The 121,896-nt window shown below is 42.4% G+C and overlaps 2 protein-coding genes and 1 pseudogene across 2 annotated transcripts; all 3 read right to left on the bottom strand.

The window, feature by feature from the left end:
- Positions 1 to 65,027: 65,027 nt before the first annotated feature.
- Positions 65,028 to 71,530, bottom strand: BCL2L10 (BCL2 like 10). The gene is given in 3 exon segments (XM_068536192.1): positions 65,028 to 65,240; positions 71,123 to 71,410; positions 71,413 to 71,530. Coding segments are annotated over 3 exon segments (465 nt in total). The 3' UTR covers positions 65,028 to 65,181.
- On the bottom strand, positions 66,000 to 70,667 carry LOC137766017 (T-complex protein 1 subunit delta pseudogene; annotated as a pseudogene).
- A 4,740-nt stretch (positions 71,531 to 76,270) lies between the features above and the next one.
- Positions 76,271 to 120,002, bottom strand: GNB5 (G protein subunit beta 5). Its single transcript, XM_068551724.1, has 11 exons — positions 119,772 to 120,002; positions 106,479 to 106,615; positions 102,957 to 102,998; positions 100,853 to 100,929; positions 94,722 to 94,854; positions 88,179 to 88,322; positions 86,306 to 86,397; positions 83,065 to 83,113; positions 81,472 to 81,568; positions 79,987 to 80,153; positions 76,271 to 78,784 (listed from the first exon to the last, which is right to left on the bottom strand). Exons 1-11 carry the CDS (start codon positions 119,881 to 119,883, stop codon positions 78,773 to 78,775), a joined length of 1,062 nt encoding a protein of 353 aa, XP_068407825.1. The 5' UTR covers positions 119,884 to 120,002; the 3' UTR covers positions 76,271 to 78,772.
- Between the last annotated feature and the right edge of the window lie 1,894 nt (positions 120,003 to 121,896).

Consider the following 121,896-nt stretch of genomic DNA (forward strand, 5'->3'; position numbering starts at 1 on the left):
CAAGAAACTATACCTTAGGTAATTATGGGGGGGGGCCTGGACATTCTACCTTATGTGTTTGTTGAGGCTCAGGAAATGATCTGAGTTGATTTGGGGGGCCTAGGAGTCTCTAGTTTAGATGACTGTGGGGTCGCAGAACACTCTACCTTAGGGGATTTGGGGACCCATGAAACGCTGGCTTAGGTGATTGTGGGGGCCCAGAAACCTCTAGCTTAGGTGATTGTGGGTCCAGGAAACTCTACCTTCGGCGAATGTTGGGTCCCGGGATGCTCCAGCTTAGGTGATTGTAGGGGGTCAGGAATCTCCCCTCAGGTGATTATGGGGTCCCAGAAAACTCTAGGTGAGTTGTTTGTGACGGTCCATGAAACTACCTTAGGTGATTACGGGGGCCAGGGAACGCTAGCTTCCATGACTGTGGGTGCCCAAGAAACTATACCTTACTGCTTCTAGGGGCCCAGGGAACCAGCTTAGGTGATCGTGAGGCCACGATCCGCTACGTCAGTGATTGTGGTTGCCCCGTACACTCTACCTTAGGTGGTTGCGGGGTCCCAGGAAAATGTACGTTAGTTGATTGTGGGCCAGGGACCTCTGCCTATTAGTTGACTGTGGGGCCCCAGGAAACTAGACCTTAGGTGACTGAGGTGGCCCAGGAAACTGGACTGCAGGTGACTGTGAGACCCGAGAAACTTGACCTTACTTGACTGTGGGGGCCCAGATTATTGAACCTTAGGTATTTTCGGACCTGAGGTGTTCTACCTCAGGTGATCCCAGGGGCCTGAGGAAAGTCCATGTTAGCTGATTGTGAGGGCTCAGGAAACTGTACCTTAGGTGTTTGTGGGGGACCATGCATATGGACCTTAGGTGATTGTGTGAGGCCAGGACGTCCGCCTTAGTTAATTTTGAGGGGGCCAGGAAAATCTACCATAGGTGACTACGGGGGCCCAGGAATCTCTACCTTATGTGAATGTGGGGTACAGGCAGCTCACCCTTAGGTAATCACCTCATCCTGAAGTGACTGTGGGAGCCACGATAATCTACGATAGTCGGTCGTGCGGGGCCTGGATTGTCTACCTTAGTTGACGAGGACCCCCAGGAAACTTGCCTTTGGTGATTGTGGGGGCTTAGGGAACTCCCCCTTAGGAGATTGTAAGGCCCTATGAATATCAACCTTAGGTGATGTGTCCCAACTCACCTGGAAACTCAGCCTTAGGTGATCTTGGGGGGTGGTGGTGGTGAGGCTAAGAATCTCTACCTTTGGTGATCGTGTGGGCCCAGTAAACTCAACCTTAGGTGATGGTGGAGGGCCAGAATGGTTTACCTTAGTTGACTGGATCATGGAGGGGCTAGGAAATTCTACCCTGTTGTTTGTGAGGACACTAGCTTAAGTGATTGTGGGGGTCCATGAAATCACCCTTAGAAGATAGTGGGGGCCTGGGAAAATCTACCTTATTTGGTGATGGCGGCCTAGGAAACTATACCTTAGGTGATTGTGGACACCTGGGAGATTCAACCTTAAGTGATTGTGGGACCCATAAACTCAACCTGAGGTGGCAGTGGGGTCCCAGGAAACTCTTCCTTGGTGATTGTGGGGACGCTGAAAATTGGACCTTAGGTGATGGTGGGAATCCAGGAATCTCTACTGAGGAGATTGTTGGCCAGAGAAACTCCATCTTATGTGTTTGTGGGGTCTCCCAAAACTTGACCTCAGGTGATTATGAGCCTGGGAAACTCTACCTTACGAGACGATGGTGGCCCAAGAACTTTGACACTAGGAGATTGTGGAGGCCCAGAAAACTCCTTCTTGGTGACCGTGGGGACCCTGGAAGCTCGAGCTCTGGAGCTCATGGAGCTCGCGGAGGTGCTGGAAACTTGACTTCGGTGATAGTGGGGCCCCCAGAGACTCGACCTTAGGTGATTGTAGGGGAACATATATCTATCTTAGGTTATTGTGGCAGGACAGGAAACTTGACCTTAGTTGATTGTGGGGCCAAAGGACAGGAAAATTCTGCCAAAGGTGATACTGGGATCCGTGAATCTTGACCTTAGACATTGTTGGGGCCCAGGACACTCGACCTTAGATGATTGGGGGTGCCGGGAGAGTGTAACGTAGTTGATTTCGGGAGGGCATCAAATTCTACCATAGTCGCCTTTGGGGACCCAGGAGACTCTAGGTGATTGGGAGCCCAGAAAACTCGTAAGTTATTGTGGGGGCCCAAGAAACACTAGCTCAGGTGCTTGTGCTTCTTAGCTTGCCCTGTCTTCATTCACTGAGGGGTGCCTCGAAATTCTTCCCTCTGTGATTGTGCGGGCGAAAACCAATTATTTAGGTGATTGTAAACCCAAGAATACCCATCTTAGGTGATTGTGGCCTCTTGAAACTCTGCCTTATGTGACTGTGTGGGCCCAGGAAGGCTACCTTAGATGATTGTTACAAGAAATTCTACCCAGGAAAGGCTATACTAGTGGCCCCAAACTGTACGTTATGTGATTGTAGTGGGCCATAAACCTCTTCCTTAGGTGATTTGGGGGTCTTAAACACTTGAGCTTAGCAGAGTGTGGACAGCCAGTAAAGTATCTTAGGTTATTGTGGGCCCAGGAAACTCGAGCTTAGGTGATGATAGGAGCAGGACATTCTACCTTAGTTCCCCGTGGGGGCCATGGAAGTATAAGAGTGATTTTGTGCCCTAGGAAATCTTACTTTACGTTATTTAGGAGGCCCAGAAACCTAGCTTATGTGATTCTTGGGGGCTCGTGATACCCTACGTTAGGTGATTTTGGGGGTCTCTGGAATTCTACCTTAGGCGATGGTGGGGGCTCAGAAAATCCTTGTGGGTGTGACTGTGGCACCCTGGAAACTCTAGCTTAGGTGATTCGGGGGGCCCAGGAGTCTCTATGTTCGGTGCTTTCGGTCTCAGGCAAGTCTAGCTTTGGTGATTGTGGAGGCAAAGGTAGTAGCTTATGTGATTGTGGGGGCCCAGGAAAGTCTACCTTAAGTGATTTTGATGGCCCGGGAACATCTACCATAAGTGATTGTGGGCCGAGAAGTCTCTCCCTTAGGTAATTGTGGGGCCCAAAACTATTAGTTAGGTGACGGTGGGCCCAGGAGAGACGGCTTCAGGTGAGTGTGGGGCTCCAGGGGGTGGTACCTTAGGTGAGCGTAGTCCAAGGAAACTATACCATAACTGATGGTGGGGACCCAGGAAACTCCACCTTAGGTGATTTTGAGGGTCCAGGTGAAATCTAACTTAAGTGATGTTGTGTCCCAGGAACTCTCCCTTGGCGGGGGGTGGGGGGGGTCGTGGGGGAGCCGGGAACTCTGCCTTAGGTGATTGTGGTTTTAGGAAACTTGCTTAGGGGAACGTGTGTCCCATCGCAGTCTGTCAGAATTAATTTGATTTTTCCTTATTTGATTTTTGTGGTCAAAATCTGTTACATTAAAAAGAAAAAACAAACGTATAGTTTAGGTGATGTAATCCCAGGAAATTTATTTCACATGATTGTGGTCTCATGCACACTACCTTAGGTGACTGGGCAATCCTCAAAACATCGGCTTCGTTGTTTCTTGGGCCCCAGGGGACTCTCCTTTGGTGAATGTTGGAGGCCCATGAAACTGCACCTCAGATGTTTATGGGGGTGGATCAGAACTCTAAATAGGTGATTGTGGAGGCCTGGGACACTGGCTTTGGGGATTGTGGGTGGCCAGGAAATTCTACCTTAGATGCTGGTGGGGGATAGGGAAACTCTAGCTTAGGTGATACAGGAGGCTAGGAAATTCTTTCTAAGTTGATTGAGGGGCCAGGAAAGTCTACCTTAGATAATCGTGGGAGCCCAGGAAATTCTACCTTAGAAGATTGTGGAGATGCTGTAAACTGTAACTTAGGTGATTGTGGGGACCCAATAAACTGTAACTTATGTGATTGTAGGGACCCAGGAAACTCTAGCTTTGGTGATTGAAGGGGGGGCAGTGAATCGTCCTTATGAGACTGTGGGGGACCTAAAACTATTACTTTAAGCTATTGTGGGCCGAGGAAATCTATCTTTGGTGATTGTGGACCCAGGAAATTCACCTTTAGGTGATTGTGGGCCTCAGGAAACTCTGCTTTAGGTAGTTATTGCTGCCCAGGCAATACTACCTTTAGGTAACTGTTGGGTACCAGGAAACTTGGTTAGGTGACTGTAGGTGCCCAGAACTCTACCTCATTTCATTGTGGGGCCCAGGAAACTCTACCTTAGTAAATTTGGGGCCCTAGGAAACTCTACTTCAGGTGACTGAGGGGCCCATGAAACTGTACCTTATGTGATTTTTGATGCCTACGAAACTCTACCTTAGGATATTTTGGGGATCCAGCAAACTCTGTGTTAGGGGATTGTGGGAATTGAAGAAACTCTACCTTTGGTAGCTGTGGGAGCCTGGAAGTTTTTCCTTATGTGATCCTGGGGGGCCCAAAACTATTACTTTAGGTGACATGAGCCCAGGAAAATCTACCTAAGGTTATTGTTGGGGAAACTCTAGCTTAGGTCATTGTGGGGGTCCTGGAGACTCTAGCTCAGGTGATGGTGGAAGGCTGGAAACTCTTCCTTAGGTGACTGTGGGGGGCCAGGAAACCTACCTTAAAATATTTTGGGAGCCCAAGAAACTTTACGTAAGGGGATTATGAGGGCTTAGGAAACTCTTACTTCGTTGATTTTAAGTCCCAGGAACTCTACCATAGGTGATTGTGGGGGCACTTGAAACTTACAAAAGTTGGGGGCCCAGGAAACTCTAGCTTCTGTGAATGTTGGGGGCCCGTGAAACTCTACCTTAGGTAATTTGGGGGGACCCTGGAAACTCTAGCTTAGTGACTATGGATGCCCAGGAAACTAGCTTAGACGATTGTGTGGGCCCAGGAAAATCTACTTTATGTGATTGTGGGAGCCAGTGAACTCTAGTTTATGTGATTTTGGGGGCCCAGGAAACTACCTTAGGGAAATGTGGTACCTCAGCAAAATCTAATTTAGGTGATTGTGGAAGACCAAGAAACCTATCTTAGGTGTTAGTGGGGTTCCAGGAAACTCTTTCTTAGGTGATTGTGAGTTCTCAGGAATCTCTACCTCAGTTACTTGCAGGTTCCCAGAAAACTGTCATTTCATCATGGGGGCCAAGAAACTATACTGAATTTAGGGCCCAAGGAAGTTCTACTTTAGGTGACTTAGGGGGTCAGGGACTGTACACTTTGTGGGTTTTGAGGCCTGCGAAACTCTACCTATGGTTGTTTTGGGGCCCAGGAAACTGTTAGGTGATTGTGAGGGGGAGAGTGTCAAAGAAACTCTACCTTAGGTGATTGTGGGGGACCAGGAAAATCTTCCTTATGTGATTCTCAGGAGCCCAAATCACCTACTACTTTAGGTCATGTGGGCCCAGGAAGTTCACCTAAGGTGACTCTGGAGGCCCTAGAAATTACCTTAGTGGATTGTGAAGGCCAAGGAAATGCCACCCTACATGATTGTGGGTCCAGGAAACTACCTTAGTTCATTGTGGGAGCCAAGGAACTCTACCTTAGGTTATGGTAGGTGCCCAGGACACACTACAATACATGACTGTGGCCCAAACTCTACTTTAGGTGATTTTGGGGGCCTGGAAACTATATCTTAATGATTTTAGGTCCCCAGAAAATTCCATCTTAAGGTTTTCTGTGGCCAGGAAAGTCCACCTTAGGTGATTTGGGGGGCCTAGTAAACTAATTCTACCTTAGATGATTGTGGGGGCCCAGGAAACTCTATCTTAGGTGAATTTGGGGGGTCCAAGAAAATCAAGCTTAGGTGATTTGGGGTCTAAGAAACTCTAGCTCAGGTGATTGTGGGGTCCCAGGAAGCTTAGATGACTGTTTTGGCCCAGGAAATCATCAAGCTTAGGTAATCACGGCGTGGCAGGAAATTCATCCTTAAATGGTTGTGGGGAAATTCTACCTTAGTAATTGTTGGTGCCTAGGAAAATATATCTTAGGTGATCAATTGTAAGGGGTCTTAAGAACTGTATGTTAGGCGATTTGGGTCTAGGAAACTACCATAGTTCATTGTGGGGGATAGGAATCTAACCCTTAGTGATTTGGGGTCCCAGGAAAATCTACCTTAGGTGATACTGGGGGCCCTGGAAACTCTATAGTAGATGACTTTTGGGGCATAGGAAACTTTACCTTATGACAGTGAGGGTGAAGAAAATCTACATTAGGTTAGTGTCAGGGCAGGGCAGGAAATTTTTCCATATGTGATTCTGAGGGACTAAAAACTTACTTTAGATGAATTTGTTTCCAGGAAAATCTACCTTAGTGATTGTGGGGGCCCAGGAAACTCTACCTAACGTGACTGGAGGGCCAGAACACTCTATATGGTAATTGTGCGGGCCCAGGAAATCTGGCTTATTGTGAGGGGACTAGGAAATTCCACCTTAGTGATTGTAGGGGGCTCATGAAATTCCACTCTAGGTTATTGTGGGGGTCCACAAACTACCTTTTGGTGATGCTGAACTAAAATAGACCGTCAGTTATTTCTTCAGCAAAAGAATAGGTTTATTCGGGATCTGCAGAAAATTAAAATTCAGGGTGTGCAACTATGTGGAGCTACTTGCATGTCCCCACACAGCAAGGCAAGGAGAACTCTTACAGAGGAGAAAAACAAGTTGGGAGGACTAGAGTAAACAGAGTCCATGGCTTTTCATTGGCTGAGACCTTGCCAGGAAAGAAGTCTGTCTTCTTCCTGTTGGGCTCTGTTATCATCACAGGACATGAGAGTTCCCCCTTCTGGTTTCCTGACTCTATCTGAGGTTTCTCTATTTTTTTCAGTGTTGATGGAGTCAGGATACTCTCCACCTTAGGTGATGTGAGAGACCAGTAAACTGTAGTTAAGATGATTGTGTGGGCCCAGGAAAGTCAAAGTTAGGAGAGTGCGGGGCCCCAGGAAATTCCTTCTTGGTGAATGAAGGGGCTCTGGAAACTCCACCTTAGGAGATTGTGGGGGCCAGGAAACTCTACCTTATGTCAGCCTTAGGTTTTTTGGAGGGTGGGGTTGAGAAAAGCAACCACGCAAGGGGTCCAGTTAGCCTGCCTACACATCTAGGCTCCCAGGTGTATTGTGACCTCAGCTCTGCTGCTTCGCTGGCTTCAGTTCTCACCTGGTGGCTCCCTTGCCAGAACTCTAATTTCAAGAAACTGTAATTGTGCTTTTATCCACTGGAGAATAAGCTAGAGTCAGATGTTTGGGGGTTTGAAACTGGCCCTCGTGCTTCACTCCTTATTTAATGCCCAGCCAACTTCCAGGCCCTACTCCCTCTTTTTTTTTTTAAGAATCTTTCTTTCTTTTTGGCTGCATTGGGTCTTCATTGCTGCGTGCGGGCTTTCTCTAGTTGCGGTGAGCAGGGGCCACTCTTCGTTGCGGAGCACAGGCTTCTCATTGCGGTGGCTTCTCTTGTTGTGGCGCACGGGCTTAGTTGCTCTGCGGCATGTGGGATCTTCCCGGGCCAGGGCTGGAACCCGGGTCCCTTGCATTGGCAGGCAGATTCTTAACCACTGGGCCACCAGAGAAGCCCACTACTCCCTCTTTTGATGTCTTTGCTGCTTCTGATCTTGGCATTATTCCATAGTTTTGTTTTTTATTTTTTTCTGCAGTTTTCATTTTATTTTATATTTCGGTATTGGAAAATACATAATGAAATCAGTGGTCTTAATGATGTACATATATTTATTTATTTATTTATTTTTAATGTTTATTTACTTATTTATTTTCTTATTAGTCATCCATTTTATACACATCAGTGTATACATGTCAATCCCAATCTCCCAATTCATCACACCATCCCCCCCCCCACCGCTTTCCCCCCTTGGTGTCCATACATTTGTTCTCTACATCTGTGTCTCAATTTCTGCTCTGCAAACCAGTTCATCTGTACCATTTTCTAGGTTCCACATACATGCGTTAATATACGATATTTGTTTTTCTGACTTACTTCACTCTGTATGACAGTATCTAGATCCATCCACGTCACTACAAATGACCCAATTTTGTTCTTTTTCATGGCCGAGTAATATTCCATTGTGTATATGTACCACATCTTCTTTATCCATTCGTCTGTCAATGGGCATTTAGGTTGCTTCCATGACCTGGCTATTGTAAATAGTGCTGCAATGAACATTGGGGTGCATGTGTCTTTTTGAATTGTGGTTTTCTCTGGGTATATGCCCAGCAGTGGGATTGCTGGATCACATGGTAATTCTATTTTTAGTTTTTTAAGGAACCTCCATACTGTTCTCCATAGTGGCTGTATCAATTTACATTCCCACCAACAGTGCAGGAGGGGTCCCTTTTCTCCACACCCTCTCCAGCATTTGTTGTTTGTAGATTTTCTGATGATGCCCATTCTAACTGGTGTGAGGTGATACCTCATTGTAGTTTTGATTTGCATTTCTCTAATAATTAGTGATGCTGAGCAGCTTTTCATGTGCTTCTTGGCCATCTGCATGTCTTCTTTGGAGAAATGTATATTTAGGTCTTCTGCCCATTTTTGGATTGGGTTGTTTGTTTAATATTGAGCTGCACGCACTGTTTATATATTTTGGAGATTAATCCCTTGTTGATTCGTTTGCAAATATTTTCTCCCATTCTGTGGGTTGTCTTTTCATCTTGTTTGTAGTTTCCTCTGCTGTGCAAAAGCTTTGAAGTTTCATTAGGTCCCATTTATTTTTGGTTTTATTTCCATTACTCTAGGAGGTGGATCAAAAAAGATCTTGCTGTGATTGATGTCATAGAGTGTTCTTCCTATGTTTTCCTCTAAGAGTTTTATAGTGTCTGGTCTTACATTTAGGTCTCGAATCTATTTTGAGTTTATTTTTGTGTATGGTGTTAGGGAGTGTTCTAATTTCATTCTTTTACACGTAGCTGTCCAGTTTTCCCAGCACCACTTATTGAAGAGACTGTCTTTTCTCCATTGTATATCCTTGCCTCCTTTGTCATAGATTAGTTGACCATAGGTGCGTGGGTTAATCTCTGGGCTTTCTATCTTGTTCCATTGATCTATGTTTCTGTTTTTGTGCCAGTACCATATTGTCTTGATTACTGTAGCTTTGTAGTATAGTCTGAAGTCAGGGAGTCTGATTCCTCCAGCTCCATTTTTTTGCCTCAAGACTGCTTTGGCTATTCGGGGTCTTTTGTGTCTCCATACAAATTTTAAGATGATTTGTTCTAGCTCCGTAAAAAATGCCATTGGTAATTTGATAGGGATTGCATTGAAACTGTAGATTGCTTTGGGTAGTATACTCATTTTCACAATGTTGATTCTTCCAATCCAAGAACATGGTATATCTCTCCATCTGTTGGTATCATCTTTAATTTCTTTCATCAGTGTCTTATAGTTTTCTGCATACAGGTCTTTTGTCTCCCTAGGTAGGTTTATTCCTAGGTCTTTTATTCTTTTTGTTGCAATGGTAAATGGGAGTGTTTCCATAATTTCTCTTTCAGATTTATCATCATTAGTGTATAGGAATGCAAGAGATTTCTGTGCATTAATTTTGTATCCTGCAACTTTACCATATTCATTAATTAGCTCTAGCAGTTTTCTGGTGGCAGTTTTAGGATTCTCTATGTATAGTATCATGTCATCCGCAAACAGTGACAGTTTTACTTCTTCTTTTCCAATTTGTATTCCTTTTATTTCTTTGTCTTCTCTGATTGCCGTGGCTAGGACTTCCAGAACTATGTTGAATAATAGTGGTGAGAGTGGACATCCTTGTCTCGTTCCTGATCTTAGAGGAAACACTTTCAGTTTTTCACCATTGAGAATGATGTTTGCTGTGGGTTTGTCATATATGGCCTTTATTATGTTGAGGTAGGTTCCCTCTATGCCCACTTTCTGGAGAGTTTTTATCATAAATGGGTGTCCAATTTTGTCAAAAGCCTTTTCTGCATCTATTGAGATGATCATATGGTTTTTATTCTTCAATTTGTTAATATGGTGTATCACATTGGTTGATTTACGTATATTGAAGAATCCTTGCATCCCTGGGATAAATCCCACTTGATCGTGGTGTATGATCCTTTTAATGTGTTGTTGGATTCTGTTTGCTAGTATGCTGTTGAGGATTTTTGCATCTATATTCATCAGTGGTATTGGTCTGTAATTTTCTTTTTTTGTAGTATCTTTGCTTTTGGTATCAAGGTGATGGTGGTCTCATAGAATGAGTTTGGGAGTGTTCCTTCCTCTGCAATTTTTTGGAAGAGTTTGAGAAGAATGGGCATTAGCTCTTCTCTAAATGTTTGATAAAATTCACCTGTGAAGCCATCTGGTCCTGGACTTTTGTTTGCTGGAAGATTTTTAATCACAGTTTCAATTTCATTACTTGTGATTGGTCTGTTCATATTTTCTATTTCTTCCTGGTTCAGTCTTGGAAGGCTATACCTTTCTAAGAATTTGTCCATTTCTTCCAGGTAGTCCATTTTATTGGCATAGAGGTGCTTGTAGTAGTCTCTTAGCATGCTTTGTATTCCTGTGGTGTCTGTTGTAACTTCTCCTTATTCACTTCTAATTTTATTGATTTGAGTCCTCTCCCTCTTTTTCTTGATGAGTGTGGCTAATGGTTTATCAATTTTGTTTATCTTCTCAAAGAACCAGCTTTTAGTTTTATTCATCTCTGCCACCGTTTTCTTTGTTTCTGTTTCATTTATTTCTGCTCTGATCTTTATGATTTCTTTCCTTCTGCTAACTTTGGGTTTTGTTTGTTCTTCTTTCTCTAGTTCCTTTAGGTGTAAGTTTAGATTGTTTACTTGAGATTTTTCTTGTTTCTTGAGGTAGGCTTGTATAGCTATAAACTTCCCTCTTAGAACTGCTTTTGCCGCATCCCATAGGTTTTGGATCGTCGTGTTTTCATTGTCATTTGTCTCGTTATTTTTTTATTTCTTCTTTGATTTCTTCAGTGATCTGTTGGTTATTTAGTAACGTGTTGTTTAGCCTCCATGTGTTTGTGTTTTTTACGTTTTTTCTCCTGTAATTGATTCCTAATCTCATAGCATTGTGGTCAGAAAAGATGCTTGATTTCAATTTTCTTAAATTTACTGAGTCTTGATTTGTGACCCAAGATGTGATCCATCCTGGAGAATGTTCCGTGCACACTTGAGAAGAACGTGTAATCTGCTGTTTTCGGATGGAATGTCCTATAAATATCAATTAAATCTATCTGGTCTATTGTGTCGTTTAAAGCTTCTTTTTCCTTATTTTCATTTTGGATGATCTGTCCATCGGTGTAAGTGAGGTGTTAAATTCCCCCAGTATTACTGTGTTACTGTCGATTTCCTCTTTTATAGCTGTTAGCAGTTGCCTTATGTATTGAGGTGCTCCTATGTTGGGTGCATAAATATTTACAATTGTTATATCTTCTTCTTGGATTGATCCCTTGATCATTATGTAGTGTCCTTCCTTGTCTCTTGTAACATTCTTTATTTTAAAGTCTATTTTATCTGATATGAGAATTGCTACTCCAGCTTTCTTTTGATTTCCGTTTGCATGGAATATCTTTTTCCATCCCCTCACTTTCAGTCTGTATGTGTCCCTAGGTCTGAAGTGGGTCTCTTGTAGACAGCATATATTTGGGTCTTGTTTTTGTATCCATTCAGCAAGCCTGTGTCTTTTGGTTGGAACATTTAATCCATTCACGTTTAAGGTAATTGTAGATATGTATGTCCCTATGACCATTTTCTTAATTGTTTTTCGTTTGTTTTTGTAGATCCTTTTCTTCTCTTGTGTTTCCCACTTAGAGAAGTTCCTTTAGCATTTGTTGTAGAGCTGGTTTGGTGGTGCTGAATTCTCTTAGCTTTTGTTTGTCTGTAAAGCTTTTGATTTATCCATTAAATCTAAATGAGATCCTTGCTGGGTAGAGTAATCTTGGTTGTAGGTTCTTCCCTTTCATCACTTTAAGTATATCATGCCACTCCCTTCTGGCTTGTAGAGTTTCTGCTGAGAAATCAGCTGTTAACCTTATGGGAGTTCCCTTGTATGTTATTTGTCGTTTTTCCCTTGCTGTTTTCAATAATTTTTCTTTGTCTTTAATTTTTGCCAATTTGATTACTATGTGTCTTGACGTGAGTCTATTTCCATTTTGTAGATAAGTTCATTTGTGTCGTATTTGAGATTCCACATATAAGTGATATCACATGATACTTCTCTTTCTGACTTACTTCACTTAGTATGATAATCTCTAGGTCCACCCTTGTTGCTGCAAATGACATTATTTTTTTTTATGGCTGAGTAATATTCCATTGTTTATATGTACCACATCTTCTTTATCCATTCCTCTGTCAGTGGATATTTAGGTTGCTTCCATGTCTTGGCTAGTATAAATAGTGCTGCAATGAACACAGGGTTGCATGTATCTTTTTGAATTAGAGTTTCCTTTGGATATATGCCGAGGAGTGGGATTGCAGGATCATATGGCAAGTCTATTTTTAGTTTTCTTGGGAACCTGCATACTGTTCTCCATAGTGGCTTCACCAATTTACTTTCACACCAACAGTGTAGGAGGGTTCCCTTTCTCCACATCTTCTCCAGCATTTGCTGTTTGTAGACTTTTTAATGATGGCCATTCTGACTGGTATGAGGTGATATCTCATTGTAGAAGAACAACTGACTTTAGACAAATCCTCTCACCCCTGAACCCAAAGCCCTTCTACTCCCTGCTTCTCTGACTACTGGGCAGAACTGTATGTTAATCAACTGGTCTTTTAGGTTTTCAATCTCTGGAGAACTAAATATTATTTACTTCTCACCCTAAAAATACAATTTTTTTTGCTTTTATCATTTTTGTGTGACCTATTTTTACAGTTTTTCTGTGGGAAATTAGCAGTAACAAAAACGTAAGAGGTCTCTGTACTGTTGTCGCAAATAAATAAAAGGCAGATAGCATGTAACAGCTTCCCAGAACAAATCCAGTCACTACAAGAAAAGGAGAAAGGACTTTTGTGGGATGGTCAGAGAAAGAATGATAAATTATAAGAACACCCAATTTTCCCTAATAGGGCAAAACCAGGAACATCATCCCCCAAGGTATACCTTACATGGTTCAGTGATTCCCAGAGCTCTATCAAAGCAAATCAGGGAAGTGGAACATGATATTTAGAGATGTGAAGTCACTTGGCCAAAGCTGATGATGAGTGGTAAGAACAATATTTTTTAGGTAACATTTAGTTAGTACTTGTTATGTGGCAGGCTCTAAGTACCTTATATGTTTCATATAATTCAATCATCTTCAAAACAACCTTATGTTGTAAATCTATTAATAGGTATTTTTCTGTACTAATGAGGTAACAGATGTTACAAAAGGCTAAATAATTTGTCCAATGTCATTCAATTAAAAAGTGGCAGAGCTGAGATTAGACCAGGCAGGGTCAGGGGGCCAGCCAGTCGTCTTAGTTTGCTTTTCAGCATGTCATTGTGCTAGTGGCTGTGGGGGAAACTTTCTGAGTGATAACCAGGTGGGTGCAGTATTGTGGCTGGGATAGAGGTCTTGGAAGTCATATGACCTTGGTTCAAGAACTGGCCCCTTACCTATAATGTGTCTTTAGGCAAGTCACTCAACCTCTCAAAGTCTGTTTCCTCAAATGAGTACAAAGCATAGAGTGAATAATGAATAAATGTTAATTAACTAGTATAAATAGCTGTGAAAGCAGGCAGGAGTGAATATACAGAGAGGAGAGCTTAGATAAAGATAAAGAAGAGGAAACATCATACTATACTTTGAATAATTTTTAAATTCCCAATTAGCCCTGAAAAAGTTGAGAAAAATTCCCAATTGATAATGCAAAGTTTCAAATCAGAAAGCAGAAGTTCAGGGATAAGACAGAAGGTGGGGACAACAGCAGTTTCTCTTTCTGGCTCAGAATTCTTTCACTTCCACAGTGACTACCACATTGGGCCTTGAAATGGACCACTCATTAACACTGAGTCTTCAGAACTAGAATGTCCAGTGACCTGGCATTCAGATTGCTTTGGGTATAAAGATAAATTCCTGAACCTGGAAACGATGAAGTTTTGATTCTGTACCAGTTACTTCAGATGCTTCCTTTGTATTTTTTAATGGTGGCCAAGCAAAGTGACTTGCCTTCCTTCTCCTGCGAAGGAAGAAGGATTATCTTAAGTATCCCATTCTGGATAAGTAGTGCTCAGATCCCTGCTATCACACACTTTCTCCTCCTGAAACCTCCAACGCCTTCTCTTCCATCCTTACTCCGGATGAGGATCTTGCTTCTTATTTCACTGAGACAATGGAAGCATCTGAATAGAACCACCACATGCTCTCTCCACTACATCTCCCCCATGCTGTGCATCTGTGTGCACACTCGGCCTTCTCTCCTCTAACCAGGGAGACCACTCTGCATCTTTGTAAGGTCACTCCTCCATCTGGGCATAAGGGCCCATCTCCTCTTGTTCCTGCATCTCGTTCCTTCCAACTCTTGGATCAGTCCCATCAGTATACACACATGCTGTTATTTCTCCCTTAAAAAAATTCTCTTTTCTATTGGAAAAAGATAAACACAGATGAGTTATGACATTAAAGCACTATTGTTAATACTGTCAATGTGATTATAATTTTTAAGTTCTCATCTAAAAACAATATATACTAAAGTTATCAGAGGTGAAACAGTGATTCTTTAAAATACTCCAATCAGAAAGTTGTAGATGAAACAAGATTGTCAAAATATTAATAGCTATTGAAACTGGGAAACGAGTACATGTATCAATAGGTCCATTGTACTTTTCCCTCTATTCTTGTGTATGCTTGCTTGAAAATATACATGGAAAAGGTTAAAAAAATCATCTTAATTCCACTTTCTCTCCAGCTATTACATTCTTTGCTTCCCTTTATGGTGATACTCCTTGAACTAGTATATTCACTGACTCTGATCTTTTTTCCTCCTATTCTCTCTTGAACCTCTCCTTTATTCAGGCTTTTTTCCCTTACCATTTCAGCAAACTTGCTTAAGACCACTAATGACCTCCACATTGTTAAATCCAGTGGTCATTTCTCAGTCTTCATCCTACATGACCCATCAAGCATGATCTGACAGCTGATCTCTCCTTCCTCCTTGAAATACTTTCTCCATCTGACTTCCAGGACTGCAGACTGTGGGAGACTTGCAGTTGTCAACAGTACTGATATTATTCTTTTAGCTCATTAACTCCAATGAGTAAAAATTGTTTCTGAATAGATTTGATTTCCATCTGGTGTTAATTACATACAAGGAAAGGATGTGCTCAAGGGCACAATGCAATGTTGGCAGCTGGTCCCAAGAGTGAGGCTGGGAGTGCGGGCAGTATCATGGTGGCATGAGTTGTTCCTTTTTTCTCTCCCCTTCAACCTACAACTATTAGACATCTGTAACAGAAAGTGCCTCTGCACACACACCAAGACAGCCAAGAGATGCATCCACCTGTGCATCTGAAAGTGGGTGGGTTGGATCTTGGAGAAGACCACAGAGCCAAGGGAGTTGCAGTGGTGGTGGCAACAGTCTCTCTGGCAGAGGAGGTGGAAAGTGAAAGGGGTGACAGTCTGCCTGGCAATGTGGGTGGCAGCTGGAGGGCCCTATTGTTCTTTAGCAACACCTGAGTCCTGAAGAGAGACCTCTGTAACCAGGAGGATGGAAAGGAAAGAAGGCAGCCAAAGACAACCGAAGGTATGGGTTTCCTGCCATCTGTCCTGGAATTCCATCAAGAAGTCCCCCTACGCACTGCTAGAACTCCCCCAGTGGAAGATCCCCCTACCAGGCCATGGGCATACCCAAAGCTCCAAGTGCTTATTATATACCCCCCCATCCCCCAGTCTGTCACCAGCCTTTGTTCTTTTTTTAACACCAGCTTTTTTATGCACATGCTCCCAACTTAGCTCCAGTAAGTCAAAAACTTGTGCTATATTGCCACCTTCTGGAAAGCAAAAGAAAGGCTTCTTATTGCCAACCTGTTTATTAGAATCAAAGCAAACAAAGCCTTACCTAAGTAAGAAAGGTATTTGTTATTTCAAATGAAAATGTGCAGAGGCACATTTCATCAAACAAACACTATGAAAAAATCGTCGTAGTATGGCAAAAGTAAAAATAAAATGAGTTTTTCAGCAACTGAACCCAAAGACACAGAATACTGTGATCTACCTTATAAAGAATTCAAAAGAGTTGTCATGAAGAAATTCAACGAACTTTCAGTGAACTGAGGAATGAAATTAATGAACAGAAGGAATACTTTAGCAAGAGAATGAAATTCTAAAGAACCAAACAGAAATTCTGGACCTGAGGAACTCACTCAGCAAATGAGATGAAGGCTGCATTAAAAACATTGGAAATAGAGCAGATCACATGGAAGAGACAATTAGCAAGCCAGAGGATAGGACTTTGGAAATGATTCAGGTGAGGGAAGCAGTCAAGATGGTGGAGCAAAAAAACCCTGAGCTCACCTCCTCTCACAGGCATACCAAAATCATAGCTATCTGCAGAACAACCATCAGTGAAAAAGAAGAACCTACCAAAAAAGGTCTTCTATAACTAAAGATATAAAGAAGGAACCACAACAGTTAGGAGGTAGCAGAGTCGCAATATAGTCAAGTCCCCTACATATGGGTTGGCAACCCACAAATGGGAGAATAATTACAATTTTTTTTTTAATATCTTCGAGTACAGTTGCTTTACAATGGTGTGTTAGTTTCTGCTGTATAACAAAGTGAGTCAGCTATATGTGTACATATATCCTCATATCTCCTCCCTCTTGCATCTCCCTCCCACCCTTCCTATCCCACCCCTCTAGGTGGTCACAAACCACCGAGCTAAGGGCGAATAATAACAATTGCAGAGGTTCTCCCACAGGAGTGAGAGGTCCGAGCTCCATGTTGGACTCTCTAGCCCAGGGGTTCTACACCAAGAAGATGAGTACCTAGAGCATGTGGGTTTGAAGGGCAGCAGTGCTTACTTTCAGGAGTCCCAGAGTCTGTAGGAAATAGAGACTTCACTCTTAAAGGATGTGCACAAAATATCACACACTCCAGGACCCAGGGAGAAGCAGTAATTTGATAGGAGCCTGCTGATCTTGGAAAGTCTCCTTGAGGCAAGAAACAACTGCAGCTCATCCTGGAAACATAGACACTGATGGTAGCCATCTTTGGGAGCTCCTTCTACCATGTGGACACTGGTGCTGGCAAGTGCCATTTTGGAATCCTCCCTCTAGCTTATTGGCCCCAGGACTCAGCAACTAACTGGGTGTGACCACAGTCCCACCCACCAGTGGACAGGCTGCCTTAAGACCCTCGGAGCCCACAGCTGCCTCTGGACGCAGCCCTGTCCATGAGAGGGCCCAGGACCCAGCCCCACATGCCAGTGTGCAGGCAGTAGCCGAGGCACCCCAGGACCCTCCAGCCAAAGACCCCAGGACCCACTCTCACCCACTAGGGTGCAGACACCAGCTGCAAGAAAACTGTAGCCCTGCAGCTTGCAGACCCAAGAGGCCAGACTTTGCCCAGGGACCAGCTGGGCCCTGGCCACCAGCAGGCCAACACAAGCTTCAAAACACCCCAGGTCCCACAGCCAACTGTGTCAGGAACTGGCCCCACTCACCAGCTATCTGACCCCAGTTCTGGGACCCCTGGGACCTGCAACCAGACCCCAGGACCCACCTCTATCAGCCAGGAGGCTGGCACTAGCCCCAGGACCCGGCTTCATATAGCAGTGGGTGGACAACAGCCCTGGGGTCTCCTGGACCCTGACTCTGCCCACCAGTAACCCTGCATTAGCCTAGAGAACCTGTGGGGTTCCACAGTCAGCCGCCTCATGACCCAGTCCTGCCAACCAGCAGCTGGCAGCCTCCACAAAAGGTAGGACCTGGCAACCAACCAGGCTAGGGGCCAACCAAGCCTACCAGACTGACCACACAGTCAGCCTACCAAGACAGAAAGCCCCACACAGCTCTCTAGGAACCCCTAGCACATATAGCTCTGGTGGCAAGAGGGGAGTGCACTGCTCAGATGCATAGGGCGTCTCTTACGAAAGGCCACTTCTCCTAGGCTAGGAAATGTAAAGAACAAATTAGGCAAAATGAGGCAACAGATGAATATGTTGCGAACAAAGAAACAAGATAAAACCCCAGGAGAACTAAGTGAAGTAGAGATAGGCAATCTACCCAAGAAAGAGTTCAGGGTCATGATTGTAAAGATGATCAAAGAACTTGGGAGAAGAATGGATGCACAGAGAGAGAGATTAGATGTTTCTAACAAAGAGCATATACAAAGAAAAACCAAACAGATGAAGAATACAATAACTGAAATGAAAAACACACTAGAAGAAATCAACAGTAGACCAAATGATACAAAGGAATGGATGAGTGAGCTGGAAGACAGGTGGAAATCACTGAAACTGAACAGAATAAAGAATGAAAAGATATGAAGATGGTTTGAGACCTCTGGGACAACTTAAGTGCACTAATATTCGCATTATAGGGGGTCCAGAAGGAGAAGAGAAAGAGACTGAGCACATACTTAAAGACATAATGGCTGGAAACTTCCTTAATTTGGGAAAGGAAATAGATATCCAAGTCCATGAAGCTCAGAGAGTATCTCATACAGGATTAACCCAAAGAGGAACACAGAAAGAAAGATTATCTTTAATATTCTCTCTTTTTAATTACAATGGCAAAAATTAAAGGCAGCAAGGGAGAAGCAGCAAGTTACACACAAGGGCACTCCCATAAGGCTATCAGCTGACTCTTCAGCAGAAACTCTGAAGGCCAGAAGGGAGTGACATGATATATTTAAAGTAGTGAGAGAGAAAAACCTAGAACAAGAATAATCTACCCAGCAAGGCTCTTGTTCAGATTTGTTGGAGAGATCAAAAGCTTTAATGACAAGCAAAAGCTAAAAGAGTTCAGGATGACCGAAGAAGCTTTACACAAAATGTAAAAGGAACCTCTAAGTGAAAAAGAAAAGACCACAACAAGAAAACATGAAAATTACAAATGGAAAAAGCTCACTGGTAAAGGCAAACATATAGTAAACGTAGGAAATCATTCACTCATAAAGCTAGTAGGAAGGTTAAAAGATAAAAGTAGTAAAATAATCTATATCCACATTAAGCAGTTAAGGGAAAGACAAAACAATCAGATGTAAAATATTATATCAAAAACAGTAATTGTGAGGGGAGGAGAGTACAAATGCAGGGTTGTTAAAATGCATGTGAAATTAAGAAATCAGCAACTTAAAACAGTCATTCATATCTATCTATCTATCTATCTATCTGCTAGCTAGCTGTATGTGAACCTCATTGTAACCAAAAATCAAAAATCTATAATAGATATACACAAAGAAGAAAAATGAATCCAAACATAACACTAAAGAGAGTAAAATCACAAGAAACAAAAGACAAAAGGAACAAAAAAGGCCTACAAAAACAAATCCAAAACAATTAACAAAATGTCAATAAGAACATACACATCCAGGTTTTAATTGGGAAGATGGCAGAAGAATAAGACACAAAGATCACCTTCCTTCCCACAGATACATTAGAAATACATCTACATGTGGAACTGCTCCTACAGAACACCCACTGAACGCTGGCAGAAGACGTCAGACCTCCCAAAAGGCAAGAAACTCCCCACGTACTTGGGTAGGGCAAAAGAAAAAAGAAATGAGACAAAAGAATAGGGACGGGACCTGCACCAGTGGGAGGGAGCTGTGAAGGAGGAAAGGTTTCCACACAATAGGAAGCCCCTTCAAGGGCGGAGACTGCAGGTGGCAGAGGGGGGAAGCTTCGGAGCCACGGAGGAGAGCGCAGCCACAGGGGTGCAGAGGGCAAAGAGGAGAGATTCCCGCACAGAGGATCGGTGCCGACCAGCACTCACCAGCCCGAGAGGCTTGTCTGCTCACCCGCCGGGGCAGGAGGGGCTGGGAGCTGAGGCTCGGGCTTCGGTCGGATGGCAGGGAGAGGACTGGGGTTGGCGCCGTGAACACAGCCTGAAGGGGTTAGCGCACCACAGCTAGCCGGGAGGGAGTCCGGGGAAAAGTCTGCAGCTGCCGAAGAGGCAAGAGACTTTTTCTTGCCTCTTTGTTTCGCGGTGTGCAAGGAGAGGGGATTCAGAGCGCCGCCAGAATGAGCTCCAGAGACAGGCGCGAGCCGCGGCTATCAGCGCGGACCCCAGAGACGGGCATGAGACGCTAAGGCTGCTGCTGCCGCCACCAAGCAGCCTGTGTGCGAGCACAGGTCACTCTCCACACCTCCCCTCCCGGGAGCCTGTGCAGCCCGCCATGGCCAGGCTCCCGTGATCTGGGGACAACTTCCCTGGGAGAACACACGGCGCCTCAGGCTGCTGCAACGTCATGCCGGCCTCTGCTGCCGCAGGCTCGCCCCGCATCTGTACCCTTCCCTCCCCCCAGCCTGAGTGAGCCAGAGCCCCCAAAAGAAGCTGCTCCTTTAACCCCGTCCTGTGTGAGCAAAGAACAGACACCCTCAGGTGACCTACACGCAGAGGCGGGTCCAAATCCAAAGCTGAACCCCGGGAGCTGTGCGAACAAAGAAGAGAAAGGGAAATTTCTCCCAGCAGCCTCAGAAGCAGCGGATTAAAGCTCCACAAACAACTTGATGTACCTGCATCTGTTGAATACCCGAATAGACAACAAATCATCCCAAATTCAGGAGGTGGACTTTGGGAGCAGGATATATTAATTCTTCCCCTTTTCCTTTTTTTGTGAGTGTATATGTGTATACTTCTGCGTGAGATTTTGTCTGTATAGCTTTGCTTTCACCATTTGAGCTAGGGTTCGGTCCATCTTTTTTTTTTTTTTTTTTTTACTTAAAAAATTTTTTTTCTTAATAAATGCTTTCTTAATAATTTTTCCTTATTTTCTATTTTTAAAAGTTAAAAAAAAATTTTTTTATTTTAAAAAATTAAAAATTTTTTTCTTAAATTTTTTTCTATTTTTATTTTTTATTATAAAAAATTAATTTATTTTTTAAAATAAAACATTTTTCTTAATAAATTTTTTTTCTTATTTTTTATTATAATAGCTTTATTTTATTTTATTATATCCTCTTTCTTTCTTTCCTTCTATTTTTTCTCCCTTTTATCCTGAGCCATGTGGATGAAAGGCTCTTGGTGCTCCAGCCAGGCATCAGCACAGGACGTTGCTGTCCCTCTGAGGTGGGAGAGCCAACTTCAGGACACTGGTCCACAAGAGACCTCCCAGCTCCACGTAATACCAAACAGCCAAAATCTCTCAGAGATCTCCATCTCAACATCAAGACCCAGCATCACTCAATGACCAGCAAGCTACAGTGCTGGACACCCTATGCCAAACAACTAGCAAGACAGGAACACAGCCCCATCCATTAGCAGAGAGGCTGCCTAAAAACATAATAAGGCCACAGACACCCCAAAACACACCACCAGACGTGGACGTGCCCACCAGAAAGACAAGATCCAGCCTCATCCACCAGAACTCAGGCACTAGTTCCCTCCACCAGGAAGCCTACACAACCCACTGAACCAACCTTAGCCACTGGGGACAGATACCAAAAACAACGGGAACTACGAACCTGCAGCCTGTGAAAAGGAGACCCCAAACACAGTAAGATAAGCAAAATGAGACGACAGAAAAACACACAGCAGATGAAGGAGCAGGGTCAAAACACACCAGACCTAACAAATGAAGAGGACATAGGCAGTCTACCTGAAAAAGAATTCAGAATAATGATAGTAAGGATGATCCAAAATCTTGGAAATAGAATGGAGAAAATACAAGAAACATTTAACAAGGACGTAGAAGAACTAAAGAGGAACCAAGCAAAGATGAAAAACACAATAAATGAAATTAAAAATACTCTAGACGGGATCAATAGCAGAATAACTGAGGCAGAAGAATGGATAAGTGACCTGGAAGATAAAATGGTGGAAATAACTACTGCAGAGCAGAAGAAAGAAAAAAGAATGAAAAGAACTGAGGACAGCCTCAGAGACCTCTGGGACAACATTAAACGCACCAACATTCGAATTATAGGGGTCCCAGAAGAAGAAGAGAAAAAGAAAGGGACTGAGAAAATATTAGAAGAGATTATAGTTGAAAACTTCCCCAATATGGGAAAGGAAATAGTTAATCAAGTCCTGGAAGCACAGAGAGTCCCATACAGGATAAATCCAAGGAGAAACACGCCAAGACACATATTAATCAAACTATCAAAAATTAAATATAAAGAAAACGTATTAAAAGCAGCAAGGGAAAAACAACAAATAACACACAAGGGAATCCCCATAAGGTTAACAGCTGATCTTTCAGCAGAAACTCTGCAAGCCAGAAGGGAGTGGCAGGATATACTTAAAGTGATGAAGGAGAAACACCTACAATCAAGATTACTCTACCCAGCAAGGACCTCATTCAGATTTGATGGAGAAATCAAAAGCTTTACGGACAAGCAAAAGCTGAGAGAGTTCAGCACCACCAAACCAGCTTTACAACAAATGCTAAAGGAACTTCTCTAGACAAGAAACACAAGAGAAGGAAAACACCTACAATAAAAAACCCAAAACATTTAAGAAAATGGGAATAGGAACATACATATCGATAATTACCTTGAATGTAAATGGATTAAATGCTCCCACCAAAAGACATAGACTGGCTGGATACAAAAACAAGACCCATATATATGCTGTCTACAAGAGACCCACTTCAGACCTAGGGACACATACAGACTGAAAGTGAGGGGATGGAAAAAGATATTCCATGCAAATGGAAATCAAAAGAAAGCTGGAGTAGCAATTCTCATATCAGACAAAATAGACTTTAAAATAAAGACTATTACAAGAGACAAAGAAGGACACTATATAATGATCAAGGGATCGATCCAAGAGGAAGGTATAACAATTGTAAATATTTATGCACCCAACATAGGAGCACCTCAATACATAAGGCAAATACTAACAGCCATAAAAGGGGAAATCGACAGCAACACAATCATAGTAGGGGACTTTAACACCCCACTTCCACCAATGGACAGATCATGCAAAAGGAAAATAAATAAGGAAACACAAGCTTTAAATGATACATTAAACAAGATGGACTTAATTGATATTTATAGGGCATTCCACCCAGAAACAACAGAATACACATTTTTCTCAAGTGCTCATGGAACATTCTCCAGGATAGATCATATCTTGGGTCACAAATCAAGCCTTGGTAAATTTAAGAAAATTGAAATCGTATCAAGTATCTTATCCGACCACAACGCTATGAGACTAGATATCAATTACAGGAAAAGATCTGTAAACAATACAAACACATGGAGGCTACACAATACACTACTTAATAACGAAGTGATCACTGAAAAAATCAAAGGGGAAATCAAAAAATACCTAGAAACAAATGACAATGGAGACACGACGACCCAAAACCTATGGGACGCAGCAAAAGCAGTGCTAAGAGGGAAGTTTATAGCAATACAAGCCTATCTCAAGAAACAGGAAACATCTCGAATAAACAACCTAACCTTGCACCTAAAGCAATTAGAGAAAGAAGAGCAAAAAAACCCCAAAGCTAGCAGAAGGAAAGAAATCATAAAGATGAGGTCAGAAATAAATGAAAAAGAAATGAAGGAAACAATAGCAAAAATCAATGAAACTAAAAGCTGGTTTTTTGAGAAGATAAACAAAATTGATAAACAATTAGCCAGACTTATCAAGAAAAAAAGGGAGAAGACTCAAATCAATAGAATTAGAAATGAAAAAGGAGAAGTAACCAGTGACACTGCAGAAATACAATCATGAGAGATTACTACAAGCAACTCTATGCCAATAAAATGGACAACCTGGAAGAAATGGACAGATTCTTAGAAATGCACAACCTACCGAGACTGAACCAGGAAGAAATAGAAAATATGAACAGACCAATCACAAGCACTGAAATTGAAACTGTGATTAAAAACCTTCCAACAAACAAAAGCCCAGGACCAGATGGCTTCACAGGTGAATTCTATCAAACATTTAGAGAAGAGCTAACACCTATCCTTCTCAAACTCTTCCAAAATATTGCAGAGGGAGGAACACTCCCCAACTCATTCTACGAGGCCACCATCACCCTGATACCAAAACCAGACAAAGATGTCACAAAGAAAGAAAACTACAGGCCAATATGACTGATGAACATAGATGCAAAAATCCTCAACAAAATACTAGCAAACAGAATCCAACAGCACATTAAAAGGATCATACACCATGATCAAGTGGGGTTTATCCCAGGAATGCAAAGATTCTTCAATATACGCAAATCAATCAACGTGATACATCATATTGACAAATTGAAGGAGAAAAACCATATGATCATCTCAATAGATGCAGAAAAAGCTTTCGACAAAATTCAACACCCACTTATGATAAAAACCCTGCAGAAAGTAGGCATAGAGGGAACTTTCCTCAACATAATAAAGGCCATATATGACAAACCCACAGCCAACATCATCCTCAATGGTGAAAAACTGAAACCATTTCCACTAAGATCAGGAACAAGACAAGGTTGCCCACTCTCACCATTATTATTCAACATAGTTTTGGAAGTTTTAGCCACAGCAATCAGAGAAGAAAAAGAAATAAAAGGAATCCAAATTGGAAAAGAAGAAATAAAGCTGTCACTGTTTGCAGATGACATGATACTCTCCATAGAGAATCCTAAAGATGCTACCAGAAAACTACTAGAGCTAATCAATGAATTTGCTAGAGTAGCAGGATACAAAATTAATGCACAGAAATCTCTAGCATTCCTATATACTAATGATGAAAAATCTGAAAGTGAAATTAAGAAAACACTCCCGTTTACCATTGCAACAAAAAGAATAAAATATCTAGGAATAAACCTACCTAAGGAGACAAAAGACCTGTATGCAGAAAATTATAAGACACTGATGAAAGAAATTAAAGATGATACAAATAGATGGAGAGAAATACCATGTTCTTGGATTGGAAGAATCAACATTGTGAAAATGACTCTACTACTCAAAGCAATCTACAGATTCAATGCAATCCCTATCAAACTACCACTGGCATTTTTCACAGAACTAGAACAAAAAATTTCACAATTTGTATGGAAACACAAAAGACCCCAAATAGCCAAAGCAATCTTGAGAACGAAAAATGGAGCTGGAGGAATCAGGCTCCCTGACTTCAGGCTATATTACAAAGCTACAGTAATCAAGACAGTTTGGTACTGGCACAAAAACAGAAATATACATCAATGGAACAGAATAGAAAGCCCAGAGATAAACCCACGCACATATGGTCACCTTATCTTTGATAAAGGAGGCAAGTATATACAGTGGAGAAAAGACAGCCTCTTCAATAAGTGGTGCTGGGAAAACTGGACAGCTACAGGTAAAAGAATGAAATTAGAACACTCCCTAACACCATACACAAAAATAAACTCAAAATGGATTAAAGACCTAAGTGTAAGGCCAGACACTATCAAACTCTTAGAGGAACACATAGGCAGAACACTCTATGACATACATCACAGCAAGATCCTTTTTGACCCAGCTCCTAGAGAAATGGAAATAAAAACACAAATAAACAAATGAGACCTAATGAAACTTAAAAGCTTTTGCACAGCAAAGGAAACCATAAACAAGACCAAAAGACAACCCTCAGAATGGGAGAAAATATTTGCAAATGAAGCAACTGACAAAGGATTAATCTCCAAGATTTACAAGCAGCTCATGCAGCTCAATAACAAAAAAACAAACAACCCAATCCAAAAATGGGCAGAAGACCTAAACAGACATTTCTCCAAAGGTATACAGATTGCCAACAGACACATGAAAGAATGCTCAACATCATTAATCATTAGAGAAATGCAAATCAAAACTACAATGAGATATCATCTCACACCAGTCAAAATGGCCATCATCAAAAAATCTAGAAACAATAAATGCTGGAGAGGGTGTGGAGAAAAGGGAACCCTCTTGCACTGTTGGTGGGAATGTAAATTGATACAGCCACTATGGAGAACAGTATGGAGGTTCCTTAAAAAACTAAAAATAGAACTACCATACGACCCAGCAATCCCACTGCTGGGCATATACCCTGAGAAAACCATAATTCAAAAAGAGTCATGTACCAAAATGTTCATTGCAGCTCTATTTACAATAGCCAGGACGTGGAAGCAACCTAAGTGTCCATCATCAGATGAATGGATAAAGAAGATGTGGCACATATATACAATGGAATCTTACTCAGCCATAAAAAGAAATGAAATGGAGGTATTTGTAATGAGGTGGATGGAGTTAGAGTCTGTCATACAGAGTGAAGTAAGTCAGAAAGAGAAAAACAAATACAGTATGCTAACACATATATACGGAATCTAAGGAAAATAAAAAAAGGCCATGAAGAACCTAGTGGCAAGACGGGAATAAAGACACAGACCTACTAGAGAATGGACTTGAGGATATGGGGAGGGGGTGGGGTGAGATGTGACAGGGTGAGAGAGTGTCATGGACATATATACACTACCAAATGTAAAATAGATAACTAGTGGGAAGCAGCCGCATAGCACAGGGAGATCAGCTCGGTACTTTGTGACCACCTAGAGGGGTGGGATAGGGAGGGTGGGAGGGAGATGCAAGAGGGAAGAGATATGGGAACATATGTATATGTATAACTGATTCACTTTGTTATAAAGCAGAAACTAACACACCATTGTAAAGCAATTATACTCCAATAAAGATGTTTAAAAAAAAAGAACATATACATCAATAGTCATTTTAAATGTAAATGGACTAAATGCTCCAATCAAAAGACAGAGTGGCTGAATGGACACAATAATCAAGACCTATAAATATACTGCCTATGTGAAACTCACTTCAGATCTAAAGACACACACAGACTGAAAGTTGTATGGCAAAAGGTATTCCACGCAACTGGAAATCCAAAGACAGCTGGGGTAGCAAAATACACTTTAAAATAAAGACTGTTATAAGAGACAAAGAAGGACACTACATAATACCTAATGATCAAGGGATCAATCGAAAAAGACATAACATCTGTAAATATATATGCACCCAACATAGAAGCATACATAAAGGAAATATTAACAGACACAAAGGGAGACATCAACAGTAACACAATAATATTAGGGGACTTTAACACCCCAATTATACCAAAGGAAAGATCATCTAGACAGAAAATAAATAAGGAAACACTGGCCTCAAAAGACACACTAGATCAGGTGAACTTAATAGATATATGTAGAGCATCCTATCCCAAAACAGCAGAATACACATTCTTTTCAAGTGTGCATGGAACATTTTCCAAAATAGATCCCATGCTAGGACACAAAGCAAACATCAGTAAATTTAAGGAAATTGAAATTCTATGAAGCATCTTTTCTGACCACAATAGCATTAGACTAAAAATCAACCATAAGAAAAAAAAAACTACAAAAAACACTAACATGTGGAGGCTGTACAATATACTACTACACTACCAATAGATCACTGAAGAAATCAAAGAGAAAATTAAAAAATACTTGTACACAAATAAAAACAAAACCAAACCTCAACAATCCAAAATTCTATGGGAACAACAAAAGCAGTTCTAAGAGGGAAGTTGATAGCAATACAAGCCTACCTCAGGAAACAAAAAAACTGAAATAAAAAAACAACCTAACCTTACACCTAAAGGAGCTAGAAAAAATAACAAACCCCAAAGTTAGTAGAAGGAAAGACATGGTAGAGATCAGAGCAGAAATAAATGAAATAGAGACAAAAAATAAATAAAAAAGATCAATGAAATTGAGTTTTTTTTTTAAAGCTAAACAAAATTGACATACCTTATCCAGACTCATCGAGAAAAAAAGAGGGCCCAAATCAATAAAATCAGAAATGAAAAAGGAGACATTACAACTGACACCACAGAAATATAAAGGATAAGAGACTACTACAAATAACTATATGCCAATAAATTGGACAACACAGAAGAAATGGAGAAATTCCTGGAAATGTACAATCTCCCAAGACTAAACCAGGAAGAAATAGAAAATATGAACAGACCAATTTAAAAAAAAACCTCCCACCAAACAAAATTCCAGGAACAGATGTTTTCACAGGTGAATTCTACAAAACATTTAGAGAAGAGTTAACACCTATCCTTCTCAAACCATTCCCCAAAAATTGCAGAGAAATGAATGCTTCCAAACTATTCTACAAGGCCATGATCAAATTAATACCAAAAACTCAGACAGAGATATCACAGAAAAATGAAAATTATAGGCCAGTATCACGGGTGAACATAGATGCAAAAATCCTCACAAAATATGAGCAAACTGAATCCAACAATACATCAAAAGGATTACACACCATGATCAAGTGGGATTTATCCCAGGGATGCAAGGATTTTTCAATATCTGCAAATCAATCAAAGTGATACACCACATTAACAAATTGAAGAATAAAAACCATATGATCATCTCAATAGATGCAGAAAAAGCTTTTGAGAAAATTCAACATGAATTTATGATAAAAACTCTAGAAACGGGTCAGAGAAGGAAGATAATAAAGGCCATATATGACAAGCCCACAGCTAACAACATATTCAAAAGTGAAAATCTGAAAGCATTTCCTGTAAGATCAGGAACAAGACAAGGATGCCCACTCTTGCCACTTTTATTCAACATAGTATTGGAAGTACTAGCCACAGGAATCAGATGACACAACTAAAGGGAATCCAAATTGAAAAGGAAGAAGTAAAACTGTCACTGTTTGCAGATGAGAGATACTATACATAGAAAATCCTAAAGACACCACCAGAAAACTACTAGAGCTCATCATTGAATTCAGTAAAGTTGTATGATACAAAATTAATATATGGAAATCTGTTGCATTTCTATATAGTAACAATGAAATATTAGAAAGAGAAATTAAGGAAACAATCCCATTTAAAACCGCATCATAAAAATAAAATACCTATGAATAAACCTACCTAAAAAAGGTAAAAGACCTAAACTCAGAAAACTATCAATATAAGACACTGATGAAAGAAACTGAAGATGACAACAACAGATGGCAAGATACACTGTGCTTGGGACTTCCCTGGTGGTCCAGTGGTTAAGAATCCACCTTCCAATGCAGGGGATGTGGGTTTGATCCCTGGTCGGGGAACTAAGATCCCACATGCCACGGAGCAACTAAGCCCGCAGGCCACAACTACTGAGCTTGCACGCTGCAACTACTGAGCCAGTGCACTCAGGAGCCCGCGTGCCACAACTAGAGAAAAGCCCGGGAACCACAACTAGAGAGGAGCCAACATGCTTCAATGAAGAGCCCATGTACTGCAACTAAGACACGATGCAGCCAAAAATAAATGAAAGAAAAAAAAAAGATACACTCTGATATTGGAAGAATTAATATTGTTAAAATGACCATACTCCCAAAGGCAATCTACAGATTCAATGCAATCCATATCAAAATACCAAGGGCATTTATCATAGAACGAAAACAAAAAAATTTTTAGTTTTTAAAATTTTTATTTATTTAATTTATTTATTTGGCTGCGCTGGGTCTTAGTTGTGGCACACAGGATCTTTAGTTGCAGCATGCAGGCTCTTTTAGTTGCAGCATGCAGGATCTAGTTCCCTGACCAGGGATTGAGCCCGGGCCCCCTGCATTGGGAGTGCAGAGTCTTAACCACTGGACCACCAGGGAAGTCCAAAAAATTTTTAAATTTGTATGGAAACACAAAAGACCTCAAATAGACAAAACAACCTTAAAAAAAGAAGAGAGCTGAAGGAATCAGGCTCCCTGACTTCAGACTATACTACAAAGCTACAGACATCAAAACAGCATGGTACCAGCATAAAAACAGAAACCTCCATCAATCAAATAGAGAGCCCCAAAATAAACCCACACACTTATGGTCAACTAATCCTGAACAAAGGAGGCAAGAATATACAATGGGAAAAAGACAGTCTCTTCAGCACGTGGTGTTGGGAAAATTGGACAGCTGCATGTAAATTCATGAAGTTAGAACACACCCTCTCACCATATACAAAAATAAACTCAAAATGCCTGAAAGACTTAAAGACATGACACTGTAAAACTCCTAAAAGAGAACATAGGCAAAACATTCTCTAACATAAGTCATACCAATGTTTTCTTAGGTCAGTCTCCCAAAGCAATAAAAACAAAAATACACAAATGGGACCTGATCAAACTTACAAGCTTTTGCACAGCAAATGAAACCATAAAAAATAAACGAAAAGACAACCTACAGAACAGGAGAAAATATTTGCCACCGATGTGACCAACAAGGGCTTAATTTCCAAAATACACAAACAGCTCATACAACTCAACAACAGACAAACAAATAACCCAATCGAAAAATGGGCAGAAGACCTAAAGAGACATTTCCCCAAAGAAGAAATACAGATGGTCAATAGGCACATGAAAAGAGGCTCAACATTGCTAATTACTAGAGAAATGCAAACCAAAGTACAATAAGGTACCACCTCACACTGGTCAGAATGGCCATCATGAAAGAATCTACAAATAACAAATGCTGGAGAGGTTGTGGAGAAAAGGGAACTCTCCTACACTGTTGGTGGGAATGTAAGTTGGTGCAGCCACTGTGAAAAACAGTGTGGAGGTCCCTCAAAACTAAAAATAGGGACTTCCCTGGTGGCGCAGTGGTTAAGAATCCACCTGCCAATGCAGGGGACACGGGTTCTAGCCCTGGTCTGGGAAGATCCCACATGCCGCAAAGCAACTAAGCCTGTGTCCACAACAACTGAGCCTGCACTCTAGAGCCCACGTGCCACAACAACTGAAGCCTGTGCACCACAATGAAGAGTAGCCCCTGCTCGCTGCAACTAGAGAAAGCCTGCACACAGCAATGAAGACCCAATGCAGCCAAAAATAAATTAATTAATTAATTAATTTTTAAAAAAAACTAAAAATAGAATTACCATAGGATCCAGCAATCTCACTCCTGGGCATATATCCAGATGAAACTCTTATCCAAAAAGATACATGCACCCCTATGTTCACAGCAGCACAATTCACAATAGCCAAGACATGGAAACAACCTTAATGTCCATCAATAGATGAATGGATAAAGACGACGTAGTACATATAAACAATGGAGTACTACTCAGCCATAAAAAGAATGAAATAATGCCATTTGTAGCAACACAGATGAACCTAGAGATTATCATACTAAATGAAGTAAGTCAGAAAGAGAAAGACAAATACCATATAATATCACTTACACGTGGAATCAAAAATAGGACATGAACCTATCTATGAAACAGAAACAGAATCATGGACATAAAGAACAGGCTGGTGGTTGCCAAGAAGGAGTGGGGGTGAGAGAGGGATGGATTGGGAGTTTGGGATTAGCAGATGCCAACTGGTATATACAGAAAGGATAAACAACAAGGTGCTACTGTATAGGACAGGGAACTATAGTCAGTATCCTATGATAATCCATAATGGAAAAGAATATGAAAAACAGTGTGTGTCTGTGTATATAACATGTGTGTGTGTGGTGTGTGTGTGTGTGTGTGTGTGTATATATATATATATATATATAAAACTGAGTCAATTTGCTGTACAGCAGTAATTAACACAACACTGGAAATCAACTATACTTTGACTAAAAACAAATAAATAAATACAGAGACAGTTTTAAGAAAATGAAAATAAAAGATATGGAAGCAACCAAAGCATCCATCAATAGATGAATAAAGATGTATATGTATATACACACAATGGAGTAGTATTCCACCATAAAAAAGAATGAAATCTTGCCCTTTGCAACAACATGAATGGACCTAGAGGGTATTATGATAAGTGAAATAAGCCAGAAAGAGAAAGGCAAACATTGTATGATTTCACTTGTATGTGAAATCTATAAAAACAAAACAAATCAACAAATATAATCAAACAAAAGTTATAGATATGGAGAACAAACAGGTGTTCACTGCATGGGAGGGGGAGGAAAGAAATAGGTGAGGGATATCAAGAGGTACAAACTTCCAGTTGCAAAATAAATGAGTCACAGGTATGAAATGTACAGTGTAGGGAATACAGTCAATCTCTATGTAATATCTATGTATGGTGACATATTTTAATTATTGTGGTGATCATTTTGAAATGTATAGAGATACTAAATCACTATGTTGCGGAACATGAACTAACACGGTGCTGTAGGTCAATTATACTTGAAAAACAAACTCATAGAAAAAGAGGTCAGATTTGTGTTTACCAGTTGCAGGAGATGGAGGAGGGGGAATTAGATGAAGGCAGTCAAAAGGTACAGAGTTCCAGTTATAAGATCAATAAGTACTAGGGATGTAATGTACAACATGATAAATATAATTAACGCTGCTGTATGATATATATGAACTTTGTAAGAGTAAATCCTAAGATTCTAATCACAAGAAAAGTTTTTTTCTACTTTTAAGTTTGTATCTATGTGAGATGATGGATGTTAACTAAACTTACTGTGATAGTCATTTTATTATATATATGTAAGTCAAATCATTATGCTATATACCTTAAACTTATACAGTGCCTTATGTAAATTATATCTTAATAAAACAAAAATAGAAAAAATTTGGAAATAATAGCCCAGAACTTCCTAAACCAGGAGAAGAAACTGGGTACACATGTCCACAACACTAAGAGAACACCTTATCTTAATGCAAAGAGACCCTATAAGATATATTATAGTAAAAGTGTCAAAAGTCAATGACAAAGAATTTTAAATGCAATCGGGGGAAAAAAGACAGTAATCTACCAACAAACAAACAAACAAACACACACGCATTAGGCTCTCAACAGATTTCTCAACAGAAACTCTACAGGCCAGGAGAGAGGGCAATGGCATATTCAAATACTGAAAGATGAAAATTGCCAGCCAGGAATACTCTATCTGGCAAAGTTATCCTTCAGACATGATGAAACCAAGGCTTTCCCAGACAAAAGCTAAAGCAGTTTCACCACCGCTAGACCTGCCTTAAAGAAATATTGAAAGGAGCTTTTCAAGATGAAACAAAAAACTGAAAATACAAAAAACTCTGATTAAAGTGATAAATAGAAAGCTGTAACTCTAGTTTAAAATACTAAATAATTATAGCAGATATGTCAGAGGACAAGAACACTGAAAATAACTATAGCTACTATAATTTGGAAATAAATTCACAGCATAAAAAGATAAACTGTAATGCCAAAACTATAATAGGGGAGGCATAAAAGAATGAAACCTTTATAAGCCAATTAAGATAAAATAGTCCTTCAATACTAAAAATCTACAGTAATCAAAACAGTGTGGTATTGGCATAAAAACAGACATATGGATCAATGGAACAGAACAAACAGCCCAGAAATAAACCCACACACATATGGTCAATTAATCTTCGACCAAAGAGGCAAGAATATACAAGGGGAAAAAGTCAGTCTCTTCAGCAAGTGGTGTTGGGAAAATTGGGCAGCTGCATGTAAATTCATGAAGTTAGAACACACCCTCTCACCATATACAAAAATAAACTCAAAATGCCTGAAAGACTTAAAGACATGACACTGTAAAACTCCTAGAAGAGAACATAGGCAAAACATTCTCTAACATAAATCATACCAATGTTTTCTTAGGTCAGTCTCCCAAGGCAATAAAAACAAAAATACACAAATGGGACCTGATCAAACTTACAAGCTTTTGCACAGCAAATGAAACCATAAAAAATAAACGAAAAGACAACCTACAGAATGGGAGAAAATATTTGCCACCAATGCGACCAACAAGGGCTTAATTTCCAAAATATACAAACAGCTCATACAACTCAACAACAGACAAACAAATAACCCAATCGAAAAATGGGCAGAAGACCTAAAGAGACATTTCCCCAAAGAAGAAATACAGATGGCTGATAGGCACATGAAAAGACGTTCAACATCGTTAATTACTAGAGAAATGCAAACCAAAGTACAATAAGGTACCACCTCACACTGGTCAGAATGGTCATCATAAAAAATCTAAAAAGAACAAATGCTGGAGAGGTTGTGGAGAAAAGGGAACCCTCCTACGCTGTTGGTGGGAATGTAAGTTGGTGCAGCCACTGTGGAAAACGGTACGGAGGTCTCTCAGAAAACTAAAAATAGAATTACCATGTGATCCAGCAATCTCTCTCCTGGGCATATATCCAGACAAAACTCTAATCCAAAAAGATACATGCACCCCTATGTTCAGAGCAGCACAATAGCCAAGACATGGAAACAACCTAAATGTCCATTAATAGATGAATGGATAAAGATGATGTAGTACATATCAACTATGGAGTACTACTCAGCCATAAAAAGAATGAAAATAATGCCATTTGCTGCAACATGGGTGGACTGAGAGATTATCATACTAACTGAAGTAAGCCAGAAAGAGAAATACAAATACCATATGATATCACTTATACATGGAATCAAAATTTTACACAAAGGAACCTATCTACAAAACAGTAAGAGACCTACGGACATAGAGAACAGACTTTTGGTTGCCAAAGTGTAGAGGTTTGGGGGAGTGATGGATTGGGAGTTTGGGGTTAACAGAGGCAAGCAATCATATATGGAACAGATAAAAAACAAGGTCCTGTGGTATAGCACACAGAACTGTATTCAGTATCCTGTGATAAAGCATAATGGAAATGAATATAAAACAAGAATGTATATATATGTATAACTGAGTCACTCTGTTGTACAGCAGAAATTAACAGCATTGTAAATCAACTATACTTTCATAAAAATAAATAAAATTTAAAAAAGAAAAGAAGATAAAATTGTCCTTTTTCTGCTGATAGCAATTTATCTATGAGATGATGTCTGTAAACTTCATGGTAACCCCAAAGTAAAAATCTATATCAGAGACACAAAATATTAAAAGTGGATAATGAGCAAATCACCATGAAAACCAACAACTTACAAAGGTAGAAACAGAAGAATAAAACCAATGGAGCAGGGGAGGAACCAAGACAGCGGAGTAGAAGGACATGCTCTCACTCCCTCTTGCAAGAACACCAGAATCACAACTAGCTGCTGGACAATCATTGACAGGAAGACACTGGAACTCACCAAAAAAGATACCCCACATCCAAAGACAAAGGAGAAGCCACAGTGAGACAGTAGGAGGGGCACAATCACAGTAAAATCAAATCTCATAACTGCTGGGTGGGTGACTCACAGACTGGAGAACACTTATACCACAGAAGTCCACCAACTGGAGTGAAGGTTATGAGTCCCACGTCAGGCTTCCCAACCTGGGGGTCTGGCAATGGGAGGAGGAATTCCTAGAGAATCAGACTTTGAAGTCTAGTGGGAATTGATTGCAGGACTTCGACAGGACTGGGGGAAACAGAGACTCCACTCTTGGAGGGCACACACAAAGTAGTGTGTGCATCGGGACCCAGGGGAAGGAGCAGTGACCCCAGGAGAGACTGAACCAGACCTACCTGCTAGTGTTGGAAGGTCTCCTGCAGAGGCGGGGGGGGGGGATGCTCTGGCTCACCGTGGGGACAAGGACACTGGCAGCAGAAGTTCCGGGAAGTACTCCTTGGCATGAGCCCTCCCACAGTCTGTCATTACCCCACCAAAGAGCCCACGTAGGCTCCAGTGTTGGGTTGCCTCAGGCAAAACAACCAACAGGGAGGGAACCCAGCCCCACCCATCAACAGTCAAGTGGATTAAAGTTTTACTGAGCTCCGCCCACCAGAGCAACAGCCAGCTCTAGCCACCACCAGTCACTCCCATCAGGAAACTTACACAAGCCTCTTAGATAGCCTCGTCCACCAGAGGGCAGACAGCAGAAGCAAGAACAACTACAATCCTGCAGCCTGTGGAACAAAAACCACATTCACAGAAAGATAGGAAAGATGAAAAGGCAGAGGGCTATGTACCAGATGAAGGAACAAGATAAAACTCCAGAAAAACAACTAAATGAAGTGGAGACAGGCAACCTTCCAGAAAAAGAATTCAGAATAATGGTAGTGAAGATGATCCAGGACCTCGGAAAAAGAATGGAGGCAAAGATCGAGAAGATGAAGAAATGTTTAACAAATATCTAGAAGAAATAAAGAACAAACAAACAGAGATGAACAATACAATAACTGAAATGAAAAATACACTAGGAGGAATCAATAGCAGAATAACTGAGGGAGAAGAATGGATAAGTGACCTGGAAGACAGAATGGTGGAATTCACTGCTGCGGAACAGACTAAATAAAAAAGAATGAAAAGAAATGAAGACAGCCTAAGAGACCTCTGGGACAACATTAAACGCAACAACATTCACATTATAGGGGTCCCAGAAGGAGAAGAGAGAGAGAAAGGACCAGAGAAAATATTGGAAGAGATTATAGTCGAAAATTTCCCTAACATGGGAAAGGAAATAGCCACCCAAGTCCAGGAGGCGCAGAGAGTCCCATACAGGATAAACCCAAGGAGAAACACGCCGAGACACATAGTAATCAAAGTGGCAAAAATTAAAGACAAAGAAAAATTATTGAAAGCAGCAAGGGAAAAACGACAAATAACATACAAGGGAACTCCCATAAGGTTAACAGCTGATTTCTCAGCAGAAACTCTACAAGCCAGAAGGGAGTGGCAGGATATACTTAAAGTGATGAAAGGGAAGAACCTACAACCAAGATTACTCTACCCAGCAAAGATCTCATTCAGATTCAATGGAGAAATCAAAAGCTTTACAGACAAACAAAAGCTAAGAGAATTCAGCACCACCAAACCAGCTCTACAACAAATGCTAAAGGAACTTCTCTAAGTGGGAAACACAAGAGAAGAAAAGGATCTACAAAAACAAACGAAAAACAATTAAGAAAATGGTCATAGGGACATACATATCTACAATTACCTTAAACGTGAATGGATTAAATGTTCCAACCAAAAGACACAGGCTTGCTGGACGGATACAAAAACAAGACCCAAATATATGCTGTCTACAAGAGACCCACTTCAGACCTAGGGACACATACAGAATGAAAGTGAGGGGATGGAAAAAGATATTCCATGCAAACGGAAATCAAAAGAAAGCTGGAGTAGCAATACTCATATCAGATAAAATAGACTTTAAAATAAAGAATGTTACAAGAGACAAGGAAGGACACTACATAATGATCAAGGGATCAATCCAAGAAGAAGATATAGCAAGTATAAATATATATGCACCCAACATAGGAGCACCTCAATACATAAGGCAACTGCTAACAGCTATAAAAGAGGAAATCGACAGTAACACAGTAATACTGGGGGGCATTAACACCTCACTTAAACCAATGGACAGATCATCCAAAATGAAAACAAATAAGGAAACAGAAGCTTTAAATGACACAATAGACCAGATAGGTTTAATTGATATTTATAAGACATTCCATCCAAAAACAGCAGATTACACTTCTCAAGTGCGCATGGAACATTCTCCAGGATAGATCTCATCTTGGGTTACAAATCAAGTCTCAGTAAATTTAAGAATATTGAAATCATATCAAGCATCTTTTCTGACCACAACGTTATGAAATTAGAAATGAATTACAGGGAAAAAAACGTAAAAAACACAAACACATGGAGGCTAAACAATACGTTACTAAACAACCAAGAGATTACTGAAGAAATCAAAGAGGAAATCGAAAAATACCTAGAGACAAATGACAATGAAAACACGACGATCCAAAACATATGGATGGAGCAAAAGCAGTTCTAAGAGGGAAGTTTATAGCTATACAAGCCTACCTCAAGAAACAAGAAAAATCTCAAGTAAACAATCTAACCTTACACCTAAAGGAACTAGAGAAAGAAGAACAAACAAAACCCAAAGTTAGCAGAAGGAAAGAAATCATAAAGATCAGAGCAGAAATAAATGAAATAGAAACAAAAAAAAAACAATAGCAAAGATCAATAAAACTAAAAGCTGGTTCTTTGAGAAGATAAACAAAATTGATAAACCATTAGCCACACTCATCAAGAAAAAGAGGGAGAGGACTCAAATCAATAAAATTAGAAATGAAAAAGGAGAAGTTACAACAGACACCACAGAAATACAAAGCATCCTAAGAGACTACTGCAAGCAACTCTATGCCAATAAAATGGACAACCTGGAAGAAATGGACAAATTCTTAGAAAGGTATAACGTTCCAAGACTGAACCACGAAGAAACAGAAAATATGAACAGACCAATCACAAGCACTGAAATTGAAATTGATAAAAATCTTCCAAAAAACGGAAGTCCAGGACCAGAAGGATTCACAGGTGAATTCTATCAAACATTCAGAGAAGAGCTAACACCCATTCTTCTCAAACTCTTCCAAAAAATTGCAGAGGAAGGAACACTCCCAAACTCATTCTATGAGACCACCATCACCCTGATACCAAAACCAGACAAAGATACCACAAAAAAAGGAAATTACAGACCAATATCACTGATGAATATAGATGCAAAAATCCTCAAAAAAATACTAGCAAACAGAATCCAACAACACATTAAAAGGATCATACACCATGATCAAGTGGGATTTATCCCAGGGATGCAAGGATTCTTCAATGTACGCAAATCAATCAATGTGATACACCATATTCACAATTTGAAGAATAAAAACCATATGATCATCTCAATAGATGCAGAAAAAGCTTTTGACAAAATTCAACACCCATTTATGATAAAAACTGTCCAGAAAGTGGGCATAGAGGGAACCCACCTCAACATAATAAAGGCCATATAGGACAAACCCACAGCAAACATCATTCTCAATGTTGAAAAACTGAAAGTATTTCCTCTAAGATCAGGAATGAGACAAGGATGTCCACTCACACTATTATTCAACATAGTTTTGGAAGTGCTAGCCACGGCAATCAGAGAAGACAAAGAAATAAAAGGAATACAAATTGGAAAAGAAGAAGTAAAACTGTCACTGTTTGCTGATGACATGATACTATACATAGAGAATCCTAAAAATGCCACCAGAAAACTACTAGAGCTAATTAATGAATTTGGTAAAGTTGCAGGATACAAAATTAATGCACAGAAATCTCTTGCATTCCTATACACTAATGATGAAAAATCTGAAACAGAAATTATGGAAACACTTCCATTTACCATTGCAATAAAAAGAATAAAATACCTAGGAATAAACCTACCTAGGGAGACAAAAGACCTGTATGCAGAAAACTATAAGACACTGATGAAAGAAATTAAAGATGACACCAACAGATGGAGAGATATACCATGTTCCTGGATTGGAAGAATCAATATTGTGAAAATGACTATACTACCCAAAGCAATCTACAGATTCAATGCAATCCCTATCAAATTACCAATGACATTTTTTACTGAACTAGAACAAATCATCTTAAAGTTTGTATGGAGACACAAAAGACCCCGAATAGCCAAAGCAGTCTTGAGGGAAAGAAACGGAGCTGGAGGAATCAGACTCCCTGACTTCAGACTATACTACAAAGCTACAGGAATCAAGACAATACAGTACTGGCACAAAAACAGAAACACAGATCAATGGAACAAGATAGAAAGCCCAGAGATAAACCCACGCACCTATGGTCAACTATCTATGACAAAGGAGGCAAGGATATACAATGGAGAAAAGACAGTCTCTTCAATAAGTGGTGCTGGGAAAACTGGACAGCTACGTGTAAAAGAATGAAATTAGAACACTCCCTAACACCATACACAAAAATAAACTCAAAATGGATTTGAGACCTAAATGTAAGATCTGACATTATAAAATTCTTAGAGGAAAACATAGGAAGAACACTCTTTGACATAAATCACAGCAAGATCTTTTTTGATCCACCTCCTAGAGTAATGGAAATAAAAACAAAAATAAACAAATGGGACCTAATGAAACTTCAAAGCTTTTGCACAGCAAAGGAAACCATAAACAAGACGAAAAGATAACCCTCAGAATGGGAGAAAATATTTGCAAACGAATCAACGGACAAAGGAGTAATATCCAAAATATATAAACAGCACATGCAGCTCAATATTAAAGAAACAAACAACCCAATCCAAACATGGGCAGAAGACCTAAATAGACATTTCTCCAAAGAAGACATATATATGGCCAAGAAGCACATGAAAAGCTGCTCAACATCACTAATTATTAGAGAAATGCAAATCAAAACTACAATGAGGTATCACCTCACACCAGTTAGAATGGGCATCATCAGAAAATGTACAAACAACAAATGCTGGAGAGGGTGTGGAGAAAAGGAAACCCTCTTGCACTGTTGGTGGGAATGTAAATTGATACAGACACTATGGAGAACAGTATGGAGGTTCCTTAAAAAACTAAAAATAGAATTACCATATGATCCAGGAATCCCACTGCTGGGCACATACCCAGAGAAAATCATAATTCAAAAAGACACATGCACCCCAATGTTCATTGCAGCACTATTTACAATAGCCGGGTCATGGAAGCAACCTAAATGCCCATTGACAGACGAATGGATAAAGAAGTAGTGGTACATATATACAATGGAATATTACTCAGCCATAAAAAGGAACGAAATTGAGTCATTTGTTGAGACGTGGTTGGATCTAGAGACTGTCATACAGAGTGAAGTCAGAAAGAGAAAAACAAATATTGTATATTAACGCATGTATGTGGAACCTAGAAAAATGGTACAGATGAACCGGTTTACAGGGCAGAAGTTGAGACACAGATGTAGAGAACAAACGTATGGACACCAAGGGGGGAAAACCGCGGTGGGCTGGGGATGGTGGTGTGCTGAATTGGGCAATTGGGATTGACATGTATACACTGATGTGTATAAAATCGACGACTAATAAGAACCTGCAGTATAAAAAAACAAACAAACACACAAACAAAACAACTAATCCTAAACTTTCTTTGGGTTATTTGTATGGAAATATGTTAATATAAATGTTTCAGACATTACATGAAATTTCTAAAAATCTTATATGTTCTGGTATAATGTTATATCATAATTCTGGTTATTACTTTAAAATGTATATCTCAGACATAACTAAATTTCCTTGTCAATTGCATTATTATGAACTTTCATCAAATCTTTAACTGTGGTCATTTTTAAGTCTTTTGTCATTTACAGACAGTTCTGGGTGTACTCTGATGCTTTTGCAAAAATGTTCCTATAAAAGGGTTTCATCTTCAAGGAATTCATGGAAAAGACTCTGACAAGTACAGGTTTCCGGTAACTGACTATACTGCTGAACTGAATGAATAAGCATTTTCAGAACTCTAATGGAAAACTGATGAATTCATAAAAGTGCTAACAAAAGATCAAGATGAAAAAAAAATTAATTACATGGGACTGAGTGAACTGATGAGGATGATTATAATTTTTGCGACTTTCTGTTTGAATAATAAAAAAAAAATCCCACAAGGACTCAGAGGCAAAAAATACACAAACCAATTTTCACTGCAAAGTAAAGGAACTGTTACAGTGGAGGATTACTGGACTGAATGTCAATATTATGACATACTATGAGTGTGTTTCATGTTTGGTAATTGCAATCATTGTTGCTTTTGTTGTGGTCATCCATTTACAATGCTTGGTGTCAGTTTATTTATCTCTTGTAAAAATAAAATACAGTGTGTGTGTGTGGAAAAAAAAATGGCTGGAAGATCTAAACAGACATTTCTCCAAAGGAGACATACAGACGGCTGAGAGGCACATGCCAAGATGCTTAACACCACTAATCATTAGAGAAATGCAAATCAAAACCATAATGAGGTGTCACCTCACACTGGTCAGAATGTCCAGCATCAAAGAATCTCCAAACTATAAATGCTGGAGAGGGTGTGAAGAAAAGGGAACCCTCCTACACTGTTGGTGGGAAGGTAAATTGGTATGACCATTATGCAGAACAGTTTGGAGGTTCCTTAAAGAATCAAAAATAGAGCTACCATGTGATCCAGCAGTTCCACTCCTGGGCATATATCCTAAGAAAACCATAAATCGAAAAGATACATGCAATGTTCACTGCAGCACTACTCACAATAGCCAGGACATGGAAGCAACCTAAGTGTCTATCGACAGAGGAATGGATAAGAGGATGTGGTACATACATACAATGGAATATTACTCAGCCATAATAATGAAATAATGCCATTTGCAGCAACATGGACGAAACTGGAGATTATCATACTAAGTGAAGTAAGTCAGACAGAGAAAGACAAATATCATATGATATCATTTATATGTGGAATCTAAAAAATGATACAAATGAACTTATTTACAAAACAAAAATAGAGTGACAGATGTAAAAAACAAACTTATGGTTACCAGTGGGGAAATGGAGGGAGGGATAAATTGGGAGGTTAGGGTTGACATATACACACTACTATATATAAAATTAGATAACTAATAATAAGGAGCTACTGTATAGCACAGAGAACTCTACTCAATACTCTGTAATGACCTATATGGGAAAAGAATCTAAAAATGATTGTATATATGTGTATGTATAACTGATTCACTTTGCTGTACACCAGAAACTATCACAATATTGTAAATCAACTATATTCCAATAAAAATTTTTGTAAAAATTAAAAAAAAAAACCCAATGGACCAACAAAATAACCAGAAGGCAAAAGATTAAATGGCAGTAGTAAGTTCTTACATATCAACATCACCCTAAATATAAAGGGGTTGAACTCAGCAATCAAAAAGTACAGAGTGGCTGGATGGATTAAAAAAAATGACCCAACTATATGCTGCCTAAGGAGACTCATCTCAGCTCTAAAGACATATTAATACAGAGGCTCAAAATGTAGGGCCAGAAAATGATATTCCAAGCAACTGGAAACAAAAAGAAAGTGGGTGTAGCAATATTTATATCAGACAAAATAGACTTGAAATAAAAAATGGTAAGAAGTGACAAATAATAACAAAAGGGTCAATCCACCAAGGACATATAAAAATTATAAACATAAATACACCCAACATAGGAGCACCAAATACATAAAGGAAATATTAACAGACATAAAGGGAGAAGCTGACAGTAACACAATAATAGTAGGGGACTTTAACACCCCACTTACATCAATGGTAGATCATCCAGACAGAAAATCAATAAGGAAACACTGGCCTTAAAGGACACATTAGACCAGATGAACTTAATAAATTACATAGAACATTCCATCCAAAAGCAGAATACACATTCTTTCCAAGTGCACAAGAAACATTCTACAGCATAGAGCATATGATAGGACACAGAACAAATCCTAGCAAATCTAAGAAGACTGAAATCATACCAGCTACCTTTTCTGTCCCCAATGGCATAAAAGTAGAAATCTAGATCAAGAGGAAATTGAGATCTACAAACATGTGAAAACGAAACAATACACTTTTAAACAACCAATGGGTCAAAGAAGAAATTGCAATTGAAATAAAAAGTTATTTAACAAAAGAAAATGTAAATACAACATATCAGATCTTGTGGGATGCAGCCAAAGAGGTTCTGAGAGGAAAGTTTTAGCAATCAACACATATATAGTCTAGCTATCTTTTCAAAGAATTAGTTTTTAGTTTTGTTGATTCTTCCTATTTTTATCTGGTTTCCATTTCTTTCACTCTGATCTTTATTTCCTTCCTTCTACTAATTATGGGCTTAATTTGTTCTTTTTCTAGTTCTTTGTGGGGACCGTTAGCAAAACAGCTTACAAGCCTGGGCCAGCTAGTAATATGTCAGCATAATCAGTAAGAAAGGATGCCCCCATGATCATCTGAACGGGAATCCACAACAGCCTCAAACAGAGCTATTTGCTTAGGAGATGGAATGACAGTATCTGATTTGCATCACTATTCAAATAGTTCCATAGATTTCTTCCTCTATGTCATTCCAGGCACTGTGTGAAGTGCTGGGAGTACAAATGGAATAAGTAGGACACAGTCCCTGCCCTCAAAGAGGTTATGGTTCAGATGAGGTGAGACAAGCCAAGAGCCACAGTTTGAGCTATAAATATGCACACAAGATAGGATGTTGTACAGGAGAGTGTCCTGTAAAGAGGCTTCTGGAAGAGGAGACACTTGAGCTGAGTCTTGAACAACAAATAAGATTCAGCTGCATAAAGGGTACAGATAGGAGAGCAGATGGAAGCCCACGGGATAAAACCTGAAGGTAGCAAGTTGTAATCGCTTCCATAAAGAAGGAACACGGTGGAGAGGGATAGGAAAAGGCAGAGCATTGGGTGGGTGGCTTGTACATAGCAGGATATAAGGTCAGAGAGCTGAGCAAGATGCCAATGGCTTAGACACTTATGGGTTAATTTAGATAGTCTAAACTGTATCTGAAAGCTGGGAAGCTGGACACCACTAGGCTGGCTTTTAAAGAAAGAGCTTTCTGGCTGCCACATGGAAGACTATTAGGACAGTTGAGCTTCTTGGGTCCTGCTTCAAAGGGGATGAGGAACTGACAGTTGTTATGGACTAAATTGGCCCCCACAAATTTGTATATTGAAATCCTACCCCCCATCCCCCGATGTGATTGTATTTGGAGATAGGAACTTTAAAGAGGTAATTAGTGGTAAATAAGGTTATAAGGGTGGGGCTTTAATCCAGTAAGACTGGTGTCATTATGAGAAGGGAGAAACCAAGGATGCCTATGCAGAGAAGTCCATGTGAGGACATGAGAAGATGGCCATCTGCAAGCTGAGGAGAGGGGCCTCAGGAGAAACCAATGCTGCCAACACCTTGATCTTGGATTTACAGCCTCCAGAACTGTGAGAAATCAATTTCTGTTGTTTAAGACATCTAGTCTATGGCATCTTGTTACAGTAGCCCATGCGGACTAATACAAGTGTTTACTCTAAGTTTTAGATGTTGTAAATAATAATCATGGACATAGGCCTTAATCCATGAAGGCTGAGCACACTAATCAGGTGAGTGTTAGATAACTGACACATTGCAAAATACATACAATCAATTATATGTGCGGGGGATCAATCACGGTGTGGAGTAAGAGGATGTGGAACTCACCTCCCCCCATGAACACATCAAAAATACATCTATATGTGGAACAATTCTCACTGGAAACTGGCAGGAGGACTCCTAAACAACCAAGGATGTAAGAAAGATACACGTGTAATCAGGTAGGAAGGGAAGAACAGAAACTGGGTAGGGACCTATGCCCCTGGGAGGGAACTCAGAGGAAAAGGGAGGTTATATGGGTGGACACCCACCCTAGGGAGTGAGTGGTGAGAGACACAGATTGAGTATCCCAGTCCTGGGGTCCTACACCAGAAGAAAGAGAAGAGCCTCCTTTGCTGGTTGGAGGACTGCTGGGACTAATAGAAGGGCTATGGGAAGCCTGGACTCCACTTGAGGGGAGCACACATGTGCTGGCTTGCCCCTGAGGCAGGGCAGAGAGAGGTCTGCTCTAGCAGCTGCTGGGTTTCCTGAAACCATGGTGCTGTGCACCCCAGCCTGAACCAAGTGAACGGTCAGCCCCCTGTTCATTCCATGTCACAGTGCAGCACTGGATCTGGGGCGGCCATCACCAGGGAGAAGACTTTACTGTGGGATATAGAGGTGACCTGGTCCTGGGGTGGAGCCTGGGTAGGGCAGCGGTGGCCACTGTTGGTGCTTAACTCAAGTGGCATACCAGAAGCAGCCCAGATTCTGATGGTGCTGCTCCTCCACAGCTTACCCCCCAGTACACGCCCCTCCTGCCCTGCGGTGTGGCTCCACATGGGCCCCATTTGCTTCAGCACTCCCTTGCTCTGGGGCAAGTGTCCCCGTCTGGGAAGAAGGGAAAACACACGTTTAAAGGGAACACAGCCAGGTCAGCCCAACCCTCAGGGCTTCTGCTCCAGCACCTTGGGATCAGACCCTGCCCGTGATAGGGTGGTGACAGCCACTGAGCAGAGGGAAAGTCCTGCCTTATACTAAGCTCCAGCTCCAGGCCCTTCATCTCCAGCCCCACCCCCTACCAAGTGATAGCTGCCAGCACACCCTGAGGAAAGAGGTAGCATGCATCCATGTCTAATCCAGCTCTCCCATCAAAGGCATTGGGCACACACAGTCTGTACAGGGACACTCCCACTTAATAACACCCCTTCAAGATGCAATAGGTAACTGTTTCACCTAAATTTATAGAGGCAGAGAAAGTTAAGCAAAATGGAAAGGCAGAGGAATTGCTCTCAATTGAAAGAGCAAGAGAAAACCCCTGAAAAAAATAATGAAATAGAAGTAAACAATTTACCAGATAAAGAATTCAAAGAATTGGTAATAAAAATGTTAACTGAATTAGAGAGAAGAATAGATGTACACAGTGAAAAATCTGACAAGGAACTGGAAAATATAAAAAAGACCCAATCAGAAATGAAGAATTCAATAGCTGAAATAAAAAACACACTAGAAGGAATGAATAGCAGACTAAGTGATATAGAAGTATGCATAAATCCTCTGGAAGATAGAATAATGGAAATCACCCAATCAGAACAACAAAAAGAAAATTTAAAAAATGAAAACAATTTAAGAGATCGCTGGAAAACATTAAGCATACCAACATTCGCATTACAGGGGTCCCAGAAGGAGAGGAGAGACAGAGGGGATTGAAAATGTATTTGAGGAAATTATGGCTGAAAACTTCCCAAACCTGAAGAAGGAAATAGATATCCAGGTACAGGAAGCACAGAGGGTCCCAAAAAGATGAACCCAAACAGACCCACACCAAGGCGTATCATAATTAAAATGGCAAAAGTTAAAGCTAAAAAGAGAATTCTAAAGTCAGCAAGAGAAAAACAAAGAGTCATATACAAGAGAACCGCCCCCCCTAGAAGGCTATCAGTTGACTTATCTGCAGAAACATTGCAGTCCAGAAGGGAGGGGCATGATATATTCAAGTGCAGAAAGGGAAAAATCTGCAACCTAGGATACTCTACCCAGCAAAATTATCATTTAGAATAGGAGAGATAAAGAACTTCTCAGACAAGCAAAAACTAAAGGAGTTTATCAATACTAAACCTACTGTAAAAGAAGTGTTAAAGGGCCCTCTCTACATGAAAAGAAGTAAGAATCCAGAGGAAAGGGAAAATACCAATAGGAAAGGCAAATATAGAGCAAGGACTGAGGATCAACCATTTAAAGAAGCCAGCCTGAAGACTAAAAGACAAAAAATTGTAAAAGCAATTATAACTACAATAAACAGTTAAGGGATAAACATGGTGTAAAATATGACATCAAAAACAAAAAATGTGGTGGAGGGGAGTAAACAAAATGTAGATCTCTCAGGTGTGTTTGGACTTAAATGAGTACCAGTTTAAAACAAATAGATATAGTTATAGGTCAACATATATTATCCACATGGTAACCACAAATCAAAAACCTACAATAGATACACAAAAGCTAAAAAGAACAGAACACAAGCATATTCTAAAGAAAATCATCAAACCACAAGGGAACAAAATAAGGAGAAATAAACAAACAATAACTACAAAAATAATTGGAAAACAAGTAATAAAATGCCAATAAGTACATACTTATCAACATTTACTTTACATGTCAATGGACTAAATGCTCTAATCAAAAGATAGAGTGGCTTATCAGATGAAAAAACAACACCCTTCTATATGCTGCCTACAAGAGACTCACTTCAGAGCTAAAAATGCACACAGACTGAAAGTGAGGGGATAGAAAGATATTTCTTGCAAATGGAAACAACAAGAAAGCAGGGGTAGCAATACTCACATCAGACAAATAGACTTTAAAACAAAAGCCATAAAGAAAGACAAAGAAGAGCATTATATAATGATAAAGTGAACAACACAAGAAGAGATTATTACACTCATTAACATATGTGCACCCAATACAGGAGCACCTAAATATATACAGCAAATACTAACAGACGTAAAAGGAGAAATTGACAATAATAATAGTAGAAGACTTTAACACCCCACTGACATCAATGGACAGATCATCCAGACAGAAAATCACTAAGGCAACAGTGGTCTTAAATGACACAACAGACGAGCTGGACTTAATAGATATCTATAGGACAGTACATCCCAAAACAACAGAATACACATTCTTTTCAAATACACATGGAATGCTCTCTAGGACAGATCACACACTAGGCCGGAAAACAATTCTCAACAAATTTAAGAGGACAGAAATTATATCAAGCATTTTTTTAACACAACAGTATGAAACTAGAAATCAATTACAGAAAGAAAAATGGGAAAAGAACAAACACGTGGAGACTAAACATCATGCTACTAAAAAACCAATAGGTTAATGAAGAAATCAAAGAGGAAATCAGAAAATGCCTCAAGACAAGTGAGAATGGAAACACAACACTCCAATATCTGTGGGATACAGCAAAAGCAGTTCTAAGAGAGAAGTTTATAGTGATACATGCCTTCCTCAAGAAACAAACAAACAAAGAATTCAAATGAACAACCTAACCTACCACCTAAAGGAATTAGAAAAAGAACAATCAAAACCCAAAATTAGCAGAAGGGAGGAAATAAGATCAGAGAGGAAACACAGACAAAACAAAAATCAATAGAAAAAACTGTGAAACCAAGAGTTGGTTTTTTGAAAAGATAAACAAAATTGATAAACCTTTAGCCAAACTTACCAAGAAGAAAAGGGAGAGGACCCAAATAAATAAAATAAGAAATTAAAAAGGAGAAATAACCGATACCACAGACATACAAAAAAAATCATAAGCAAATACTATGAACAATTATATGCCAAAAAATTAGACAACCTAGGAGAAACAGACAAATTTCTAGAAACATACAACCTTCCAAGACTGAATCAAGAAGAAACAGACAATTGGAACTGACCAATCACTAATTGAAATTGAATGTGTAATTGAAAACAAACTCCCAGGAAACAAAAGTCCAGTACCAGACAGCTTTGCAGGGGAATTCTACCAAACATATAAGAAGAACTAATATCTACCCTTCTCAAACTAGCCCAAAAAAATTCAAGAGGACAGAACACTCCCAAGTTTGTTCTATGAGGACACCATTACCCTGATACCAAAACCAGACAAAGACACTACAAAAAAACAAAATTACAGGCCAGTATTTTTGATGAATATAGATGCAAAAATCCTCAAAATATTAGCAAACTGAATCCAACAATATATAAAAAAGATCATACACCATCGAAGTTGGATTTATTCCAGGGATGAAAGGATAGTTCAATATTCAAAAATCAATCAATGTGATACACCATATTAACAAAAGGATAAAAACCACATGATCATCTCAATAGATGCAGAAAAAGCATTTGACGAAATTCAACATTCATTTGTGATTAAAAACTCTCATTAAAGTGGGTAGAGAGGGAACAAATCTCAACATAATAAAGGCCACTTATGACAAACCCACAGCTAACATCATATTCAACAGTGAAAAGCTGAAAGCCTTTGCTCTAAATTCAGGAACAAGACAAGGATGCCCACTCTCATCACTTTTATTTAACACAGTATTAAAGTCCTAGCCACAGCAATCAGACAAGAAAAAGAAATTAATAGTTTCCATATCTCAAGGGAAGAAGTTGAAGTGCCACTATTTGCAGAGACATGATACTTTATATAGAAAACCCTGAAGTCTCCACACAAAACTACAACACCTAATAAATGAATTCAGCAAAGATGCAGGATACGAGATTAATATACAGAAATCTGTTGTTTTTCTATACACTAATAATGAACTAACAGAAAGAAAAAGTTAAAAAAAATCCCATTTAAAATTGCATCAAAAATAATAATATACTTAGGAATAAACAATCAAGGAAGTGAAAGACCTATACTCTGAAAACTATAAAACACTGATGAAGGAAATGGAAGATGATACAAAGAAATGGAAAGTTATCCTATGCTCTCTGATTGAAGAATTAATATTATTAAAATGGCCATACTACCCAAAGCAAGCTACAGATTTAATGCAACCCCTATTAAAATACCCATGACATTCTTCACAGAACTAAAACAAATAATCCTAAAATTCATATGGAAACACAAAAGATCCCAAATTGCAAACACAATCTTGAGAAAAAAGAACAAAGCTGGAGGTGTCACCCTCTCAGACTTCAGACTATACTACAAAGGTATAGTAATAAAAACAGCATGGTACTGGCACAAAAACAGACACATAGATCAATGGAACAGAATAGAAAGCCCAGAAACAAACCCACACACTTACGGTCAATTAATTTACAGCAAAGCAAGCAAGAATATACAATGGAGAAAGACAGTTTCTTCAATAAATGGTGCTGGAAAAACTGACAGTCACATGTAAAACAATGAGATTAGAACATTTCCTCACACCATATAAAAAAATGGTCATCAAAAAGATAAGAGATGACAAAAAAGAGGATGTGGAGAAAAGGAACCCCTTGTGCATTGTTGGTACAGCTGCTGTGGCAAACAGTATGGAGAAACCTTAAAAATTAAAAATGCAACTACCATATGATTTAGCAATTTGACTTCTGGGAATATATCCAAAAGAAACGAAAACATGAACTCAAAGAGATATGTGTACTCTCATGTTCATAGCAGCATTATTTACAATACCCAAGACATGGAAAATACTTAAGTGTCTGTCAATGGATGACTAGGAAAAGAAGTTGTGGTGTATGTATGTTAGTTCAATATTAGTGTATAGAAAAGCAACAGACTTCTGTATATTAATCTTGTATCCTACAACTTTGCTGAATTCATTTATCAGTTCTAATAATTTTTAGGTGGAGACTTCAGGGTTTTCTACACACACACACACACACACACACACACACACGCACAGGAGTATTATTCAGCCATAAAAGAACAATAAGGAAATCCTGCCATTTGCAACATGGATGGACCTTGAAGACATTATGTGAAGTAAAATAAGTCAGAGAAAGACATACTCTATGATCTCACATATATGTGGAATCTAAAACAAAACAAAACAAAAAAACTCATAAAAAAGAGATCAGATCTGTGGTTACCAAAGGTAGGGGTTGGGGGGAGGGAGAATTGAATGAAGGTGGTCAAAAGGTACTAACTTCCAGTTATATAAGATAAATAAGTACCAGGGATGTAATGTACAACATGATGACTATAGTTAACACTGCTGTATGACATATAGGAAAGTTGTTAAGAGTGTAGATCCTGAGTTCTCATCACAGGAAAAAAATTTTCTTTTTATTGTAGTAATAATTTCATAATATATGTAAGTTAAGCCATTATGTTGTATACCTTAAACTTATACAGTGATGTATGTCAATTATATCTCAATAAAACTGAAAAAAAATACTGTGACGTTCTCCCCCACCCCCCCCCCCAAAAAAAAACATCCAGAGGGAGGAAAATGAAGACCCCCATGCCAGGCAGGAGCCATGTGAGTCAATCAGAAAGCAATTCAGCCCTAAATTACTGCTGCAGTTTCTATCACGTGAGGTTAAGGAGTCCTGACTTCTTCAAGCGCCACCTCCTCTTGGTTTCCATCACACCCCTAGTTTCCTCCTTTTCTCTGCTCTCTTCTCTCCCCTTCCCCCAGGGCTCTCCACTCCTCCTGCGACTCAAACATCACCTCTACAGGAAGGCCCTCCTTGAATCCTCATTCTAAATTAGCCCTCCAAAAAAAAAAAAAAGCGGAAAAAAGGAAATTCCCTGGCGGTCCAGTGGTTAGGACTCTGTGCTTTCACTACCGAGGGCCCGGGTTCAATCCCTGGTCAGGGAACTAAGATCCCACATACATACATACATACATAAATATTAGCCCTGACTGCCCCCACTTTCGTAGCACTGCATTTCTGTAGTTGTAAGTGCTTGCAGAAGGAAACCTTTGGGAAAGACCACAGAACCAGGTATGTTTTGGTTAAGGTCCTAGCTTTTATACTGTGTGGTGTATTCGTGGTTATTTCATTAAAAATAAGCAGTCCGTGCAGGCATGGATTAATGATGTGTATGTCCTGAACTAATAATTATGATTGATGTGATTCTGTGCACCTGAGAGCCATTGTAAAGCTAATGAAGAGCCATTATTAAGTATTCTGAAAACTTTATGTGTTTGGCTTTCTGTTGATAATGAGTTGAGGGTAGTAGAAGTCAGGGATTTGTGCTTATTTTAATAATTTAGCCCATCTGATGGAGGTGAGAGAAGGGAAGGGGAGTAGTAAGTAAGGTAAGAACTAAAATAAAAAGTGGCAGTTTAAGGCAAAGAGAACTTAGCAGTAAGAGGGAGATGTTTTCTTGAAATTTCACTGAAGAGACAAAATTTAATACGGGTATTGAAGAATTTCAGCGACTGATGGATGGGAAAGAGTGTTGTTGCTGAGGAAATGGCATGAACACAAAACTGGTTCAGAGACAGGACAGACAACATGAATCTAGGGGACAGTGGGACAGACTGGCAGGAATATGAGGCCGGAATGAGGGAAAGCTGGTCTCGGGATCTGGACTGTTTCCACTGCAGGCCATGAGCAACCAATAAAGATCGTTAAACAAGGATGCATCCCTGAGAAGCATTTTACTAGTTATTCCAGGTAGCAAAGTTGCAGATGGATTTGGCATATATAAGGATGAAAAGTGGTCAAAGAGAGCTGGAAAGGAGGTTTTAAGGTCATAAATGTGGGGCATGTGGGGCAGAGAAGGGCTTCTAGAGGAAGATTAGAGAACATTTTGATTAAAAGAGGCAAAGAATACACCCTCAAAATGATAGTAGAGTGGGTTGGGAAAAGCAGTAGGGAGATGAAGGGGAGTGGGGTCCAAAAGAACTAAAAGTTTATGGGAAAAGGACAACTGGAAAAAATGGATGAGTTTGAAGCAACAGCATTTACCTAGAAGTGCCCAGCTAGAAGCTAGAAATGCAGGATAAACTTGAGAAAAGATAATAACAAATATATTATCCTTCCCAGTAGACAAGGGATAGGGTATCAGACAAAATTTTGAGGGACCCAGTGCTTACAGGCTGATGGGTAAGAATATTACTAGAAAATGCACTCCAACCCAGCACCCCAAGAGTGTCCTGAACTGTCACATTACTCAGTGCTACATCATGCTACTCATCTTCTTCTCATGAGCCCACAATACTTAGCTTGTGGAACAAGCATACACATGCTAAGAACAATGACAAAATTACCACATGGGAAAAATATTTCATCCTCTTGTGGCTAGATAGTCCAGTCAAAAACATATCTGAAACCTGGAATGCTTCATCACTCAGCACTTTCAGTGTTGTTAAGCTACTGTTTTTTTCTTACCACAGAGGATTAACATAGGTGTGTCTAATCCTTAATTTACTCAAAGAACCTGAGAGATCCTAGGTTAAATTATGGTCTGAGCAATGACACCACAACTCCTCCCTCCTAAAATGCTAAAATGAAAAAAAATTGCTGGAAGAAAAGAAGGCCATCAACAGACCAGAAATCAAGGGAATTCCTGGTAGACAGAAAACAACTATCCCCATCATTCACTAATTTATACAATTATCCAAGAAAAAGAAAGTGAGGTGTAAATTTTGAGAAAGAAACATTAGTGCCAACTAGTTAGAGTTCAAAATAGCCAGATTTAAAACCCACATTACGTTTCTTCTTATGACAGCCATTACTAACTAACAAATGTAACAGGGAAAAATTGATTCTGTGACTCAATAATGAACTGAGTTTCACTTGTAAAAAAAATGAGTTTAGAGATTAGCTTAAGATGGTGGAGTAGAAGGACATGAGCTCACCCCCTTCTTACAAAAACACCAAAATCACAACTAACTGCTAAACAACCATTGATAAAAAAAAATGCTGGAACCTACCAAAAAAGATACCCTACATCCAAAGACAAAGAAGTGGCCACAAGATGGTAGGAGGGGTGCAATCATGATAAAATCAAATCATATACCTGCCAGGTGGGCAACTCACAAACTGTAAAACAATTATACCACAAAAGTTATCCCACAGGAGTGAAAGTTCTGAGCACCATGTCAGGCTTCCCAGCCTGGTGGTCAAGCAACGGAAGGAGGAGTCCCCAGAGAATCTGGCTTTGAAGGCCAGTGGGGTTTGATTACAGGACTTCTACAGGACTGGAGGAAACAGAAACTCCACTCCTGGCAGGCACTCAAAGTCTCATGTGCACAAGGACCCAGGGGGAAAAAAGCAGTGACCCCATAAGAGACTGGGCCAGACCTACCTGCTAGTATTGGAGGGTCTCTTGCAGAGGCGAGGGTGGCTGTGGCTCACTGTGGGGACAAGGACACTGGCAGCAGCAGTTCTGAGAAGTACTCACTGGCGTGAGCCCTCCCAGACACCGCCATTAGCCCCACAAAACAGCCTGTAGGTTCCAGTGCTGGGTCATCTCAGGCCAAACAACCAACAGGGCGGGAACACAGCCCCATCCATCAGGAGACAAGTTGCTTAAAGTCTCCCTGAGCATTGCGGTGACCACCAGAGGGACAAGACCCAGCTCTATCTACCCATGGGCAGGAACCAGCCCCTCCCATCAGAAAGCCTGCACAACCCTCTTAGACAGCCTCAACCACAATAGGGCAGACAGCAGAAGCAAGAAAAACTACAATCCTGCAGCCTGTGAAACAAAAACCACATTTACAGAAAGATAGACAAGATGAAAAGGCAGAGGGCTATATACCAGATGAAGGAACAAGAAAAAACCCCAGAAAAACAACTAAATGAAGTGGAGATAGGCAACCTTCCAGAAAAAGAATTCAGAATAATGATAGTGAAGATGATCCAGGACCTCGGAATAAGAATGGAGGCAAAGATTGAGAAGATGCAAGAAATGATTAACAAAGACCTAGAAGAATTAAAGAACAAACAAACAGAGATGAACAATACAATAACTGAAACGAAAACTACACTAGAAGGAATCAATATTAGAATAACTGAGGCAGAAGAACGGATAAGTGACCTGGAGGACAGAATGGTGGAATTCACTGCTGTGGAACAGACTAAATAAAAAAGAATGAAAAGAAATGAAGACAGCCTAAGAGACCTCTGGGACAACATTAAACGCAACAACATTCGCATTATAGGGGTCCCAGAAGGAGAAGAGAGAGAGAAAGGACCAGAGAAAATATTTGAAGAGATTATAGTCGAAAATTTCCCTAACATGGGAAAGGAAATAGCCACCCAAGTCCAGGAAGCGCAGAGAGTCCCATACAGGATAAACCCAAGGAGAAACACGCCAAGACACATAGTAATCAAAGTGGCAAAAATTAAAGACAAAGAAAAATTATTGAAAGCAGCAAGGGAAAAACGACAAATAACATACAAGGGAACTCCCATAAGGTTAACAGCTGATTTCTCAGCAGAAACTCTACAAGCCAGAAGGGAGTGGCATGATACACTTAAAGTGATGAAAGGGAAGAACCTACAACCAAGATTACTCTACCTGGCAAGGATCTCATTTAGATTTAATGGATAAATCAAAAGCTTTACAGACAAGCAAAAGCTAAGAGAATTCAGCGCAACCAAACCAGCTCTACAACAATTGCTAAAGGAACTTCTCTAAGTGGGAAACACAAGAGAAGAAAAGGATCTACAAAAACAAACGAAAAACAATTAAGAAAATGGTCATAGGGACATACATATCTATAATTACCTTAAACGTGAATGGATTAAATGCTCCAACCAAAAGACACAGGCTTGCTGGACGGATACAAAAACAAGACCCAAATATATGCTGTCTACAAGAGACCCACTTCAGACCTAGGGACACATACAGACTGAAAGTGAGGGGACGGAAAAAGATATTCCACGCAAATGGAAATGAAAAGAAAGCTGGAGTAGCTATACTCATATCAGATAAAATAGACTTTAAAATAAAGAATGTTACAAGAGACAAGGAAGGACACTACATAATGATCAAGGGCTCAATCCAAGAAGAAGATATAACAATTATAAATATATACGCACCCAACATAGGAGCACCTCAATACATAAGGCAACTGCTAACAGCTATAAAAGAGGAAATCGACAGTAACACAGTAATACTGGGGGGCATTAACACCTCACTTAAACCAATGGACAGATCATCCAAAATGAAAATAAATAAGGAAACAGAAGCTTTAAATGACACAATAGATCAGATAGATTTAATTGGTATTTATAGGACATTCCATCCAAAAAGAGCAGATTACACGTTCTTCTCAAGTGCGCACGGAACATTCTCCAGGATAGTTCACATCTTGGGTCACAAATCGAGCCTCAGTAAATTTAAGAAAACTGAAATCATATCAAGCATCTTTTCTGACCACAACGCTATGAGATTAGAAATGAATTACAGGGAAAAAAACGTAAAAAACACAAACACGTGGAGGCTAAACAATATGTTACTAAATAACCAAGAGATCACTGAAGAAATCAAAGAGGAAATCAAAAAATACCTAGAGACAAATGACAATGAAAACACGACGACCCAAAACCTATGGGATGCGGCAAAAGCAGTTCTAAGAGGGAAGTTTATAGCTATACAAGCCTACCTCAAGAAACAAGAAAAATCTCAAGTAAACAATCTAAACTTACACCTAAAGAAACTAGAGAAAGAAGAACAAACAAAACCCCAAGTTAGCAGAAGGAAAGAAATCATAAAGATCAGAGCAGAAATAAATGAAATAGAAACAAAGAAAACAATAGCAAGGATCAATAAAACTAAAAGCTGGTTCTTTGAGAAGATAAACAAAATTGATAAACCATTAGCCACACTCATCAAGAAAAAGAGGGAGAGGACTCAAATCAATAAAATCAGAAATGAAAAGGAGAAGATACAACAGACACCGCAGAAATACAAAGCATCCTAAGAGACTACTACAAGCAACTTTATGCCAATAAAATGGACAACCTGGAAGAAATGGACAAATTCTTAGAAAGGTATAACGTTCCAAGACTGAACCAGGAAGAAACAGAAAATATGAATAGACCAATCACAAGTAATGAAATTGAAACTGTGATTAGAAATCTTCCAACAAACAGAAGTCCAGGACCAGATGGCTTCACAGGTGAATTCTATCAAACATTTAGAGAAGAGCTAACACCTATCCTTCTCAAACTCTTCCAAAAAATTGCAGAGGAAGGAACACTCCCAAACTCACTCTATAAGGCCACCATCACCCTAATACCAAAACCAGACAAAGACACTACAAAAAAAGAAAATTACAGACCAATATCACTGATGAATATAGATGCAAAAATCCTCAACAAAATACTAGCAAACGAATCCAACAACACATTAAAAGGATCATACACCACGATCAAGTGGGATTTATCCCAGGGATGCAAGGATTCTTCAACATATGCAAATCAATCAATGTGATACACCATATTAACAAAATGAAGAATAAAAAGCATATGATCATCTCACTAGATGCAGAAAAAACTTTTGACAAAATTCAACACCCATTTATGATAAAAACTCTCCAGAAAGTGGGCATAGAGGGAAACTACCTTAACATAATAAAGGCCATATATGACAAACCCACAGCAAACATCATTTTCAATGGTGAAAAACTGAAAGCATTTCCTCTAAGATCAGGAACGAGACAAGGATGTCCACTCTCACCACTATTATTCAGCATAGTTCTGGAAGTCCTAGCCATGGCAATCAGAGAAGAAAAAGAAATAAAAGGAATACAAATTGGAAAAGAAGAAGTAAAACTGTCACTGTTTGCAGATGACGTGATACTATACATACAGAATCCTAAAATTGCCACCAGAAAACTGCTAGAGCTAATTAATGAATATGGTAAAGTTGCAGGATACAAAATTAATGCACAGAAATCTCTTGCATTCCTATACACTAATGATGAAAAATCTGAAAGAGAAATTATGGAAACACTCCCATTTACCATTGCAACAAAAAGAATAAAATACCTAGGAATAAACCTACCTAGGGAGACAAAAGACCTGTATGCAGAAAACTATAAGACACTGGTGAAAGAAATTAAAGATGATACAAACAGATGGAGAGATATACCATGTTCTTGGATTGGAAGAATCAACATTGTGAAAATGACTATACTACCCAAAGCAATCTACAGATTCGATACAATCCCTATCAAATTACCAATGGTATTTTTTACGGAACTAGAACAAATCATCTTAAAATTTGTATGGAGACACAAAAGACCCCAAATAGCCAAAGCAGTCTTGAGGGAAAAAAACGGAGCTGGAGGAATCAGACTCCCTGACTTCAGACTCTACTACAAAGCTACAGTAATCAAGACAATATGGTACTGGCACAAAAACAGAAGCATAGATCAATGGAACAAGATAGAAAGCCCAGAGATTAACCCACGCACCTATGGTCAACTAATCTATGACAAAGGAGGCAAAGATATACAATGGAGAAAAGACAGTCTCTTCAATAAGTGGTGCTGGGAAAACTGGACAGCTACATGTAAAAGAATGAAATTAGAATACTCCCTAACACCATACACAAAAATAAACTCAAAATGGATTAGAGACCTAAATATAAGACCGGACACTATAAAACTCTTAGAGGAAAACATAGGAAGAACACTCTTTGACATAAATCACAGCAAGATCTTTTTTGATCCACCTCCTAGAGTAATGGAAATAAAAACAAAAATAAACAAATGGGACCTAATGAAACTTCAAAGCTTTTGCACAGCAAAGGAAACCATAAACAAGACGAAAAGACAACCCTCAGAATGGGAGAAAATATTTGCAAACGAATCAACGGACAAAGGATTAATCTCCAAAATATATAAACAGTTCATTCAGCTCAATATTAAAGAAACAAACACCCCAATCCAAAAATGGGCAGAAGACCTAAATAGACATTTCTCCAAAGAAGACATACAGACGGCCACGAAGCACATGAAAAGATGCTCAACATCACTAATTATCAGAGAAATGCAAATCAAAACTACAATGAGGTATCACCTCACACCAATTAGAATGGGCATCGTCAGAAAATCTACAAACAACAAATGCTGGAGAGGGTGTGGAGAAAAGGGAACCCTCTTGCATTGTTGGTGGGAATGTAAATTGATACAGCCACTATGGAGAACAATATGGAGGTTCCTTAATAAACTAAAAATAGAATTACCATATGACCCAGCAATCGCACTACTGGGCATATACCCAGAGAAAACCGTAATTCAAGAAGACACATGCACCCGAATGTTCATTTCAGCACTATTTACAATAGCCAGGTCATGGAAGCAACCTAAATGCCCATCAACGGAGGAATGGATAAGGAAGTTGTGGTACATATATACAATGGAATATTACTCAGCCATAAAAGGAACGAAATTGAGTCATTTGTTGAGACGTGGATGGATCTAGAGACTGTCATACAGAGTGAAGTAAGTCAGAAAGAGAAAAACAAATATCGTATATTAACGCATGTATGTGGAACCTAGAAAAATGGTACAGATGAACCGGTTTGCAGGACAGAAGTTGAGCCACAGATGTAGAGAACAAACGTATGGACACCAAGGGGGGAAAACCACGGTGGGCTGGGGATGGTGGTGTGCTGAACTGGGCGATTGGGATTGACATGTATACACTGATGTGTATGAAATTGATGACTAATAAGAACCTGCAGTATAAAAAAACAAACAAACAAAACAATTAATACTAAACTTTCATTGGGTTATTTGTATGGAAATACATTAATATAAATGTTTCAGACATTACATGAAATTTCTAAAAATCTTATATGTTCTGGTATAATGTTATAAGTCATAATCCTAGTTATTACTTTAAAATGTATATCTCAGAAATAACTAATTATCTTGTCAACTGCATTATTATGAACTTTCATCAAATCTTTAACCGTGGTCATTTTTAAGTCTTTTGTCATTTACAGACAGTTCTGGGTGTACTCTGATGCTTTTGCAAATATGTTCCTATGAAAGGGTTTCATCTTCAAGAAATTCATGGAAAAGACTCTGACAAGTACAGGTTTCTGGTAACTGACTGTACTGCTGAACTGAATGAATAAGCATTTTCAGAACTCTAATGAAAAACTGATGAACTCATAAAAGTGCTAACAAAAGATCAAGACGAAAAAAAATTAATTACATGGGACTGAGTGAACTGATGAGTATAATTTTTGTGACTTTCTGTTTGAATTAAAAAAAAAATCCCACAAGGACTCAGAGGCAAAGAATATACAAATCAATTTTCACTGCAAAGTAAAGGAGCTGTTACAGTGGAGGATTACTGGACAGAATGTCAATATTATGACATAGTATGAGTGTGTTTCATGTTTGGTAATTGCAGTCATTGTTGCTTTTGTTGTGGCCATCCAGGTACAAAGCTTGGTATCAGTCTATTTATCTCTTGTAAAAATAAAAATAAATAAATAAATAAAGAATAAAAACACAATGTTAGATGAAAAAAAAAAAACAAGACCCATATATATGCTGTCTACAAGAGACCCACTTCAGACCTAGGGACACATACAGACTGAAAGTGAGGGGATGGAAAAAGATATTCCATGCAAATGGAAATCAAAAGAAAGCTGGAGTAGCAATTCTCATATCAGACAAAACAGACTTTAAAATAAAGACTATTACAAGAGACAAAGAAGGACACTACATAATGATCAAGGGATCGATCCAAGAAGAAGATATAACACTTGTAAATATTTATGCACCCAACACAGGAGCACCTCAATACATAAGGCAAATACTGACAGCCATAAAAGGGGAAATCGACAGTAACACAATCATAGTAGGGGACTTTAACACCGCACTTTCACCAATGGACAGATCATCCAAAATGAAAATAAATAAGGAAACACAAGCTTTAAATGATATATTAAATAAGATGGACTTAATTGATATTTATAGGACATTCCATCCAAAAACAACAGAATACACGTTCTTCTCAAGTGCTCATGGAACATTCTCCAGGATAGATCATAACTTGGGTCACAAATCAAACCTTGATAAACTTAAGAAAATTGAAATGATATTATCAAGTATCTTTTCCAACCACAACACTATGAGACTAGATATCAATTACAGGAAAAAATCTGTAAGAAATGCAAACACATGGAGGCTAAACAACACACTACTTAATAACCAAGAGATCACTGTAGAAATCAAAGAGGAAGTCAAAAAATACCTAGAAACAAATGACAATGAAAACACAATGACCATAACCTATGGGATGCAGCAAAAGCAGTTCTAAGAGGGAAGTTTATAGCTATACAAGCCTACCTTAAGAAACAAGAAACATCTCAAATGAACAACCTAAACTTACACCTAAAGCAATTAGAGAAAGAAGAACAAAAAAACCCCAAAGTTAGCAAAAGGAAAGAAATCATAAAGATCAGATCAGAAATAAATGAAAAAGAAATGAAGGAAACGATAGCAAAGATCAATAAAACTAAAAGCTGGTTCTTTAAGAAGATAAACAAAATTGATAAACCATTAGCCAGACTTATCAAGAAAAAAGACTCAAACAATAGAATTAGAAATGAAAAAGGAGAAGTAACAACTGACACTGCAGAAATAAAAAGGATCATGAGAGATTACTACAAGCAACTGTATGCCAATAAAATGGACAACCTGGAAGAAATGGACAAATTCTTAGAAATGCACAACCTTCCAAGACTGAACCAGGAAGAAATAGAAAATATGAACAGACCAATCACAAGCACTGAATTTGAAACTGTAATTAAAAATCTTCCAAAAAACAAAAGCCCAGGACAAGATGGCTTCACAGGCGAGTTCTATCAAACATTTAGAGAAGAGCTAACACCTGTCCTTCTCAAACTCTTCCAAAATATAGCAGAGGGAGGAACACTCCCAGACTCATTCTACGAGGCCACCATCACCCTGATACCAAAACCAGACAAAGATGTCACAAAAAAAGAAAACTACAGGCCAATATCACTGATGAACATACATGCAAAAATCCTCAACAAAATACCAGCAAACACAATCCAACAGCACATTAAAAGGATCATACACCATGATCAAGTGGGGTTTATCCCAGGAATGCAAGGATTCTTCAATATACGCAAATCAATCAACGTGATACATCATATTAACAAACTGAAGGAGAAAAACCATATGATCATCTCAATAGATGCAGAAAAAGCTTTTGACAAAATTCAACACCCATTTATGATAAAAACTCTCCAGAAAGTGGGCATAGAGGGAACCTACCTCAACATAATAAAGGCCATATATGACAAACCCACAGCCAACATCGTCCTCAATGGTGAAAAACTGAAAACATTTCCACTAAGATCAGGAACAAGACAAGGTTGCCCACTCTCACCACTATCATTCAACATAGTTTTGGAAGTTTTAGCCACAGCAATCAGAGAAGAAAAAGAAATAAAAGGAATCCAAATCGGAAAAGAAGAAGTAAAGCTGTCACTGTTTGCAGATGACATGATACTCTCCATAGAGAATCCTAAAGATGCTACCAGAAAACTACTAGAGCTAATCAATGAATTTGGTAAAGTAGCAGGATACAAAATTAATGCACAGAAATCTCTTGCATTCCTATACACTAATGATGAAAAATCTGAAAGTGAAATTAGGAAAACGCTCCCATTTACCATTGCAACAAAAAGAATAAAATATCTAGGAATAAACCTACCTAAGAAGACAAAAGACCTGTATGCAGAAAACTATAAGACACTGATGAAAGAAATTAAAGATGATACAAACAGATGGAGAGCTATACCATGTTCTTGGATTGGAAGAATCAACATTGTGAAAATGACTCTACTACCCAAAGCAATCTACAGATTCAGTGCAATCCCTATCAAACTACCACTGGCATTTTTCACAGAACTAGAACAAAAAACTTCACAATTTGTATGGAAACACAAAAGACCCCGAATAGCCAAAGCAATCTTGAGAAAGAAAAACGGAGCGGGAGGAATCAGGCTCTCTGAGTTCAGACTATACTACATAGCTACAGTAATCAAGACAGTATGGTACTGGCGCAAAATCAGAAATATAGATCAATGGAACAGGATAGAAAGCCCAGAGATTAACCCACGCACCTATGGTCAACTAATCTATGACAAAGGAGGCAAGAATATACAGTGGAGAAAAGACAGCCTCTTCAATAAGCGGTACTGGGAAAACTGGACAGGTACATGTAAAAGTATGAAATTAGAACACTCCCTAACACCATACACAAAAATAAACTCAAAATGGATTAAAGACCTAAATGTAAGGCCAGACACTATCAAACTCTTAGAGGAAAACATAGGCAGAACACTCTATGGCATAAATCACAGCAAGATCCTTTTTGACCCACCTCCTAGAGAAATGGAAATAAAAACAAAAAGAAACAAATGGGACCTAATGAAACTTAAAAGCTTTTACACAGCAAAGGAAACCATAAACAAGACCAAAAGACAACCCTCAGAATGGGAGAAAATATTTGCAAATGAAGCAACTGACAAAGGATTAATCTCCAAAATTTACAAGCAGCTCATGCAGCTCAATAACAAAAAAACAAACAACCCAATCCAAAAATAGGCAGAAGACCTAAATAGACATTTCTCCAAAGAAGATATACAGATTGCCAACAAACACATGAAAGAAAGTTCAACATCATTAATCATTAGAGAAATGCCAATCAAAACTACAATGAGATATCATCTCACACCGGTCAGAATGGCGATCATCAAAAAATCTACAAACAATAAATGCTGGAGAGGGTGTGGAGAAAAGGGAACCCTCTTGCACTGTTGGTGGGAATGTAAATTGATACAGCCACTATGGAGAACAGCATGGAGGTTCCTGAAAAATCTAAAAATAAAACTACCATATGACCCAGCAATCCCACTACTGGGCATATACCCAGAGAAAACCATAATTCAAAAAGAGTCACGTACCAAAATGTTCATTGCAGCTCTATTTACGATAGCCAGGACATGGAAGCAACCTAAGTGTCCATCGACAGATGAATGGATAAAGAAGATGTGGCACATATATACAATGCGATATTACTCAGCCATAAAAAGAAACGAAATTGAGTTATTTGTAGTGAGGTGGATGGAGTTAGAGTCTGTCATACAGAGTGAAGTAAGTCAGAAAGAGAAAAACAAATACAGTATGCTAACACATATATATGGAATCTAAGGGAAAAAAAAAAAGGTCATGAAGAACCTAGTGGTAAGACGGGAACAAAGACACAGACCTACTAGAGAATGGACTTGAGGATATGGGGATGGGGAAGGGTAAGCTGTGACAAAGTGAGAGAGTGGCATGGACATATATACACTACCAAACGTAAAATAGATAGCTAGTGGGAAGCAACCACATAGCACAGGGAGATCAGCTCGGTGCTTTGTGACCACCTAGAGGGATGGGACAGGGAGGGTGCGAGGGAGGGAGATGCAAGAGGGAGGAGATATGGGGACATATGTATATGTATAACTGATTCATTTTGTTATAAAGCAGAAACTAACACACCATTGTAAAGCAATTATACTCCAATAAAGATGTTACAAAAAAAAAGAAGATATGGTACATATAAACAATGGAATATTACTCAGCCGTTAACAAGAATGAAATAATGCCATTTGCAGCAACATGGATGGACCTGGAGATTATAGTACTAAGTGAAGTAAGTCAGACAGGGAAAGACAAATATCGTATGATATCACTTATATAAGGAATCTTAAAAAAAATGATACAAATGAACTTATTTACAAAACAGAAGCAGACTCACAGACTTAGAGAACAAATTTATAGTTACCAGAGGGGAAGGGTGGAGGGAGGGGAGGGATAATTAGGAGTTTGGGATTGACATGTATACACTGCTATATATAAAACAGATACCCAAAAAGGACCTACTGTATAGCACAGGGAACTCTGCTCAATATTATGTAACAATGTAAATGGGAAAATAATTTGAAAAAGAGTCGATACATGTATATGTATATAACTGAATCACTTTGCTGTACACCTGAGACTAACAGAGCATTGTTAATCAACTATACTCCAATATAAAATAAAAGTTTTTTAAAAATCAGTTTAAGCAGAAAAGGAAATTTATTGAGCCCCAACTAGCTTTAGGCACAGCCGAATTGTGAGATTTCAGTCATGTCATCAAAACTGTTTCTCCACGCTCCATCCCACCCCCAATCTCTGACCTCTGTCGGGTGAGCTTTTCTCTTCACGGCAGGCTCCCTCTGCGAAGGCAAAACATCCTCTCCAGATTCTATTCCCGGTGGCAAAAGAACTCAAAGAGTTGGAATACTCCTGGCAAAAACACAGGACCTGTATGAAGAAAACCGTAAGAGACCTAAATAAGTGGAACAGGAGTTATGTTCTTAGAAGGGAAGACACAATATTGTAAAGTTACTACTTATTTCCAGATTGATTTATAATCCAATCCCATTCTATTCAAAATCCTAAAGCAATGTCTTAATGGATTCTTTATAAACTGGTTTTTAGAATTCAACTTAAACAATTCACAGAAATGGCCAAGGATACTTTTTATTTTTTGAAAAAGAAGAATGGTGGGGTAGGAGATTAGACTATAACACCAGATGTTTAAACATGTCATAAACATATAGTAATTGAGACAGAGTGCTATTAGTAGAGGAAAAGATAAGTCAACAAACTAGAGAAAACATTCAAATTAGCTGGGAAAAAATGGACCATCTATAAACACTGCTGAAATACCCACCCCAACTCTTCTTTTATAAGAAGTGAGTCCTGGGCTTCCCTGGTGGTGCAGTGGTTGAGAGTCTGCCTGCCAATGCAGGGGACACGGGTTCGAGCCCTGGTCTGGGAAGATCCCACATGCCGTGGAGCAACTAAGCCCGTGTGCCACAACTACTGAGCCTGCGCGTCTGGAGCCTGTGCTCCGCAACAAGAGAGGCCGCGATAGAGAGAGGCCCGCGCACCGCGATGAAGAGTGGCCTCCACTTGCCGCAACTAGAGAAAGCCCTCACACAGAAACGAAGACCCAACACAGCCAAAAATAAATAAATAAATAAGTGAAATTCTAAAAAAAAAGAAGTGAGTCCTACTTCATATTGTTAGCAAATGCAAGTTCATGTGCCCCACATACAGTGAAGACAAACAAACTGAAACATCAGAGTTTGGAGCAGAGAAAGGTTTATTGCAGGGCCACACAGTTTCAGTTGCTAGAGTCAGTACACTGACTGAAACCAACAAAGGCTGAATAACCAGTTCCTCCAAAACGTTGGAAATACCATCCTTTTGGACATTAATGCCTATAGTTTTTCTCCTCAGCATGCCGGTTTTCTTAGTTCTGTGGCTGTCGACATGGGATTCAGTCCAGCAGTTTCAGCTAGTGTAGATGGAATGAGCTCCGTAACATCTGCAAAGGCATGAATGCAGTAGGATTTCATACCACTCAATGTTTGTGAATATCCAGTTAACCACAGGGCCCACTCTATCTCTGGAGCACTACCTCCTGCAATAAGAGCTCTCTGCTTTACTAAACAATGAATAACACATAGGGCATCATGAACTGAGGGCCCGGCTTCTTCCATCACCAATGTGTTAGAACCAGGAACAACAGCTGTAACTTTTCCCTGGGATAATATAGCCTGTAATCTTGAGCAGTGTGCCAGAACCATGTAAATTGACCCCCTCAGCTCATTCAGCCAAACCCAGCATGTCAGCAGTTAAGTTGGTCAGTATGAGCAATTGGCTTGGTTCCACTATTTTCTCTTTCAATGTCCTTAACTACCACAATCTTCATTTTGATCAGGAAATTTAATACAAGATCACTAAGAGCATGTCTTAAGAACAGACTTCTGTATGAGAAAGAAAATACATCCGTTTTTAAAATTTGCTTCGTTAAATTTAGAATATAGTCTGTCTTTCCTCAGGGCTCCATCCATGTGGGCATATCAGAAACTGTTTGATTATCACGATCTGTTTTTAAGCCCAATCTTAATCTTTTCAACTCTGGATATGTCAGAATTGGCCACCTTTCGGGTGAGAACCAGCCCTTCCACCAACACAAAATCATCAATTGTCCCACCAAGTTTCCTTTTTTAAAAAAAAAAAAAAAAAAGACAGTTTATTTAAACTAAAAACAAGCAAAAAAACAAGAACAGTTTACCCACCCATTTCTCTCACCCCTCTACCCCCACCTCTGGAAACCACCAACCTGTTCTATCTATGAGCTTGTTTTTTGTTTTTTTTTTAGATTCCACCTGTAAGAGAGATCACACAGTATTTGTCTTTCTGTCTGATTTATTTCACTTAGCATTATACCCTCGAGGGCATTAGCAGGTTTCTTAACTATTCTGACATCTCTGAGATCTACACCAGTAGCTGTGGCTGGATCAATCACTTTCCTCCCTGCATTTACACTCATGTTAAGAGAAAGACTTGAATACTGAGAGACAACTGCTGAGCTCAATGAAGTGGCTGCATTGTTTAACAACACTTCTTTGTCACTCAGTTCCACAGGTCACGGCATGTCAAGATTTCAATACCCTTTCCAAATCCTTCTAAAGTGACTTGGAAATGATGAATCCATTTCTGAAAAAACCTGCTACAGGAATCAAAGAGAGAGCCAGCAACGATGACCGCTGATGTGGTGCCATTTCCTTCTTTCTCTTGAGCCTTAGCTCTACCGGCATTCTGGCTGTTGGATGTAACGCCTGTGTTTGTTTCAGAATGGTAGCACCATTTGTAATGGTCACATCACCTCTTCCATCTTGAATCATTTTATCCATTCCTTTTGGTCCAAGTCTTGATCTAATAGCATCGGCAACAGCTTTGGCCATGAAGATGTTGCTGAAGCAGATCTGGGCTGGCTTCTTGTCCTCACGGGTGTTCTTCCCCTGGCTGCTAGCAAGCTTGGTTGGGTCTGTGTGGGCTCCGAAAGGACAGATGGACACAGATTCCAGCGGGCACTAGAATAACTGTGTTCACTGTTAACCACTGAAGGGGATCAGAACATGTTACCCCCAAATATGCCACTTTGGCATACTGATTATTTTAGCTGAAGGCAACTGAGAAATAGCATATATAGGAAGGGCTCTCTGACCCCTTTCTGCCTAAAAGCAGGGCATAAATTTCCTGTGAGAAAGGTGCCTTCTTGTACCAGGAAGGGGAGAACACTCTTATCACTGGCGATGGGAGTTAATACCAAGATGAATCTCCATGAATTTTACTAAAATAATCCTCATCTTCCATTAGCTGCCCCCATATATTTCCTAGTCACTGTCCCACAATATACCGCCCCTGGAAGCCCAAACCCCTTCTCTTTGTTTAGTCCTATCTCCACAATTTATCACCCTTTGTTAAACTGGTATATAAACCCCAAGTCTTACTGCTTCTCTGAGTTTTCACTTCTTTTCTATGAAGTCCCCTGTAAAAAACATTAACATCAAATAAGGTTTGTATGTTTCTCTCCTGTTAATCTATCTTTCATCTTTGAAATTCATAGGGCTCAGGTACAGGGTAAAGTTTTCTTTCTCCATCTACCTCAAGCGATGGGTTGAGTGCAGAATGGAAGGTGAAAGAGAAGGACTTGTTATGTGCCTGTGTACTGATTAAATGTTTAAAATAATTGTATGTGTTGTACTTAAAGAGACAATAAAAAGGAAATTGTCATCAATCAAGTTACTCCTAAGAATAAAGGTTTATTGAATCCCAAGCAAAACCAACTGTTTTTTTTAAAGATGCATAAATTAAAACTTTAAAGATTTAATAATTTATTGAAGTCAGAAAAATAAAATTTCAATATATTAACTCTAAAAACCTAGAAGTCCCAGAAATTACATTTTAAAGGATTTAGAAAGAATTCCTTATAAAAGGATTTACTATCACATTCTTTGTTAAACTAAACTGTGACTCGGAGGACTTGTAGTATCATTTTACACCCCTGACACAGTGCCTTGATAAATTAGTCAGCAGTAGCACATGAAATCATGGATAGATGAGAGATACATATCCACTCTTATCCAAACGTAGCAAATAGCACCGTATTTCCTATTTAATGGAAAGCAGTTTCTTCTGTAATTCTTTGGAGCAATAAGCCTTTAGACCCCTGTGTCTCCCATTTAAAGAAGAGCCATTTGTGCCTTTGTCCTAATATCTCTGAGTACTTGTCAGGAGTTAAAATGCTGGCTGAATCACTGTAGGATTCCTTATATGAATGCAGGTAAAAATGTCTCAGGAGGTGGTTTACTCTGGTTTGTTCTTTCACATCTCAGATTTGCTTGGCTGGTCACAGTCAGGCAGGTAGAAATGAGTTAAGAATTTTAGAACTCACGATAATTTTGAACAGAAGTAGATTAAGATCATTGCTGTACAGTATGAGAGAAAAACCCAGACCAGCTGTCTTTCCCAAGATGGCTGCAATGAGCATTGGAAGAAAAGACAAAATCCATCCTATAAGGGGAGGGAGAAGAGAACTAGATTGCTTCATAACACTCAAAACCTGTACTCAATCAAATACACAGGAGGTTCTAGATTAAACACTAAGACAACTCCTGAATTTAAAATGTAAAAAAAGGAAATCCTGAGCAATAGGTAACTTGTAATTAGGAATCTTTGAGTTAGTATTTGTAAGAAGTAGTCTAACATAGGGGGTAGAAGGACATAGGGGACACAACTTTGTCACTTAGAGCAGGAATACTCATCTTTTCACTAACTTCTTTCAAAAGCCGAGAGGAAGGTAGAAAACTATATCATGTTCTTTCCTGAGCAAAGAACTGATGCCATTTTGGGAAACTGACAAATCGCTAAATTGAAAGGTATCCCCTGAGACAATAAAGCAAGCACTTCCAGTCAGAAAAATAGGGGGGGAGGGAGGGACTTGAAAGCCAGCCTGTGGCATTTTAACTGCAGCTGAGAGAGGTGTGGCCATGTCTAGTTTACTCAATTGGAGAATTTCTGCTTCCTGATGTTAAAAGATTGTTCCTTACTCAATGGTGATTAGCCAAAAGACGAGAACAAAAACAATGCCCCCCCATCAATTTCCTCTTTAGTGCGGAGTGCCCTTGGGGGCCAAATGCCTTGTTAAGACAAATGGCTCAGGTGGGGTTCTGAGAGTTCACAGGCCGGAATAGTTTAAGACCCCGCCTCCCCATCCCTTCCCGTCCCAAAAGAATGGAATTAATGCTAACACCTCAAACTGTTCATGCAAGGTCAAGGTTCTGATTCAAATACTACCTCTCCTCCACAAATGGAACCCAATTCATCAATACAGGTCTACCAGGAAATTGCAAAACAGGAGGCTAAGTTTCCTGCAGTGTCTTCCCTAGATTCTTAGACTTTTTTTTTTTTTAATTGTTGGTTTTAATAGTTTGGCTGTATTTCTTCTATAACCTGGGTCACCACAGTCGCTGATTCAACTCCAGTAAGGAGGAGAAGAAAGAAGCAGGGGTCTCGCTCAGAACCCAGGAGGCATTCTCCCCTCTTACTGAAGGCTGGCCAGACTCTCGCTGATCATGAGCTCAGTTTAGGAGCTGCAAGGGCCTCCCGCTCTAGCCTAGACCACAGAGATCAATGGCTTACAGCTGCGCGCCAGGGCGCCTGGCTATCTCCCAATTGAGGGCTGGGTGCAGTGAATCGGAAGTTAAGGAACCTCGAGTCTTCAGCACCACGGGGTGCCCGCGCGACCACCGCCCCCCCCCACCCCCCAGACACCTCTGCCTCAGCTCTTCCTGAGCGGTGGAGGGGTTGGACAAGGGGCTGCCTTTTCATTCTAACGTTTTAGGCTGGTGTGCTCTGACCTGCAGAGCCGTGGGGTCTATGGAGAAAGGTGCATCTAATAAGTGTTGGAGAAAGAACCCACCTGGCCCAGGCCACCCCGTTGCTGACTTCGCCACTTTGGGAATTTCTACCTAAGCAAAGCATCCAGACCTAACATGAGCGCACCCTAAAACCCCGAGGGCGATCAAGGACAAGGCCGAAGTGTGCAAACCCAAGTCTTGCGCTGCTGTTTCAGAATGCGTTAGCATGAGAGCCGTCTAACTAGGCCTGCTTTGGTGTCTGACTCCGCCAGTAGAGGAGAAAGCCGGACTTCACCACGAATGTCCCAGGCCTGCTGAAACGAACGCCCCACGGGGCTGAAGCCGCAGGGTCCCTCCGGGTGCCGGCCGCGTGGGCGCGTCCCGGGCTGCCCACCCGCCCCGGGTCCCCGCGCCCGCCGCGCTCACCTTGCCGTCCGGAGAGCTGAGCACACAGCAAGGCCACCAGGAACCGGCAGTGCCTGCTAACGTCTTCATTCTCCGTCTTCTTCCGCCTACGGGCCCCCGGCGGCGGCCTCTCCAGCAGCGTCCCCGCGAAGGTCACGAGCGCTGCCACGCGGCCCCAGCTGGGGCCACCACGGTTGTTGGCGAGTAGCTCCTGCGCCATCCAGGCCACCAGCTCGACGCGGTTCCCGCGGAAGCCGCGGTATTGGGACAAGTAGTGCAGGTTGGTCTCCTGTATCCGGGCGGCCACGGGCGCAGCACGGCGGCCTCGGGCGTGGACGGCGCCCGCGCGGGGGTGCCGGGCTCGCGGGCGCAGTACTCCAGGTAGTCCATCAGCAGCCTGGCTGTGCGCTCCTTGATCGCGTCTCCCATAGCTCCACCTCTGCCGGGGCCCGACCCGGCCTGTTTTCTAGGCCCGCCCGCGCCCCGCCCCGCCCCGCCCCGCTCCGCTCCGCATTGGCTCGGCTCGGCCCGGTCCGCCCCGGGCAGTTGCTTTCCCAGGTCCGGAGAGGAGCCTTTGATGGGAACCCCATCTACACCTGTTCCGGCCCCAATAGGCGAGGCCCAGCTGTGTGCATGTGTTCACATAGCAATAAGGGGCAGAGTGAGACTCTTTTGGGGCTATTGTTTAGCTCTCGGCTTGGGGGACTAAGAACCCAGTGGGGACAGTCTGGGAAGTTGGGCTAGACTTTTGCCTCCTTTTTAGGAGAGGTTGACAAAGGCTACACACAGCCCTCCACTGGCGGCTCCCTTGAAAGGATTATCAGCATCTTCTCAGATTGGACTGAAGCATCCAGGTGTGTGTTGCAGGTACCTTTCTTTGGGTCTGGTATATGTGGCAGGAAACAGGATAATTCTCCTGCAGGTTGCTAGAGTGCCAATATTGGCTGCATTCACTCATTCATTCACTCATTTACTCCTAGTCTTTGGGGTGGTAGGTCTCCCCCTTAGCACTGGAGATATAATGGAGAACAAGGCATGTGGTTCCTGCTCTCAAGGACCCTAGAGTCTAGTGATGGGACAAAGAAACAGGCAATCACAGTACAGTTAAATTATCACTATAATAGAGGTTGAGGGAGTACCCAGCTTTTGGCTGCTTCTTATAGCTACCATCCCTATATTGCTTATAATTCTCCACTTTTTACTGGCCAATCCCTCATTACTCCAATCCCCTATTATAGTTAATACTTCTTATACTAATCTTTCTCTGTTCATGTTACTCTATGGCTTCTTTCTCCTGATTGGACCCAGACTGACATAGAATTGTACCAGCAGTGAAATTTGTGAGGGTTCATTGGTCTGGAGCATTTTGAAATATCCCCGTCAGGGTGGAAGATGAATTGCTGCAGCTTGTATCACCGACAAAAAGAAAGAGGCACAACCCTTGGTAGGTCACTTTGGAGGCAACATATGCATTTGAGTATGCAACCTCAACGCATCTACAGGCGGGTGGATTGGGAAGCAGAACAAGAGAAGGCTCTGCAGCTGTTTAGGCTACAGTACAAGCTACTCTATCACTTGGGTTTTGTGATCCAGCAGGTCCAATGATACTTGAAGTGTCACATAGAGAAGCTGTATGGAGCCTCTGGCAAGCACCGATACAGTTGTGGTGCAGACCTCTAGGATTGTGAAGCAAATCTACGTCTTCTTCTGCAGATGACTATCCTTTTGAGAAGCAGGTTCTGGCTTGCTACTAGGTCTTCGTAGAGGCTGAATGAGGTGACCATGCAGCTTGAGCTCTCCTCATAATATGGACGTTGTCTGACCTGCCTTGTTTTAAGGTTGGGCGTGCACAGTAGCAATCTTTCATCAAGTGGAAATGGTATATGAGAGACTGAACTCAGGCGGGTCCATGAGGTGCAGGTAAATTGTGTGAGTAGGTGGCTCAGACCCCTGCAACACAGCTCCTGTTGTTTGCCTATTCTCTTGTTCCGTGCCTGTGGCCTTCAGGGGATTGCTTATGACCAGCTGACTGAGGGAGAAAGCTCAAGCCTGGATTATAGATGGGTCTGTATGATATGCTGGTACTACACGAAAGTGGACAGCTGGAGCATTATAGCCCCACTCGGGGGACTGTGAAGACAGTGGTGAAGGAAAATCCTCCCAGTGGGCAGAAATTCAAGCAGGATATATGACTGTACACTATGTCTGGGGTGAGAGATGGCCAGAGTACAGATCTACATTGATTCATGGGCAATTGCTGATGGTTTGGCTGGATGGTCAGGGCCTTGAAGATTGGTGACAAGGAAATCTTGGACAGAGAGATGTGGCTGGACCCCTCTGAAGAGGCAGACTGAAGATACTCGTCTCCCATGTCAACGCCTCCAAAGGGCAGCCACTGCAGAGAAGACTCTTAATAATCAGGTAGACAAACTCCTGTGCTCTGTGGAGGTCGGAGAGCTTCTTTACACAGCTGCCACAGTGCTTGCTCCATGGGACCGTGACGAGGCCATGCAGCAGGGAGCGAGGATGTGGCAACAACAGAATTCCCCTTAAAAAGGCTGAGCTGCCTAATGCTTCTGCTGAGTGCCTGATCTGCCAGTGCCAGTGATTCCTCTACGGTGAGCCAAACGAATTTTGCCCGAAGGGAATATCAATCTCTGTACTACAAGCTGGTTGAGACATCTTACGAATTCCCTTATTAATTATTAAGTTAAGTAAACATTTTGATATATGTTCATGTTTTATTTTCAAGGGAGTCATGATTTTATCTTTTTGAACATTATATTTTAGAAGCAAGCACACAGTTTTTTCTTAGATTTTGGAGTAGCTTGGGGGTTAGTGGTAGATCCTCTGGCCCTGCCATTGGTTAACTCTAATAACTATCAGTGGAATTAAACAACAAATGAATAAATTAACCTCCACACAGAATTTCCTATGCAGTTTGCAGTCAGATTTGGTTACAATCCCCCCTCTGCCACTTAGAAGCTGGGCGACCATGAGCAAGTTATTCAGCCCTCCCAACTTCAATTTCCCCACCTATGAAATGGAGGCAATAAACTGCATTATAGGCTGTTACAAGGATTACATGAGTTGGTATGTGCAAAGGCCTTAGCATAGTGCCTGGCACATAGTAAAAGCTCTTTACAGAGGAGCTGGTATTATGAGTATGAGTTGACCAGGGTTACCAGGCTCGCTTGTCCCACTTTTAACCAAAAAATCAAGATGTGACATTTTTGGTGAGCCTTACTTATATGGTTTCTGGTTTTGTTTTTGTTTTTAAAATACTGAAAATATCTAGAGATTTTCAGTGATTCACAGTCCCCATTGGGCTCTTGCCTTTCCCACCGCCTCTCTGTGCCCGCAGGGCCCCTCCTATGCCGCATGTGGTTGCCCCAAAGCCTCGGCTTGAGTCCCCCTCTCTCAATTACCTTCCTCCTCCTCTTCCAAACCCCTACAAGGGCCTGAATGGCCCCAGGGAGGTCTCACACAGAGGGGCTGGAAAAGGGCTCATTAGCCCAGATAAGCTGCTTTCAAAGTTGATCTGACCCAGGGAGTCCTTCCGGGGATCCTCCAAGGTCAAAACTATTTTCATAATAATACTGACTCTTCTTTCTGTATGTGTGGCTTTTAAAACACTCACTTTCTCAGGAGTTTTCCAGAGGCTACTGATGTGTGGTGAAGGCATCATCACTGGAATATGTGCTTCTGTATTCTTGGGTTTTATGATTTTTCTCAGTTTGAATTTATAATATGATAAATATTGATAGATATAATTCATATAAACAAAAAGCTCTTTGGGGTCCTCAATAATTTTTAAGAGTGTAGACGGATCCTAAGATGGAAAACTTTGAGAACCACTGGCCCAGATGAATCTCTAATTGATGATAATTACCAATTTGATACATGAGTAGGGATCGCTTATGTGGGGTCGGGGGAGAGGAGAGAAAAGAATGAACAAGAGGAAGGGGAATAGGGAGGAGGGGGAGAAGAAGAGGGGGAGAGCGAGGAGGAGGAAGGGGATAAGGAAAGAGGTGAAACAAGAAGAGAGAGGAGGGAGGAGATGGGGCAAGGGAAAGGGGAGGAGGAGGGAGAAGGGAAAGGAGTTGGAAAGGAGAGGAAGGGAACGGAAAGGGAGGAGGGGAAGGTACTTTACATACCTTGGAACTGTCCCATTTCCTAGATGAGGGAACTAAGGCTGAGACAAACTTAGACATTGTATATCCTGTAAAAGTGGTAGAGCTGGGTCTGAAACTAGGTGCACATCCTTTGTCCCCATGCTGTCCCCCTCTTATAGCTGAGTCCTAGTGTCAGCAGGACCACCTTCTAGCCAGATGGCCAAGCAACTATGAGAGGCAAAGATGCTAAGGCCCTTACAACCTGTACTGCCTTTAAGCCACTTATAATCCCGGGAAGGGTATAGAGGAGGTCCAGGGTGGGAAGAGGGAAGTGGATATGGGGTGCCTGCTCTGGCCCTGGGCTCATTCCAGAACAGGACCAGCAGCAGGGCGCTACTTCTGGGAGGCCGGCCGCCCATTCCCTCCAAAGCAGCTGCCTTGGTTTCAGTTCACAGGTATTTCCCACAAACACCTATCATCACATACCTCCTTGTTTGACCCCGCTGTCTGCCTAACCTTTCTCTTCTCTGGCTGGAAAGGGGGCGTCCAAGGCTATGCACACCTCGGGGCACATCTGTTTGGCCCCTTCACCACAATGGTTTGGTAGCTTTGCCGCCAAGTCCTCTAAAAAAAAGAAAGCCTGATTAAAAAACTCCACTCAGCATTATTTTCAATATGCAAAATATAATTTATTACCTGGGGTTTATCCTTCAGTCTCCATGTGGTGTAGGATATTTCCAACCAAGTATTTCATCAATAAATACTAAACGACAGGCACTGTGAGATTAAATACTTATGGGTGAGGTGGCTAACTGCCCATGGGGGTGAGCGTTTGAGGGAATACTTTCTTAGGGCCCTGAAGGTCACTTTTTTTAAAATTATTTTTTATTTATTTTTTTAAACATCTTTATTGGAGTATAATTGCTTTACAATGGTGTGTTAGTTTCTGCTTTATAACAAAGTGAATCAGCTATACATATACATATATGCCCATATCTGCTCCCTCTTGCGTCTCCCTCCCACCCTCCCTATCCCACCCTTCTAGGTGGTCACAAAGCACCGAGCTGATCTCCCTGTGCTATGCGGCTGCTTCCCACTAGCTATCTATTTTACATTTGGTAGTGTATATATGTCCATGCCTCTCTGTCACTTTGTCCCAGCTTACCCTTCTTCTCCCCGAGTCCTCAAGTCCATTCTCTATGTGTGCCTTTATTCCTGTCCTGCCCCTAGGTTCTTCAGAACCATTTTTTTTTTTAAGATGCCATATAAATGTGTTAGCATATGGTATTTGTTTTTCTCTTTCTGACTTACTTCACCCTGTATTGACAGTCTCTAGTTCCATCCACCTCACTACAAATAACTCAATTTCGTTTCTTTTTATGGCTGAAATGTGGTCACTTTTGTGGTCACATTGTGGTCACTTTTTTGATTGGAAAGTTAGGGGCTACTTTGCATATATACTGAAGATGCTCCCCACCTCTCCAAACATATAACCTTGAATTTGCTTCCCCAGAGTCTGGGTGACTTTTCCTTTGCCCTGCCTTCCTTCACTTCTGGGAGGCCCAGGTCAGAGTGCAGAGACACGAAAAGGTCTGTGGAAGAGAGGGAAGGGGATGCCATAACTAGGAGCCCAGGAACAAGCTCAGGACCATTCTGGGAGCAGAGCTTGAGAATTTCACAGGACACATTCTGGGGCCAGCCCTTCAGCAGTTGGCAGGAGCTTGGTAGACCCTGTGCCCATTTCCCTGAGCCCCTGCCCAGACTGGAATCTACTAGAGGGAGAAGGTGGCTGAAAAGTTGTCCCTCTGGACCATGCTCCCTCCCCCCTCCCCTCTGGGCTCTCAAGGTGGGTAGGGTGGGGTGGAGGTTGGGGGGATGCGGGAGGAGGGGGAGTGAGGGGGTAGGGGGGTGAGCAGGAGCCTTTCATATTTTCTCTCTCTACTCCAGGGCCTGTTGTGTAGTAAAACCCTTGGTAAATGTTTTCTTGGCAAATGATTGCATATAATCATTATGTTTATTTTAAAAGAGTTGATGGGAAAGCTGGCTTGGGTGATTTTTGACTGACTGGGCCCATCTTGATACCTGAACAAGTTATTTTGCAGGTGGGCCTGGCATGCCCCCTGAGGTTTACAGGGGCTCTGGGTCCAGGCCTGTTGGATGGCTCCAGCCCTGGAAGGGCAACTTCAAGCAGCAGAGCCTGCGGCTGGGCCTGCAAAGTCAGAACTACCATTAGGAAAAGGGCCAGGCTGGAGCAGGGCCAAGAGAGGGGACCGAGGATCCAGGGGACTCAGCACACACAGCCCTCGGGCACCACGAGAACCTGGCCTGCCAGACCCCAGACCACCCACAGGGCAAGCCTCACCCAGGAACCATTTTTGGTCTGAGATGACCTTTTATTTCCCTAAGTGATGCATGCCATCTTTATGAATGAGGAGTTTTCTAAAACAAAGAATAAGCCTCTACACCTTAAAACAAAACAGAACAGAAAATAAGGGATCCTGTAACTAAAGCACTTGGTATCTTCCAGAAGGAACTGCTGAATTTCAAATAAAGACAAGATATATTGTATGTTATTTTTCCTCAATATAAGTGAAACAAAGACATTATCATTCGAGACCTATCAATTAATTTGTATATGTAATTACACTTGCAATGCAATAAAGATGAGTATAACTGATATGGACAAGATTCATTTTAGCCTGAGTAGATGCTACTAATCCTAATACGTCTAACACTACAAACAGGTTTCTAAATGAGTTTACTGTCTTGTGTTCCCACACAGAAAGGTTTTGGTTGCTCTGAGAAGCATTTGTGTCACAAACAGCACTCAGCTTTTCCCTCTAATGAAAGAAAACGTCCTGTCCACATGATGCAGTGATATATCCCACCATCACAAGATTCACACATCAAACCTTCTATTTTATGATATCTCTGCTTCATTTATAACTGTTTACACATATGAAAATGTTTTATCCGAAAAAATACAATAGGACGCAAGGCTGAGAAGGATACTTTCACCATATAAACACACTTTAAAAAAATTGATTCTGTCTAATTACATTTGGAATTAGCATTTTCTTCTATCAAAGACCAATTAACACTGTCCTTCTCACACAGTCCATTGAAGTCAGCACTTCCAGGGGAAGGTTCCAAAAGTCACAGTGTACACCGAGAAAAATCAGCTTTTAAAGTGCTCCGAAAAATAAATTTGATTCAAGGAAACAATATGGTATATATTATATGCTGAACTGTACAGGGGATAGAATGAGTGGAGACGATAGTTTAGAATAACCTTAAAAACAGATACATTTTAAAAACTGTTTGAAATGAAAAACACTGTACTTGAAGGTGTTCTCATAAGTGCTGCAGGCTCATACTGGGATCTTTCCAGGGTGGTGGTTTTAACAGTAATATTGAAGATGCTTGCTGAACTTTCAGTCATGGAGCTGCTCCCTTAAGCTAAGTTGCAATAAACTCTCAGATCCTCTAGAAGCAAGATCTATTTACATGTGACGATTTCAAATTCTATTCTCAGGTACCTATGTGTGCATTATGATTAAGCCCAGACCTGCAAAGACACAAACAGATAATCTTTAGTCTGTTTTCAGTTAATGACTTGTAAAACCTGAGTTTAAAGAGATAAAATCAAAGTCTACTATACACAAACATACACACTACATCCAAAATAGAGCATTCACATGTCTTAGAAAGATAACACTTTACTCCTAGCAACTCAAAGGTGCTTCTTTGGCCCTGGCTCCCCCTCTCCCTTAATCATCCGAAGGGCAGCTGTGGCCTTCTTGCTAGGGAAGGTAACTCTTAGATTGAAAACCAGAACCCTCTGTACCCATTCAGCTCACTGGGTACATTGACATGGGTTTATTAATTTAGCAAACTCTTACCCAGGATGATGAAGTCACAGATAACTTTACTGTTTGTTTCAGGAAATTTGCAAAAATCCTTTTATCTATTTACCCTAAGACTAGACTACTCAATTACCCTCTTTAGAAAAGACACACACTTCTCATGACAGTACACAGCATCAAATGACAGGCTACTTTTCAAGACGGTCTTCGAAATTCTCTCCCTCCCCCCACCCTGTGTCCAACAATCTTAAACTACGCCACAAATTTGTCCAATCCTAATTAAGTCCCTCCATCAAAAGACTTGCCTTCAACCAGACTCCCCAAACCTCATAAATACCTGCCTTTGCTCTCCCCTTCTGAAATGCTAATAAGACTGTCAAGTTTGTGATCTTCCACAGTGAGGTAAGCTTTGCTTGATGAACAGGTTATTTTGGTGGCATTTCTAGGGAGCCAACATCTGACAAAGTCATGGAGCTCTTCGAGAATATAATAAAAGCCACGAGGACACTTTTCCTGGAAAAATGCACACGCGCATGCACACACACACACACAATTTAGCATATAATTGCAGGGGCTTCATAGGTCTCCTGAAGCCCCTGTGTGGGCTTCACAGGGGTCTGTGACCAAAGAACAAGAACCCAGCACTACTGGGAGGTGAGAATGGCAATCTGGCTTGTCAAAGGCCGGAATCAGACTTTTAGGGTATCTATGCTTGAATAGCTGCATTGATGGGGAACTCACTACCTCCCCAGGCAAATCATTTCTCTGTGGCTATAGAATTGAAAGTAGAGCTCTATTTTGGCTGCCCAGGCCCATCCTAGCTTACTCTGACCTCTCTGCTTTCAGGAAGGCCAATCACTCCTGCTCTCACACACAGAGGAAAGTAGAAAAACTTCTCTCTTACTCTGAGGGTATGATCCCATGATCCTGAGCAAAAGGCAGTCCCATCAGGGGAAACTCGTAGAGTACTAACTCGGTTTTCATGTCCAAACAAGATGGAGACTCGGGATCCCTTGAGGACATCCCAGACGTTGATGGTATAATCGTTGTATCCAGCAAACAGCAGGCGACCTTAAAGCAGGAGGATATGATGGTTATTAAACCAGTTCCTTCCTTCTTGTTTTTCTTTTCATGACTCTCACTCATGCGCTTGCTCATTCATTCATTCATTCATTCAATAAAGTGATTTAGTGCCCATTATGTGCCAGGCACTGTGCTTTGCGCTGGGGATTCAAAGAGGAGAAAGCACAGTTGCTGGCCCCTGTGGTGGTGGTGGGCAGGCTGACTCATAAATCATTGCAGCACCCTGTGGTAAGGGCTGTCATGGAAGTGCTCAGCTATGTGTGAAGTGTTATGTGATCACAGAGGAAGGGGGATCAAGAAGGGCACTACAGGGAACTTCCCTGGTGGCGCAGTGGTTAAGAATCCGCCTGCCAATGCAGGGGACACGGGTTCGAGCCCTGGTCCGGGAAGATCCCACATGCCGCGGAGCAACTAAGCCCATGCGCCACAACTACTGAGCCTGCGCTCTAGAGCCCACAAGCCACAACTACTGAGCCCGTGTGCCACAACTACTGAAGCCCGCGCACCTAGAGCCCGTGCTCCACAACAAGAGAAGCCACCGCAATGAGAAGCCCGCACACCACAATGAAGAGTAGCCCCTGCTCAACGCAACTAGAGAAAGCCCTCGCACAGCAACGAAGACCCAATGCAACCAAAAATAAATAAATAAATAAAAATTAAATTAAATTAAAATTTTAAAAAAATAAAGGGCACTACAGGGAAAGCAACATTTGAGCTGGCCTTTGAGGGCTGAATAGGAGTTTGCAATGCAGAGAAGGAAGGGAAAAGCCGTTCCAGTAACAGCATGCATGCACAAAGGCACAGCTACACAACCGGGGGGTGTCTGGGAAAACTGAATGGTCCAGTGACCCAGCATACGAGTGCTGCCTTAACTTTCACAGGCAGCCTTCCCAGCTGTGAGGGCAGAGGTGCCATGAGCTTCAGGGCATTAAGAAAGGGACTCTTGCTTCACTCCCCCCAACCTCTGAAAAAAAAGGTCCCTTTTCAGGTGTGAAGGGAAAATGGAAGGCTGGAGAGGAAATGCCTAAAGGCACTGCAGATGGAGTTTTGATACATCATTGTTTTGAAGAAGAGCATTAGGTGGGCCCAGCCTTCATTTCCCGTGGAGTGAACTGGGCTGGGGAAGCTGCTTCAGGCAGGGCAAAGCGGGCTGTCAAAAATGCAGTGGGGGAAACCTGGTGCAAAAGTAGACTCTTTAGCACATGGGCCCATAGGAAGTTTAGCTAGGAGGGGAAGCTTGGCAGAGCTGGGTTTCATTGAAGTCCTGTTTTACAGTCCCGGGAAAGTTTCTGAAATAAAATCTTACCACTGAGGGAGAAGTCCACGCTGGAAGCTCCAAAGATGATACTCTCTTTGGAATAGATGGCAACCTCCCTGTCTGCCCGGAGGTCGTAGAGGCGACACTGGGGTGACAAAGAAGACAAAGAGGCACTTGCTTCTGGATCCTGTTTGGTGCATCGATGGCCACAGAGCTACAGGCAGGTGCCAGTGGCTTGTGTAGTTTGAGGGATAAGGGAAAAACCTCTTTCGTTTTCTCTCCTAGTATTTTCTCCCTCAATCCCGATTCCTATTAATCTCCATGGATTACTGGAGATTCAGAGAAACAGCAAATACAGATTTCTTTAGGTACAAAAACAAAAATGAAAGCCCTCTTTTTTTTTCTGACAAAGAATATGTGTTCACTGCAGAAAATTCAGGAAAACTCAGAAATGCATAAAGAAGGAAATAAAAGTCACCCCCAATCCTAGAGGTATTTACTAACATCTGGACTATTTCCTTCAGTCTTAATCTATTCTATGTGTGGATTTAAATGGGGTGGATGTTTCATTATTGCTTCTATTAGCATTATGTTATGAGCATTTTCTCATATCATTAACTAATCTTAAAAAAAAACAGGGGTAAAATGGTTGTTATATTCCTCGTGTGGATATATCAGAATCTACTTAGCCATACCCTGCTAAGTGTTTGATTATGTCTGATTTTTCTCTTTTACAAATAAAATTATGGGGAAGCCATGATCCTTCTTCTATAAAAATCTTTATATGCATCTCTGATATTTTCCTTAGAATAGCAAAAAAATAGAATCCTTAGAATAGAATTGTTCCCAAGAAATAGCATGGCTGGATCAAAGGGCAGGGAAGTTTTGAAAGCTCTTGAATTTTCCCAAATGTATGCCCTTAAATTTTGTTAAATATTTTTTGAAATACAGAAGTTTTAAATTTTCCTTATTATCAAACCCTCAATCTATTCCCCTGTAATTTCTTCCATGATAGCAAATTAGAGTGCAATTCATTATTTAATAAGATATTTGCTATTTTGAGGGCACAGGAAGATATTTTTTTTCTCCTGAAATATAGGTCAACATAATTTGACAATTAGTATCAAAAGCCTTAAAACTAGGCTGATTTTTAACTCAACAAGTTCATGTCTGAGAATTAATTCTCAGGAAATGATAAGAGAGGTACCAAAAATATTTGCTTATAGCAGTGTTTTTAACAGGAAAAAAAACCTTGGAAAAAACCTAATGACCCAAAACTTGAAGATTGGTTAAGTAAATGATGGCATATCCATAACATGGAAAACTATTCAATCATTAAGAAAATATAATGTGGGAGAAAAATACGTATTGGCATGGGAAAATGTTCACAATCTATTGCTAAGTGAAAAAAGCAAATTATAAAGCATTTTGTTTAAAAACTAAAAAGACAGAAAGGAATTCACTGAACTGTGATTTTTCTTGGGTATAATGATTAACATAATTTAGTGTTTTCCCCCAAGTTTTCTTTATTGAAGTCACATCAGTTCTGTAATCAGGAAAAAAGTTATTTTTGAAAACCAGAACTAGGTCAGCATATCTCTCCTTTGGATAGGAAAAGCTCTCAATAACTTAGAAACATACCGTAGCATCATCTGATCCCGAAGCAAAGGCATCTCCGCTCGGGTAGTATCTGCAGAGAGAAAGTGTGGGGAGAAAGCACTTAGAGTTGTGATTCCCAGTCCTGGGTGCCCATCAGAACCATTTGCGAAGGCTGTCCCATGCTGGTCCCTCAGACTTCTAGGGATACACGGACCACTCATTACAGAGGCCAGAAAGGGAGGTTCATCTGGAAGGTCCCATTGACCTACCTAATTTTCTTCTCTGTAAACAGGGGACAGTGACACTGGCCTTGCAGAGTATTGGCGAGGAGTAAATGAGATAATATGTATATCTGTACCAGACACCGAACACAGGCAGGTCCCCTGTATCCTTGCTTCCCCTTGATCATATACCCCATGCCCAAGACTTGGCCAGAGCTAAGGGATAAGACAGTGGTTATAAACACAGACACTGCAATCAGATATACAGAGCCACAGGCAGCTGTCTGCACTGACCACTCACTACATGGGATACTTCTGGCAAGTGCCTTCACCTGGCCCAGCCTCAGTTTCTTCATCTGAAAAGTGAGGAAGATAATGCACATATCCTGCTATAAAGACTGAATAAGACAGTATATATAGTATACAAAGAATGTGGCATGGTGCCAAATAAAAAGCATGCAATAAATAATGATTATTACTGTTATAGTCATCCTCTCCTCTAATCAGGCCTTCAGGGACTTCCCTGGTGGTCCAGTGGGTAAGACTCCGCGTTCCCAGTGCAGGGGGCCCGGGTTCGATCCCTGGTCGGGGAACTAGCTCCCGCGTGCATGCCGCACGCCGCAACGAAGATCCCGCGTGCTGCAACTAAGACCTGGCACAGCCAAAATAAATAAATATCTAAAAAGAAAAATAATCAGGCCTTCTGGAGAGAGGGCAGCCTAAGTAGAGACCTGGTGGATATTAGAAGAAGAGGGTTCTGGGTAGAGGGAACAGCATGGGTGAGAGAATGTGCATGTTTAAGCTGTTATTTCATGAATATATAGGGATTTAATATATTTTTGTGGCTTTATATTCTATCCTGTATCTTAAAAACCTCATTTACTATCTGTAGTAATTTCTCAATTGATTTCCTTGGATTTTCTGGGTAATTACTGCACATTTGCAAAAGGTGATAGTTTTTTTCCCCTGTTTTCCTTTCCTACATTTGAGGTCAAAGAGCTAGAAAATCCTCATTAATATTTCTACCACTAAGGTAATTAAGTATTCTTATTGTGTTCTGGCTTTTTAAAAATTATTATTATTATTTTTTTATTTATTTATTTTTGGCTGTGTTGGGTCTTCATTGCTGCACACGGGCTTTTCTCTGGTTGCGGTGCGCAGGCTTCTCATTGCGGTGGCTTCTCTTGTTGCGGAGTACGGGCTCTAGGCGTGCAGGCTTCAGTAGTTGTGGCACATGGGCTCAGTAGTTGTGGCTCACGGGCTCTAGAGCGCAGGCTCAGTAGCTGTGGCGCACGGGCTTAGTTGCTCCGCAGCCTGTGGGATCTTCAAGGACCAGGGCTCAAACCCGTGTCCCCTGAATTGGCAGGCGGATCCTTCTTCTTTTTTTTTTTTTGTTAATTTTATTTTTGGCTGTGTTGGGTCTTCGTTTCTGTGCAAGGGCTTTCTCCAGTTGCGGCGAGTGGGGGCCACTCTTCATCGCGGTGCGTGGGCCTCTCACTGTCGCGGCCTCTCCCGTTGCGGAGCACAGGCTCCAGATGCGCAGGCTCAGTAGTTGTGGCTCACGGGCTTAGTTGCTCCGCGGCATGTGGGATCTTCCCAGACCAGGGCTTGAACCCGTGTCCCCTGCATTGGCAGGCAGATTCTTAACCACTGTGCCACCAGGGAAGCCCCGCAGGCGGATTCTTAACCACTGCACCACCAGGGAAGCCCTGTGTTCTGGCTTTTAAGGGGAATAAGTCTAGCGCTTTCCTCTAAGTATAAATATTCTTGAGTGATTATACTTTAAATGCTGTCCTGACAGTGCCAGCTTCTAAATTTATATGTCAAGTCCTGGCCTCTCTCTTGGAATCCGGTTCACAGCTCCTGCTACCTACTTGACATTCCCACTTGGTCGTATAACAGCATCTCAGACTTAGCTAGCCCAAGACAGAGCTCCAGAATCCATGCGCAACCACTGCCTTCTCCCTGCACTGCCTCCAACCCTCCCTGTCTTAGCAAATGGATCAGTGCTTACTGCCCCTTATAAAAGATTCGGGTTCCCTAAGCTCAGGGTTCTTCTCCTATAATGCAGCCCTTTGCATGGGCAGGTGTCGTTTGGCCCTTTTCATGTGACCCTGTAGAATTGGGGCTTAGGTAACCAGCACAAAATGCTGATACCCCAGCTACTGCCATCACTATGAGTAACCAACTATCCTTCATCTCTAACCCAGGAGTCTCATGCCTTCTAGCAGCATCCATGAATCTGTGGCAGCCTTACTTCATAGCTTGCAGCTAGGGTAAAATCTCAGATCCTTCCCAATTCTAGACATTTCTATCCTCCCTGTGTGTCTTCTTTAGTTTCAGCCACCATCATTTCATTCTAAAACTCACACAACAACCTTCTAACTGGCCGTCATATTTCCATTCTTGTTCCCCTACAATCCATTCTCCATACAGCATCCAGAGTGATCTTTTAAAGGCAAAACATGGATCATGTTAGCCACCTCCCCAACTCAGGACTCGCTAGTGGTCACCTGGCCTTTTGTTAGGTCCCTGAACATCTCACCTCCCTGATCTTCCCCCCAGCTCTTTGCAAGCCTGGCTCCTTCATTATCCTGGTCTCAATTTAAACATCAATTTCTCAGAGAGGCCTGACCATTCAAAGAAATAACCCATCTTATCACAGTTCCCAGTTTTACTTTTTCTTAGCACTTAGCAGTACTTAAATAGCACGTTTATCTGTGCTTTGTCTTCTGTAGGACAGTAGAGATGTTGTCTTGTTCAAAACAGTATTCCCAGTTTCTGGAATAATGTCTAGCAGATAAGGACTTAATAAACATTTGTTGAATGAATGAATGAGAAACACTGACTTGACCTAGACAGGATAATATCCATTGCTCCTAGTGCAATTATATTAAAATTCTCCAGGAAATCTGGAGTGCTGTTCAGTCCCACCACAAATCAGCCATTATTGCTGGAAAAGCCTCTCTCAGCCAAGTAAATTGAGCCTAGAGGCTAAACACTAGCCCAGGCCGGGGAACACTGGAGGACAGAGGAGCAACGTGAATATTCTACTCACTGACCGGACACTGTTGATGTCAGATTCGTGTGTTTCAAAGGCCTGCACGCACTGTCCAGAACGCATGTCCCACACCATGGCTTTCTTGTCACATCCCTACAAACAGAAAGTTACTCACAGTTATGTACAATGCAAGGAATGTCTACAGACAGGCATGAGTTCTGGTTATGTCCCAGAGACCTTTTAGTTCCCATTAGTAAATGGCTGACAATATGCTTTTCTGGCACTAGCTTTACCTAAGGCCACTTTCCTCACCTGATAAGCCCTCACACGGCCAGAGCGAGGTCTTGGGGTCAGGGTGACAGGCAAGGGAAGGCACCCAGCCCCCTTTTAAGCATGTTTTCTTCTCTCCCACCTTTCTGAGGGGCTGCAAACTCTCCAGAGCCTCCTTCTCCCCTTCCTCCTGGGCATCTCTCTTCGCTTTTCCCTCTCTTTCCCCCTCCTCTTTATCTCTGCCTCTATAAGCCCAGACAGGAGGAGGGCAGGTGGACAGTGGGTGTGGTGGGACCTCCCAGCTTTGTCTCAGGTGTGTGGGGCAGCCTGAGCACAGGTGGAGAGCCAGGTGCCCCTGGGCCAGCTGCACCCCAGCAGCCTCGTCAGGGTGTCAGCTGGGTGGCTCAGGCGAGTCACCTCCCTGGGCTTCTGCCTCAACACCTGTAAAGTGAACCTTCTCTGGGTTGCTACCATGACCCAGAGAATCATAAACACCAGGCTTTCTCATACTATCCTGCTTCCGGGAGCATTTTGATAAATTCCTGCAGAGCTTTCTGTGATCCAGCATGAGCAGTAATAATTAGACTCTCAAAGGTCAAACAGAAGGAGTAATGGGTTAAAATTAGTGTCCAAGTTGTTGGTTTCAACTCAGAGGAAAGGGTGGACGAGGTGTCATAACTGATGTCTCAGAAAGACCTGCTGTGGGAGTTCGGCACTCCAAGCATCTTTACTGAGAATGTGGACAAAGGAATCAGAGTGTCTTCAAATCGTTACAGGACCCTAAATCAAATGGAGTTTAATACTCTGAAAGAGACAATACAATCTACAATGATATCAACAATTTGGAAAAACAGTGTAGTTGAGTAGGGATAAATACAGTTATACAAAGACACAAGAATGAAATGCACACAGATAGGGCCAAGTACCCAGGAAGAAAATCAGGGTCCCTGCCAACTAGAGGCCTCACAGCCCTCACCTGAGGCCCAGGACTAAGATGTGGGCAGCTCGAAGAAAACATCATTAGATAGTGTTTGCATCTCTGTCCTCTCTCATCACTGTCTCCTGAGCGAGACGAGACAGGACCCAGGGGTCAGGCCAGCCACCTCAGTTCTCCATTCTTATTCCCAGGTGTCCACAGAAATACTTGCCTCTCTGCATAACACACTGTAAACTCTTCCCTCTACTGCTCACAATATCCTGCAGAAGGTGGGGGGCAAATGCTATCGTGCCTTATGCCCAATTTACAGAGGATGAAATGTAGAGTCAGGTAGCAAACGTGGGTCCCAGGTGTCCTGGCTCCTCATCCGCTGCTCCTCTGCCATGGCGGCCTGCCTGTCCAACTCTTAGCCTTCAGATACACTGTTCCCTGTGCCTGAGAGTGGGAGGGGCTGCTGACTGGCAGGGGTGGGGCGGGAGAGTGTCCCACCAGTGTCAAAGCTCTGATCACACCACAGCGATGCCTCGCCACCACTGCCACCTGAGTCTCCTGGTGCCCAGCGACTGTCTCTAGAGCTCTCAGATGCTAACTCTCTGCTGCTTATTTAAGGAATCTCAGCCCCATCCAGGGAAGTGTGCAGTCTAGTCCCACAGATTAACAGGAAGTGCCACCATGAGCCTCCCTAGTGGACAAAGGACCCCCCCAGAGATCCTCCTTGGGTCTTTACCCCAGACACGAAGGTGTTCCCGGTTTCTGAGGGAGCCAGGTCCAAGCAGAGCACATCGGCCCCGTGCCCATGGAAGCTCTGCAGCAGCTGCCCGCTCTCCACGTCCCACAGGGCACACGTGCCGTCGCCACTCGCTGTCAGGATCTGCCGCAGGAAAGGACAGGAAGGGTGTGGCTGTCATTAATGTCCCTGTCAGGGGAAGCCAAGCAGATGCTTACGGTTCCACGGGGAAGAGGAGGCTCCTTACACACACACACACACACACACACACACACACACACACACACCTGCTAAACCTGGACTCAAGCACAGAACTCTTTCTCTGGTACTGAGAAAGAAACAGTTCATTTTTGACACCCTCGCTGTCCTTGAGCTGTTTATGTGCCTGTCCGCCTGCAGAGTATGAAATCCGGAGGTCTCCCTGCGGTACCTGCGGGGCTCTGTACCTGCCTGCCACGTAGGAAGTGCTCTGTGAACGTTTGCTTAACAGAACCTCAAGCGGCTCCCACAAGCAGCCAAGCCCAGCGTTGTGCTTCCCAGACATTAATGTGCAACCCCACACTCAGCTGCTTGCGAATAGAGAGCCTGGGGTGGGGCCCGAGATTCTGTCTTTCCCACAAACTCCCAGGTGACGCTGACCCGGCTTGCTGGGACCCACCTGGAGCAGGATTTTGCTAAACACATTCTCCTGTAGCTGCATCCCCCAGAGGCTCCCTGGGCCACTGAGTGGTGCTGACAGACACACAGGGCCAACCGGCATCTGCCGTGTGCTGACCACGTCCAGGCCCTCCGCTAGGTGTCAGGGTTTGCAGAAAGACTGTGTCTTGGTCTCTGCTCTCCTGGAGCTTGGTCAACAGGATTGGCAGGAAGGACTGAAACCCACCAAACTCCCTGTCCCCACGTTAATCAATTCCAGGGCCAGGCACACTTCCTGGTGCTGCGTTAGACAATACTGAGAAACCAAGTAAAAATAACCTAGCTGGCCGCTCCAGGAAATACCTGCTCCTGCAAGATAAAACTGTGAACCAACTAAGCTTACTTATCAAGACTAACAGCTTTGCAAAAAATTAATGAAACAGAAACCTCAATTAAATACAGTGGGAGACCGGAAGGGGGAGCTCTCATGTCCTGTGATGATAGAGACCAACAGGAAGAAGACAGACTTTTCTTCTTTCCTGGGAAGGATTCAGCCAATGAAAAGCCATGGACTCTGGCTTCCCTGGTGGCGCAGTGGTTAAGAATCCACCTGCCAATGCAGGGGACACGGGTTCGAGCCCTGGTCCAGGAAGATCCCACATGCTGCAGAGCAACTAAGCCCGTGCGCCACAACTACTGAGCCTGTGCTCTAGAGCCTGCAAGTCACAACTACTGAGCCCACGAGCCTAGAGCCTGTGCTCCACAACGAGAAGCCACCGCAGTGAGAAGCCCACGCACCACAACGAAGAGTAGCCCCCGCTCGCCGCAACTAGAGAAAGCCCATGTGCAGCAACGAAGACCCAACGCAGCCAAAAATAAATAAATAAAACAAATAAATTAAAAAAAAAAAAAGAAAAGCCATGGACTCTCTTTAATCCTCCCAACTTCCTTTTCCACTCTGTAAAAGGGTTCTCCTTGCCTTGCTGTGTGGGGACTTGCACATGCCTCGCCATGGTCCACTCGCTATGGTTGCAGGCAAAAAAAGCGCAGGTGCAGCAGCTTGCTCCGGAAACCTCGCTGGTTTCCTCCACGACCGCTGCCAAGGTGTGTGCCCTCCCATTTTAAGGTGGGTCTTTTAAGGTGGAAAACTAGTTATGACATAATAGCTTAGGGTTGGTAAGCCCAGCAAGGTAAGGGTCTTAAAGCAAGTCCTGGTGAGCAAGCTGTTGACCTGAAACAAATAGACTGCCAGGTATTTCTCCAGCAAAGATGGGTTTATTTAGGATCAGCAGAGAATTGCAATTCAGGGTCTGCAACCATGGCGAGGTTGGACCACTCACCCTGGACCCTGAAACCCTCTAAGGACCCTTCCCCGGTTTCTTCTTTTTGAGACGGTATAGCGATTCTGTCAAGTTGGGGTTCTCCCTTGCTGCAGTAGGTCTAATAAACTTAGCACTGCTGGGTGGCAGGTGTTTCCGATGGTCTTGGCAGACAAGACAATGATCACTTACGATAGAGTGAGAAGTGCTGAGATACAGGTAGGTCTGTGAGAGGGACACCAAACCCACTTTGGCAACATGTGAGCTGATCTCAGAGGAGGAGTGAGAGCTGGCCACTCACTAAGGAAGGGGAGGACAGCAGAGCGAGCTGAGGTGAAGGCGCACCTGGGCAGTGAATGAAAGGTGTGCCTGGGTACAGAGTGAGGACTTTAGCCCGTAGGCAAGAGGGACCTGTGGAAAGCTTCTGAGAAGAATGACCAAATCAAGGGTATATTTTAGGAAAATCTGTCTGAGGTCAGTGCAGCTGTCCCTCAAGCAGACTCTGGATAGTTTCAAGTACAAAGGCTGGCCATGCATGAAGAAGAACACTGGGGTGCCTGGGGAAAGGAGTGGCGGCCAGAACTAGGGTTTTAAATTTTGTTGCTGCCAGTGTGTGTGAGGCTCGGGCTCTGGTGCAATTGGGAGGAAGGCAGTGGGGATCCAGGGCTCAAGGCCTCAAAGACCCAACTGATGGTATCGCAGAGCCCTGGAGCCAGCATGGTTCTGAGCAGCCATGGGGGACCCCCAAGGGTTAAGCCCTGGCAAGCAGAGCCTCCCTACGCCCCACCTTCCTGCTGCTCGAGGTGATAAGACAGTGTGGGAACTGGCTCTTGCAGTGTAAGTGCCCACAAGAGAGCCCTCTGTGGGTGGAGATTACTGATGGCTGAAGAAAGAAAACAGGAAGTAGGCCTTAAAGGACTGCCAGCATTCAGTGTACCCACTGACTGTGATGCACCTCTAGTTTCCACGTGCTGGTGGTCTCCTCTCATCCTCTCCCTCCTTCCCCCTCTCTTCCCTTCCCTCTTGCACGCTAGGCCTAGCACTTGTAAAAGAATCTTCTTTTTCTTGCAGGGAGGGGACATATTACAAGGAAAGAATCCATTCCCACCCTGGCCTTGCACCTGCTGGCCACACCGTCTTGGAGTGGGTTCCTGCCAGCAGTCTGGGAGGCCTAGGATCTTCTTGCAGCCAGGAGAGGCCCCTCCATGGAGAAAGAGCTGGCTGAGTTCCGGAGTTCTCAGGCTTCTTGGGTGTGGGCCCCAAGGCCCATCTCAAAGCCCCTACTTGCAGGCAGCTCTCAAATTTGGAGACTCTCCAGGCTGCAAAGCCCATGCAGCTGCCCATGGGACTCCCTCTGGCCACGACTTCCCTTAAGAGGCCTGTGTACATCTGACAAGAGGACTCAGGCTGGTAAAAGCAGCTTAGGAACACACAAGACTTGGATCGTGTCTTAATCTGAGAACTTGTATTTTGTGATGTGCTACAATTCCCTCCAGTCTCTGCTGGTCACACCCACTAGTGGATGTTCCACCCCACTCCTGTCCTAACATTTGCAAAGGGGCCAGTAATTGCCAATCTTTTTTGGGACATCAGGTCCAAACAAATGACCGCCTGAAATGATTCCCTCGGTCTAGCGCTTTAATGGGAATTTTCCATACCATACTCTTCAGTCAAAGAAATGAATAGTTTTTAAAAGTTAACAGTAAATTCATAATATTAAAAAAATATTTTAAATATTTGTGATCTTCATTACAATGTAAGTAAAAATAAATTTTATAAACCAAACATTCATTATGATAAATGCACTAAACAGATCCTCTAACTCATTGTCATTCATTTACTCTGGAATGTAGAGAATCTGTAGGTCTTATACCAGCTTCTTGAGGTTTTTGTTTTTCATCTTGGATCCCAGAGCTGGAAGGAAGCTTAGTTCATGAGTTCAGTGTTACCCAAACTAGGCTATGCATCTGAATCACCCATGAAGCTTTGTGTTAATATAAATAACCAAACAATAAGAGCTAATGTTTATTGATATTTACTAAGTATTTGAGATGAATCATCTCATTTAATCCTCAGAAAACCTCATGAGGGAGGAATTTACTACCATCCTCACTTGCAAGTGAGAAAAGCAAAACACAGAGAATAATAAAACCTTGTTTAGGATTCACCATCCAGAACAGGAGACTAAACATCCTCTGTTGCTTTGGCTTGCCCCTCAGGCCCAGAGACATCCGATCTGGCCACTGCAGCAGCTAGGGCAACAGCACTCTCTATTGCACAGGCCTGCAAGACTCCTGGTTGCAAATAACAGGTGTAAACGCTGCCCTCTAAGTCCGAACAGCCCTCCAGTCAGCAGTGAGACAATTGCCCATCCCCGGGTCTCCTTGCCGCTATCCTTGCCCCCCCCACCCCGCCCCTGCCACTGACATCAGTCAGCTGAAGCCAGAGTGGCCTTCAATCTGACTCAGTCTCCTCCTTCAAACAAACCCAATCTGCCCCGGCCCCAGCAATGGCTCCCTGCCATTTGTAGGGTCAGCCCCGCCACTCAGAGCACCCTGTGATCGGGCCCTGCCCACCTCTAGGGCCACCTGCCTCCTACAATGCTCCACTCCACCTCACTGGCAACACACTCGTCCTCCAGCGCGGCCCCTGCAGCACGTTTACGACCCCCCACTCCTGCTCTGAGCTCCCAGCCTCCCCTGCTACTCAGTCACCCCTGGTATCTGGCAATGTGGGTGGTGACATCTGTGCAGGTTTTCTGGAGAGATGTGACAGAGACACGACAGGATGCCTTAGGACTTGTGAGAGAAAACGTGGCCAAAGCGTTGAAGTTGGATTGTCTCCACTTTGGGGCTTGTTCAAAATAGGGCACAGATTTACTCTCTGATGCTTTTTCTTTTCGAATGTGTTAAAACGGGAGTGTAAAATAGGTACGATGAGGTGTGTCACGTGCACAACTCTGGAAGTCAGCACCCTGTGAAGTTTTACATACGGAAGCACCTTGGACCCACCTCTCTGACCCAGATAGGAATCTCCACCACCCCAGAAAGTTCCTTGACCCACTCCCACCCCCAGCAAGTCAATGAGAGGAGGAAGTTCAATATGGCATGGAGTTCATCTCATCTCTACCAACAGTCAGCAGCCCTGACTTTCCCCGTTTCTGATTGCATTAAAAATAATAATATAACCAGGAATTCCCTGGTGGTCTAGTGGTTAGGATTCGGCCCTTTCACTGCCGTGGCCTGGGTGCAATCCCTGGTAGGGGAATTGAGACCCCACAAGCTGAGTGGCACGCCACCCAAAATATATATATATATACACATATATACACATACACACAAACACACACATATATACACATAAACATATATACAGGTATACACACATATACACATACACACACATATATACACATATATAAACACATATACACACATATACACATACACACATATATACATACACACACATATACAAATATATAAACACATATACACACATATACACATACACACATATATACACATATATAAACACATATATACACATACACACACATATATACACATATACACATACACACATATATACACATATACACACATATACACATACACACACATATATACACATATATACACACATATATAAACACATATACACACATATACACATACACACACATATATACACATATATAAACACATATACACACACATACACATATATACACATATATACACACATATATAAACACATATACACACATATACACATACACACATATATACACATATATAAACACATATACACACACATACACATACCCACATATATACACATACATACACATATACACACATATATACAAATATATAAACACATATACACATATACACGTACATATATACACATATATAAACACATATATACACATACACACATATATACACACACATATATACACATATATACACACATATATAAACACATATACACACATATACACATACACACACATATATACACATATATAAACACATATACACACATATACACATACCCACATATATACACATACATACACATATACACACATATATACAAATATATAAACACATATACACACATACACACACATATATACACATATATAAACACATATATACACATACACACACATATATACACACACATATATACACATATATACAAATATATAAACACATATACACATACACACACACATATACACATACACACATACACATATACACACACACATATATACACATATATAAACACATATACACACATATACACATATACACACATATATACACACATATATACACATACACACATATATACACATACACACACATATAAACATATATACAAATACACACATATACACATATATATGAAAAACAACAGGAGCTTCCTCTTAGAGCCAGATGGAGTGCACACACCCTCCTGTGAAGAGGGACACCAGAACAGCTTCCTCGCCTGCACCTCCGCTTTAGTTCTCCACGACCAACCCCGCTCCCCAGCAGGCTGGCCCGTCATCACGCGTCCCCTTATTTACCTGCATGTCAGAGTTGGTAAAGCTGCAGGCCGACAGGTAGTTGGTGTGCATAGCAACAGACTTCTTTTTGGCAGCCATGTTTTCATTTTTGTCAAACGTCAGTGGATACACAGAACACTTATTATCCAAACCACTAGCATGGAAAGACAGAAGTGTCAAATGTTAATATAGGGCAGTAGAATATGTGTATGCTTTCTCATTCACACAAACTTTTCAAATTGTTTTCCTTTGGCAGTATCATATGTTGTAACCTTTCCCGCAGCTTTTACTTTGAAGATTTTCAAAGGTACAGTAAAATTGAAAGAGAAAATAGTACAGTGAACACCCAGATCTCTTCACATACGTTCACTAACTTAACATTTTGCCATATTTTTGGGAGCAAATTCTGAGCCATTTGAATACAAGTGGCAGACATGACACATTACATCTAAATACTTCAATTTGCAAATTTACATCTCCTAAAAATAAGAACATATTCTATAATCACTAACTCATTATCACGTCTGCGAAAACAAAAATTCCATAACACCGTTTAATAAGCCATCCATAGTCAATCTTTCCCAGCTGTCTCCAGGATCCAGGGCCCATTTAGAGCCACACATTACATTCTGTTTTTATATCTTTTTTAGAACTTTTAATGGAGAACAGACACATTTTTTTTGGTTGTTTATAATGAGAGAACTTAGGTCAGTTGTCCTACAGAATGTCACACAGTCTGGATTTGTCATGCTGTTTCTTAATGGTTATATTTAAGTATAACATTTTTTTATAAATTTATTTTATTTTACTTATTTTGGTTGCGTTGGGTCTTCATCGCTGCGCGTGGGCTTTCTCCAGTTGTGGCGAGCGGGGTATACTCTTTGTTGCGGTGTGTGGGCTTCTCATTGCAGTGGCTTCTCTTCGTTGCAGAGCATGGGCTCTAGGTGTATGGGCTTCAGTAGTTGTGGCACACAGGCTTCAGTTGTGGCACACGGGCTTCAGTTGTGGCTCGCAGGCTCTAGAGCACAGGCTCAGTAGTTGTGGCACACGGGCTTAGCTGCTCCGCGGCATGTGGGATCTTCCCGGACCAGGGTTCAAACCCGTGTCCCATGTATTGGTAGGCGGATTCTTAACCACTGCGCCACCAGGGAGGTCCCTCAAGTATAACATTTTTAGCAATAATATAAATGTGATATATAAAGGTGATATTGTGTATTTCTTTCTTACTGCTTCGCTTTAGGAGGCTTGCAATGCCTCTTGTCTCAAGACTGGTGATGCCAACTTTGATTACTTGGTCAAAGTGGGGACCACCAGATCTCTCCATGGTAAGGGTGATTTGCTTGTAATTACAAGCATATTTTGTTTTATTGCACTTTGCTTTATTGCATTTTTACAAATTGAACACTTGTGGCAACCTGGCATCAAGCAAGTCTATTGGTGTCATTTTTCCAACAGCATTTGCTCACTCTGTGTCACATTTTGGTAATTCTCACAATATTTCAAACTTTTTCATTATTGTTATGTTTGTTATGGTGATCTGTGATCAGTAATCTTTGCTGTTACTATTGTAATGGTTTTGAGGCGCCATGAACCGTGCCCATATAAGATGGTGAACTTAATCGATAAATGCTGTGTGTGTTCTGACTGCTCCAACTGACTGGCCATTCTTCTATCTCGCTCCCTCTCCCCAGGCCTCCCTGTTCCCTAAGGCACAACAATATTGAAATTAGGCCAATTAATAACCCTACAATAGCATCCAAGCGTTCAAGTGAAAGGAAGAGCTGCATGCCTCTCACTTTAAATAAAAAGCCAGAAATGATTAAGCTTAGTGAGGAAGGCATGTTGAAAGCCAAGACAGGCTGAAAGCTAGGCCTCCTGTGCCAAACAGCCAGGCTGTGAAAGCAAAGGAAAAGTTCTTGAAGGAAATTAAAATTGCCGCTCCAGGGAACACATGAATAAGAAAGCAGAACAGCCTCATTGCTGAAAGGAAGAAAGTGTTAGTGGTCTGGATAGATCAAACCAGCCACAACATCCCCTTAAGCCAAAGCCTAATCCAGAGCAAGGCCCTGACTCTCTTCAGTTCTATGAAGGCTGAGAGAGGTGAGGAAGCTGCAGAAGAAAAGTCTGAAGCTAGTAGAGGTGGTTCATGAGGTTTAAGAAAAGAAGCTGTTGTCCATAACATGAGTGCAAGGTGAAGCAGCAAGGACTGACGTAGAAGCTGCAGCAAGTTATCCTGAAGATCTAGCTAAGATAATTAATGAAGGCGGTACACTAAACAACAGATTTTTAATGTAGACAAATGAGCCTTATATTGGAAGAAAATGCTATCTAGGACTTTCATAGCTAGAGAGGAAAAGTCAACGTCTGGCTTCAAAGCTTCAAAAGGCAGGCTAACTCTCTTGTTAGGGGTCAATGCAGCTGGTGACTTTAAGTTGAAGCCAATGCTCATTTACCATTCCTCAAACCTTAGGACCCTTAAGAATTATGCTAAATCTACTCTGCCTGTGCTTTATAAGTGGAACAATAAATCCTGGGTGACAATACATCTGTTTACAACATGGTTTACTGAGTATTTTAATCCCACTGTTGAGAACTACTGCTCAGAAAAAAAGATTCCTTTCAAAATATTACTGCTCAAGGACAATGCACCCAGTCACCCAAGAGCTCTAATGGAGATGTACACAAGATTCATGCTGTTCTCATGCGTGTTAACACAACATCCATTCTGCAGCCCATGGTTCAAGGAGAAATTCTGATTTTCAAGTCATTCTTTAAGAAATACATTTCGTAAGGTTATAACTGCCATAGATAGGATTCCTCTGATGGATCTGGGCAGAGTAAGTTGAAAACCTTTGGAAAGGATTCCCCATTCTAGATGCCATTAAGACCATTTGTGATTCATGGGAAGAGGTCAAAATATCAACATTAATATGAGTTTGGAAGAAGTTGATTTCGACACTTGCGGATGACTTTGAAGGGTTTAAGACTTCAGTAAGGGGTTCAAGACTTCAGTGGAGGAAGTAACTGCAGATATGGTGAAAATAGCAAGAGAACTAGAATGAGAAGTGGAGCCTGAAGATGCGACTGAATTGCTGCAATCTCATGATAAAACCTGAACGAATGAGGAGTTGCTTCTTACAGATGAGCAATGAAAGTGGTTTCCTAAGATGGAATCAACTCCGTGAAGGTGGTTGAAATGACAACAAAGAATTTAGAATATTAATAGACTTAGTTGATAAAGCAGTGGCAAGTTTTGCGAGGATAGACTCCAATTTTGAAAGAAGTTCTACTGTGGCTATAATGCTATCAAACAGCACTGCACGTGACAGAGAAATTGTTTGTGAAAGGAAGACTCAATCGATACAACAAACTTCACTGCTGTCTTACTTTAAGAAATATCCACAGGCACCCCAGCCTTCAGCAACCACCATCCTGCTCAGTCAGCAGCCATCAACACTGAGGCAAGACCCTCCACCAGCAAAAAGATTAAGACTCATTGAAGGCTCAGTTGATGGTTAGTATTTTTTAGCAATAAAGCATTTTTTAATTAAGGTATATACATTTTTTTTTAAGACATAATGCTATTGCACACTTAGACTATAGTCTAGTGTAAACTTGACTTTTATACGTACTAGGAAACAAAAAAATTCGTGTGACTCACTTCATTGTGATATTTGCTCTATTACAATGGTCTGGAACCAAACCTGCAATATTTCCAAGGTATGCCTGTAATAATAATCTGTGGTGTGACACCTTTAGGTCATGTTAATATCCTGTTCCCAACAACCATCATATAATGGCTTTAGCATGATTATCCTTGATTGAATAAAATATTACTTTATGGTACAAAATGGCGATCCTCTAATTTGATAATTCCTTCTGCATTTATTAGCTGGTATTTTTCTGTAAAGACAAATCCAATCCCTCCTCCTCCCAGTATCACTGCACACCCATGGATTCTCTTTTCTCTTCAACTGGGTTATGATCCATTACTACCATTATTCCATGTGATGCTAAAATTATCCCAATTTGGAAAGTTGGCGGGGGGCCCTTCAAGCGGCTCCTGTTTATGTTTGATAAGATTCCATTAATATGAGTTGAGTGTTCCCTTGCTTTCTGGAACAAGAAAATATCCTAGGCTCACTTTACTCTTTTCCTGCCCTAGACCTACAATCAGTCTTACTCCAAGGAGCTCTGCTTCCATTTAGTGGGGAATGACATTAAGGAGGGGCACTCCCTTCTGAGGCCCCGGGGAACCTAGGGGACCCCTTTGCCTTTCCAACTGCTTGGAGGTGCAGGTGTAGACTTGGGTAGTCTCTTACCAGTAACTAGCTTTGGCAAGCATGTTTATAGATGGTGTGAGTGAGAATGATTTGCACTTGGCTGTGACAATGAACCAGCATGCTTCAGACTATGTATGGGCTTCCCTGACTCTCAAGGTGAAACATGTTCTCCTATTCTGAAGCTTCAGAGTAATTTCTGTAGCTCTGTCGGGATACTCACTCACACTTGGGTTTATTTGCATTGCTATGAGAAGCAGAAAGGTTTTGCAATGTGATGCATTTGGTATTGCATCTCTGCTTTAGTACCTAACTCATTTTGTGATCTTCGTTATGTTTTTTAGCCTCTCTAAGCCTCAGTGTTCTTAACTATAAAATGGAGTGGATCCCACCCACCTATCACAAGGCGCTGTTGTGAAGATAATATAGAGTTCAGAATGGCCCTTGACGCATGATAGAGGCTCAGTAAGTGGTCATTATTGTTATTTTTATATTCTTGCTTGGAGGCAGGTACTATGTTTTATTCATCTTTGAATTTCCCTAGGACACCCAGTCCAGTGTCTTGCACACAGGTGCTCATAGCAAGTGTACAATACCTGAATGAAGGCTTCTTGGTGATATGGCTTCAAATAAAAAATACACATATATGTATATAAAATCAACTGACACATTTTTTTGAGAAGGGAATTCTGTAAATACTGGTGGAGTTTTAGCTTTCAAGTTTGGAACCAACTGAGAGATAGACCCAGTAGTCAGGCAGATGAAGAGAAAAACACCCTGTTGTCACCTATAACGACATTTAGAGAATACGACATGGGTGTGGATCTGTGTGATAATGGAGTTACAGGGATGTCACAAAGCCATAGCTGGGAAGCACGATGTTAGATTATCATTGGAAACTCAAAACGAATCGCAGCATGGTCTGAGTAGGGCAGATGGTGCTTTTATCTAAGATGAGGACTCAGTCTTTCTCAGTTTAGTTTTTCTGCTCTCTCCTCATCCATGGGACTCCCGATATTTTAACAAGTGCTTTCCCAAATATTCACACCTTGAACTTCTCCTACTTTGGTTTTTATATCAGACTGTGAGACAGCCAGTGCAGGCCTTGACCATCCACCACATGCCAGGACCCGGGAAACAGAGATGACAGAGATTACGGCACCAGCCATTCCTCCACTCTGTACTCTCTCTGCACCAGGTGTCACCAAAAAAGCTGTCTACCTGAGCCTTGTAAAATTATTCTCACCCCTGACTGTCCCCCTGTCCTCCTGGAAATCCTTCCACTGGGTTTCATGTAGTGAGGGTTAAAATAAGAAACAGCCTACAGAATCATTTTCTGAACTACTGTTGAAGACATTGTGTGCTATATTATTATATTCATCATATATCACAGAAGGATATACCCAATGTATTCTTTTTGTAATTTGGTGCTAGACATCTGATATCTCAATAGCAAATATTGAGAAATTTATATAACCCATCCAACTCTATGCATTTGCTAGAATTAATGCCCAATTAAAAACATATTACCCAAGGGTTTTTTAAAATGTAGAGTATTTATCATTCTTACTGAGTACTGAAGAATTAACCTTACTTAATGGAAGGTCTGGCCTTTGCCCTTCGCTACTGGGAGGTGATCTCTAAGGCCCTGGAATGTCCTGCCTGTTGTGAGTGTCTTTGCCTGGGGTTTTGGCCACTGGACGGTCTAACACTGTGATTTGTGATGGAGGTTTTGGGACACATCCTGTGAGTTCTCACCTCTGAAGGAAGTAGAGACTAAAGATATTAACCTGACCTCCAGGAGAGAGGTCATAGAACAGTATTTTATGGCCAACAGGACATGTGAAACGCTGCTGTGTCACCCATACTTACCCGCATGCAATGGCACATCCCGATGGGGCATACGCACACGCCATCACCCACGTGCAGGGCATTGTGACCGCGTGCTCCTGCAACACATCACACCATGCAAGCAATGAACAAGGGCGCTTCTACACAAACGTCAGTTTTTACCAAGTAAAATCACTGAAGCGTCTACCAAATTACTTTCTAGCTTCAAAGGTCAGTGGTTTGGGCTGAGACTGATGAGGAGACTCAGATCCTCTATAATCAGCCAAACTTTATGTCATACATTCTAAAAGTTAAAAATCTCAACTAGCAAAAGAATATCCTTAACGTCTTACTTCTTTCTTACTGTTATACTCCCCCTGTTGTTCTGAATGAATATTGGGGCTCATTTTCTTTGAAAGATCTGTCTCAGTTTCATTTCACATACGTATATACTTCACCTTATTTACTCAGATTCCCTCTATTTTAAAAACGTGTTCTTGAATGACTTTTTACATGTATGTTACAAGTTTGTTTGCCTGTGAGTGAGTATACAAGAGCCTCTGTCCTCTGTGGGTCTTAAACCATTCCTGAGCAGGTAGGAATGGGGGTGGGCTTGGGAAGGGGGATTAGAGTTGTGCCCTGGGAGGAAAGGAAACCTGTAAAATGGAAGCATTCAGAGGAGGTGTAAGTCCTCGGCTCCTGGCTGGGGTCTGAGTCACCCGTATTCTCCTGCACGCATATAAGCAACCAAGGCATGATTCAAAAACTTCTGAGTCTGTGGCCCTATTTCCATGGGAGCCATGGGCCCTGGACCTGGTTCTAACACCAGTGAGATGTGCAGCCTCGCACAGGCTGGCCACTGTCTTACCTCGTTCTCCTTCTCCGTCTGGGAAGGGAGAGGATGGGACCAGATGGTTTGTAAAGTACATTCAAGTGCTGGTCTTCTTGCCTGTTATGATTCTCTGTGTTTTTGTGGGGAGACATGGGCCCTGATACTGCCTGTCAAAGTTCTTTGTCACTCACGGAGTAGTGGCCCTTCAGACACCATGAATAACCTACTTCCACGAACGAGTGGCCACTCTCAGCACAGGGCATCCTGGCCCCTTTGCTGACAAGTGATAACCATGGCCCTGCCAGGGACCACAAGTGGCAACCCCATGGCTCCCCAGGCATCAGGCAGCGTGTGCTCTATGCCATGCTAAGGCATAGACACAAGCAGCCCCCTACCCCCACCCCTGAAGATGCGGAGGAGTTCTGGAGAGGCAGAGTGATGTATAGGAAAGCCCTCTGCAAATTGTTACATTGTCATTTTTATTATTCCCCAGGGGCCTGACCATTCCGGACTCTGCTCTACAAGATGGTTCTGGGCCCCCTTGAGCAGGTTGTGTAATAACTGCCTATTATGACATTTACTGAACACGTTCAATAATGCAGAATAAGGACGCTGTCCAATTTGAGACAGATATAGGTTCCTTTTTTATACAGTGAAAAGGAAGACTTTCTTTCTAAGTAAACACTGGAGTCCACATTTAATATACAGTACTTGTTACTGCAAATGCCAACACGATGCAGGCATGCAAGCGCACCTACACATAGATTCTGGCCTTTCTGTTTCATTATAAGTCTAAACTTAGGTCTCATTTGGAGCAGTACATGCCTACGCCAGACTTGCAAGGGGCTGAGACGCCACAGTATCCCTGTGAAGGGCAGTTTAATCCCACTGAAGTCTCAGCTCCCCACCCACTGTTTGCTCAAGTCCACGTGCTATGGAGTCTAGTCGAAGACAGAGAGGGGAGAGGAAACTGGGGGTTGGGTACCTCTTATCATCAGCCAGAAGAAAAATCCTAAATGCAGTAGTAGCATGCGTGAATGTGACAAGTTTCGGGGCCATGCCCTTTCCTGTTTCCGTATCAGCACCTTCTATGTTAGCCCTGCATGCTCTTCTCTGGGCGAGGGGTTCGGCTCAAGAGAGGAGTGAACGCTACAGTGGGCTGCTGAACCATCCGAACACAGGTGGGCTTTCATGGGGTTTGCACCCCCAAATAGGCTCCTGAAGGGCAGGGCGACCAGTAGTGGGGTGCTTGGAGAGGACGAGGACAGGGCTGGGGTTCTGAAGTGACTCAATCCACCAGGGACAATGCCTTACCTTGTTAGTAGTGAAGGAGTCCCACACGATCACCTTCCCATCCTGGAGGGAAATGAGTAAACAGCTGAACAAACTAGAGGTCACCACTGGGGAGATGGAAGGTGGGGAGGGACAATATAGGGGTAGGGGATGAAGAGGTACAAATTGTTATGTACAACATAAGCTACAGGGATATGTTGTACAACACAGGGAATATAGCCAATGTTTTATAATAACTATAAATGGAGTACATAACCTTTAAAACTTGTGAGTCACTATATTGTACACCTGTAACATATAATATTGTATATCAACTACACTTGAAGAAAAACAAAAAAGAGTAAACAGTTCAAAAATTGTCAACAAGCCCTAACACGTTAACTGCTGAGAACCTCATGGAAAGCCAAGTCCAGCTGGGCAGTACCAAGTGGAAAGCCAGAGCAAGTATCTGCACAATCAAGACCCTCCAACCCATCCTTGAAGAAATGGGAGTAGGTGGCAACAGCACTTTCCAGCCTGATGCAAGCCTCAGTTCTCAACCTTGCATTCCTTGTGTAGATACAATGACAGAAAGCAACACTCAGACACTTCTTTTATGCCAATTATAAACCAAGCACAAACTGTTGGTAAACTGTCATCACCATCGTACCCCAAATGCCAGTAAGTTATACAGGGAAAAGGTAAAGCTGAAATTACCTTCAGATGCCTGACAGTAACTAATGGTCCTTCTCCTCCCCCTCCTCCCACCCCACCTCCCCAGCCTGTCCTCCCTACCGTTCGCCTTTGAGTCCACATTCCCTGCAGGACCATGTAAGAGCCCCACCCCACTCTTCGCCCCCCTCCCTGTGTGGAAGCTGTGGAGGGGGTCTGGGTGGGCCTGACATCAGTCTGACTCCCCCGGGTGCTCACGGACATCACCATGGGACTCGTACCTATGACGGTGGGGACCCCCGTGGGCAGCTGTTCCGGAAACAAAGAGCACTCCCCGTGGAGGGTGAGCTCTGGGCGATGCCACAGACAACACGGCCACTTTCACTGCAATCGCTCTGCAGCCCCAGTAGGGGGTGTGGGGAGGGGCTATGATGCCATCCGTTTGCAACACAAACCCATCAGAGAGAAACCCACGTAAGCCCCGGTCGCTGCAGCGCAGTCATCTACACAGCACGTGGTGTAAGGGTTGTCTGGGCCCCCAGGCTCCCACTGGCAGTGGAGGAGGATGGCTGAGCCGACTTCCTTCAGCACGTGGGTCCCCCCCACATCCTCAGGGATGGAGAATCTGCAGCCTCTACCGCAGGCTTGATTTTTTTTTAATCGCTCAAGCCATCTGGAGCCAGATCTGGTGAGTGAGGTAGATGCCACTTAGGGGCACCAGCAAGGTCTGAGTAACTAAAGTGACACAGCTGCTTGCTTCACTTGATCTGATGGAAGATTTCCATATTCACGCTGCATGGGGTTGAGAGGCAGTGATCAAAGGCAAAGTCGGCGGTTTGGGGCCTTTTAAGACTCCTGAGCACATCTGTGCTTCTAATTTTTCTGACTAAACGCCCATACATGCTGTGTGGGTGAATCAGATAACAGAGTAGAGGGCTGCGGCGGGGCGGGGGGTAGAGACTCAGTGTATCACCCAAGTCAGCGTTCCCTTCACAGGCTTCCTCCACCGCACAGCCCGCCTGCCTGGCTCCACCGCCCACCTACTGTGTGCTCTGGAGAGAGAAAGGCAACCAAGAAGCTAAAAGCAGTCTCATAACTAAATGTGGTCCCTCCATGAGCACAGACATTTACACCAGGGGCCTACGTACCTGGAGAGACTGTGCCTCCACCCCAAACCCCAACCCACACAGTCAGGCAGATTGATTTCCTGCCTTTTAAGGGAGAAAGGCTGCTCTGAGTCACTCAAAGTCTGTTCCAGAGCCCTTCTGCTGTTTCCCACCTTCCTCCCTTCCCCCACCCACCTCTCCCACTCCCTCTGCAGTAGAGGTGGATGGATGGAGTCAGTCAGCAGTGCTGAAACATCCCTCCTGCCCTCCCACCCTCTCTAGTAAGAGTGGTACACGAGTGACAGAAAGTCCAACATATGGCATCCTTTTAAGGATAAAAAAAAAAGTCTAAAAGGCTAGGCGGCAACACGTACATCTCAACAACCACTGTGTAAAAAGGAGCCTTTGGAAAAAAAAGTCTAGAAAGAGGTGCTCTAAGATAATAATGATTGTAACAGGGTGGTAGGGGTAAAAAACCTTTTCTTTCTTTTTTCCAGTTAAATACATAACTGATACATTAAATTTTTTATGAACATAAAAAAAAGCAAGTGCAATGTGATATACTACATTTGTAGGTAATACAGGAGATTAATAACACCTGTCCTATCAAACATAGTACCGACAGAGATATTAGAACTCATGGATTATTTAGAATATGTACAGTTTTGATACTTAAAAGGGTTATAAATAAAAACCAAATTTTCCTTTGAAAAAGCTGGACTAAAGGCAAAGGCAGGGGTCGGGGGGGCTAAACTGGCCATAAAAATATATGACTTCAGTTTATGGTTTCATGTTCAACGAATGTAACATCAAAATAGACATAAAAAGCACTAAGCAGTGGTAGCTAGCCTCCTGAAAGACATGTCCTTGTCCAGGCCCCTCCTTCATTATATCGGTGTTGGTCTGTGTGACCAGTGGAATGCAGAAGAAGGGAAGGAATGTCACTTCTGAGGCCAGGTCATCAAAGACAGCACGGCTTCTGCCTTTGTCTCCCTCTCCTGCTCTGGGGGAGGCCAGCTACCGTGTCGCGAGCAGCCCAATGGAACGGTCCACACGGTGAGGAGCTAAGGCCTCCAGCCAAGAGCCAAGTGAGTGAGCCATTTTGGAAGTGAGCTTCTGCCTTAGCCAAGCTGTCAAATGACTGCATCCCTGACCAACATCTTGACTGCAACCTTGTGAGACACCCTGAGCCAGAACTATCCTTCTGAGCTGCTCCTGATTCCTCACTCTCAGAAACCATGTAAGATATGAAATAGTCACTGTGTAAGCTGTTCAACTTGGGGGTAATTTGTTATGTAGCAGTTTAATAACTGATACATAAGATGTAAAATAAACCATGTCAACTGTATAAAACGAATGAAAAAATTATACTTCACAAAATACACAGTTTAAATTTGTTCTTTAAGGCATAAAAACTGCTAAACTCTTAAACTGAAAGAAGCCACAGTGGCACTTCAACCACTTACGCCTTCAACTTGGAGGAAAAAAAAACCCTAATTTAAAAATGGTTTCACTTACAAATAAGACCTTGAAATATGCTCAGGAAGAAAATGTTTGAATGGTTTGTCAAATAGAGTTTATAATATTTCAGTTATTACTAATTCCAAATCTACCCAAATTAGTGAAGTTTTCAAGTACGCCAGAGAATTCTTAACGGGGTAACTCGTGTCCTTTGGCGCACAGGCAGAGACATAACATTCGGAGAGGGTCTTTTGAAAAGGACGGCTCTTTCCCTTCAGCTTACAATCAGAAACGTGCCCACCATCACCCGACAGGTGTGACGTACCTGCGAGGAGCTCACGATCCTCCTCTTATCCTTGCACCAGTCCATGCACAGAACCTTGTTCCCATGGCCTTTGAGGGTCCTTCTGGTCTTCATGACAAACTGCCCCAGGGCCTCCACGCGCTCGGCCACCTGGTGCACTGCAAGGACAAGACACGCTCAATCCCGGGACCAAGGACCAGGTCTGAGCCACAAGCTGGCACAGGGGAGCCGTCGGTGCTTCATTCTCCTGCGCTTTACCCCATTGCCCTCACGATGCTCTCTCTTTCAAGCTCACGAGAAGGTAGAGACACGCCGTCATTCTCTCTGTGTTTAAGACCCTATATTTATAACTTATATAATACTGTGCATCAACTATACTTCAATAAAAAATGACCCTGTTTTTCAAAGCACTTCCATATATGCACGCTGAGGGATGAAGGACAGGACTGCCTCATATTTGCAAAACTCTACATAGAACTCTCCCACTGAAGGGCCACAGCTCTGCAAGGCGGGCAGGTAGGCAGTGCAGTGAGATCGCTACTCCCTTTGAATGGGTGAAGAGACTGAGGCTTACAGAGGTTATCCGGCTAATACGAGTTCATACAACTGACCAGGAGCAAAGTGGGGGCTTCTGGTTCTTTCACCTACTACTTTCCAGTCACAAGGACAAGTGACTTTACAGAAACTGTCCTATCAGGTGCCAGGACGTGCACCACCTGCTCAACAGCAGGCCCTGTGTTTCCTCACTGGTCCCCCCCATGCCTGGCACGGGTCTGGGACATGGTAATTGCCCGACCCACGTGCTGCAGGAAAGAGCGAATTGACTGACCCTCCAAACAGTACACTGTGGATTTACTGAAAACTCACAGTGCCGGCAGAGATCAATGCAACATTCCACAAGTCTGAACACATGATCTGCAGAAGGTACGTACATCAGGAAGGCGCTCCAAAAATCAATCTCTCAGGGGCTGGGACCACAGCCTCTTTCCTGAGGCCAAGGGAGAGCTTTTGGGGGGCTTTTGGAGAGGCTGTCAGAGGGAGACGAGTTCACGCGAAGGAGCAGAAAGGGCCCCCGAAACCATTCAGTCCATGCCGTCATTGTGCAGGTGAGGAAACTGAGGTGGGGGTCATGTGGCTTCTGTCCCCTTGTGCGGCGCCACTCCCTTTCAGGTTAGAGGCTGCGCCGGGCTCCTAACCCCACCTCTGCTTCTCCTTCCTCTAAACCTCTCAGCTGGGCCTTTTTCTGGGCAGGTAGGGAGGAGGGAAGGGGGCATTCTAGGCCAGGGGACAGCCCCAGGAAAGGTGTGGTGTCTTGTCTTGGTACAGACAGAACATCAGGGGAGGAGGGAGGCAAGGCACCGGCTCTGGCCTTCCCAGGGAGCTGCTGGTGCTGGCGGGGGAAGTGCCCACCTGCCTCACTTGACGCCTGGGCTGAGGGGTTGACTCTGTGCTTTAACCCTTGTGACAACAGTGCCCCTTCTCAGGAAATCCTTCCTTCCTTCTTCCCTCGCCTCTTCCCTTCCTTCTCTTTAAACACGTCGGTGTGTATTTCCTAAAAACAAGGAATTCTCTTGCATAACCACAGTGTAACTATCAAAGTCAGAGAACTGACACTGAAGCAATATGATGTCTAATCTATAGACCTTATTGAGATGCTCTCCATTGACCCAACAATATCTTTAGAGCAAAAGAAAACCTAAGATCACGTGTTGCAGTCACTGGTCACTCTCTTTCATCTCTAGTTATTTTGTTCCCCAACCTGGGCTTGTCTGATGCTTCCTCAAGATTAGCTTTGGGTAATGCACGTTTGGCAAGAACACCACAGACTAGCGCTGAGGTCCTGCCCCGAACACCTGTCCTGTCAGGAGGCACCTGCTGCCCGCTGGTCCCATCACCAGCAATGTTTACTCGGATCATTTGGTCAAGGTGGCGTCTGCTAGGGTTCTCCACCGTACAGTTACCATTTTGCCTTTTGTCATGAAAAAGTACTTTGTGGGGATGTACTCTGAGAGTACATAAACATCACAACACTCCTCAAACTTGAATACCCTACTTTTAACATCCATTAATGATTCTTGCCTGAACCAATTGTTATGATGGTTGGTAAGTAGTGACTTTTCTAATTCCATCATTCCTTCTGCATTTTTTAGTTGACTTTCTAATATAAAGAGGAGTGTTCCTTCTTCCCCAATGTATTTATTCATTCATTTACATTAGTAGGGACTCATGGATTCTCACTTTATTCAAGAAGTTATAATCCTTTACTACTATTTATTTTGATGTCCAACTCGTCCCTGATTTGCTCGGTGGGAGCCCTATCAGGCAGGCTCCCGAGACCTTCCGACATTTCCCCATCACCCTCGGAGCACATCTTCCTGCGGGCTCATGTTCCCTCCATGCCCTAGCCCTGGAAGCAGGCATTTATTTCTCCAAGAAGTCTTGGTTTCTTTTAGTCGCCCCATTTCTTTGTGATGAAATAAAAATGAGTGAACAGGTTAAAAGTCTCTGTGAAAACCCACGCTGTAAAAAGTACTTGCTAAACTATAAAGTGCTACACGAATGTGCAATTATTATGCCATCGCTTCTGCGAAGACACTGCATTCTTTATTGCCACCAACAGCACATTAGTCTTTTATGGAAACATTCTTCACAAAAACATATTGAATGCAATTTAAAAACAGACTGAATTTTTCTAATTTCTTATAGGCCTTTTACACAAGCCTATACCAGCCCAGAGCTGTGAGCATATTCTAGTCAGTATTTTACTTTGAAACTTCATATCAATATTAGTGCTACTTCCCCCAGTTCAGCATTAGGACAATCATAGCCATTTAATGTCACTCTTACCAAAAAAAAAAAAAGATGACTCACCAACCAAAATAGGGCCTCCTTACAAAGCATGAATTTGAGCACATCCCAACTATTAATTATTTTTCTCACTGCATTTTCTCTTCCCATATATAGATTCACTCCCAACCTACTCTAACCTGTTTCTATCTGCCAAACCTCACATCTGCTGAATTAAAGAGTTTTTAAAAAATTTTAAATACCAGAAAGTAAAAACAAAACCCAAAAAACTGGAAACGAGTGGAATATGCTCTTGTAAATCATTTGTGGGAGCTTGGTTCAGGACAGATGTGGTTTCTCCTTTGCCTTCTGACGAACCACGTCTTCAGGATTTAACTTTTTCTTTTTTAAAAAAAGAAATGGGGCTTCCCTGGTGGTGCAGTGGTTGAGAGTCTGCCTGCTAATGCGGGGGACACGGGTTCGAGCCCTGGTCTGGAAAGATCCCACATGCCGCGGAGCAGCTAGGCCCGTGAGCCACAATTACTGAGCCTGCACGTCTTGAGCCTGTGCTCCGTAGCGGGAGAGGCCACGAAAGTGAGAGGCCCGTGCACCGCGATGAAGAGTGGCCCCCGCTTGACACAACTAGAGAAAGCCCTCGCACAGAAACGAAGACCCAACACAGCCATAAATAAAATAAATAAATAAGTTAATTAATTAAAAAAAAAAAATGATGGGGGGCTTCCCTGGTGGCGCAGTGGTTGAGAATCTGCCTGCCAATGCAGGGGACACGGGTTCGAGCCCTGGTCTGGGAAGATCCCACATGCCGTGGAGCAACTAGGCCCCTGAGCCACAACTACTGAGCCTGCGTGTCTGGAGCCTGTGCTCTGCTACAAGAGAGGCCGCGACAGTGAGAGGCCCGTGCACGGCGATGAAGAGTGGCCCCCACTTGCCGCAGCTAGAGAAAGCCCTCGCACAGAAACGAAGACCCAACACAGCCATAAATAAATAAATAAATAAAATAAAATAAAATCATACAGTGGCTTCCCATTGTATGAAAAAGAAAAAAAAAAGAAATGATGAACACGGTTAGCTGGTTTCTATAATAATAACTTACTAGAATAGAATGATAGCCTGTTAAGAAATTCCACTAGAAGGTAAGTGGCAGGAGGATGGGGTGCTGTCTTGTTGGAGCTCCTTGGAGCATTCACTGCAACAGAGCGGTCAGGAGCCCGGGCTCCGGGTCACAGTCTTGCGCAGCCGCACACCAGCTGTGCAACCGTGAGCCTCGGCTCACCTTCCTGCCCCCTCGCTTCCCTCATGGGGTTGTTGGGACAACTATCCCAGCCTGACACAAAGGGAGCACTCAATGAATGTTAGCTATTGCTCTCCAGCTTGGCACACAGTGGGTACCCAGTAAATATTTATTGAAAAGATAAAGGGAATGCTCAGTGATTACTAAATTTCAGTCAACTGCAGCAATCCTAGGCAGCAGGTTTTGGTGGGCTAACCTAACTTTTCAGCCCCTTTCCCTTCTTTTTCTGTACCTCTCTCTACCCCTAACCCATCATCTCTGCTTCAGCTGCCAACCAACTCCTAAATTTATCAGCGCAAACTTGCTAGCACCGGCAGTGGGAGCCTCACTTGTTTCCTGATCCAAGGAGTCCGAATCCACGGGATGGAGCCAGGATGCTGCATTTCCATATGCTCCCCAGGTGAGTTATACCCACTAAAGGTGGAGGTGGGGCAGCTCTGAGAAGGTTCAGAAAGGCAGCTTCTTGGATGGGAGGGCGGGGCGGGGAAATGGGGCAGATAAGGGGAGGATTCCAGAGTCTGTGGTTGAGAACACAGCGATGCCTCAAACCCCAACGGACAATTCAGAAAGGAGCTGGTTGGGGAGAAAGCCATAATTCAAAAAGATACATGCACCCCAATGTTCACTGCAGCACTATTTACAGTAGCCAAGACATGGAAACAACCTAAATGTCCACTGACAGAGGAATGGATAAAGAAGATGTGGTACGTATATACAATAGAATACTACTCAGCCACAAAAAAGAATGAAATAATGCCATTTGCAGCAACATGGATGGACCTAGAGATTATCGTACTAAGTGAAGTAAGTCAGACAAAGGCAAATATCATATGCTATCACTCATATGTGGAATCTAATTTTTAAAAATGATACAAATGAACCTATTTACAAAACAGAAACAGACTTACAGATATTGAAAACAAACTTATGGTTACCAAAGGGGAAACGTGGTGGGGAGGGATAAATCAGGAGCTTGGGGTAACATACACACACTACTATATATAAGATAGATAACCAACAAGGACCTACTGTATATCACAGGGAACTCTACTCAATATTCTGTGATAACCTATATGAGAAAAGAATCTGAAAAAGAATGGATATATGTATATGTATAACTGAATCATTTTGCTGTACACCTGAAAGTAACACAACACTGTACATCAACTATAATCCAATAAAATTTAAAAAAAAAAAGAAATAAAGGAGCTGGTTGGGAATTAAGATGGTAAGCACTCTTTCTTATGAATGATGTGCAGGTAGGGTAGTTGCTGGGAATTGAAAGCCATGGCTGGAACTCAAGAAGAGGGATAGAGCTGGAAGTATAGGCTAGTAACTGTCTACTGCTTGAATGATGTTTCCCTCCTATGTGCCAAATGCTTGGGTACAGAAAAGAAGAAGACAGTTCCTGCTCTTACTGGGCTCGCAGTCTGCAGGGCACGGACAGGCCAGCACACAGGTAACCACTGCAGTGTAGTGAGAAGGTAGATAACAGAGGAGTTGGGGAGCCGAGGGCAACACGGCTGACTCTGCTGCAGGTGCAGCCATCGGAGGAGACGTCACAGGAACCTGGTTTTGAAGGATGCACAGGAGTTGGGGTAGGGAAGGGGGAGGCAGGAAATTAGTTTCTTACCATTTACTTTTGTTCGTTATTCAGTAAAATGGAAGACATGACCTAATCCATGGGGTGTGCTGTGGTTTAACAAGGAAAGCAAATTAAACTGCTTAACGATACTTGGCTGGCCAGGAATCAAAAATGTACAGGTGGGTACTAGGGGCTGAGGATCAAAACACTGGAAACAACATGACCTGGAGGAAAGAGGGCTTCTGAAATGGAGGGGCCATGAAATGTCAAATGTAATTATCTGTCATTTTTAATGACGGCAGAACATTCCACTTATGAATATACGATTAACTAAAAATTCCCAACCAGTGGACACTTACTTTGCTCCAGGGCCACGGTGATACCCTTGCATCTCATTACCTCCTTAGATAAATTCCAATTTGTGGCATTGCTGAGTTAAATGGAAAGCACATTTTTGAAGGCTTTCAATACCCATTGCCATTATCCATCATTTACTGTGTGTCTCCCGTGTGACAGGTGCTGGGCTGAGAGTTTTACACATGGCCTGAGGTCACAGGCTTTATCTCCATTTCTACTGAAAAGGAAAACAGGCTCAGGGAGGCTAAGGACCTTATGCACACACACACTTGGGCCTCTAAGAACAGATAAATACCTCCCATCGTGGGGTAAACTCTGGGCAGGTGGCTGTGATTCTTTAGAAAATCAAGGACTAGGTGAGGCAGTGACAAAGGCTTCCTGGTCCAGAAGACACCCCAACCTTGGATCCCTCCCACTTCCTGATGTAGCCAGAGCAATGGGTCATTTAGACCATGAGTCAAGAAACCCGCCCTCACCTGGCTCAGCCATCACCTGGCAGGGAGAGGGGTGCCAAGTTAGAGCCAGAAGAGACCTTAGCAACTCGACAAGCAGTGCCCAGCATCATCCCCAGGCACCCTGTGCGGGGTGTCCTGTGTGCAGGGCTGAACCCTCCCTGCCCGGGGCCTGGGGTCGGGCAGTCATGTGGAGCAGTTGTTTTCAAACTTCTATTTGAGTTGCACAAGGCTCCCTCCCCCTGCCTTCTTCCACTTTCTCTCATAGATAAAATCTTACTAGAAGCCCAATCTAGAAACTAGACAGAGCAAAGCCAGGCTGGTGAACAGTCGAGGGAGGTGCTGTGCTCAGAGGCGCTTCTGCTCTGCACGCCTCTGGCCCAGGGGCTCCCAAGGTCCAAACAGCAAGCGTGCAGGCCGACGTGGGGCGCCAGCCCTGTCACTTCTCAGAAAGGAAAGTGAGGCCTGAGGGGAGGGCACACTTATAGATTAGAGGTGAACAAATGTGTCCTCTGAGGCTGTGCCCTCCTCTGTAAAACCAGAGTGTGAAGAGTTTATCTATGGGGCCTTGGAAATGATCTGTCATTCTGGCTTCAGACAAAGGTGAACTTTTCATCAAGATGTGGCTTCCTCTCAACTTCCAGGGAATAGTTTTGCTGTTTATTTTATAATCAGTGCACACAGGAACCTAAAGTAAAATGTGGAACGTGGAGGTCAACACACAAGAATTCAAGCCATTAACTTCATGACGTGAAATTCTGCAGCAGTGTCATTCCTGGTGCTCCATAAGGCCGTGAAAAGATGACCCCAGCGTGAACACGCTCTAAAATCTCCCTGAAAATGAACACTGGGAAATTGACTGTAAATACAGAACACAAGTTCAAAGACACGTGAGAGGTCCTAAATACGAAAACAGAACTATTTTAAAAATGATCTTGAATAACTTACTAAATTTTGCACCAACATACAGTCTTGTGATGGCCACAATTTGGTAGAAGATCAAAGGAATCAAGGAAGAAAACGTATCCAAAGCTAATTTTTAAAAACTCATTCTGTCTGGTTCTACCCCGAGGTAGAATGGGGTGGGGTGTATACAAAACCCTCACACACCTGGATGGAAGGAAAACATTTATAATCACATTACCTCACCTGTGTTAGAGATTTTTTTTTTTTTTAACGTTTTTATTGGAGTATAATTGCTTTACAATGGTGTGTTAGTTTCTGCTTTATAACAAAGTGAATCAGTTATACATATACATATATCCTCATATCTCTTCCCTCTTGAGTCTCCCTCCCTCCTACCCTCCCTATCCCACCCTTCTAGCTGGTCACAAAGCACTGAGCTGATCTCCCTGTGCTATGCAATTGCTTCCTACTAGCTATCTATTTTACATTTGGTAGTGTATATATGTCCATGCCACTTTCTCACTTTGTCCCAGCTTACCCTTCCCCCTCCCCGTGTCCTCAAGTCCATTCTCTAGTAGGTCTGCATCTTTATCTTTATTCCCGTCTTGCCCCTAGGTTCTTCATGATCTTTTTCTTTTCTTTTCTTTTAGATTCCGTATATAGGTGTTAGCATACGGTATTTGTTTTTCTCTTTCTGACTTACTTCACTCTGTCAGAGATTTTTGAATTGCCCCAAAACCATAAATTAGCCACAGACAAAAAACCCTGAATTCCTGAATTAAAAGTTGGAACGGTTAAGTTACGGTACAGCCTTTATGATGGAATACTGTATGGTTCCAAATCATAATTTTTAAATACTGACATTAAAAAGAACTGTGAAATGACATGAGGAGCTATTCAATCCATTGGGTTAAATTAAAACTAGACTCATACAAAAAACAAACTAAACTCAAACTATACCTACTACAATCCCAAGTATGCTTATAAATACATACAGACATGAAAACGTAAGCTATAAAGTCCCAAGTAAGCTTATAAATACACACACAAACATGAAAACATCAAAATATTAAAAGGGGCTACCTCTGGGTGGTGGGGTTATGGATGACTTGTTTTCCTGTATTTTTGAATCTGCTACAGCGGCCTTAGCTTATTATGACAGTTTTCTAGCAAGAGGAAGGCGCGAGGAAATGAAAGGCAAGTTTGCTTTCTGCTCCTTCTGACACCACAGGCCACACATGGAAGAGCAGCTGGAAACAGATTACTCTGCTGGGAAACTCACTTTTATAAGCCTCAGTACACGCAGCATATTTCCTTAGAACGTGGAAAAAGTGGATCAACATATTTGCTTCAGACTAATCCAGAAATATGGTTTTCCTAAATTTCTCCTTACACTGTAAAGTCAGAATAGTCCAAGGCTCTAGCCATAAAGCCTTTGAGAATAAGACCTTTCACAAAGTTACACTTAGAACACATAGAAAAGGGAATAGCATCGGACGATAAATCCTGTGGTTTCCCATATTTCGTCTGGATTTTTAACCTACAGACATTACACAAATCTTTTTTGAGCTGCTCTGCTCCTAGATAATAATAGAATCTTCCCCAAAGGAGCTGGGAACCGGAATGAAGTCATCCCCACACAGGCCCACAAGGCTGCCATGTATGTTGGCCAAAATGAACACGGCCTCCCTCCTGCTGTCTGCTTTCAGTCTGTCTTCCAGATCATTTGTCCCTTTAATTTCAAGTTAAGAACTTTTAAAAACTGAACTCTCTCCTTTTTCTCTGGATCTTGACTCCCATTTCAGTATTCATTTTTTATTATAAAAGCAATAAATGCACACATGTGTATAAAGTAAAACGTACCTCTACATCCCCCCACTCCCCTCTCTAGAGATAACAAGCTTCCTGTGTCTCCTGCCACAAATCTAATGCATATACAAGCAGCTTTTGTTTAAGCTAATGAGACCATATCATACACACTGTTGGGCACTTTTTTTTTCTTACTCAATACTGACACCTCTTCACACACACGCACACAGATTTAGCTTTTTGTTTCTGTTTTTTTCCATTTTAATGTGAATCTCAGCCTTCAGCGAGACGGTCTAGCATGGTGAGGAGGACAGCTGTACTCCCCATTTGCCCTTAGAGTAGCTGCATAACCTCTAGGAAATCCCTTAACCCTTCCCTGGATCTCTGCTGCTACTTCATCCCCAAGGAAAGGGGAGAGGGTTGTTGGGAGGGGAAGAAAACTTTTTGTGCCCGAAAACTGAGGCTGAAGCAGGTGACCTTTCTAGTTTCAAGAGCTGTGTGATAGGCCCCCCCAAAGATGTCCACATCCTAATTCTCAGTACCTTATGTGACAAAAGGTGCTTTGAAGATGTGATGAAGTTAGGGATCTAGAGATGGGAAGAGTATTCTAAATTATACAGGCGGGCCCAATGTAAGTAATTACAAGGGTCCTTATAAGAGGGAGGCAGGGGGATCAAAGTCAAAGAAAGAGATGCGATGACAGAAACGAGGTTGGAGTGAGGTGGGGTCACAAGCCAAGGCATGCAGGCAACCTCTAGAAGCTGGGAACGGCAAGGAATGGACTCTCCCACAAAGCCTCAGAAGGAATGCAGCCCTTCCGACCCATTTTAGATTTCTCATCTCCAGAATTGTAAGAGAATAAATTTATGTTGTTTTAAGCCACTATGTTTATGGAGATTTGTACAAGAGCAATAGGAAACTAACACAAGCTGCCACCTCACGGTTCTAAAATGCCTGAGAATCAAACAAGCGAGCACCTACCCATGGGAGAAGGTAAGCAGAAGGCAATGACAGAAAACATGTGGAGAGAAGCAGGAAATGCTGGAGGAGTGAGGGGAAAGGCAGGGCAGCGGCCCGAGGTCTGGGGCTGTGGAGTTTGATGTAGGCTGGCTTCCCCTTAGGCCGCCCATAAAGGCCACTTCCTGTAGTTAAAGTTGGCCCAGGGTCTGACTTGGGAATGAAGGCCCAACAAAATGGATGCTGGTTTGAGGGTCAAAGGGATGGGAGCTGAAGAACTGAGAGTCTGACGTTCGGTTAAGTTCTCTTTCCTCCAAGTTTATGCTCTGTAGTTTTGTTGTGTTGAGCTTTTTATGGCAAGAATTTGGGCAAGTCAGAGCTAACAGAAGGCTGAACAACTGTCCTGGTTTGCCCAGGACTGAAGGGCTTCCCAGTATGCAAGGCTTTCCTTTCTTGCATTTAAAAACCAAGAGTCCCAGGTGCACCAGGATGACTTGGTCACCTTGGTTATGGCCTAAAGACCTTTCCCTGACCAGGGTAGGGGCTACAGGGCAACCTATGATTTCACAACACCAAAATGCAAAAACGCAAATGCTCAGGAAGAGGCTGAGAGACTGGAAGAGAGAAGAGCCCAGGGATCATGGAGATCTCTGCGGGAGAGACTGCGGTCACAAGAGGAGGAGCAGTGCTGAGTGCTTACAAGATCCCGGGGGGCTGTGACAGAGTGAGGGGCCAGTGTCTTACGAGGGTCACCCTTGTGGATCCTGAAGACACCAGGGATAGGACAGGGCTTAGGGTCAAAAGGAAGGCTTGAGCCATGTGCCATAGTCCTCAAAAAAGGAGGGAGCCTGGCTGGGGGCTCAGGAGACAGCAGCATGGAGAGGGAGATCGGTTGAATGCTCGGAGCCTCAAAGGAACAAGGGTTTGACATGAGAGTGGAAGAGAAGTGGTCCGGAAGATACAGAGGGAATAAAGGGGACCCTGACCGCATGGCTTCTGGTCTTTTCTACTCAAAAATTCTAACATATGCAGGTGGGGATAAATCCTTCCACTGTGGGTCCAAAATTTGGCCCCGACCTCTGAGAGCACTGCATTTTTGGCAGGACAGAGGTTCCCTGTTGAAAAGCTGCATCTTGACCATCTCTCTGCCTTAGGCAATTTACCAGATTCACAGAAAAGGCTGAAAAGTATCCCAGTGGGCAGCCTTTGCTCTCCAGAGCGTTTCTGGAGAATGCCCTCTGCACTGAGCACTAAGACGTTCGGCAAAAAAGCTGAAGTGAGGCTGGGCTGGGGCTCTGACTGGCTGGGCTGGAATCCTGGGTCCACTACTTACTAGCTGGGATCTTTCAGCAAGTCCTTTCACCTCTCTGTGCCTCAGTTTCCTCATCTGTAAAATGGAGAAATCAGACGACCTACCTCAGAGGCACTAACACCATGCTTGCAGCATTGTCACTATCATCTGCAGAGTGTAGGAATTTGCAAAGGGAAATGGGGCAGACCCATTATCCATTCCCTACTTCTCTGATAACAGAACCCAACTTTGTTCGGGGATGGCAGCGTACCCAGCTCACTTCTCCCTTTCTCAGCCTCCCTTGCTGTAGCCATGTGACCTAGTTCTGGCCAATGAAGTGCAAACAGAAATCTGTTGGGGAGAAAGGAGGTTTTTGAAAAAACTTTTGCCTTCCTGAAAAGAAGGAGAAACAGAAGCTGGTGCCCACATTCCCCCTTCTTCCAGCCCTGGATACGGAGGTGATGCTGGGCGCTGTGGCAGTTATAATCATGGGGCAAATGCCAGTGCTCTGAGGTAGTGGAGAAAAAAGAAGCATGGGTTCCTGATAGCACACCGGGTAGCTGAACCAAAGCTGACAATCGCCTACCCTTGTTCTTGTTAAGAAAAATAACTCCCAATTTGCTTAATTACTTTACTTGGGGTTTACAGCTAATTGTAGCTGAATACATTTCTAAATGATATAGGGGCTTAGCCTGCCTCCTATTTAAAGGAGGCCCCTATTAAAGCACAGCACATTTGAAATTCAGGTCACCTGCTTCTATCAAGTGATTTTTTTTTTTTTTTTTTTTCCAAAGAAAGGAATCAGGTGCTAAAGGACCTAGCATAAACCCCATCTTTCTTTTCCAAAGTGAACGTAGAGGGGTGGTACCAAAATGGCAGGAGCACAATGTATAGGTGTGCCTGAGAACACCATGCATGCGGAGGCCCTGTTCAGCAAAGGGGAGCTGCCACCCTCAGGGCTGAAAAGGAAGCAGATGAAGCCACTTCTCCAAGCCTGGCCTGAGCCCAAGCACTACTGAGGACAAAGCATCCCACAGAGTAAAGGGAAGCTGATCCCACTAAGAGTCATGTAACCTGGCTATTTAATTGTTCACTCATAAAAGTCACAAACCAGTTCTGAATTATGGTCGTGGTCAATAATGTAAGTTTATTTAAGATTGCTACTGCTGTTTTATGCTAACCGCACCTCATGCATCCAAAAGCTTCTTAAACAGCCTTAAAGGAACTAAATGTTTGGATTTGGTAAGCTCCTCTGCTTCCCTTCCCCCATCTGGCTCTCCACTCTCGGACTGGAAAAGTGAGCTTTTATATCAGAGTCTGGTTCCTTGCAAAAGCAAAACTGAGAAAAGACAACAGTGATGGAGAAAGTAAAATGCTTACCAAGCGTCCACAAGAGCTCGCTGCGCTTGCCTCCACTGACAACCAACCCCCCGCCCCGCCCACCCCGCTCCGCTGGGGAAGGGCGAGAATGAGATCAGCTTGCATCTTCCAGGAAGGCAGGTGATGACGGTAACTGGTCCCACGATCCAACGTCAGGAGGACAGCGGCCAGGGGCTGCCTCCGCCCAGAGGCGGGCTGGCTTCCACTAGCCGGCAGGGGCTCTGCGAGATGCCGGGAGCCCGCGAGCGTCCGGCTCGGGTCCCCCACCCGCGCGTCCGGGGGCTCGGGTCGCTACCCGCGTCTCATGTGGCGCCCGGGCACCGGGGCCCTCATCCAGGGCGGTGGCGCGGGCCTGGCTCCGGGCCCGGGCCGCCCCCTCCATCCTCTCCCCCTATCCCCCCGGGAGACGGAGCCGGTCTCCTTTCCCCGGCCCGCCTCCCGGCGCGCAGCCCCCGGCCCCGCCCCGGCCCGCACTCACGCTCCACGTCGTGTAGCTTGGCCCGCTCCTCCTCCAGTTTGCCCTTGAGGCTCTCGGCCTCGCTCTTGAGCGACGCCAGCGTCTCGTTCTCGTGCAGCCCGTCGGTTGCCATCTTCGAGCGGGGACGCGGCGGGAGGGAAGCGGGGATGCGAGTCAGCGGGCGGCGGAGGCCGGGCCGGCGAGCTTGCGCCGAGCCGCCACCGGCGCAGCTCCAGCCGTCTCCCCGAGCGCGCCCCGCCCCCCGGCGCTGACGCCGGCTGCTGAGAGCCGGGCTGCTGCGGCCGATCCCCCTCCCCCTCCCCCGGATGTGTCCGCGGGCGCAGAGCCCTTGCGCAGTGCCCCAGGCGAGGCCCGAGTTAGCGCTGCAGCGCACACCACCCGGGGACGCAGGGAGTGTCGTGCCCATTTTGCGGGTGGGAAAACCGAGGTTAGGAGGAGATACGTGACTTGCTCAAGGACGCGCACTTAGTGAGGGCCAAGCTGGGATTCCAACCCAGGACTGCCCGGCTCCTGGGAGTTTGGTGAAGTCCCAGTGACACAGCCCTTGCAACACCCCTTTCCCCCAGTCCCCCGCACACATCTCCCCTCCTTGGTGGCTTCTGCTTGCTGAGAGAGGAGAGGGGAAGGGGGCCTGGCTCGCGCCACTGGTACCCGGTCTGACCCCTGGTAGCTCTGATGCTCCCCCTACAACGAAATGAAAACTCTCCTCATTTATTGACTTAAATATACAAGCTAGTTCTGGCTTCTGAGAAGCTGTGGGGTCTTTGCCCGTTCTTGGTTTTGCCTTTCTTTTATTCACTCGGGAATTAAGTCCCTGGCAGCAGAAGGAAGTGGGGGTGGGGCCAGGGACCCACAGGGACCCAGGCTCGGGGCTTCTGAGCCCCTGCCCAGTGATCTCAGACACGTCACTTCTGAGGCAGCTTCCTCCACCTTAGAATGAAGGGTTGCTATAGTTCCCTCAAGAAAGCAAATTAGTGACTTTGTGGCGGACTCAAGCGTCCGTTCTTTCCAGTCTCTTTTCGTGCCAGGCAGGCACGGTTCCAAGTGCTTTACATTAATAACTCACCACAGTCACCCTGAATGGGTACTATTGTCACCTCCATTTTACAAATGAGGAAACTGAGGCACAGAAAGGTTAAATGATTTGCTTAGTTCACACTCCCAGAAACAGTGTCAGAATTAGAGCAAAAGACTAAGAGCACAGGCTCTGTCTAGATCAGACTGCCTGGGGGGTACATCCTGGTTGTGCTGTGTGGCCTTGAGTGGCTTACTAAATTTCTCTGTGTCTCAGGCTCCTCATCTGTAAATGGGGATAACACCTTCCTCATAGGATCCTCATCAGGAGTGACTACGTAGAGCATTTAGAGTGAAGCGTGGCACACAGTATGTGCTCGTTGTTATCGTTAAGGCTGCCTGGTACGCTCGAGCAATTCACAGGAAGTAATTTAAATGAGACACTGGATCATGGGGGACACTTCTCACAAGGGTCATCTCAGAAGGCCTCAGGCTGGCACCTCTTTGCCCACCGTGGGATGTGTGTGTCTGCCTCAGGGGCTGCCTGTTTGTGAAGACCCGGGGTGAGTGGAGCTTCATACTGGTGTGTGCCCTCCTCTGAAGGCTCTTTGTGTAAAATGACCCCCAAACATCCTCCAATCTGGAGAGTTTACCATCTAGAGATGAGGCCATGTAACTTTTCAACGGCTGGCAAAGTTTGCGAAGTGCCTTCCTGTAGTTTGCTGTTCAGTGCTTTTTGTAAGTGAGGAAGCTGGAGGTCAGACAAGTTGAGGTCTGCTACATTTCAGCAGTGGTGGAGTTACAGGGTTGCCCCTATCCGTGAAAAGTGTCCACAGGGTGCTGTGTCTATACAATCCCAAACACCTGGATTAAAAAGTTGTCTGTCATTTGGATGTCTCCACAGTCAAAAGAATCTGTCTGAATATTTGGGAACCCCAAGTGCTTGTGGTGGAGATAGCTGGCGACAGTCCTCTGAAGAATATCTCCAGGCAGGGTTCTGACCTGGGAAGAATCTGTGATGCTACAGAGGGCCTGACATCTGGGATTGTGGGCTCCTTCTGTCCACAGAGGAAGTTGTTTCAAAAAGAGAAGAGCTGGATTAATAAATAGC

The sequence above is a fragment of the Eschrichtius robustus genome, chromosome 1, assembly GCF_028021215.1.
Source record: "Eschrichtius robustus isolate mEscRob2 chromosome 1, mEscRob2.pri, whole genome shotgun sequence".
In the NCBI taxonomy this organism is placed as follows: domain Eukaryota; kingdom Metazoa; phylum Chordata; class Mammalia; order Artiodactyla; family Eschrichtiidae; genus Eschrichtius; species Eschrichtius robustus.

Bases quoted from the DNA above. Each gene is read 5' to 3' on its own strand.
- GNB5 (XM_068551724.1), bottom strand. From the start codon at position 119,883: ATGGCAACCGACGGGCTGCACGAGAACGAGACGCTGGCGTCGCTCAAG. The intron at 106,616-119,771 runs GTGAGTGCGGGC...TTGTCCTTGCAG, and splicing joins CAAGCTACACGACGTGGAGC to TGCACCAGGTGGCCGAGCGC. The intron at 86,398-88,178 runs GTAAAGACCCAA...TTCTGTTTGTAG, and splicing joins GGAACACCTTCGTGTCTGGG to GGATGTGACAAGAAAGCCAT.